The sequence below is a fragment of the Mus musculus genome, chromosome 10 (genome assembly GCF_000001635.26).
Source record: "Mus musculus strain C57BL/6J chromosome 10, GRCm38.p6 C57BL/6J".
Taxonomy (NCBI): Eukaryota; Metazoa; Chordata; class Mammalia; order Rodentia; family Muridae; genus Mus; species Mus musculus.
This window is the reverse complement of record NC_000076.6, coordinates 58,595,995-58,740,173: the sequence shown is the minus strand read 5'-3', so window position 1 is coordinate 58,740,173 and position 144,179 is coordinate 58,595,995. Positions and strand designations below refer to the sequence as shown.

The window sequence follows — 144,179 nt, the reverse complement described above, 5'->3', positions numbered from 1 at the left end:
GTTTTCTCCTCACACTGACTCTGACTCCTCAGGGGCACCCCTTCCACTGAGTGTGAGAACAGCTCATAGATGGCTATAAAAGGAAAAGGTCTGGTGTCAGCTCAATTCCTTCCACACCTGACTGGTTATATTGTCACAGAAGGGCCTGGGCCCCACTCTCCATAGAAACAGCACCCCACAGGAATCTGAAGATGGCTTTGCCCTTCAACTGCACAGTCTGCTCACTGCTCATGAGTACATAATATTTATTAGATGGCAGTTATCCTACTGTAAATGTCAGAGTCAAGGACAGAGCTGCCATCCATCACTGAGACCCATTAGAAATAATTTGTGGTGTTACACTATCATTTACATCACTGAGAATGTGAAAACCTAATGTCTCTTTACATTATTCACATGGCACCAGAAATCAAATTAATCAAACTGCTGATTCCTTTCCTGGAAAACAAATGGTGGTAGCTCATAGCATGAGACAGTGGATTGATGGGAGGCCCTGGAGAAGATTAATTAGCTATCATTATCATAATGACGTTCTCTCAAGTGAGGCCTGCAGGAACAAAATGGACATCTGCAAATGTCTTGCCTCAAACCTCAGAAAACCTAAATAATAATGATAAAAAAAATCATTTAAAAAGATAACTGGGCAGAAGTAAACACACTGGAGGAAGCAGCTGGTGTCTAATGGGAAGATGAGGAATATATTAAACCCCGCAGATGAGACAAGAGAAGAACACAACTTCAGTCAATCCTGAATTGTTAACCACGTTACAGATGTGGGAGAAGAACCAAGTCACCCTCTGCCCTCCGGAGGACACCATCAAATGCTACAACAGCATGGTCTCTTGTCTTACCAATGGCTGTCTATCCAGCTACATCAGCCACCATGCACAGGGTGGTGGAGGAGGGTAGAGGAGGTCACACATGGGTATGTGATCTGTCTGGACTTGCCCACCTTGATTCTTGGCATCTGCATGCTTTATTAGATGAATTAGAAAACATACACAGGCCTAGGCTGCCCTGGGAAGGAGAGAGCTTGGGTCTCCCTGCTTTTGGAACCTAACTTTGGGCAAATTGTCTTAATTAGCCTCAGAGAGAGGGTTTCCTTTTAAGATATTTGCCTGTGGGGTCCTAGACACTCCAGGCTCTGAGGGGAGAAGTTGGTTTGGGCTACCCCACAGGTTTGATCATTGGGAACAAGGTTAATATGAAGCCACTTGGGTTGGGGACTCTGGGACTTTTACCCACAAACTTATTTTAAAGCTACACGGGGAGTGGCCTCGACTTGGACCCAGCTACAAGGCTCTCAGACAGTTTCAAAGTGCCAACCTTTCTCCTGAAGCTAGGCCTGGACCTTGAGTTGCTTCTGGACTGAACTGCCCATAAGGTTGGGACCTAGGACTAGGCTCAATGCAGATGGGCAATGCTGCAAAAGGTGACCAGAGCAGGGGGAGGTAGGAGAGAAGCACATGCTTCCAGCTGTGAACTGGTAATAGGAGCCCCCTGGGATGCTCCTCCATCCCTTCTAAAGCAGCACCTGGCTATGTATCCGAGCTAGCAAGACACAGCCTCTTGCCCGTGGCAAGCCACACAAAGCAGATTAATGCCCACAAAGCACTGCTAAGGGAAACAGGAGCTGCCTTGTGTGTCTAGAACATCTTCCAAGTGCCCTGACCCACGCTACAGCTGAGGATCCTGTCACGTAGCCCACTCTGGAGTTGACACCCATACAACACAGTGTGTGGGGCTTATGCTTTGAAAAAAAGTCCTGTTTCTCAGGCCCTGTGACAGAGTTTGGGCTCTCCCTCCCTTGTGGTGTATGTTCCTTTTTCTGGCACGCTCTATTTATTCTTGAGAATGACAAGGCAGAAGAGGGAAGAACTCGCTTGGTCTAAGGTCACTTGGGGAACTGTCTTCTACAACTCTCCTGTGGTGGAATCCTGACGAGTTGTTCCTCGCGTCCCCAAAGTTTCTCTTCCTTGATTCTGGAGGCTTTCATGTGGTTGGAGGGGTTTTAGCACATACAAGGGAGTCACCATGAAAGAGACTTACTATGAAGGGGAAACATAGCAAGGGACTGAATTCCATGATGCCCATGTGAGGTGGGCTTTGAGGGGATGATGGGACTGGATCTTTTTAACTTTTTTTATTTTATATGCATGGGTAACCTGCATGTATGTTTGTACACCACATGTGCAGTTCCCACAGAGGCCAGAAGAAGGTATCAGTTCCCCTGGAACTGGAGTCGTGAGCTGTCATATGGATGCTTGGAATCAAACATGGGTCCTCTGAAAGAGCAAGCAGTGATTTGAGCAGCTGAGCCATCTCCCCAGCCCCAAGGATGGTTGCAAAACATATTGCTTTACTTTCATCAGAACCCTATAAGGCAAAACCTTTGTTTGTGGACCTCATGAGGTGGTAGCAAAACAAGTGTCTAGAGAAGGGGCTTCAAATTAAATGAGACCAGTGAGGAGAGGAGTTGGGGTTCAGGGCTTGAGAGAGAGAGTCTGAGAAGGTCTCTTTTGAGCAGAACTAATAGAGCTATAGAGTGGCCTAAGGAGGGGTGCAACCAAGCAGGAAAATATAACTCTGAGGGTGTAGTTCTGCTCCACTTTTGGAAAGAACAAAACCTGGTGAGAAATACTGCATAGGAATCGGGGGTGGGGGCCTAGGCAAGGGGAAGGAGGTCTCTAGTACTCCTTGGCTGTCAGTAAGACTAGGTATGGTGGATACCACTGGATGCTTATGGCCCAAGAACTGACCAGAGCAGAGGGTCCTTATGGCAAGCCCTACCTATATCTTTCATCTTTGCAAGTATCCATGGGCAGATCCTGGTTGTACTGCTTCCTGCTCTATCTACTTATCCACTGTGTCCCAGATGTGGCAGAGCAAAATAACGATGGCATCTGCCCTGCAGGACAGCTGGCCAGACCCTAAATTGGGAGCTCAGAGTGAACCAGACAGAGAGGTGGCACTTGCCCATCACAGAGTGAACCAGGCAAAGGGTGCCAGCACCTGCCCATCACAGTCCTTACCCAGGTGAAGGCAGTGGTAGAGTCAATGACAAGAAAAGATGCTGTGGTATACTCCTTCTTATAAGGTGTGTCAGCAAATAAAGAGTGACTGGAGAATTCTTGGGGACACCAGGACACCAATGCTAGTGATCGATGTCGAATGTGTGATGCAACCAAGAAGTGAGCCCACATCCATTTCAGTCAGTTACATACATACATCATGTATGTGCATACCTATATACAGGATGTCCGCTTACACTGGGAACCCTGAGAATGTGCTGTTTACTGGACAAACCTGTTTGTTTCTAGGTGTGATATGGCTCAGCCCTAGCACACACCTTTAATCCAAGAGCCATCTGTTTATTGTAAACAGGATTAGATGAAGTCAATCATAGGTCAAGAGGCAGAGTAAGCAACCAGTTGTCAGGGAGTGAACATAGGAAAGAAACAGATTAAGAAGACATCAGGAGGATGGCTAGAGAGACACACAGGAAGTGGACACATAGGGAGGATCATTCAGTTTGAAGGGTTTTTGAGACTATGTGGAGAAGGGAAGCAGTGCTCGGGATGTCGTCTCTGAGGAGGAAGGTCAGCTGGGTGCCTTGTCTGCCTCTCTGAGCTAGCAGGCTTTTACCCCAGCATCTCCTGAGTCTTTATTGGTAACAACTGAGTGTTTAGATTCTGTTAAAAAAAAAAAAAAAACATGCTCCCTGCTATTTATTAAGCACTGGTTATTTGATAAGCACCTCAAACCTTTTTAGAAGATTAGTGGTTTCACAATCTGTTTGAAAGAGTTTCAGGGCAGAAGTAAGTCTCATGTATCAAAGTGACTCAAGGATCATAGGCCTAGGGATAAACAGCTTAGGACACTGAAGGACTTGAGAAGAAAGAGACCCAACCATTTCTGAGCTGCCCATTGGTAGAGTGGTTTGCTGGAAGCAACTCTTCAAACGTCTTTCCCTGCACTTTGTCTTCTCTAGCCATGCAGAAATAATCCCCTTTATAAGTAGATTGCATCAGTAAATTTCAGTCATGGGGGAAAAAAACGAAAGAAAGAAAAATCATAGATGTTAGATGTTGTATTGAACAAATACAAGAAAAGCAAAAAGATATCGCCGTCTTGTCTAGCTGGCAATTTTTCTTTTCTTAACTTAGAAAATATACACATTTGATAGGGAGTTTGAAACAGGTTCTCACCATGACTTTCTCCTTGACCCCACTTTGACATTTTGGAGATAAGAGTTCTACATAGTCCAGGCTGTTCTTGAACTCACTATGTAACTGAGGCTAGCCCTGAACTCTTGATCCTCCTGCCTCTACCTTCCAAATACTAGGATTACAGAAATACACCACCATGTCCAATTAATAACACTGTTTTCTTCTCCAATTTATTCGCCAAAGTACATTTCTTATTGTAAGCATAACTCTTGTTGCAGTAACCAATAAACCCTGCTTAAATCGTCCCACCAGCAACTATGAATTCCTCACCATATAACCCAATGTTCTGGGTTCCTGAATGAAAGACACACACACACACACACACACACACACACACACACACAGCCTTACATTTTAATATGCCTTAAACAGCTCAATGGCTGGGCCACTCCCAAATCACCTGTAGTGGCTATTCCTGGTTGTCAACTTGACTATATTTGGAATGAACTACAATCCAGAATTGGAAGGCTCACCAGTGACCCTTATCTGGAGGCTTGGAGATAGAAGTTTCTGATCTGGATCTTGGTATGGAGATCTTGAGGCATAGTGGCTATGGATTCCAGAAGATTAAATCTCCAAGTTCAAGGTCATCTGGGATTAAAGGTGTGGTGGAACACACCTTTAATCTGGGCTACACCTTCTGCTGGAGACAATAATATAAGGACATTGGAAGAAGGGAGTCTCGCTCTTGCTCCCTTGCCTGCTTGCCTTGTGGGACTGAATAACTGCTAGATCCTTGGACTTCCATTCACAGCTACTACTGAACCATTGTTGGGAATTGGACTGCAGACCATCAATAAATTCCTTTATCCATAAGTTCTGTGACTCTAGAGAACCCTAACTAATGCACCACCTTCCTCTGATATTCCTAAGTTATTACTTACTAAAATTTATATTTCACTGTTGTTGCCCTAGACCCAGTGCACGCACGGGGGTGGGGGAAGTGCTGGGGTCCCCTTTCCTGGAGCCTACATGTTCGCTGTCAGGAGAAGCAGCTACTACAACTACTCCTTCCTCCCCAACCCCCAACTCCTCCCCCGACCCTCTACATGGCCGCTAACCTCTTCCTCTCCCCCCCCCCCACACCCCCCAGTCCCTTCCCTAGGAATCCTAAAAGTCCCGCCTCTGTCTCCCTGCCCAGCCATTGGCCGATGGCAACTGTATTTACCAATCAAAACCAACTGGGGGCGGAGTCCCTCAGCATCTTGCGTGTGGATTCCCATGTAATCTTGGGGACTGAATTAACATAAGTAGCATTGACCCAAATCCACAACAGATTCTTTTAACAGACAATGGTAAATGCTCCAAAAAAACAAAACAAAAACCAGAAAGCCCTCATACCAGTCTACTCATGGGAGTTGTTAAGACTGAAGAAGGAGAAAGCCCATTTTTCAGGTTCATTAACGCATCTTGTATTTCCATGGTCTAGCCACAGAAATATATAATCATAAGATGCACCACTTTTTCCTGTTCCAAAAAAATGTCGATTATTTTTTTGTTGTTCAGTCTCAAACCCAGTCAAGGGAAGGTGTGAGGACTGATGCTAACTGGTGGCCAGGAGTTGCAGGGTGTCCACAGCATGCAGAACAAGCAACCCCTAGAGGCTAACATTCAAAAAAAAAAAAAAAAAAAAAGATTGATTCTGCTTTTACAATAATTAAAAAGGAATGAAAAGGGAAATATGAATGCTCTCAAAATCAGATACTGAAGAATAATTTTTGGAGGCTTCCTGTGAGTTTCTTACAATTCAATTATGATGGAGTTGCAGGCCAGGATGCATTAGTATTGTGCCCCGGGGAGGGCCAGTTGGCTGCAGCAGGCCCAGGGCACCCACTTTGTCAGATACAAAGCAGCTAAAGACTTTGGACTCCGTGTTCTCACAGCTGCTGCAACTAATTTTCCAGGACAGTGCCAAATAATTGCCAAGGATGATTAAATTTAATATCCCCCTTGGCATTCTAAGTCATGTCTTTGGGAAGAGAATCGATTTAATATTTAATACTCAAGATATGATTAAACCCTGGAAAGTAAATAAATAAATCATGCCAGGGAAGAAAAGGCAGATATATTCCACTGTAGCTATTACATTGAGGAAAATTAGATTAAGAAGAACTTCCAAGTTTCTTCATCAAATTGTTTTTCCTCTGTGCAAATTCTCCAACTCCATTGCACTTCAATGGATATTAACTGCTGACTTGGATGGTGATGATGTGTCCTCAGACGCATTGGCAGGAGAGGTACGCACCATTGGCTCTCTCCAGCCCCCACCCGGACTAGATCTTTTGATTTGGGTTAGACAGCCTCTGAGACCAGCATGGCTGGCTGAAAAGCCCAGGAAGAGCCAGGATCCAGCTCCAGCCTTGTCAGGTCACTGCAAGGACTTTATTTGGTTCTTTCAGTTCTTGGAGCTGTTGGTTTGCATCCCAGAGATGGGTGTTCCATAGACCTCTACTGCATGCGGAAGGCTTTTGTATCTATGTTCCAGTGGCCCTCAAGGGCCTTGACTTGGGGCACAGGGAGAGATCTGCTGTAAATTGGTCCTGTGCAGCAATCTGGCTTCAGAAGCACAGGTCCCAGGGCAGTGGTGGAGGCTGTTCATGCAGGAGAGAGGTCTGCATGGTGGAGGCTGCTGGGAGGGCAGCTCACTCCCAGGGTCCCACAGCTCCCGTCTGGCAAGTGGGAGCCCCATCGATTCTAGTAGGGGATATGCCTCACAGCTTGCTCTATTTTAAATAGTAGAAAGCTATACTGCTGCTCATAAAACACTTTCACCTAATTAAATACTAAATAAAGAAAAGGAGCAAAGGACTCATCTGTGAGCTCTCCATCCAAACCAAAGGTCAGTTTGGTCTTTGTTTCCAAATACATGGACTCAGGTACATCCTCTTGAGGTCCACGAGACACTGTTGTTCTCCAAATAGTAGCATCTTGTCCACTTTTCCAGGCCTGCTAAAGGAAGGTCAGAGCAGAAGAACGCCCACCCGAGCGAGTGTGCTTGACTTGGGTAAAGGGTCTGTGCTGGCTAGTCTATATCAACTTGACACACAAACTAGAGTCATCTGAAAGAAGGAATCCTCCATTGAGAAAATGCCTCCCTGGTTCAGACGTAAAGCATTTTCTTAATTAGTGATTGATGGGAGAGGGCCCAGCCCATTGTGGGTGGTACCATCTCTGGGCTGGTAGTCCTGGGTTCTATAAGAAAGCAGGCTGAGCAAGCCATGGGAAGCAAGCCAGTAAGTAGTACCCCTCCATGGCCCTCCTCCAGGTTCCTGCCCTGTTTGAGTTCCTGTCCTGACTTTCTACAATGATGAACAGTGTTATAGAAGTGTAAACCAAACAAACCCTTTCCTCTCCAACTTGCTTTTTGGCTATGGTGTTTTATCTAGCAATAGAAATCCAAACTAGGCGGGCAGTGGTGGCACACGCCTTTAATCCCAGCACTTGGGAGGCAGAGGCAGGCAGATTTCTGAGTTCGAGGCCAGCCTGGTCTACAGAATGAGTTCAAGGACAGCCAGGGCTATACAGAGAAACCCTGTCTCGAAAAAAAGAACAAGAACAAGAAATCCAAACTAAGACACAGTCTCTGTGTGGACAACTCGGTATCTTTATATACACATAGTGTAACCACTGAAGGGTAAAACAGAACTTTAATAAGCACAGAAAACTGGTAGTGGCCACTCTGAGTTCATGGTACAGCATACCAAACTCCCACTAAGTACAGTCAGCAAAGGAGCCTGGCCCAAGAGGGAGCCCACAGTACCCACCTCACACCTGACCTGTCTCTTCGTTTTCCCTCCTACGGTGACTATCCTCCCGTCCTAACCTTCATTGGTAGAGTTAAAATAGAGACACTCTGAAATATGTGTTTACTTATCTAATATTTTTATTAACATTCATAATCAATTCGTAAAATGTATTACTTAATATTTGTAAGAAAATAATTGTGTTGATCATGAAGACAAACTGTTTGGTAACCTTTGTTTTGTTTTCAACAATATGTGGTTGTCTGTAGGCCATCCCAGCAGATGTTTCCAGAACTTCTCAGATATGAAACTTCCTGGAGGCTGTATAAAATGGTACAGCATTTGCATAACATCTATGAACATCTTTCAGAATAGCTTAATTAGCCTCTAGACATCATATACTACTGAGCACTACTTAAGTACTAAGTCTGTAATTGTTACACTATATAGCTCAGGAACTAATTACAAGAAAATGCCTCTGCATTCAGCACAGATGCATTTTTTTTCCAGATTCAGAACCCTGGACAGGAAAGGCCAACTGTCCCCAGACACAACAGGCCTGAGTCTGGGAAGGCATGGACCAGCAAACCTGCTTTGATGTAGTTCCCACCACCTTCTGCCTTCTGATGGAAAACTTCATCTTAACAGCTCAGAACATGAGAATGACTATTGTAGAAACACTAAGGTTTATCATTTTTTCATTTTCAAAATTTCTATTCTAATTAAACAATAACGAGGGGGAAATGTCATAGGTTTCCTCCTCTTGTTTATTTGGTATGGAAGAATTTTGCTTTTTCAAATTATGTGATAGGTCATGTTTTCTTTACGAAGCTTACAAACACATTCCTGTTGTAAAATTATCCTTTCTACTAATAGCTCTTGGGCAAATACAAGCCATTCACTGTGGCTTAGAGGGAGTCTGTAGCAAGGTTTACACACATACTATCTGTTGTTGTTTTTTTTTAATTGATGTTGGCCAAATGAACAATGTAATTAGAATATCAAGAAATTTCTCAACCCCTTAGATGAATAAACTTTATAAAGTAATTCAGAAATCAGAATTTACATGCAGATGTCTTATGAATTGCGAGTAAACCTGGGTGATGCATGAATTCAGGGACCAATCTTCCTTCTATTTAAACCAGCAGTTCTTAACCCTTTGCCGGTTGAATGACCCTTTCACGGGAGTTGCATAGCAACTATCCTGTAGAGCAGATGTTTACATTACAGTTCATAACAGTAGCAAAATTACAGCTCTGAAGTAGCAATGAAATAATTTTATGGTTGGGGGTGAGCAGAACATGAGGAACTGAACTGTATTAAAGGGCCACCGCATTAGGAAGACTGAGAACCATTTAGACAATCTCTCTGCAGGCCTCTGGCAGAGCCATGCAGGCAAACTGTCTACTGATTTGCCTCTATAGTGGCTCTATAGCAGGGCACTGTGAGCCTTCAGAGCACAAAAGGGAGATCTCTCAGTAGAAAAAGTCTTACTTGAGCACATTGGTGGAGGTCCTAGAGATCAAACAGGTCATCAGGTTCAATGATAACAGACTTCTTCTAGGCACTAGATCTGTTGGTGCAATTGGGAAAATACAGTGGCTTTAGTTATTATTCTTTTCTCAGTAAAACTTATTTGTGGACCAAAGGCAGGGCAGTTCTAAGCTGCTCCTGATTTTGTTTGTATCTCAAGCACTTGGATTAAAAACTAATTTCCACTCAGTCCTCAAAAGGCTGAGATAGTAAGGTTTGAGTTTGAGGTTATCCTATGTTACATAGTAAAACACAGCTGATTTTTTTTAAGTCATCTTTCTTTTATTAAAAAAAAAAACACCTAAATATTATTCGAGAATTTCATACAGTGTGTTTTGTTCAAATTTACTCCCAACTCTTCCCTCTAATTCCTCCCAGATCCACGCCTACATCTCCCCAATTTTGTATCTTTTTCTTTTAATAACCCTTTGAGGCTAGCCTGGAACTGGTGCTCCTCTTCCTGCCTCTTTAGTATTTCCTACTGGTGGGCACTGGCACAACAGGCTTAACACGTCTTAAGTCTAACAGTTGTGCTTTAATTAGGGTTTCTATTACTGTAATAAAAACACCATGACCACAAGCATCTTGGGGGAGGAAAGGGTTTATTCCATCTTATACCTGCTCATCACTCTTCAAGGAGGATCAAAGGAGGTCAGAGCAGGAACCTGGAGTGAAGAACTGATGCAGGGGACATGGAGAAACCATGTCTACTTGTGTGTTCTTCATGCTTCGATCGGCCTGCTCCCTTTTACAACCCAGGACCACCTGGCCCAGAAGCACAGCACACAGTGTGCTGGGTCCTCCCATATCAATCATTAATGAGGAAAATGCTCCACAGGTTTGCCTACTTGCCAGTCTTATAGAGGAGTCTCTCAATTGTGCTTCCTTCCTCTCAGATATATCTAGGTGTGAGTCAAGTTGACAAAAATCAGCCAGCATAACTGACCCCTTGTCATCCTGATACACAAACACATCACTTATTTTTTTCTTTTAGCATTTCTAACTTTTTCCTTTTATTAGAAATAGATTTTTTTCACATAATATATCCAGATTATGGTTTCCCCCACCAGTTCCTCCCACCTCCCCTCCCATCCTGATCTACCTTTCTGTCTCTCATTAGAAAACAAACTGGCTTCTAAGGGATTAAAATAAAACAAAACAAAATTAACACATCAGAATAGGACAAAACAAGCAGAGGGAGATCTGACCTGAAAGATCAGACCTGATCTGACCTGCAAGCTTCCTTTCAATGATGGTTTGTATATGCTTGGCCTGTGGGAAGTGGCACTATGAGGAGGTGTGGCCTTGTTAGATAGGTGTGGCCTTGTTGAAGGAAGTGTGCCACTATGTAGGTGGGCTTTGAGGTCCCCTATGCTCAATCACCAGTGCAGAAGAGAGTCTCCTCCCAGGTGCCTTCAGATCAAGATGTAGAGTTCTTGGCTCCTCCACACATCTGCCTGCATGCCCCACACTTCTTGCCATGATGATAAGGGTCTGAACCTCTGAAACTGTAATCCAACCCAAATTAAATGTTTTCCTTTATGAGAGTTGCCTTGGTCATGGTGTCTCTTCACAGCAGTAAGAAGCCCTAAGACTCTTTCCAGTAACTGGCTTTCATCATACCAGGAGGCACCATACAAACTGCCTAAGAAAGGAATCAACCAATAATCCCACCCGGCTGTTCCATGGGATGACCATGAAACCACAAGAATGACCAGCATGACACAATAACTCTAAGGGTGCAGTAGTGGCACACATATCTTGATAGTAACCAACAGCTCTCTCATTGGACTTAAGACCTGCTCAACAAGAGAAAAATTATGCTTGGTATTGGAAACTTAGACAACTACCCAAGGCTAGTGAAGTCATAGATCTTGGCAGGGAATCTATAACTGCTACTTTATTAAACCAATATGATCTCTAACTACATTCTAAATATTTGTTCTTATACCCACAGATAATGTTTTGCTGTGGGTCTCTGCATCTCTTTCCACTGGCTACTGGGTAGAGCCTCTCAGATGACAGTTATGCTAGGTTCTTGTCTGCAAGCATAACAGAATATCATTAATAGTGTCAGGAATTGGGTCTTGCCCATGGGCTAAGTCTAAATTTGGGGCAGTCATCAGTTGGCCATTCCCTCAGTCTATGCTCCTTCTTTGTTTCTACACATCTTGTAGGCAGGACACATATTGGATCAAAGGCTTTGTGGGTAGGTGGACTGGGAGTCCCACAGGAAGTAGCCACTTCAGGATCCATATTACCATGTTTGTTTGGTTTTTAAACACACCTACAGCTCTATAATACAACTTGAAAATGGGTATGGTGGATAATAAAAGTATCTTAGGCAGTTCTGTTATCATTCAGGACTGTTTTAACTATGCTCAGCTTTTATATTTCCACATGAAGTTGAAAGTTATTTTATTCAATTTCTCTGAAGAGTTGTGTTGAAATTTGGGAGTGGAATGTGATGGTTTGTATATCCTTGGACCAGGGAGTGGCACCATCTGAAGGTGTGGCCTTGTTGGAATAGGTGTGACCTGGTTGGAATGGATGTGTCACTGTTGGTGTGGGTATAAGATCCTCACCCTAATTGCCTGGAAGTCAGTCTTCCACTAGCAGCCTTTGGATGAAGACATAGAACTCTCAGCTCCTCCTGTGTCATGCCTGCCTGGATACTGCCATGCTCCCACCTTGATGATAATGGACTGAACCTCTGAACCTGTAAGCCAGCCCCAATTAAATGTTGTTTTTTTTATAAGACTTGCCTTGGTCATGGTGTCTGTTCACAGCAGTAAACCCTAAGACAGGTGGGTATTATAATTTGGAGTTCAGAAATTGTCTCACAAACCACATGAACACTGGACTCAATCAGGTAGGGATGGTTTATTGAGCACACACCCAAAGACTGATTGATCAGGGTTGCATCATAGACTCGGGAGCTAAGACTAGACCTCAAATACTTCTCAGGGCCAGCTTATAAAGGAAAATACCCCAATGAGCTCATTCTCATCATGGCAGGGTGGTTGGCCTTGACTCAAGTTTTTTAGTAGTTAAGACATATGAGTTCATGCTTCCCTCTATCTTGCTTGGCTCTGAGTGAAGGCTACAGTTAGGGAATTTCAAAGGAGGATGAGGAAGAGGAGTGGAGGAGGAGGAAGAGGATAACTATTTTTCTATGTCTACAAGCAAGATGCTTTTATGTCATCAATATGAATTAGCTGGCAGGCATGCAACAAAAGGGTTACAGCCAAGCTAGGGGTGATTTTAAATTAGGGAGCAGGCTTCAACATGAGACCAGGCATCAACATTGCATTGAATCTATAGACTGCTTTTAATAAGAAGGCCATTTTCACAATATTAATCCTACGGAGATATCTCCATGTCTTCTTTAATTTCTTTAATGTCTTCAAATTTTTTATTAAGTCTTTCACTTGCTTAGTTAGAATATCCTAAGATATTTTATTTTTAAGGCTATCCTGTTTCCCTGTGTTTTTCTAATTTCATTTGCCATTTTAATAGTGGAAGGCTAGTGGTGTATGTGTTAATTTTATATCCTGCTACTTTTCTAAAAGTGTTTATCAAATGTGTAAGTTTCCTGATGGAATCCTTTTTTTTCAGGGGTAGGAGTCCTGGTGGAATCTTAAGGACCATTTGTGTATAAAATCATATTATCTACAAATAGATACTTTGACTTTTTTGTTTCCTTTCTGTATCCCCCTTGATCTCCTTCAGTTGTCTAAATTGTTCTAGCTAAGACTTCAAGTACTATCATGAAAGATATGTAAAGAATGGGATCCTTGTCTTGTTCCTAATTTTAGCAGAAATAATTTGAATTTCTCTCTGCTTATATTGATATTGGTTATGGGCTTGCTATAAATCATCTTTATTATGTTGAAGTATTTCCTTTGTATCCATAGTCTCTCCAGGATTTTTATGATAAAATGGTGTTGGTTTTGTCAAAGGTCTTTTCTACTTTTAATGAGATAACCCTGTGGTTTTTGTCTTTCAGGCTGTACATGTAGTGGGTTACATTTATCTATTTACCTCAAACCATTCCTGCATCTCTAAGATGATACCAACTTGATCATGGTGGATAATCTTTTTGATGTGTTCTTAAAATTTTGGTTTGCAAGTATTTCACTGAGAAGTCTTTGCACCTATGTTCACACAGGGTATTGTCCGGTGATGTTTTGTTGTTGCTGTTATATTTTTGTGGTTTTAGCACCAGGCTTCATAAAAAGAATTAGGAACTGTTTCTTCAGCTTTTGTTTTCTATAATACCTCGTGGAGTATTGGTATTAGTTCTTCTATGAAGGTCTGGTAGATCTGAACACTGAATCTTTCTATGCCTAGGCACATTTTTTGGTCAGGGGGTTCTTAATTATCAATCTCACTGAGCATATGGCTTTGTTTAGATTGTTTATTTCATCCTTGTTTAACTTTAGTAGGTCACATGCAATGAGAAATTCATCCACTTTTCTTATGTTTTCCAGCTTGGTGAAATAGAGTTCTTAATGATTTTCTAAGTTGCCTTAGTATCTGCTGAATCGTTTCCCTTTATATTGCTATTTTATTACAGTGTATCTTCTCTTCCCATCCTTTAGTTAATTTGGCTAGGGTTTTACCTCTTTTTTCCCTCAAGAAAAGAACCCTCAATTTCATTGATTTGTTGTATTTTGTTTCTGTTACTTTTATTTCAGCTCTGAGTTTGATTATTTCTTCCCATACTCTTTGAGGTGTCGTTTTCTTCTTGTTTTTCTAGAGCTTTTGAGTGAGACATTGTGTTATTAACATAGAATTTCTCTTGTGTTTCTTGTGTGTTTAGGTATTTAGTGCTGTGTACATGTCTTTTAAAATAGCCTCCATTGATCTTGGTTCTGGGACTCCGCCGAACTTAGGAAATTAGTCTGAACAGGTGAGAGGGTGCACCACAGAACCGGACAGCTTCTGGGACAGATGAAGCCACAGAGCCACGGAGGCAGCACCCTTTTTGGGCCGCAGACAGCCGGCCACCCTCCCGACCAGAGGACAGGTGTCCCCCTGGCTCGGAAGCCCTCTGCCTCAGGAGCAGCGGGAGCCATCTTGGTTCCTTAGGAACTTAGTCTGCACAGGTGAGAGTGTGCACCACAGAAGCTGACAGCTTCTGGGACCTGCCAAAGCAACACAGCTTCTGGGAAAGGTCCTGTTTTGGCCCTTATACTTCGGCCAGGAGGAGGTCCAAACACAAGATATCTGTGCACCTTCCCTGTAAGAGGAGAGCTTGCCAGCAGAGAGTGCTCTGAGCACTGAAACTCAGAGGAGAGAGTCTGTCTCCAGGTCTGCTGATAGACGGTAACAGAATCACCAGAAGAACAATCTCTAAACAGAGTCAACTATAACAACTAACTCCAGAGATTACCAGATGGCGAAAGGTAACTGTAGGAATCTTACTAACAGGAACCAAGACCACTCACCATCGTCAGAACCCAGCACTCCCACTTTGCCCAGTCCAGGGCACCCCAACACACCTGAAAAGCTAGACCCAGATTTAAAAGCATATCTCATGATGATGGTAGAGGACATCAAGAAGGACTTTAATAACTCACTTAAAGAAATACAGGAGAACACTGCTAAAGAGTTACAAGTCCTTAAAGAAAAACAGGAAAGCACAATCAAACAGGTAGAAGTCCTTACAGAAAAAGAGGAAAACACATCCAAACAGGTGATGGAAATGAACAAAACCATACTAGACCTAAAAAGGGAAGTAGACACAATAAAGAAAACTCAAAGTGAGGCAACACTGGAGATAGAAACCCTAGGAAAGAAATCTGGAACCATAGATTCGAGCATCAGCAACAGAATACAAGAGATGGAAGAGATAATCTCAGGTGCAGAAGATTCCATAGAGAACATCGGCACAACAATCAAAGAAAATGGAAAATGCAAAAAGATCCTAACTCAAAATATCCAGGAAATCCAGGACACAATGAGAAGACCAAACCTACGGATAATAGGAGTGGATGAGAATGAAGATTTTCAACTCAAAGGACCAGCAAATATCTTCAACAAAATTATAGAAGAAAACTTCCCAAATCTAAAGAAAGACATGCCCATGAACATACAAGAAGCATACAGAACTCCAAATAGACTGGACCAGAAAAGAAATTCCTCCTAACACATAATAATCAGAACAACAAATGCACTAAATAAAGATAGAATACTAAAAGCAGTAAGGGAAAAAGGTCAAGTAACTTATAAAGGCAAGCCAATCAGAATTACACCAGATTTTTCACCAGAGATTATGAAAGCCAGAAGAGCCTGGACAGATGTTATACAGACACTAAGAGAACACAAATTCCAGCCAAGGCTACTATACCCAGCCAAACTCTCAATTACCATAGATGGAGAAACCAAAGTATTCCACGACAAAACCAAATTCACACATTATCTTTCCAAGAATCCAGCCCTTCAAAGGATAATAACAGAAAAAAACCAATACAAGTACGGGAACCTCGCCCTAGAAAAAACAAGAAGGTAATCCCTCAACAAACCTAAAAGAAGACAGCCACAAAAACAGAATGCCAACTTTAACAACAAAAATAACAGGAAGCAACAATTACTTTTCCTTAATATCTCTTAATATCAATGGATTCAATTCCCCAATAAAAAGACATAGACTAAAAAACTGGCTACACAAACAAGACCCAACATTTTGCTGCTTACAGGAAACTCATCTCAGAGAAAAAGATAGACACTACCTCAGAATGAAAGGCTGCAAAACAATTTTCCAAGCAAATGGTATGAAGAAACAAGCTGGAGTAGCCATCCTAAAATCTGATAAGATTGACTTCCAACCCAAAGTCATCAAAAAAGACAAGGAGGGACACTTCATTCTCATCAAAGGTAAAATCCTCCAAGAGGAACTATCAATTCTGAATATCAATGCTCCAAATACAAGGGCAGCCACATTCATTAAAGAAACTTTAGTAAATCTCAAAGCACGCATTGCACCTCACACAATAATAGTGGGAGACTTCAACACACCACTTTCACCAATAGACAGATCATAGAAACAGAAATTAAACAGGGACACAGTGAAACTAACAGAAGTTATGAAACAAATGGATCTGACAGATATCTACAGAACATTTTATCCTAAAACAAAAGGATATACCTTGTTCTCAGCACCTCATGGTACCTTGTCTAAAATTGACCACATAATAGGTCACAAAACAAGCCTCAACAGATACAAAAATATTGAAATGTCCCATGCATCCTATCAGATCACCATGCACTAAGGCTGATCTTCAATAACAAAATAAATAATAGAAAGCCAACATTCACGTGGAAACTGAACAACACTCTTCTCAATGATACCTTGGTCAAGGAAGGAATAAAGAAAGAAATTAAGGACTTCTTAGAGTTCAATGAAAATGAAGCCACTTCATACCCAAACTTATGGGACACAATGAAAGCATTTCTAAGAGGAAAACTCATAGCTCTGAGTGCCTCCAAAAAGAAACTAGAGAGAGCATACATTAGCAGCTTGACAACACACCTAAAAGCTCTAAAACAAAAGGAAGCAAATTCACCCAAGAGGAGTAGACGGCAGGAAATAATCAAACTCAGGGGCAAAATCAACCAAGTGGAAACAAGAAGAACCATGCAGAGAATCAACCAATCGAGGAGCTGGTTCTTTGAGAAAATCAACAAGATAGACAAACCCTTAGCCAGACTCACTAGAGGGCACAGAGAAAGCATTCTAATTAACAAAATCAGAAATGAAAAGGGAGACATAACAACAGATCCTGAAGAAATCCAAAACACCATCAGATCCTTCTACAAAAGGCTATACTCAACAAAACTGGAGAACCTGGATGAAATGGAAAAGTTTCTAGACAGATACCAGGTACCAAAGTTGAATCAAGATCAGGTTAATGATCTAAACAGCCCGATATCACCCAAAGAAATATAAGCAGTCATTAATAGTCTCCCAACCAAAAAAAGCCCAGGACCATATGGGTTTAGTGAAGAGTTCTATCAGACCTTCAAAGAAGATCTAATCCCAGTTCTTCACAAACTATTCCACAAAATAGAAACAGAAGGTACTCTACCCAACTCATTCTATGAAGCCACAATTACTCTGATACCTAAACCACAAAAAGACCCCACAAAGATAGAGAACTTCAGACCAATATCCCTTATGAATATTGATGCAAAAATCCTCAATAAAGTTCTTGCTAACCGAATCCAAGAACACATCAAAACAATCATCCATCCTGACCAAGTAGGTTTCATCCCAGGGATGCAGGGATGTTTCAATATACAGAAATCCATCAACGTAATCCAGTATATAAACAAACTCAAAGACAAAAACCACATGATCATCTCGTTAGATGCTGAGAAAGCATTTGACAAAATCCAACACCCATTCATGATAAAAGTCTTGGAAAGATCAGGAATTCAAGGCCCATACCTAAACATGATAAAAGCAATCTACAGCAAACCAGTAGCCAGCATCAAAGTAAATGGTGAGAAGCTTGAAGCAATCCCACTAAAATCAGGGACTAGACAAGGCTATCCACTCTCTCCCTACCTATTCAACATTGTACTTGAAGTCCTAGCCAGAGCAATTCAATAACAAAAGGAGATCAAGGGGATACAAATTGGAAAGGAAGAAGTCAAAATTTCACTTATTGCAGATGATATGGTAGTATATATACGTGACCCTAAAAATTCCACCAGAGAACTCCTAAGCCTGATAAACAGCTTCAGTGAAGTAGCTGGATATAAAATTAACTCAAACAAGTCAATGGCCTTTCTCTACACAAAGGACAAACAGGCTGAGAAAGAAATTAGGGAAACAACACCCTTCTCAATAGCCACAAATAATATAAAATACCTAGGCGTGACTCTAACTAAGGAAGTGAAAGAACTGTATGACAAGAACTTCATGTCTCTGAAGGAAAATTAAAGAAGATCTCAGAAGATGGAAAGATCTCCCATGCTCATGGATCGGCAGGATCCATATAGTAAAAATGGCTATCTTGCCAAAAGCAATCTACAGATTCAATGCAATCCCCATCAAAATTCCAACTCAATTTTTCAATGAATTAGAAAGGGCAATCGGCAGATTCATCTGGAATAACAAAAAACCTAGGATAGCAAAAACTCTTCTCAAGGATAAAAGAACCTCTGGTGGAATCACCATGCCCGACCTAAAGATGTACTACAGAGCAATTGTGATAAAAACTGCATGGTACTGGTATAGCGACAGACAAGTAGACCAATGGAACAGAATTGAAGACCCAGAGATGAACCCACACACCTATGGTCACTTGATCTTTAACAAGGGAGCTAAAACCATCCAGTGGAAAAAAGACAGCATTTTCAACAAATGGTGCAGGCACAACTGGCTGTTATCATGTAGAAGATTTCGAATTGATCCAGTACTATCTCCTTGTACTAAGGTCAAATCTAATTGGATTAAGGAACTCCACATAAAACCAGAGACACTGAAACTTATAGAGGAGAAAGTAGGGAAAAGCCTCGAAGAAATGGGTACAGGGGAAAAATTCCTGAATAGAACAGCAATGGCTTGTGCTGGAAGATCGAGAATTGATAAATGGGACCTCATAAAATTGCAAAGCTTCTGCAAGGCAAAAGACACCGTCAATAAGACAAAAAGACCACCAACAGATTGGGAAAGGATCTTTACCTATCCCAAATCGGACAGGGGACTAATATCCAATATATATAAAGAACTCAAGAAGGTAGACTCCATAAAATCAAATAACCCCATTAAAAAATGGGGCTCAGAACTGAACAAAGATTTCTCACCCGAGGAATACCGAATGGCAGAGAAGCACCTGAAAAAATGTTCAACATCCTTAATCATCAGGGAAATGCAAATCAAAACAACCCTGAGATTCCACCTCACACCAGTCAGAATGGCTAAGATGAAAAATTCAGGTGACAGCAGATGCTGGCGAGGATGTGGAGAAAGAGGAACACTCCTCCATTGTTGGTGGGATTGCAAGCTTGTACAACCACTCTGGAAATCTGTCTGGTGGTTCCTCAGAAAATTGGACATAGTACTACTGGAGGATCCCGCAATACCTCTCCTGGGCATATATCCAGAAGATGTCCCAACCGGTAAGAAGAACACATGCTCCACTATGTTCATAGCAGCCTTGTTTATAATAGCCAGAAGCTGGAAAGAACCCAGATGCCCCTCAACAGAGGAATGGATACAGAAAATGTGGTACATGTACACAATGGAGTACTACTCAGCTATTAAAAAGAATGAATTTATGAAATTCCTAGCCAAATGGATGGACCTGGAGGGCATCATCCTGAGTGAGGTAACCCAATCACAAAGGAACTCTCACAATATGTACTCACTGATAAGTGGATATTAGCCCAGAAACTTAGGATACCTAAGATATAAGATACAATTTGCTAAACACATTAAACTCAAGAGAACGAAGACCAAAGTGTGGACACTTTGCCCCTTCTTAGAATAGGAAACAAAACACCCATGGAAGGAGTTACAGAGACAAAATTTGGAAGTGTGATGAAAGGATGGTCTGTCTAGTGATTGCCATATCCAGAGATCCATCCCATGATCAGCTTCCAAACGCTGACACCATTGCATACACTAGCAAGCGTTTGTTGCCAGGACCATGATATAGCTGTCTCTTGTGAGACTATGCCGGAGCGTAGTAAACAGAAGTGGATGCTCACAGTCAGCTATTGAATGGACCACAGGGCCCCCAATGGAGGAACTAGAGAAAGCACCCAAGGAACTAAAGGTAACTGCAACCCTATAGGTGGAACAACAATATGAACTAAGCAGTACCCCGGAGCTCTTGACTCTAGCTGCATATGTATCAAAAGATGGCGTAGTCTGCCATCACTGGAACGAGAGGCCCATTGGACTTGCAAACTTTATATGCCCCAATACAGGGGAACGTCAGGGCCAAAAAGGGGGATTGGGTGGGTAGGGGAGTGGGGTGGGTGTGGGTATGGGGGACTTTTGGTATAGCATTGGAAATGTAAATGAGCTAAATACCTAATAAAAAATGGAAAAAAATAGCCTCCATTTTGAACCATATGGATATGTTGTATTTTCATTCGCACTCAATTCTAACAGGTTTTTAATTTTTTTCTTTATTTCTATCTTGTGGTGGTTTAAATGAAATGTGGCCTGTAAGCTCATATATTTGAATATTTAGTTCCCAGTTGGTGGAACTATTCAGGAAAGATTATGAGGTGTGTCACTGAAAGCCTATCTTAGTCCCTGTTAAATTTCCTCTCTCCTCACACTTGTGGGTTTAGATAAAACTCTCAGCTACTGCTCCAACACCCTGCCTGCCTGCCCGCCTGTCTTCTTGCCTGCTGCCATGTTCCCCACCATGACATCCATAGACTCTAGTCCTCAGAAAATGTAAGCCACTGACAAGCTACTTTTCTTTAAGTTGTTTTGGTCATAATTTCTTATCACAGAAATGAAAGCTTCCTTCAGTAGTGAGTTGTTCAGCTTCCATGAGTTTGTACACTTTCTGCCATATTTATTGTTGACATCCAACTTTATAGTGGTCAGATAAGATGCAGGGCAAAAGGTGTTATTTCATTCTTTTTTTTTTCTTTTTTAATTTTTGAGACTTGCTTTAAGTCTAAATATGTGGTCAGTTTGGGAGAAAGTTCCATGATCTGCTAAGATGAAAATATATTCTTCAGTGTTTGAGTGAAATGTTCTATAGACATCTGTTAAGCCCATTTAAATTATGATTATTTAACTCCAATGTTTCTCTTTTTAGTTTTTGTCTAGACAACTTGTCTATTGCCAGGAGTAGGATATTTAGGTGACCCACTACCCCTGTATTAGGGTCAATATGAATTTGAGTGCGTGTCTTAGTCAGGGTTTCTATTGCTGCACAAACATCATGTCCAAGAAGCAAGTTGGGGAGGAAAGGGTTTATTCAGCTTACACTTCCATACTGCTGTTCATCACCAAAGGAAGTCAGGACTGGAACTCGAGCAGGTCAGGAAGCAGGAGCTGATACAGAGGCCATGGAGGGATGTTACTTACTGGCTTGCTTCCCCTGGCTTGCTCAGCTTGCTTTTTTATAGAACCCAAGACTACCAGCCAGGGATGGCACCACCCACAATGGGCTCTCCCCCTCCTTGATCACTAATTGAGAAAATGCCTTACAGTTGTATCTCATGGAGGCATTTCCTCAACTGAGGCTCCTTTCTCTGTGATAACTCCAGCTGTTTCCAGTTGACACACAAAACCAGCCAGTACAGTGTCCTTGTATTGGTGCAAAATTGTTTATAATTGTATCTGGATTTTTCCCTTAAATGAGATTGTAGTTTCTTCCCCTATCTGTTCTAATTAGTTCTTTTTCTTTTTTCTTTTTTTCTTTTTTTTTCTTTCTTTCTTTCTTTCTTTCTTTCTTTCTTTCCTTCTTTCTTTCTTTCTTTCTTTCTTTCTTTCTTTTTTTAAGAAAGGGTTTCTCTGTGTAGCCCTGGGTATCCTGGAACTCACTCTGTAGACCAGGCTGGCCTCAAACTGCCTGCCTCTGCCTCCCAGGTGCTGGGATTAAAGGCATGTGCCACCACTGCCTGGCTAAAGATTTATTTATTATTATATGTAAGTACACTGTAGCTATCTTCAGACACTCCAGAAGAGGGTGTCAGGTCTTGTTACAGATGGTTGTGAGCCACCTTATACCCTAAGGTAATAACTGTCCTTGGTGGTGAGGTGTGGTTTTTGGATGTGGAATAAAGATGGATCCTGTTTTCCAATTCAGTTTGGTAATCTATGTCTATTGGGGAAATTTAGACCATTAGTATTGAGAGTTATTAGTGTTTATTACTTCCTACTATTTTGTTGCTGGTGCCCCACCCCGTGACTAGCTGTTTTGGAATTATTTATTACTTGTATCTTCTTAGGTGTTGTACTGCCTGGTTTTATGTCAACTTGGCACAGGCTGGAGTTATTACAGAGAAAGGAGCTTCAGGTGAGGAAGCACCTTCATGAGACCCAGCTGTAAGGCATTTTCTCAATTAGTGATCAAGGGGGGAGGACCCCTTGTGGGTGGTGCCATCCCTGGGCTGGTAGTCTTGGGTTCTAATAGAGAGCAAGGCAGGGGAAGCGAACCAGTAAGTAATATCCCTCCATGGCCTCTGCATCAGCTCCTGCTTCCTGACCTGCTTGAGTCCCAGCCCTGACTTCCTTTGGTAATGAACAACAATGTGGAAATGTAAGCTGATAAATAAATAAACCCTTTCCTCCCCAACTTGCTTCTTGGACATGATGTTTGTGCAGAAATAGAAACCTTGACTAAGACAGGTGTAGTTAATTTTTTCCTTCTAGTGGGTTATGTAGAAATAGATCAATGAGCAGAAATTGAATAAATTTGTTTTTGTCATGAAATTTTTCTTTCTCTGGGAATTGTAATTGATAGTTTTGCTGGGTATAGTAGTTGATTGAATTTGCCATCTGTGATCTCTTAGAACTCCATCCACACCCCTCTGACTTAGAATCTCTATTGAAAAGTCAGCTGTTATTCTAATGGGCCTGCCTTTATGTCTCTTGGTCTTTTTCCCTTACAGCTTTGAGTATCCTTTCTTTGTTCTGTATATTTAGTGTTTTAATTACTATGTGTCATGGGGGATTTTTCTTCTGGTCCTATCTATTTGGTGTTCTGCATGCCTCTTATACCTTGATAGGCATCTTTCTTTTTGAAGGGACTCTGGCTAGCTCAAGTGTGGGAAGCATAGCTCTGACAGGCCTTACCATTCTCTCAGATTCCCTCTGCCTTCCTAAACAACAAACAAACAAACAAAGTTTAAATTATATTCCTAAAGATAGCCACCAAGCTCTATTGCCTTATTTAGCTATTTTCTCCTCCTGAAGCTCACCACCAAGGTCCAGCTATCAAAGTATTGAAGTCCAGAAATTAAAAGTCCCCTGTGGCTCACTTAATTAACATGTGCAATTAAAATTAAACAGTCATGTAACACAGGGTTTCCCCCCTGTACCTTTATAAACCACCATTTTCTTAAGTGCCACATCTGTCTCCTCTCTATCTAGAGGCAATCCTTTGTCTTCTTGGACAAATAATCCCCTCCTCCCTCTCCCTTGTCCCTTTTCTCCCCTCTCCTTGGTTCCCTTCCCCTTCTCCATCTTCCTGTATCTCCTATCTTTGTCCCTTATCCCTGACCTCTGTCCATCTGGAACAAATAAATTTCCTTTGTGATGAGAGCTTGTTCTGAGAACTTGGCCTTGGGAGTCCTGAGCCAATACTTTCCCGTTTGCTTTTGATTGGAGAAACATCCTTCGTAATTTTTATTTTCTGTGCCTTTGACCTGGGTTTCTTTCCCTTCCTCAGCACCCATTATTCATAGGTTTGGTCTTTTCATGGTGTCCTGGATTTTCTCAATGTTTCATTCCTAGATTTTTATTTTATTTTATTTTTAAAATTTAATGTTTCTTTGACTTAGCTATCCATTTCTTCTTCCTTGTCTTCAAGACCTGAAATTCTTTCCGTTGTGTGTGTCTGGTTTGTTGATGTTGGTGGTGGTGGTGGTAGTTTGGTTTGGGGTTTTATTTGTTGGTTGGCTTTTCTAGGATTTTTTGGTGAGGCTTACTTCTGAGGCTTTTGTTTGACATCCTGAGTTTTCCTTCCCAATTTTACTTCAGTTGGGATTTTCTTTAGTGATTCTGTTTCCTTGTTATAATCTACTTTTGTCTCTTGATTTCTTTTTTCATAATTTCATTGAAAAGATGGTGGTTTCACCATCTTTATTGAGGCATTTTTCAGATTATCTTTAAGGTCCTTGGACATACTCATAATTACTATTTTGAAGCCCTTATCTTGTGTTTCATCTGAATGGCTTTTCTCAAGGCTATTGCAATAGGGTTTCTGGCTTCTAGAGGAGGTTTATTGTCTTAGTTGTTCATATTTGTGTATTTGTGCTGGGATCCAAGCATCTGAAGTTACACTGTCTGAGATGCTTGTTGGTGTAGATATCAACTTCATCTTTGTTAAGTGGGTGTTCTGTTGGTGTCCACCGTTCTGGGTCCTAGCTAGGTGTGACAGCTATGGGGTCACTGATTCCCAGCCTATGGTTCTCACAGGATACTCCATCAGGAAGCCCCTGCTTAATATCCCATTGCAGAACTGCTATATAGCAACGAGAGTCTCAGTAATCAGACAAATCAAAGCACTAGCTAAATTCAAAATGAAAATGGACTGGCCCCACACCTAGACTAGGGAGGGGGTCATGTTCTTCTATCTTAGGGAAGCTGCTGCCCCTCCAGAAAGCGTCGTCTTGATACTCTCCAAACATGTGAAGTCACATTTACCATAGGAACTCTGAGACTTGGTGATCAAAAGGAAATATGTTTCCTAGGGCCTATATCACAAGGCTCAGCTTCCAGAAACTGGGAGGTGGGGTGGGCTCTCACACTGCACCTTTCTGCTGCATGGGTTAAACCAGGAAGACTCCATGAGCATCCAGGGAAAATTGGCTCCTGATCTCCTGTGGTGCAATTACTCCTCTGACACCTTTAAGCCCAAAGAATTAGCATGCCCTGCCAGGGAGTCTGCTGACTGCTCATTAGCGATTGCACTTGCAACTTTAGAAGAATTAATTTTCCATTTTGACCTGTGAGTTCCAATCAATGTTAGCATTAATCAAATGCTGGGTGAATTACAGACACACTTTCATTTATGCCACCTGCCTGCGGCAGAGGTGAGAGGTGGCCCAAGTGTGATAGCCAAAAGACCGATTCCATTTGCCAAGACCTCTGGTCTCAGCTGGAGGAGCACCACACAAGAGAAGGAAAGTTTGTTAATGGAGTGGGATGGGGTACCAAAAGAGATAGAAAAGTCAGCAGTAAGAGACGCCTCACACGCATGCCTCGATTTCATCACGACAAAGCTTTACAAGACACGGAGCCACCGAAGCAGCCAGTGTACAGACAGAACTCTGGGAAGGATCACGGTAGACTCCAAGAGATTAATCCTTTCTTCTGTCCAGCTTCACCTCCCTGTAAACGGAAGGGGAGGTGGGGCGGAAACAGAGCTCCTTTGGCGGCTGAAATTGCCTCCGGAAAATGCCTTGAAACAGAATCAACAAGATTGATGTGTCGGGAGGCAGGTAACAGCTTTGAAAGAAAAAGAAATATCAGAAGATCTACGCGGGTTTTTTTGTTTTTTGTTTTAACAAAACAAATGGGGAAGGTGGGGAGCAGTCAAAGTGGATCGGTGGTAATTACTCAGAGAGGAAGTCCCCAATGAACCCGAAAACAAAGCACCGAAGCAAACGAAAGAAGTGAAATTCAAAGTACTGTTTATGTAACCTTAGGGGTTGAACACAGAGGACTCACACAGCCTGAACCAGGCAAGGAAGGAAGAGGGGAAAGAGGGGGGGCTGGCTGAACATGAAGAGGGTTTGGCAGAGGGTCAAAGAGAGTGAACGGATGTGGGGGACGAGGGAGAGAAAACTGGAGTGGGCAAAGCTTTCATGTTAAAAGAAATTTAACAGAACTGAAAGCCTGAAGAGAGGTGGAGTGGGTGGAGGGCTCGGGGCAGAGGGTTGGCAAGGTAATACTGCCTTATCCTATCAGGCGTCCCAGACAGAGTTTGTACTGCCAATCTGGGGCCCCTGAGGTCTGCAGCCAAGGCATGAAGCCAGCACTATGCCAATCCTTTTGCCACTACCGATGCCATTAGGCTGAGGTAGAGATGAGTCTACTACAGAAAAACACCCAAAACCAGGCTGGGCATCCTTTCCACGTGTTCTGAGTGCCACACTGCTAAAACTGCCATGGAGCCTTTCTGAAGTATTCCATGTGACTGAGGAAAGAGTCCTAGGCTGCTCTGGTCCCTACCAGAGTCATTAGTTGAAACTCCTAGGACAGTGGGTACAGGGTGTTTAGCAAATGCTCAAGTAATGAGGGCACAAAAGAGCCTATTTCCCACCTTTCACTTTCCGGTAGGTGAAGCCTGGCATTCCTCTTTCCAAGGAGCCACTACAGAAAGAAAGAACTCCCACCAGATGTGGAACAGTTCTTTCTGAAGCATCGTGTCTAGGATACCATGATGTGCCAAAATAGGCATGAAATAAATGCTGGCTGAATGGATGCGAGGATAAGCCAGTCACTCAAGAGAATGAGCGGCTACCGGAGAAGGCTGAGACCACTCAACTAGAGGAAGCACCACATACCACATACCCACCGGAGCCAACACAGCACTCTGCTACTATTGGAGACAAGACTGAAACTGAAAGGCCTGCACTGATGGGGACTGTGGTCTGGTGGGTGCATCTCGTAGTTGCCCCAGGTGTGGAAAGGAGAAGCAACCTGGAAGGCATTCCAGGTCAGGTGGTTGTAGTGCCACTACTATGGGGCTTGTTCAGGCATTACTTCCGAGGCCTGATGATGTCAGGTGGACCCTCAGGCCGGGCCTGCACAAACTTTCATCTACTGCTTAAGAAAAGTTCTACTCCTGGCAGGGGACGAGAGTCACCACTGGACCGCTTGTTCCATGGGGTGCTCGCAGCCGTGTTAGTCACCCTTTGGGAAAGCAGTGGCATGCACTGAGAGATTTTGGTGTTTGTCAAATATGGGCATCTTCCTGCTCTACATGAAAGTGGTCCAGCAAGTTGATAGAAGGCACTTCAGGGAGCAAGTATGGTCCCTAGGACCCGTGGTTCTGTGGTGGAGAGAGAATAGGACAGAATAAGAAGGGAATCAGGGCTAGAGAGAGGTGTCAGCGGTTAAGAGCACTAACTGTTCTTCCAGAGGTCCCGAGTTCTATTCCCAGCAACCACATGGTGGCTCACAACCATCTGATACCCTCTTCCGGTGTGAGTACAGTGTACTCACATATATAAAACAAGTAAATCTTTTTTAAAAAGAAGAACAAAGGAGCCAAAGGCTACTGAGAACAGAAATATAATCATCTGCCTTAAGCCACACGAATGAGGAAAGGCCTAAACAAGTCATTGTAATCCAAATCAAGGTAATCAAATCTGTACACTTATTTTCTGCTAGCCATGATCCCCAAGGGCTACATGTAGATGTCATGTAGCTGGGAAGAAGCAATGGCTAATGGATTCTTTTAATGGTAATCTGAATGCTTATGTCACAGTCTGTTCTGAGATGTCATGCCAGAACTCCTAAACTTGATCTATAAAGAACAGCAATCCACTCCTTACAGCACTGGAAGCTCAAGAGGGAGCACTAGCATCTACTGTCACCCCATGGCAGAAGGCAGAAAGGCAGGAGACTGGTTGAGAAAGCAAGAAGAACAGATGTCGCTTTTCAAACTAACCCACACTTGCAGAATGGACAGTGAGGACAGATCCCAGTCTGACCACCTCTTAATAGCCACTAGGAAAGTCATCCCTCCATGGAAAAGGCATGTCAACATGCAACATCACAGAAGGGTACACATCCAGGGCATAAACTTGGGGGTAGGGGCGGCACATTGAAATCACAGCATACTCACCAACCTCAAGATTACATGCTTCAGGGGCTCTTAAAGTAAAAATAATTAAACTAAAAAATGTCTGAGGTATGACTGGAGAGATTGCTCAGAGGTTATGAGCTGCTCTTGGAGAGGACCTAGGTTTATTCCCAGTACCCACATCCAACCCCCACAACTCCAGTTCCAGGGAATCTGATACCCTCTTCTGGACTCTGTGGATGGTTGTGATGCATATATGTACATGAAAGCAAAACACCCACCACATAAACTTTTAAAAATCAACAAAACAACAAAAATAGTGAAAAATATGTAGACTATTTAAAAAAAAACACACACACAAGAAGAACTGGCTACATGTTTGTTTTATGGTGTCCTGGGTGGAGCAGCAAGTGATTCTTTGCAGGAGGAAGATGGTCAGTCCCCAGTGGGGAAAGCCCGAAACAGGTGGACAGGGACACAGCATTTCAGTGCAGTGATGAACGCCAAGCTACCACCCATGGCTCTGCTCTGGCCTTGTGCTTCCTATTAGCAAGACTGCTCAGGTAGGTGTTAAGCCCAACAGTACCCTTTCAAATGCTGTTGGAAAGCCTTCAGCTCTCCCTCTCCTTGGTGGATAGGAATTTGATGGGGGCAGAGTCCAATTATCCCATTGATGATGGACCTATAAATGAAAGCTCCGAAAAAGACAGGCGATGTGGAGCCAGGGACTGTGCAGGGACTGTCCACAGAAATGAGTGCGCACAGTGGGGCTAGCCACTCTTGCTGCCTTCCTTGGAGTCCAGCCCTCAATACAGAGCTTCTTAGTGCTCACAGCAATACCAACACTAGCAGATTCCACTCCCCTACCCATCCACATCAATGTATCACCACCAACAGTAAGGGAGCAGAAACCCTGGGTCTCATAGCCAGGAGGATGTGGCAGGCGAGGCACCCTATTTGTGATCCCATGGACTTCTTTAATGTATGGTTCCATTAAGGAAGAAAATTACTTTTGTCTTCAAAATCCTTTTTTTTTTCCTTGTGGTTTTATCGATTTCTGCCTTGAGGCCCCTGCATTGTACCTGGGCTCTGGTCTGAGTCAGGAGTGCCTACCACGCTTCCAGCATGAGGAAACATCACCTGTGGATGGGCAACATGTCTAAGACACTTTTGATACCCAACATCTTACAGTGATAATTACTCTATAGTGAAGGGACAGAATATTACGCAGCGGTGTAAGCTTAAATCCTACACGGGTGGGAAACCTACTCAAAAGTGGTTTCAAGTGTGAGAAGTGCACACACTCGGAAAATGCACGGACATGGGAACAGAAATGGTGGGGGTGATATCAGGGAGAGGTAGAGCTGCAGGTCTAAAGTGTTTGCCATCCCATCATGCTGGGAAATGCTTTAAAATAGTTGGCAACCCCAAATGGACTACTGCTGAAATATGGTCCTGAGGTGAAGCTGACTCCAGACAGGTGAGTTTGACCATCCCTCCCCCACCCAACGCTCTCCCCAGAGACGCTAAGCTTCATAGTGTAGGGAACAATCTTGAGGATGCTTAAAATAAAATGTATCTGAGCCTTTGATCGGGGGTCTCAACACATTGTTTTAAGATTTATTTATCTATCTGCATATACACCATGTATGCCAGAAGAGGGCATCAGAGCTCATTATAGATGGTTGGGAGCCACCATGTGGCTGCTGGGAATTGAACTCAGGACCTGTGGAAGAGCAGACAGTGCTCTCATCTGCTGAGCCATCTCTCCCACCCAGAGGATGTTTTTTATTCTATAAAAACATAAGCAAATTACAAATTCACAGTAACATCTGTCTTATCTTCTTGAAATCAACAACACCATTTTAGAAGTAAAAACCAGACTTGCAAAATAGAAACACATTACCTTGAAGACCAGAGGGTAAGCAGAAGGTAGAAATGAAATGACATTATTAACAGCTGTTTCCAGTGACAACCACTGTGACAGTGTCAGCTCACAGCCGAGCATTACTTGACACCTCAGCCCAGCAATTTAATTTTCTTCTTCTCTTTTGTATGCACCAGCCTTTCACTAACATGGAGTGTAATAGGAAAGAGATACTTCTGTTATCTAGGGCTCTCCTTATTCATTTGTATTTCTGGAGCTGCCACTTGGAACTCTTCCCCATGAGGACATCAGTTCCATAAGCTCCCGGGGTCACTGTGAAAAGCAGCACAGTTACTGGGGTCAGAAGGACAGTCCCTGAGTCACCAGCAGTTAGATAATGCTTGTGTGGCATCTGCTCAGCAACATGCAGGAGCATTCCATTCCTATACTAACAGTTATCTGGGCAGCATCTGCTTATAATCAACAGGTCCCTGGGTTCTAATCCCTGCATAGTTCCAAATAAACAAAAGAAAGAAGACACATACACACAACAGTATTTCAGGGTCTTCACGGAGAAAAGGGAAACCTTTCACGATCCAGAAAGTTCACTCTTATTTTTTTAAGGCATTGGACTCTCCAGTGGCTCCCAACAGCCTGGCACTACTGATCTCATGGGTTTACCGATGCCTGCGTGTATCTCCTGGGGAAAGGATGATGGACAGACTTGCTACCAGCGCACACTACAGAGAGACAGCCATGGATGCATGTGCTTTACGATGGGCAAGAAAGCAGCTGCTGTCTTGGATGGCAAGGCAACCCAAACCCCACCTGCCAGCCTTCCCCTCACTATGGGGCAAGGTTCCTGCCCTCTGCCACCGCTGAGCCAAGCAGGACTGAACTGCCAGGCAGCGTGGTGATGGTACACAGAGCGCCTGCCGTGTGAGCAGGGGCACCCTAAGGCATAGAGCCTTATAGAATCTAGTGGCTGCCAGACACAACAAAATAGCTTGGACTCACTCTGGGGCATGTGTTCCAGAAATCTTTTGAATTGTGTAAACTCCTGAGCAGGCCAAAGGGACTTTGTGTAAGAGCTCCATGCCAGGTCGGTTGCCGAAAGCTGCCTCCCTGTTTGGCCCCAGGGTCCATTTCAACAGTCAGAGCACTGCTCCATCCTGGCTGAGGTTACCATACTGTCATTACAATCTTACCTTTGTAGGAAGAAAAGGGCCATTAAAGTGACTTTGTTTGGACTTCTATTTTCTTACTTGTCTGCTCCTGCCAGGTCCTGTTTAATAGACCTTACTGATGTCAGAATGTAACTTCAAGCTTGGGTCACATGACCCAAGCAATAGTAACATAAGAGGGTCCATAATATCCTTAGCCATAGTAACATAAGAGACTTCATGATAGCTCAGTCACCCTCACCTCTGCTCTCTCTGCTGTCTAATACAACCTGCCTCAACACCCAGAAAGACAGTACAATGGTGTATCTGTTTAGGGGTTACCAGCCAACAAAGTGAACCTGTGTAGGCCTGTGTACTGGAGACTATCCATGTAGAGATCTCTGACCTGGTCAGCGGGAGAAGATTCAAGTGAAGGGGAAAGGGCTCAAGTAGAGAGGGGGAATTGCCTCCACTGCCTCCATGCATCTCGAATATCGAATATCGGAGCAACAGTAGCTACAGCAGTGTCTTCCTGGGGTTCAGATCCTCTGCATAGCTCCAGTTCAAGGTGGAGTTTCAAGATAAGATAGTGGCCTAGAACAAAAAGAAGCTGTGGCTCAGCCTTTAATCCTAGCACTCAGGAGGCAGAGGCCAGTGAATCTCTGAGTTCAAGGCCAGGATAGTACTCTACAGAGCAAGTTCTAGGATGGCTAGAGCTACACAGAGAACCCCTGTCTCAAAAAACCAAAATAAACAAAACAACAACAAAAAGATAAGAAGAAAGGAAGGAGAAAAAATGCAAGAAAGCAAGGAAGGAAGGAAGGGAGGGAGGGAAGGAGGGAGGGAGGGAGGGAGAGAGAGAGAGAGAAAGAGAGAGAGAGAGAGAGAGAGAGAGAGAGAGAGAGAGAGAGAGAAATGATAGTGGCCTAGAAGCTGGGTCAAAATGAATGACTAATATGGTTAGGGATACAAAGGGAACAGAAATAATTTATCACACAATCAGATGCCTGCCTGGTCCCTAAAAGTCATTTGATTAGTGCCACGCGAACCTGCTACCATTGAAACCAGGAACTTTCTCTACCTCCTATGAGGACTCCTTACTGTGTCTGCAACCAACACAATGGCTATTGCAGCTGCAGGATCCAGAAGATGCCTGCGGGCTATAAAGCAGGCTAAAATTACTCTCCCGAGAAATATGCAAAAGCCATACTGATGGGGACTCTGTGGAAGGAGTGCCTAGCCACTGTAGCTGTTACCACCATCATTGCCCAACAGCAAAACTGAAAACTAAGCATAAAATCTAAATAGTGCTTTGGGCGCCTTTGCTGATGATGGCTCTGAAGGACCATAACCACCACAGCTGGGCAGTTTATCTCAGCTATAGCTCACAGAACAGAGCCAAGTATCTTCATGAGAGAAGCTCCATATAGGAGTAAACATGGAGCCTACAAGAAACCAGAACTGATATAAAAATCAACATGAGATATAGCCTAGAGTAGAAGCAGAAAGATAGTTAATAGGACAAGGGGGTTGTGGACATGTTTAGAAGTAGTTCTTTGGGGGCGATTCCAATCTTCATTGTCAGGATATCAGCAGTTCAGTCCAATAGCAAACATGAAACACAAATAAGTAGCAGCAGCTCCATCCAGCAGAAACCACAAGGCTCCGCCAAATCACAAGTCAGCAGAATCAGAAAGAAGCAGCCAGAATACCACAAGAAGTTCTTTGGCTCATTTCTCCCTACAAAGTCAAGTCAAGTAAGAGCAGCAAAGCTTTTCACTGTGTAGCAATGCAAGAGTGTCCTTTCACTGTCTGTGGGGTTCTATTTATACTCTTTCCAAACATCACACATCCTCTCAAGTGTCTGCTACAGCAAAACATATGCCCTCTCACAAGTCAACTTCCAGAAAAATAGGACACAACTGAGTTTCCAACAAAACCAGAAATTTCCACTTTTTCTATGTTCAAATAATCCAAAGAAGGAAAAAAAAAAAAAGAGGTGAAGAATTAGATAAGGACATCAATCCAAGCTATGAAAATTAAATTCAGTTAAGAGAGAGAATTGCTGAAGAAAAGCCAAAGTGACATGATTCTGGAAGTTAAAAACCCAATAAGCCAAAGAGGAACTTTGGTGGGAAGCCTCCCCAACAGCATGGATCATGTGGAAAGCAAAGTAAGGGCTCTAAGACAAGGTAACGGAATTGGATTGCTCAGTAGAGCTCAATGAGAATTTTTTCAAATAAATGAAAAGAACACAGGAGAGCTTTGGGACACCATGAAGATCTAACCTACAAATTATAGGCATTGGAGAAGAAAGACACAACAATGAAGGTATGGAGAAAATTTTCAACACAATCAAAGGAGAAAATTTCTCAAACCTAGAGAAAGGGGTGCCCATATGGGTTCAGAGTTCTACTGAACTCCAAATAGATGGGACCAGAAAAGAAACTCCCCATGATATAGTTAAAATATTAAAGTGTAGAATAAAGAAAGGGCATTGAATGTTGTTAGAGAGAAGAGTCGTGCAACTTCTAATGGCAGGTCCATCATAGTAACCTGATTTTTTTGACAGAAACTTTAAAAACCAGAATGCCCTGAAAAAAATTGTTTTCTAACTTCTAAAAACTACAGTCATCGACCCAGTACAATAACATTAAAATTGAAGGAGAAATATTTTTCTGTGATTTTTTTCTGTGATTAAAAACAAGTTAAAGTAATGAATGACCAGTAAGCCATTTCAACAGACGATATTGGTAGAAATGCTTCCATCTGGGGAAAAGAATAAACACACCTGAGATGTCATAAGAAATAAATAAGCAATGCAGGACAGTTAATCAAAGGAAGTCTTAAAACACAAAATAACAAAATTACAGGAATTAAACCATTTTCAATAATAATATTTGTGGATTTTATTCCACATTTAAAAGACACAGATTAAGCTGGGTGTGGTAGAAAACAACTTTAATTCCAGCACTTGAAGGTAGAGTCAGGTAGATCTCTGAGCATCTAAAGCCAGTCTGGTCTGTATAAAGAATTCCAGACCAGCCAGAGCTATATGAGATCTTGTCTCAAAATAAAGACACAGATTAGCAGATTGGATTTGCTGCCCCCAAACAACATATATCACTCTCAGTGATAAAAACTAAATATAATAAAAAGATGGAAAAGGTTTTCGAAGAAAATATAACTAACAAAGGCATAGGTATTCTAACTTCAGACAAGGTAGACTTAAAGCCAGAACTAATCAGAAGAGGTAAGGTACACTTCTGCAGTGGTTTGAATAGGAATGGCCCACATAGACGAATGTGTTTGAATGCATGGCCCTTAGGGAATGGCACTATTAGGAGGGGTGGCCTTGTTAGAGTAGGTATGGCCTTGTTGGAAGCAGTGTGTCACTGTGAGAGTGAGTTTTGAGGTCTTAGTTAGGGTTTTTATTACTTCAACAAAACACCATGACCAAAAGGCAAGTTGAGGAGAAAAGGGTTTATTCAGCTTATACTTATACATTGCTGTTCATCACTGAAGAAAGTCAGGGCAGGAACTCAAAAGGGGCAGGACTCTGAAGGCAGGAGCAATGCAGAGGCCACGGAGGAGTGCTGCTTACTGCCTTGTCTCACATGGCTTGATCATCCTGCTTTCATATAGAACCCTGAACCACTAACCCAGGAAATAGCACCACCTAAGATGGGCTGGTCCCTTCCCATTTACCACTAATTGAGAAAATGCCATTTCCTCAACTGAGGCTCCTTCCTCTCTGTTGACTCTAGCTTATGTCAAGTTGATGCACAAAACCAGCCAGTACAGTCATGTATGCTCAAGCTATATCCGGTGTGGTACACAGTCTCTTTGCTGCCTGTGACTCAAGATGTAGAATTCTCAGCTCCTTCTCCAGCACCATGTCTGCCTGGATGCTGCCATGCTTCCCACCATGATAATAATGGACTAAATCTCAAATTGTAAACCGTCCCCAATTAAATGTTTTCCTTTATAAGAGTTGTCTTGGTCATGGTGTCTCTTCACAGCAATAAAAACCTAAGACAACTTCATACTTGAATACACAAATAAACCTTAAAACAGTGACTGTGGATGACTTCAATATCTTTGAGTAGAGAACATGTTACATGTCATCATGAAACAAATCAACACAGAACCTCTGGCCCAAACACAAAGAATACACATTATTCTCAGAAACCCATGGAACTCTTTCCAAAATTGATCACATATTAGGATCAAGCAAGTCTCAACACAAAAAAAGAAAACTAAATAACATCATGCATTCTATCAGACCTCAAAGGAATAAAGCTAGATATCAAAATGAGAGAAACTCCAAAAAGCACACAAACTTAAGGAGCTGAAACAATACCACTGAGTGATAACTGAGTCACAGGAGAAATCAAGAAGTAGGTTTAAAAACTCTTAGAATGGAATGAAAATAAAAAAATATATGCCAAAAATCTGTACAGTGTAGTAAGGATAGTCCTAAGAGGAAAGTTTACAGTATTGAGTGCCTACATAAAAAATTGAAGCCAATGATGGCAAGGTTTTGGGATTATAAGTCACAGATGATGACTATGTCACTAGCGCTCTGAGGTCCACAGCATAAGATGCCTCATGTGACCCTCTCATGCAGGGGTGCAAGTCAGGCATGTGCAGCACACATTAAACATTAGCCATGTACACTCATCATTGAATCAAGACATAAATCTACATGCACAGAAAGCATTTAAGGCATTGATCAATCCTGAACATAAATATTTGGCCATCAATGATACTGATACACACAGAAAATCTATTTAGAATGACTTGCACGAAGGTTGATATAGCCTTTATCTAAGGTGATCTATATAGTAAAATTCGTGGCTTAAGTCTTTGTGATGGTCAAGGCTTTCATTTTAAAAATTATCAATTTTTATTTCTTTTTTTTTAACTTGGTTTCTTAAGAAAATTATCACAATTTGACTCTTAAACAATGAAAGGAAAAATGTAAAAATAAATGGACAAATATCAATCTTTTCATTATCTTTGCTGCTTTGTACTCCCAGGATAGGTGCTGACACATGATTTTCTGCCTGGGAGGTCCATGGTCGTCCTATCACCATGTGGATGGAGCTCAACAACTGATAATGCGTTCTGCCACCAGGATGGTTTTCACACTCTCGTTTGATCATAAGCCCCATAATAAGCTGTTTCAGATTGTAATATAGCCACAGTAATGTATACCTCCAAGCTGATTTACATGTTATTCTTTAGCCTTGAAGTTTGAGATTCCCTGTTTGTGTCTGCAGGACTGATACAGTAATGGATATCCTGCAATCCGACTTCATACAGTCTCGCTTGAAAATAAACCTCATGATCTAGCCTTTGTGGTCGTGGATAGACACTGTGATAGATTCCCCACCCCACCCCAGGTTAATTTAGAAATTCTCTCTTGGTCATAAGTGTCATGGTCTACTCTAGGTTCTTTATAGACAACAGAATGGATACCCCTAAGCTGATGTATATACACTCTTCCTTGGTTGTGAGATTCCTGCTCTAGTCTTTGTAGTCATAAGAGAGACATAGTTCAGTAGTTACTGTTCACACCTTGGTTGTGGGTACTTTGAAAGACTACACACATTATTGTTGAAATACCACCTGTCCAAGTGGATGGATGTCCCCATGGGATTTGCACACTCTCCATTGCTCCTTTGCTCTGTTATCAGCAATTTGGGTTCATAATGTATACACAGTAATGGATTTTCCCCAGCTAATTTTCCACATTCTGTATTCTTCCGATGAGCACAGAAACAGATTTCTTCCTCACAGGTCACCAGGTTCATGGTCCCTCGTATGTGTCAGGAGCATAGTCACCATCTTGCTTTCCTGGCGATATTCACATTCTGGTTCCTGAGAACACAGAGACTAGTAAAGGCCACCTTCAGATCAATAGGTGGCTTCTACCTCATCCTAAGCTCTAGGGTTGCTTGTGCTGTTAGAGTCACAGCTACAACCAGTTCAGGGAACCCTATGGAAGAAGAAGTGGAAAGAGTAAAAGAGCCAGACCCCCCAGAGCTCCCAGAGACTAAACTACCAATTAAAGAGTATCCATGGCTCCCGCTGCCTATGTAGCAGAGGTTGGCCTTGTGGGATATCAATGGGAGGAGAGGCCCTTGGTCCTTTGAAGGTTTGATGCCCCATTATAGAGGAATGCCTAGATGAGGAAGTGGGAGTGGGTGGGAGGGTGGGTGGAGGGAACACCCTCATAGAAGCAAGGGGGGGGGGGGATGGAATAAGGGAGGTTGGAGGGGAAACCAGGAAAGAGGATAACATTTGAAATGTAAATAAAGAAAATACCTAATAAAAATTTCAAAAAAAATATTTCCTCTATGGCTAAAACAAAAATTGAGAGTTCTCAAATTAATAACTTAATGATGCACTTGAAGGTCTTGGAGAAAACAAGAACAGTAAATAGGAAGAAATAATCAAAATCAGAGATGAAATGGAAGCAAAAAAAAAGTGGTACAATGAATTAATGAACACTCAGTTCTTTGAAAAGATTAACAATAGTGACAAACCTTTAACCAAATTAACCCAAAATAAAGAGAGACAACCTAAATTAACAAAATTAGCCATAAAATGGAAGACATCACAATGGACAGTGAAGAAATGCATCAAATTATAAAGATACAGTTTTACAAGTTATTCTACTGGAAAACCTAAAAAAAAAAAAAAAAAAAAAAGAGTGACTTTCTAGATATATATGACCTACCCATGTAAAACCAAAATGAAGTAATAATTTAAACAGACACATAGCAACCAATGAAGTAGAAATAGTAATTAAGAATCTCAGGAAAGACACCATGTGATCACTTATTAAATACAGAAAAGATCTTTGACAAAATCCAATATTTCTTCATAATAATAGTCCTGGGGAATCCAGAGCTGTGGGGAGCATATGCAAATATAATAAAAGCAACATACAGTAAGCTCAGAGTCAAAACCACCCTAAATGGAGAAAAATTCAAAGTATTTCCACTAAGATCAAGAACAAAACAAGAATGTCCACTCTCCCAAGTCTTGTTCAATAAAGTGTTTGAAGTCTTATCACGAGCAATAGCACAAGAGAAGTAGATAAAGGGCACAAAGGTAGGAAAGGAAGACCAAATTTGAAGATGATATGATTTTATATATAAAAGACTCCACCGGAAATCTCCTAAAGCTGATAAATTTTTTTTAAAAAGCAAGATATAAAATTAGCATACTGAACGCTTTGCCCTTCCCACATAGCGACAACAAAAATTGAAAACAGAAATGGGGAGATGATTTTACTCACCATAGCCTCAGCGAAACAAAGACTCTAGTTCAAGTGGATCAAGAGAAGACCTGATATCCTGAGTCTGAAAGAGGAGAAAGTTGAGAATATACTTATTGGCACAGTAAAAGGCTCCCTGAAAAGGACTCTGGGGCTGGAGAGATGGCTCAGTGGTTAAGAGCACTGACTGCTCTTCCGAAGGTCCTGAGTTCGAAACCCAGCAACTACATGGTGGTTCATAACCATACGTAACAAGATCTGACGCCCTCTTCTGGTGTGTCTGAAGGCAGCTACAGTGTGCTTACATATAATAAATAAATTTTCTAAAAAAGAGAAAAAGGAAAGGACTCTGGTAGTGCAAATATTAAGACTCACAATAACCAAATGGGACCTTGTGGACTAAGAAGCTTCCGTACAGCAAAGGACACCATCATTTGAGGGAAGGAGCCATGTAGAGTGCCAACAGTCCTCCTTCCTAGGGACTTTTACATCTGACATCTGACAGGAATTCATATCTGGAACATACAAAGAACAACAACAACAAAAAAAAAAAACCACTAAACTCCATTAAAAATGGAATGAAAGTAAACAGAATTCTCAAAAGAAGAAATATAAATGGTGGAGAAATACTTTTTTTCCCTAATGTTCAACATCCTTAGTCATGGGGAATTAAGTGGGGTTGAGGGATATGGAGAGAGGAGAAGGTGACAAGAATGGCTAATCGAGAAAATATGGAAAGGCCCTGTGGAATCCTAGTATTTTGTAAATCTATTAAAGAAAATGATTTTTAAGTCTAAGTGGAGACACTGTGTGAGTGGACAATGCTCCTCCCAAAAGCCAAATGGTATTAAATGAAAATCCAGTACCAAGTATGGGATACTTGCCTGTGATCTGTTGGTTAACAAGGTCCCAGAGGGCCGCACACAGTGCAAGCTATTGCCAATGTCCCTGGATGTCCACCCACTAGTAAGCCCCTGTTGCCGGAGAAGCCACACACTCACGTTGTATGACACTGAGGTAAGAAGCCTGACCTGCCTGCAAGGGTGCCTTCCTGCTAGGCAGACTGCATAGCACCACATAGGCTGCCACTGAACAAAAGCATCACCTGGCCTGCAGTCATCTGAGAGGAAAGTGCCAACTGTCAACTGAGAGCCTGCCTTGATCATATTGTTCTCCACACGACTGTGGGGACTGCCCTGTATGTTAATTGATGGAGGGGGGGCGGGTGTTGAGCCTCTGCGGTTTCTAGTCAAGGGCCTGCAAGGGGGGGGGGGGGGAATCCTGCTTTGATTCCCCTCAAAAATGGAGTGTGACTTGGAAGTGCTACCACATAAATCTCTTTGTCCTCTAACTTGCTTTCAGTCACGGAGTTTTATTACAGTAACAGAAAGAAAACTGAAACAAAAGTGAATATTAACTATCCTGTGGCCAGTAAGGTGCTGGGAAGAAGCTCTGGGAAAATGGTGAATGAGGAGGGTACAGAGACAGTGGGAGCCAAGACATACTAAACCTTAGTGGGGTCGAGGAAGATTTTTAGTTACCATGGCAACAGAAAGCCTTTAAGGAAGCCGGGTAGGAAATGAAAAGAGAGTAGATCCTATCTGCACTGGGGAAAGGTGCTTCTGGGTGCCAGATGGAGCAGGGACTGTGGATGGCGATGGGGACAGTAGCAACACAGACTGCTAGACAATGGGATAAGACATCACTGAAGTGATTTTTTTACATGTCTCTGTTCCCAATTGCCTCCATCCTGCACCTTAAGTAATGGCATCTATTTGCAAATAAAAGTTGCCTTGGCATTCAGAACAATGCTAATGCCCTATAATTACATCATGGCTAATGCCCATGATATAATTTCATGTATAAAAGACCCTAAAGACTCTACTGGGAGACATCTACAGCTGATAAACACTTCCATCAAAGTAGCAGGATACAAAATTAATGCACAAAACTTAGTAGCCTTCCTATACACAAGCTCCAGAAAGCTCCAGGTGGCAACACTTGTCAGTCATGATTGACAGATGATAAACATCTTGGCAACAGTAATTCTGGGGCAGTGAACTGGCTGTAAGAAAACGGTTACTAGCACAAAGCTCTTTTCTGAACAGCATCCTGGCCATCGCATTACTAGTGAGGTGGCTCCGAAATCTAGAAGCAAAGGTTTTCTATTTCCCAAACAAATTATAAGGTTCTTTCCTTCAGTGGCCGCTCTCAGCACCTCAGACAAAAACCCTGGTGTTTTATTTCCAAGGTAGAAATAATAGGAAACAGTAATAAGAGGATCCACCACACTCATGCTTGGTGTCACCAGGGGTTTTAGACAGTGTAAGAACAGGGTGATGCCTGTACAGGTCTCTTCTCTCGTCCACACAGAGGGAGGATGTGTGGCTGGGGTGCCATTGCCGAGCCTCTGAAGGACTCAGCATTCACAGATGGCACAAGGATGCATCCAACTATCCACTGACTGAATGTGCGAGCTCTGCCCAACGATATGAGTAAATCACCACAGAAAAGGGATGTGGGAGGTTCAGGCAACAGCTCCGCCCAGGCTGGGAAAGGTCACTCTCCATTTCAGAGGTGTCCTTCATTTCAAACAAGGCTTTATCTAAACCTGTCCTGAAGAAGCTGAAGAAATTGGCCAGACCTGATCCTGTCATTGTGAGATTTCTTCATGATCCCCTGGTATGCCCACGCTCATGTTTCTCTCTCAGCTTGAAATCTGGCAGTAGAGACAGAGCTGGCCATGTGCCTCATAGCTCCAACACTCTCTAGAAGTAAACATAGAGGCAATACCTCCAGGATCTGAATTTCAGTGTATCATTGGTAGTAGCAGCTTCTGACAACGCAAGGAAAGCAGGAACAAGACAAGGACCTATCCAATGGAGACCTAAGGCTTAACTTAAACACAAGACAACCGAAGGAGAGCAAATAAAGAAAGAAGGTGTCAAAGTATCCTTAATGTGTAGATGATATAATTTCATGTATAAAAGACCCTAAACACTCTACTGGGAGACATCTACAGCTGATAAACATTTCCATCAAAGTAGCAGGATACAAAATTAATGCACAAAACTTAGTAGCCTTCCTATACACAAGTGACAAACAGATTGAAAAAGAAATCAAGGAGTTGTAGCTTTTGAGATATAGGTAGGTAGATGATAGATAGATAGATAGATAGATAGATAGATAGAACGCTAACCAAGCAACTGGACTTATATAATAAAATTTTAAGACATTAAAGAAGCAAACTGAAGAAGACACTAGAAGGTGGAAGCATCTCCCATGCTAATGGATCAGTAGGATTAATATTATAAAATAGCTATCCTAACCAAAAGCAATCTGCAGATTCAATATAATACCCATCAACATTCTTCATGGAGATTTAAAAAAAAAACATTTAATGTCACAAAAAATACAAAAAACCTAGGATAGCTAAAGGCAGTCCTGAATAATAATAGAACTATTGGAGGTATTACCATCCATGACTCTAAGTTGTACTGCAGAGCTATAGTAGGAGGGAAAAAAGCAAAAAAAAAAAAAAAAAAAAAAAAAAAAAAAAAAAAAAAAAAGCACAGTTTTAGCAAAGCATTAGTACTTAAAAGATCCATTAATTAGTGGAATCAAATTGAAGACCCATACATAATTCCACATACATATGGACACAATTTTTGGCAGAGAAGCCAGAAATACACACTGGGGGAAAACAACACCATCTTCAACCAATGGTACTAGGCATGTAGAAACTGGATAGCTGCATGTAGAAAAGTGAAAATAGATCCATATCTACTACCCTGGACAAAATTCAATTGCAGGTGGATTAAGGTCCTCAACATAAGAGCAGATCCTCTGAATCTGAGAGAAGAGAAAATGAGGGCAAGTTTGAACTCATTAACACAGGAAAGGACTTTCTGAACGGGACACCTTTAGCATAGATATTATGACTTACAGCTGATAAATCGACCTCATGCAGCTGAAAAGGTTCTGAATGACAAAGAACGTCACCATTCAGGCAAAGCAGCAGCCTACAGAGTGGAGAGAAACCCATTACCAACTGTACATCTGATTGAAGGTTAGCACCTACAAAGAACTAAAAAACTGAACATCAAAAATAAAAAAAAAAAAACCCAAACAACACAATTTCAAAATGGAGCACAAACTAAGCAGAGAGACCCCAAAAAGATGAAACACAAATGACCACAAAACACTTTTAAAATGGTCACCATGCTTAGCCATCAGGGAGATGCAAATTAGAACTACTTTGAGATTTCATTTTGCCCCAGTCAGAGTGGCAAAGATCACTAAAGCACACCACACAACACACCAGTGAGGATGTGTAGTAAGGAGAACATTTTTCCTTTGCTGGTGAGAGTACAAATTTGTACAGCCACTATGGGCATCATCAGTGTGGAGTTTCCTCAGAAAGCTGAAAATCAGTCTACTTCAAGATCCAGCTATACCACTCTGGGATGTATATCAAAGAACTCTACACCCCACCGCTTGCTCATCCGTGTTCATTGCTGCTCTATTCAAAATAGCCAGGTTGGAAACAGCTTAGATAGCTACCAGTGATGCATGCATAATGAAAATGTAGTACATTTGTACAACGGAGTATTATTCAGCAGTTACGAAAAATGAAATCTCCAGGTAAGTGGATAGAACTAGAAAAAAATCATCCTGAGTGAGATGAGCCAGACCTCAACAGACAAATGTTGCATTTTTTTCTTACATGTGGATGTTAGCTTTTAAGCTTTTGATATGTCTTTCGATCTGAATAACCACAGTGGTTAGGCACCTGGGAAGGGGTCAGGATCAGGTAAGAGGATCTCTCAAGGAAGAAAGAATAGAATAGAATGTTATGGAGTGAATTAAGAAAGTGGAATAGAAGGATTGAATGGGGAGGGTATTGGGAATAAGGATAAAGGTGGAGCTATAATAAGGGACCCCTAACACTAAAGGTCTTCTGCAACGGTCAAATGGAAGGCTATTACTGTGGAAGCTTCCTAAAACATATACATCTATGAAAAGACTTTAAGTGAAGCTATAATCTAAAGGAGGACACAAAGCCCTGATTAGCCATCTTATACCAACCAAGTAAAGGCCGCAGTGCCAGAAATGGGTTACATCTTGTTGAGTCATGAGCCAGAGGGGTTCCATGGAACCTCAAACATCACAGGCTGTTGCTAAGGTATTGGTTACTCTTCACAACCATGATGCTGAGGCCTTACTTCTGATGGTAACACTGGTGCCTAACTAGAAGCGTCACCCCTACTGACTAGCATTCATGGTACTGGAAGGTAGTTTGCATGCTACTGGAGAAGAAACTACATCATCAATACCACCCAGCCACAAACCCTGTGACCTACAGCAGCCTACAAGATGGACTGATACAATAATGGCGCAAATGGTATGGTAGCATTCAAGAACCTTTTTATTGGATTTAAGGCCCACTCCATGAGATGAAACCCGTAACTGACTCTGTTAAAATGCACAAAAGAGCCTGAGACTAGATAGTGCATTGGCCTAGAGGAAAACTGTCTTAGTTAGAGTTTTACTGCTGTGCACAGACACCGTGACCTAGGCAACTCTTATAAGGACAACATTTAATTGGGGCTGGCTTACAGGTTCAGAGGTTCAGACCATTATCATCAAGGTAGAAGCATGGCAGCATCTAGGTAGGCAGGGTACAGGAGGAGCTGAGAGTTCTACATCTTCATCTGAAGGCTGCTAGCAGAATACTGACTTCTAGGCAGCTAGGACAAGGGTATTAAAGCCCACACCCACAGTGACACACCTACTCCAACAAGGCTACAGTTCCTAATAGTGCCATTCCCTAGACCAAGCATGTTCGAACCATCACAAAAACCTAATGCTAATGTTTTATTCTACTAAAGGAATAAAACAATAAAATGAATTCTAATGGCATATTTCTATATTTATAGATCAGTGCCTTGTTCATCCCTCATCAGAGAAATTTCTTCTTGCAACAGAAGGAGAGGAACACAGAGTCCACAGGTGGACAATGTTCAGAGAGTGAGACTTTGGAGCTCTCAGTCCTAAATGTGATGTCGTCATCACCTCCCCTGTTCAGGACACAGGGATCCATGTGAAGAGGAGGTGGGAAGAATGGAAGAACCAGAGGTGGTGGATGACCTAAGGAAGCAGTATCCTCCAGATAATGGACTGATGCACAGTTGATGAACTCTAAGGCACTATGTCAGCATGCACCAGACCTACACCGTTTCGGCACTGAGGACGGGAAGGGGAAACATGTTTGTTTCTACTCCTAACCAATAAGCTATTTGTAGTTGATACCCATTGAGAAAGTGACAGTTTGTTCCAATGGAGTCACTGGGCAAATCAACCATGCTGCAGTGCAGGGGCCCCGTGCCCAAGTAATAACTGGCCAACTCAAAGTGAAATCTGTTAAATTTTGTAGACTTCTTATTGTATTTTGACATTTTTTGTTTTATTCATTTTTGGTTTGTTGGATTTTTTTTGATTTGTTTCATTTTGTCTTTTTTTTATTTTCTTTTTTTTTGTGAGTTTTTATAGAAAAGTGGGGAGGGAAAGAGAGTTGAATGAGGGAGAAAATGGGGGAAGACCTGGGTGACATTGGAGTAGTGAAAGCATGATCAAATATATAGAAAAAAATTAATAAAATTTTAATTTAAAGTGTATACATGTGTGTGTATGTGTAACTTATAAAACATCAGTTTTCTCTAGTGCCCATAAGCAGTACAGATTAAGTTTTGCCCTTAAGACACCTGCATTCTAGCAAGCTTGTTCTGCTTTCCACAAAACTGGGATGGCTCTGTTATTCAAGGGTGGAAACACAGTAACCGTAACTTATTGTATAACGTGAAACTTGTTTAAGTTGGAATGTGAATGGGCAAAAGCCTCTGAGAACGACGGGAAGGTGAACTTTCCCTTTGTAGCATGAATATGTTGAAAGTGACGTCTGTGGGTGTTAAAGAATGTCTTTACTGTTTGGCTGCTCAAGGGCACATGTTCCCTGCTGTTCTAATGGTATCTGTACATTTTCTAGTTGTCAGTAACCCGAATGTCCTGAGATAGCCCATGCAACTCTCAGAGTGGAGAACTGGGCTATAATTGAATCTTCCCTTTTTATGTGCTGATGATAAGGTGCTTTTTAATAAAATTCTGCTGAGAATTTTGACTTCAACTAAGGAGATGCCCCGAGTGGCTCATTCTATGGGCTAGCTGCGCTCCCTCTGCCCTCTTGAACTGTGGACAAATTGATGACTGCATGCACGTGTGAAAAAGCGCTGGCTTTGTCTTGCTTCCATTTTCAGTAGATAAGGAAACTATTATCTAAGATGACATAAAAAGGATGTCTGTTTCTAGCCATCCCAGTGAAAATTCTGTTATTAGCACAAGCAGGGGGCCACCCTGCTGAGACCAAGTTTCTCCACCCTTCAAGGTCCCCTTTACACAGAAACTTTGCCAAACTGGAGAAAGCCACGGGCATCCTGCCTGCCATACATTGTGGGTCTTTCCCTGCCCCCACCCCCCACCCCTGAAAAGCTGCCCCTGGACCTGCTGGACAGCAGGGAACCTTTTCTCAACTCTGGGCAGCAGTAAATGGCCTGAGTTGGATATTAGCCTGGGAGGCCTCCCGGCCTCATTCTCTATAAATACTAAAAGCTGTAGGCACGTGCTGTGTAGCTGGAAGTTCTCCTGGAAATTGTAGGACCATATTTCCTGTGGAGTTGGGTTTCCAAGGCAACAGACCTGTATCTTACCTGATACAGAGACAGAGAGAAGCAAAGAGAGACAGAGAGAGATTGAAAGATTGAGAAATTTATTACTGTGCCTTACAGGCTGTGTAGCGCATACAGGTAGGTAGTCAAATAATGGCTATCTCACAACAGAGTGGCCAAGAATCCAGTCGCTGTTCAGTCTGTGAGACTGGATGCCTCCACAGTCCCAATATAGCACCTAGAATCCTCTAGCCCTGGAGGATTCCTAAGGAGCTGCTGGTCTTCAGTCTATGTTGAAATCCAAAAACAGTAGGCTCTAATACTAGCAATGGAGTGTCACATCAGCAGGATCCCAGGGAGAGCAAAGGCAAGCAGGCAAAAAAGCAAAAGCTACCTTCTTCCACATCTTTTGTATGGGCTGCCATCAGAAGGTATGACCTGGATTTTGGACAAGTTTTCCCACCTCAAATAATCCAATCATGGAAACCGCTCACAGGTGTGCCCGCTGCTTTGGTGCCATCAGACTGACAACCAAGATTAGCTAACACGAAGGAACTGTTTCTGCGGCCAGCCGTCACTCCTTTGACCTCCACTCTCATTTCTGCTTTGTTCAGCCAGCTACAAGCAGGATGGAGGAGTCGCAGCCTGCCAGGCTGAAGTCAGCTGCTAAGATCTGAGTGGTGTTTAGCTGTCACCTAGGAAGTTATGGTAACGACTGAATGCTCTTGAGGGGAGGCTGTCACAGAAGAGCCAGCGAGGGGCTGGAGGCCGGAGCCTGAGGCTGGAGCTAGATTCACGAGAGAAGTCAAGTTATTGGCGTAAAGATCCCCATGTTCAATTGGAGCCATGAGGGATTCGGTGCTACAACATAATATGCATGAAGTGCTCAGCAAAGCAAACTGTGCCAGGAAGAAGTCAAAGGGTGACAAAGGCAACTGGCTCTGGCAAGCTGGATAGAAGAGCAACCACGGCTCTGTCAATCGTCCTCTAGACCTTCCTGTCACCAATCCAGTTCACAGTCCTAGAGACTAACTTCCCTAAAACCATCTAACTCCAGTTCACACTATTAAGGACTAACCTTCTGTTTTAGTTAGGGTTCCCATTGCTATGAAGAGACACCATGACCACAGCAACTCTTATAAAAACAAACACTTAATTGGTGCTGGCTTATGGGTTCAGAAGTTCAGTCTATTATCATTAAGGCAGGAGCGTGGCAGCATCCAGGCAGAAGGAGCTGAGAGTTCTACATCTTCATCTGAAAGCTGCTAGGAAAAGACTGTCTGTCTCCCAGGTAGCTAGGAGGAGTGTCTTAAAGCCCACCCTACCCAGCAACACACTTCCTCCAACAAGGCCACACCTCCTAACAGTGCCACTCCCTGGGCCAAGCATATTCAAACCACCACGCCTCCTTAGAACTGTCTAACTCCGCTGTTCATTAGCTTTCTATAACAGGTCTCTGTATTGCTCTATGGGTCCAGAACCAAGTTCCTCCAGGACAAAGCATTATAACCTTCTCCTGTGTTCCTGGAGTGTTGTCACAGTATATTACAGGCCCTAAGAACCAAGTAAATTGTTCCTGAATTATATAAAAGGTCTTGAGTAGAGTTGAGGCCAGGGGCCTGAAAACACAGAACCACTACAATAGATTATATGAAAGCCAGTTGGCCCAACACAATGAAAGCAAGAGTGGGTAGAGAATATTACCCTCTAGACATACAGGAGACAGAATCAGGCCGTTCTCTCAGCTGAAGGGATATGGCACACAGCTGCCACTCTTACAGCTTTACTGCCAAAATGATTTTCCATCCTTATAGAAGACTGCGCGGAGTGCAGCATCCCTTCAGAAGGACCTTGGTAAGGAAAGCTTACCTTTTTGTCTACAACCTATTCTACTGTCCCACAATGCCTGCCATCTAGATGTGACATCGACAGCTCTGCACAGCAGCCAGGGTAGTTGCACATGGTTCTGCTATTGCCTCTTCTTATGCTGTTGAGACATCCCTCCCAGAGCGTCTTCTGGTATCATACAGAGTAGAGTTGCTTGAGGCCCCATCCCCAGGAGACATGCAGGCTCTTACATAAAGCCTTTGGTCAACATCACAGCATTGAAGATGTCAGTCATTCACTTACCTGTTGGAGAATGCATTGAGAACCTGCTGAGTGCCATATTCCTTTAGTTCTGAGCTACTGTGTGGCTGCTAAATCTACAGTCACCTTCATTTCTATTGAGGGTAGGGTTCACATTGCCTAGCACTTATGCCAAGGTTCAGCGAGGTGCTGGGACTGACCCTGCATATCCACAGATTCCAGGTCCAGAGATTCTGGCTCCTGCACATTAATAAGATCTTAGTGCTATTTAGATGGTTTCCCCAATGCTAGTAAAGAAGGCAGGAGAGTGGGTACTCACTCACCTGGCAGGGGAGGGCCTTCAGAACAGGACTATGACAAAATGGAAGTTTCACAGGTAGAAGGGATGAGACGTTCAGAAAAGAGGAGCCCAGAGGTGGAGAACGGTACCTCCCTTCGACAGTCCTCACCTGTGAAGACATCAGTTCAACCAAGTCTTGTTATCTATTCTAAGAGCAAACAATAGCAAAAAAATAAAATAAAATAAAAATAAATCATTAACCTGAAAACAGACAAAAACCTCTCAGGTATCAGAGGAGCCTCACCCCCCCCCCACTCCCCCCAACCCCCCAACCCCCCCCCCCACACACACACACACACAACTTCCACAACGAGCAGTCAGAGGCAGAGGCACCCACAGTGCCTGGTGCAGTGGGAAGTCCCTCTGCCCCTCCTCCAGTCTCCACTCTCATCCACCAGCTCCTCACACACAGCTGCCACACCAGGCAGCCAAGCTTCTGAGTATCATTCCCTTTAAGGATCAGGCCTAAACTTGCCTGTCCTTGCAGTGAGCGTGGCTTACCCCTCCGGTGACCCTCACTGTGTCACAGACAAGCCCTCTGCTCAGCTTTCCGGTCCCCATTCTCCACCCACAAGTCCAGTTCTTTCCAGGATTGTTCTATGGTGTCAAAGACCATGCCCTGGGGCTCTGTCTGGGACGAGCGATTCTTCTGCTTGCATCGGGTGCTTTTATCATATTTGGAGCAGGCCACTTCCGGTGTGGCATTTACTCACACAGGTGAGCCACTTTTCTGTAACTGTGAAAGAGCTGAACTTCTCTGCAGATAATGAGGCCAGTCATCAGAGCAAACACAGAAAGTGTAGAGCAGGTAGAACCCTGGAATTGGATCCGTGCTCCTCCAGGTGAAAGGGTTGCGCTTACACTCACTGCATAGCAACAAAGCAAAGACTTCGGAGCTCTGACCCAGCGGCTGAAAGTCGATTTGATCCAGTGATTTGAATGACTTACTCAGCGACTCTGGCTGTCAGTTTTTCCACCTGTGAAATAGGTTGAAATGACTATCCTACAGAGACCTCCCCCCACAACAAGGGGATTGATTCAGAGGGACTACGCACAATTCCATCGATGACTAAACGCTATGATTTTAGCCTGATCAGCTCATTTCAGGAAAAGGCATTAGGTGTGGAGTTATATTAATTTTTCCCTATACTTATTAGCCCCGCACAGAGGATCTCCTTGTCAATCATGGTCCCAGCTTCACAACTATAATCATTTCACCGGGTTTTTATTTGCATTTCTCCTTTGGCTCCTGAGCCTTCGCTATCCATATATATTGTTTGCCTACTCCCATCTCAGATGGCATTTTCTGTCCTGACTCCAGTCTATCCACTAGGCCAACATTTTCCCCAGAAAGACTCTCTGGATTTATTTCCTCACTTCACAGAGATCCCACTGGACTTTTGAGTCTGCTCTGCTGCTCCCAGAAGTTGGTTCTGTTTCCGGTTTGGATCATGGAGCCTTAGACATAAGTCTAAAGTATACATTAATGTACATCAACCATACATTAATACTGAGCACTCAAATGACTCTTCTGTTTCCAAGCCTCAGCCCAGCAGGCAACCAACTGCATAAGACGTTTAGCAGCTAGGTATAAAGAAAGCTTTGTGGGCGGGAAAGATGGCTCAGTGGTTAAGAACACTGTCTGCTCTTCCAAAGGACCCAGGTTCAATTCCCAGCATCCACATGGCAGCTTAAAACTGTCTGTAACTCCAGTTCCAAGGGGCCTTCATACCAATGCACATAAAATAAAGCTAAATGAATTATTTATAAAAGAAAGCTTTAGCCAGGTGGCAGTGGTGCACGCCTTTAATCCCAGCACTTGGGAGGCAGAGACAGGCAGATTTCTGAGTTCAAGGCCAGCTTGGTCTACAAAAGTGAGTTCCAGGACAGCCAGGGCTATACAGAGAAACCCTGTCTCGGGGAAAATAAAAAGAAAGAAAGAAAGAAAGAAAGAAAGAAGGAAGGAAGGAAGGAAGGAAGGAAAGAAGGAAGGAAGGAAGGAAGGAAAGGAAGGAAGGAAGGAAGGAAGAAAGCTTTGTGTTAGGTGACGGCCCAAGCTTGGCTGACCTAAGTGTTCTGTGCATGTCAGATATTGCCTTGGGTTAGATAGAGTCAATGCATTTTTGTATTCAAGATAATTTCTGTGTTTATCAGAATGTGCATCTTGAATCTTCACTTCTCCTAGTGCCACCATGACTTTGTAAGGATTTAACGGGAACATTTATGAGGTTTTTGTTTTTAATTAAATTTTTGCCTTCTAGAAAGTCTAAAACCCTTAGTTACAGGGACTTCAAAACTCTTTGTGAAACGCCAGCCCTGACAAGTGTCTAATACAACTGAAGCTTTTTTGTCTTCAGCCTACCCAAAGATCTCTATGTATCATTGTTACATCAAAAAAAAAAAAAAAAAAACTAAACTAAAAACAAAAAGAAAGAAACAAACAAAACAAAAGAAAACAAAACAAAAACCTCAGGCTACCTGATGTCACTAAAATCTTACATCGCTGATAGAGCTAAGGGTTACCACGTGCAGACCCTTTCTGGTTGTTAGCCTCTGAGTATTAATAATATATTATTAATATTTGCATAGAATTTTCATGTTATTGGGTATTATATGTAATCCAGAGATGGTTTAAATCATACAGGAGGTTGTGCATAACTTCTATGCCACCTTATATGAAGGATTTGGACATCTATAGGGGGGTCCTAGAACCAGCCTCCCACAGATACTGAGCGATAGCTGCCCATCTTATTTAATGATCACAGCAATCCTATAAACATAGATTCCATTATTTATTTTCCTCATTCCCCTGGGAAGGAGCCCAAGGTTTGGAGAAGTTGAACAAAGTACCATAAAGGTATGATGGGGATCATAGCTTCTGGCACAAAGCTTTTTTTCTTTTCCTTCCTTCCTTCCTTCCTTCCTTCCTTCCTTCCTTCCTTCCTCCCTCCCTCCCTCCCTCCCTCCCTCCCTTCCTTCCTTTCTTGTTCCATTCTTCCTTTTTCAATTTATTTTTATTTATGTTTATGTTCTGTGTGGGGTCCTTGCATAGGTCAGAAGAGGGCACAGGATCCCCTGGTTAGAGACAATTGTGACCTGCCTCGTGGGGGGTGGGGGGGGGAGAACTGAACTCTGGGCCTCTGTAAGAGCAGCAAGCACTAGCAATTGCAAAGTCATCTCTGGAGCACTGAATGGAACCTCTGTCTCATCTACCACGTTGCTGGGCTGTGGGTGTAGGGGAAGAGTGGGGAGGGAGAGAGCCCGAGTCCCACCAGAGTTCCAGTGCTCTGAGCAGGCAGACAAGGGAGGACTGTCAGACTCTTTCCACAGTGGCCCCAGGTGGGCATCTGGCTGTGTGAAGCCTCTGACCACACAAGGCGGGGGATGGACAAGGGGCAGCCCCCGGTACCAGGTTCTCAGTCTCCGGCATCCCACACTGGATATGGCAGAGGAGCTGAGAACAGAATAGGGGACCTGGAGTGACACTCTTGGCCCCAGAGATACAGAAAGAGGGCAGAGGAAGAGAGGTTCCCACGCAGGCGAGAGTCCTTAGTCAGGGCCTTGATGAACAGAGACGGTCATACTATGGTTTTAGAGCTTTACTGTAGAAAAGCAGGGGGAAAGAAAAAAGGTAGAAAGAGAGACAGAGACCAGCCATGGCCAAGAGGAGAGAAGGGGGAAAGAGAAAGAGAGAGAGAGAGAAGAAAGGCTAGAGAGTAAGAAAGCATAAAAGGAGAGAGGTAAAAGCTTATAGAGTAAGAGAGAGTAAGAGGGAGAGAGCAAGGTGGGGCCAAGCAGCCCCTCTTATAGTGGGATTGTTATCTTGCTGTTGCTAGGTGACTGGGAGGAGTCTAGCCTGAAAGTCAGAAGCTTGGAACATTGTATACGTGACTGAAAGCCATGAGCCTCTCCTGTGGGGGCTGTGAGAGCAGTAACTTCAACAGGAGCCAGGGGTCCAGGAGACATGAGGCAATGCCTTCCATCACATGTAGGTGAAAATTATCACCACCGGGTCCTACCAGGGTTCATGACCTCAGCTCAAATGGAGACTAGGCTGTCTGTGCATAGCCCATTGTCCCACACCATGTTCATTCATTTCCTGAGGCCAGCAGTGGAACTTGAGGTATGTGCGTTAGACTGTTGTAGAGGCTAGGTAGACGAGCTGGTTGTAGGCAGGAGAAACTGTAAATGGGAAGATACTGAGTGCATCCTTGATGCACTCTTATTAGGAGCTATAGTTCCACTTGAGTGGGGCAACAGGGATTCATGAAAGGATGATGAACTCGGGTTGCTCTCGGAGTCTGCAGGTTGAAGGTGGCTATGGAGGAGGTGCTAATGAGAAACAGGGTCTTGGGTAGAGGGCTTGAGCTCAGATCTCAACAGCAGGCTTAGACATGTTTAGTGTGTGTGTAGTTCTAGCATCTCTGTGGTTCCTAAGGAAATGACTTATATGCTGTTCAGCATAAGTATCCACATTCAGAGAATGAGGCCTAAACCAAACCCAAAAGCAGGAGTCACCAAACCACTGAAGCCACAAAACTGGCAGAGTATGATGGCCAATAGTAGCACCCTTTCAGTGAGAACTAGGTGAACAACTGCCCATGGGAGACCACAGGGGAGCCACAGAGTCACTGTACAAAGGAATCTCATTCCACATGGGGAAATTGAATTAATCCACTCTCCAAAAGAGCAAATATCATGTTTTCCCTTACATGATATGCCTTGATTTTACATAGATACATAAAACTATGTATGTGTATATAGTTTGAAAGCAGTAGTCAAACTTCTGAAGTAGGCATGCCCAACCTTTTGACGTTTCACAAAGATGTGGCCACCTATATGAATCGTGCATAAGAACAGCACAATCAAGTCCAACCGTAGCTATCCTGAGTCCTACATGGCCCATAGGCCACAGGTTAGAACTCATCCTGTAGAGCAGTGGTTATCAACCTGAGGGTTACCACCCCATTGAGGGTCAAATAACCCTTTCAGTGGGGTCTCCTAAGACTATTGGAAAACACAGATATTTACATTATGGTTCATAACAGTAGCAACATTACAGTTGTACAGAAAGGGGCGGGTTGCAGAGAGAGGATGGAGCATGGGAAGGAATATGCTCAATGAATTACAATATCCTCATATTAAATAAATAAGATCTGCTTTCAGAGGTCAACAAGTTGAAGTGCATGAGTGAGGATGCCTAAGTCCCACTTGGTAGAGAGAAGAAACCAGTCATAAGTGGGGAGGGAGGGAGGGAGGGACCTTGGAGGGAAAGTGGATGGGGGAGGGAGCCAGGGGGGCTGGGGGAGGGGAGAGGGGAACCTGATCTGGTATTGTGAAAGGGAATAGAACTGAAGCCCTGAGGACCAGCAGAAAAAATGGAAACAGGAATCCTCAGGAAATAGGAAGTTGGGATGACCCTCCAGAATGCACCAGAGACCTGGGAAGTGAGAGACACTCAGGACTCAAAGAGTGGGATCTTAGATGAAATGTCAGACAATACAGAGAGGGAACTTATAGAGCCCACCTCCAGCAGGAAGACAGGACATCAAGTGAGGGATGGGGTTGCCATTCCATAGTCACATCTCTGACCCATAGTTGTTCCTATTTGAAAGAATTACAGGGATGAAAATGGAGAGTAGGCTGAGGAAAAGAAGGTCCAGTGACAGACCCACAGTGGGATCCAGCTCAAGGGGAGGTCCCAAGGCCTCACACTATTACTCAGGCTATGGAGCACTAGAAAAATAAAAGAGACCTATCATGACTGCTCCCTGAAAGACCCAACAAGCAGCTGAAAGAGTCAAATGCAGATATTTGCACCCAACCAATGGACAGAAGCAGCTGACCCCTGTTGTTGAATTAGGGAAGGCTGAAAGAAGCTGAGGAGAAGGGTGATCCTGTAAGAGGACCAGCAACCTCAATTAATCTGGACTCCCGAGATCTCTCAAATACTGGACCACCAAACAGATAGCATACACCAGCTGATATGAGGCCCTCAGCAAACATACAGTAGAGGAGTTCCAGGTCTGTGTTTATTCAGAAATGATGCACCTAACCCTCAAGAGACTGGAGGCCCCAGAGAGCTTAGAGGTCAGGTGGGGTAGGGGGTAGGGGCATCCACACAGAGATAGGGTGTGGTGGTGAAGAGGTTTGGGATGTGGAACTGTTGGAAGGTAGATGCCGGGGCAGGGAATGGAATATAGAATGTAAAAATTAAATTAATTAAAGAAAAAAGAAAAAAAAAGATCTGCTTTCAGGTGCCCCAAAATTAAGAAGAAAGACAGGGTACAGGAAAATAAAGACTAAAAGGTATCTGTTGGTTTTGGTAATTACGAGGTCCCTGGTGACTTAGGTAAGAATAATTTCAGAATGTTCAGGGAAAGCCACAATCTGGCAGAGTAAAGACTAGATACAACCATCTCATTGTAAAATTCGGTTCAATCTTGCACAAGACAATAGCCATTAGTCATACACAAATGCACAGTGAGATGTGCCGAGTTAGCCAACGTGAACACAAAGCAAGGTCTCACAACCAGGTCTCTGGACCCTTAAGGCATCCAGCCAACCCGGATCCTGCCTCTTCATATATCTGTTAAATGAGCACCATTGTTGAGAATGCAGTGTGTTCTCTGGATATGCTTTAGCCCTTTATACCATGATCCTTTGCGCTCAGGTCAGGCTACCTTTATTTTCAGACCAGTAGCTGGAAGAATAGAACAGCAGCTCCTAAGACATCCTGTGTCCCCAGTATACACATTCATCCATTGTGCTCTGGGAAAGATGGTGGGACCAGAGGATGGGAGTGAGAGACTCGGAGTCAGACATATCCTGGACATACAGACAGATAGACAGACACACACAAACAGACATACATACAGACAGACAGACAGGAGGGGAAAGGGGCCACAGATAAGCTTTTTATTCACCCTCCTGACCTGGGACAAAGGTCTGGCAGACATTTTCTCCTACCAGTATACCCCACTCCTGGTTGGTCAGCTGTGTTCAAAGCTGGCCTTGAACGTGTTTATCTGAAGCTGTAGGCCTGTGAGCTCCCCATTTTCTGTTTAAGCAGACTAAGCCAAAATTGGGGGAAGGAAACCCATCTCGGGGCACAAAAGGCAGTTAAACCCCTCAACCGTCTAGCGAGAAAATAGACTCCTATTTCTGAATTCCCTCCTGAATTTCTGAGCTACTGTCCAGAGAACCAGCTGACCTATATTAGAATGCGATGTAAACAAGATGTGGGCCTTTCTCATGCCACCAAGATGAAGGATTACGTCATTACTGCTGTGCTTGTCCTATGCTGCCAGATAAGGCTGGAAAGGACACTCTTTGGGGAACGGGGCAGTATTCAGAGCTCTGAGGCCACAGATGGGGCGTGCAACTGCCAGCAAAGGGAGAAGGTGACCATTACAGGAGTCCTCTTGAAACGTCTAAAACCATCCTGCAGAATCTGATATGCCTGCTCTTACCTTGAAATAACTCATAGCGGAGGATCCCTAGATTGAATGTTAGTACGTTGCCTATTAATTTTCATATCTTGGATAATAGAAACCATTGTAAGTGGGTTTGTGTGTGTATGTGTGTATCCATGGGTTGTATACGCACGCATGTTTGTGTGCATATGTACAGAAGCAAGAAGAGACAACCTCTGGTGTAATTCTTCCTGGAGTAATATCCACCTTGGAGTTTGAGTTTTTTGCTGTTGTTTAGTTGTTGTTCACGATTGTACAGCAGACACTTTCCTGACTGAGCTACATCCACAGCCTACAGAGACGTCTTCATATTCTCTCTCCAGGTGAATCCCCTTGGCTATCCCTAGATATCTGTCCTCACTTGGAAGAGCCCCGGCACACAGACAGTGGACCTGCTGAGGCAGGGGGTGCCTGGAGCATCTGCAGCCTTTCTCAGAGCTTCCCTAAGGGGCATGGTTTGAAAACTACTGTAGCATGACGGTGTGGACCAAGGTAGCTTTGCCCCATCTCTAATGTCTACCCGGAATTGGCACTGTGAGCAACGTGATCTCTTTAGCCGATGTCCCCATACTTGGAATGCAAGAATTTCTGAACCGTGTGGCATAGGGTGGAGCTGGGACCACTGATTCAGACACTATTGTATCCAGAGCCAGGGGTCGGGGTGCTCCATGACTGGATACTCTGGCCTACTGGGAGCAGAGGAAAGTCCCACACTACATTTTCATCCCCAAATCTTTTCATACAACTAATGCCTCAGTTTTCTGGGAAATCATTCCATACTATGAGTTTACCTCGGTGCAGCTGATAGGAACTTTAAGATCACCACAAAGCAAACATTCTTAAACCTTGTTTGCCTAGAAAAACAAGCACATTTCATACCAGGGTCTGAGTGCTTGTCTCTTCCAGAACCCATGTTGAAACTTAATCTCCCAAATGATACATTTCTGGTATGTGGAGGCTGAATGTGTGGGAGGTAATCAAGATCCACTGAGGTCGTGAGGGCTGCACCCTTGGTGGTGTTAGAGGAAGAAAAGAGACCTAAGCTAGTACACTAACTCTGGCTCACAATTCGATAGCTGCATTAGAAAGGCCTTACCAATGCTGACCAGAAGCCAAAGCTAGGCTCTTAGATTTCTCTCCTCTAGAACCATACACCAAAACCTCTTTTCTTAATAAATTCCTAGTGTATGGTATTAAGTTATAGCAACAGAAAATAGGCTAAGGCATTGTATAGTCCAATTTTCATAATAAGACCATGCATATCAATTAGACTCCTAATAGCAGAGGCCTAGTGACGGTGCTGAAATGCAGGAGTGTTTGTTGTTCTCTATAAACACTCCTTCTAGGGCTTATATGGAAGCTCTACTAGAAAGGACAGAGCCCCTTCTGCTCCACCAACATTGAGCCTACACTGCCTTCATACTCCAAGAAGTGGCAGAGAGTAAATAGAAAGGACAGTCTCCTTATCCCAGATGAGTTCTCTGAAGTAGCCTTTAGGGAACTCCCATGCACTTCTACCATGGTTTATCAGCCCATTTGCAGCTATTCTTAGCTGCAAGAGAAGCAGAGAAATGGAGCTACATCATTCCACCTAGGGCTGGGAAACTCTACTAAAAATGGTAGAGGGGGTTCTGCTGGCCAACTTGAACTCCCATTTACTCCTTGCTGCTAGGACCAAATGCCTGACAAGAAGCAACTTCAGGGAAGAAATATTTATCTTGGCTCACAGTTTTATTAGAGACTGGTGGCAACCTGGGGCTCCATCTGCAGTGGGGCAGGACCTTTTATACCTCAGGAGATATAACAGAGCTCAGACTGCAACCAAGCTGGCCCATAACCATTTAGGTCTACACCTATGGCTCTAGGTTGGTCAGCTAGGCTCATGTGTCCCAAAGGTCCTAAGACTATCTTAGTCAGGGTTTCTATTCCTGCACGAACATCATGACCAAGAAACAACTTGGGGAGGAAAGGGTTTATTCAGCTTACATTTCCACATTGCTGTCCATCACCAAAGGAAGCCAGTACTGGAACTCAAGCAAGTCAGGAAGCAGGAGCTGATGCAGAGGCCATGGAGTGATGTTACTAACTGGCTTGCTTCCCCTCCTTGTTCAGTTTGCTTTCTTATAGATCCCAAGAGATGGTACCACCCACAAGGGGCCCTCCCTACTTGATCACTAATTGAGAAAATTCCTTACAGCTAGATCTCATGGAGGCATCTCCTCAAGGGAGGCTCCTTTCTCTGTGATAACTCCAGCTTGTGTCAAGGTGACACACAAAACACAATGACCTTCCAAAATAGCACAACCATTTAAGAACCATGTATTCAAACACAAAAAATTCACAAGCCATAACAATGAGTCTTTGTGCTGACCACAGATTTGGGGGGGAGGGGGAGGTTGGACAATGATTTTCATATCTATGGTAGATAAAGAATGAGAAATAATTACTGTCCACCAAGAACATAGTAGACTTTGTAAGTGGATGAATTCTTCTACCTTACAGATAATCTACAAAAATGTTCTAGTAAATGTGATTTTTAAATCCATTACCTAATTTTATCAAGTGTAACTCTATAACGGATATTTTTTTAACTCTTTCCTCTGTGGATCACCTTGTTTTAGGTCCATCAACAATCCTATACTGATTCCTGTGGCCTTCAATAGCTTGCCTGGAAGTCCTGATTTATGTTGGAAATATGCCTTGTCTATTAGAGGAGTGAGTATATTTGCTTCCGACTGAATATATCAATATTACATTTTTTTAAACTCCAGCTTCCGAACCATCTTCATTTTTCTGGTATAGTACAAATAGAGTTTTAAACGTGTTTAGATTTAGTCACTTGTTTTTATGAGTATGGGCATTTTTACCTGTATACATGTGTCTTACATGCGAGTCAGGTGCCCACAGAGGTGGACCAAAAATAGACTTTACTACACATCTGTGATTCTCTTTATTAGAAAAAAAATTGACTTTCACTGTTGAACGAAGTCAGTATTAGAAGTCATAAAAAGAAGAGTTAATATTTGAACTTCTGCACCATCCAGGCTCCTGGGATCCCTCTCAGTGAAAACCAACTTAGACTACACTTTGACTACATACACAGTGTGGGTGAGCATATCATACATGATGCAGGCCTGGCAGTAGAAGGGACCAAAGGCACTGGGAGAACCTGCCATGGCCCTTCGCGTAACCAGCCTGGAGGTTCTCACTACACAAAGTGGAATAAATAAGTTATGGCTTACTCTTCCATTTCATTCTTGTTTGTTTGTTTGTTTTGTTTTTCAAGACAGGGTTTCTCTGTGTAGCCCTGGCTGTCCTGGAACTCACTTTGTAGACCAGGCTGGCCTCGAACTCAGAAATCTGCCTGCCTCTGCCTCCCGAGTGCTGGGTTTAAAGGCGTGCGCCACCATGCCCGGCTTTCCATTTCATTCTATTTTCTCCCCTCCTCTGCCCCCATTCACTTTCTCCTTCCTCACTCTCTGCTTCCCTTCCCCTTTTTATGGCATTTTGTTATGTCCAGTTTCATCTCAAACCAGAATTCAAGCAGTCATCCTGCCTTAGCCTCCTGGGTGCAAACCCCAGGGGCTCACTGATATTTACACAAAGTACCAGCCATTGTGGACATTCGTGTTCTGGACCCAAATGATATGGAGAGTATAATGTAGGACTCCTAGACTAGTGAACAGTGCTGTTGACAGCCCATGCACACACACACTAAGTGCATGTGTGACAATCACAACATGCAAGGAGAGGGTTAGGAGCTTAGGCCTTTGGAGAGTGATTCAATAATAAAGACAGAGCCCTGATTGGATAATGTTTTATAGAAGGAATCCTTGTCCACTGCCTAGCCCTTCTGTCCCCAAAAGCCACAGTGACAAAGTAGCCATCTATAGACCTCAAAGTGAGTCCTTAGCTGACATCAAATCTGCTGGACACGTTGACTTCAGCTTTTCCAGCTGACCCCATAAATGTGATAAACAAATGCTTGCTGTTTAAACCACATGGTATTTTTGTTACAGCAGCCTGAGCTAAAGTAGGCTGTTAGGAGAAAGGCAGACTTTTATTTCTTTGGCAAGAGGATGTTGCCATGGTGAAGTTTAAACAACTCATTCTTACAGAATCTCATTCTTCAGTGGGATACAGGCATCAGTTGGACGCCAACAACTGTTTCCTACCTGGAGTGGTCCTTTGACTTTGGGCTGAGCATATTCACAGTCTTTCCTCTCCCTGGATCCAGCTAGTACAGATTAAAGGCCCAATGTGCAAACAGATACCAAACATGGCCTCTTCTTCTTCGTTTGCCAGGGGTAGAAGCCTGTTCCATATCCAGAAGCTTCCATTAGAGTCAAAGTATCCTAAACTGCATAAAATCCAAGCCTCTTGCCTGGTGCCCTGTGGAGCGCAGGCCCCAGCTCCCTTCCCAAGCAGGTGCAGCTCACTGTCAACCCAGTTCCTCATCTTGTGAGCTGTAGGCTCTCTCAGTTTTTCCATTCACTCAGGGCCTCTGTATAAGCTTTGTCCAATCTGAAACAACTGTCTCTCCTTACAAGTACATGCACACTGCCCAGTGCCTTTCCTCTGTCTCCTCCTAGAATAATGCCGCCCCTTGTCTGTAATAGTGGCACAACCCCTGTGGTGCCTTCAGCCTCCACCTCTCCGGCTCACCAGCTTCTTCTCCACCACCTACTCAATTCTGGCATTTTCAGTATCTGTTCCTGAGCTGGTCTTCTCCTACCTCTGCCTACAGAGCTATATTAAGGGTGAGAGGCTGGTCTGAGTTGTCACTTTAAGATTAGCTAACGCCTTTGCTGAGGAGGGCAGAGCCGGTGTGTATCCCATGAACAGAGCTGATGACAAACTTGTCTCCTTGGGAGAGCAGAGGAACAGAACCACGTCCCGAGTGCCTGCTTTCCTCTTCCCCCCAACCTCTGAGATCAGAGACAAGGTCCCAGCTCTGGGACAGATTGGAAGCCACCTGAGCAGTACCGCAGGCATAGCCGGGGCTGCTTGATTCTGAACAACTTCCTAAATATTCCTAAGCACCAACCCTGGACATGTAGGAAGTTTATTAAATTCTCCAATACTACTGCATGACTTGAACAACAGCATTTTTTTTTAAAGAATGTTTAAATGTATCTCTCTTTGTAGGTAACAAGCAGCTGGCTTTCTGAAGTGTGCAAATAAAGCCAAGAGGGTGTCATAGGGCAGCATATGTGTTTTTCTGTGTTTAATTGATGTTTCTTTTCAGAGAGTGGTTGAATAGTAGGAGGCTGTTGTCAGTGGGTTCATACACACACACACACACACACACACACACACATACACACATGCACACATGCACACACAAGCCAGGTATCCTCCACCCTCACCTGCTACCAGCAGAAAGTACATTCCAGGCTCATTTGGTAACTTGATTAGTTTCTGCCTCCCAACCAATGTACGTTCCATGAGGGCTGACACAGTGTGGCTGTCTTTCTCATCTTCTCAGGATACACTGAGCCCCTGGAGAAGTGCTAGTGTCGGGTAAATGTGTGTGCTTGCGACATGAATGGGGCAATGAGCACGTTAGCATAAAAGGGTGTTTTGTAGCATCTGTGAGGGTCAAGTGGTTTCTTTCCTGTTTATTCATCATGAGATTAGAAATTAAGACACAGAATTTACATACTGAGGGATGGAATGTGTCTCAGCTCTCTCTGTGTGTATGTGTGTTTGCATGTCCCACACACATGCAAACACACATACACACATATGTATGATGGCCCAGAGGTCATTGCTGAGTATCTTCCTATGGTAGTTTGAATATGCTTGGCCCAGGGAGTGGCACTATAAGGGGGTGTGGCCTTGTTGAAATATGTCACTGTGGGTGTGGGCTTTGAGACCCTCCTTCTAGCTGTCTGAGGACAGTCTGCTCCTGGCTTTCTTTGGATGAAGGTGGTGGCACACGCCTTTAATCCCAGCACTTGGGAGACAGAGGCAGGAGGATTTCTGAGTTCGAGGCCAGCCTGGTCTACAGAGTGAATTCCAGGACAGCCAGGGCTATACAGAAAAACCCTGTCTCGAAAAAAAAACAAAAACAATAAACACCCAAACAAACAAAACTCTCAGCTCCTCCAGTGCCATGCCCGACTAGACACTGCTGTGCTCCTGCCATGGTGATAATGGACTGAACATCTGAACCTGCAAGCCAGCCCCAGTTAACTGTTGTCCTTTATAAGAGTTGCTTTGGTCATGTCTGTTCACAGCAGTAGAATCTCTAACTAAGACACTTCTTTAGCTGGCCATTGTTCTTTTACCTGATGCATGGTTTCTAATCATCGAGTCTCGTGAATCTCCATAGCCGATGTGATGTGATGTGATGTGATGTGATGTGATGTGATGTGATGTGATGTGATGTGATGTGATGTGATGTGATGTGGTGGCACAATAGAGCTAAGCTCTGGGACCCCTCCAACACTGTACCCCACAGCCTACCATGCATCTGCACGCAAGTGCTGAAAAGGGCAGCCCAGCCTGGGCTAAGTTATCTATATCAAGCATATGTTCTAAATTATACCACTTTCTCCACAGCACCGTTTGACCAACCATGGTCCACAGTCTTGACTCATGTCCTCATTTCCACATACGATGAAGATCTGTGGCTGTTTTTATGTCCATCTTCCAGAAAGTATTCAAAACAGAGAACAATGAATATTCCAAGCTTCTAAATGACTCAGATAAGCAATGACTTCTCTGGCTTCATTTTCTCAATGTGTTGAATTAATTTGTCCATACATTCTGATTTGGGTAAAAGGACCATGGAGACTTCACATTGATCATCTGTAGTGTGGCAAAGGCCAGCTCTGCTTTCTAGTTCTTATCATTTTGTGCATATTCTTCTCTCCCTCCACCTCTCCTGTCTTTTGGCAGCGGCAATGTTGTCTGTCTCACACTCTAAGTTTAAAGGCATTACTTAATGTCCAATAGAAAATAAAAGTAACAGCTAAAATTAAATCTATGTCCTCAGATACACCTCTCAAAATAACAAGTGCACTCCACAGGGAAGACTAGCTCAGTAGCTTGCATTGGATTCCCCGATGTGATAAACTTCCATTTATTACTAACTCACTGTAGGTTCAGCCTGGGGAACGTAGCTAACCAAGCCTGAACACTCAAGGGCGCCTGCACTGTCTGGATGAGTTGTCCACACTGGTCAGCAAGCTAAGAAAAGAGCATTGTGCTTTCCCACAGCAATAATCATTAAGTTCAGGATCCTCGGCCTAAGCCTGTACTCTGCCATCTGTCTCTCTACTGAGAGTCCTGCTTTCTCCAGTGTATCTAAGGCAGAGGGAACAGGACGGGAGCAGAGTATATAGAAGGCTCCACTCCTAGGCTGGCTTGCCAGCAATTGCCTTTAGTCCCAGCTCCTGGGAAGCAGAGGCAGGTAGGTCTATGCGAGTTAGAGACCAGCCTGGTCTACAAACCAAGTTCCAGGATCACTAAGGCTGTTACACAGAGAAACCCTGTTTCCAAAAAAACAAAGAGGTGGAGGAGGAGGCGGGAGATGAAGAAAAGAGGTAAGGAAGAGGAGGAGGAAGAAGAGAAGGAAGATGAGGAGAAAGAAGGAAGAAGGAGAAAGAGAAGGAAGGAGGAGGAAGAAGAAAGAAAATAAGGAGGAAGAGGAGGAGGAGAAGCAGAAGAAGGAGGAGGAAGAGAAGGAGGAGGAAGAGAACAACAACAACAACCTGTTGTTTCCACTCCTTACTGTGGCGGGGGACCATGAGGTTGAGGGAGAAAGGAATGAGGCTGTTACATTCTTTTAAGGCTGGGTGTTTTCCAGATAACTTATTTTTTGAAAGAGAATTGATCAATACCAAAAGGTTTGCATTTAACGTTTCCTTGCTATCAAATCACATGGGGTATATGAGGTTATCGGAGCATATATAGTTATCTGGAAATGTAAAGGATACATAGGGCTATCAAGAGTTCTGTGAGGTATGTGCACGTCTCTGGAGTGGTAGAGTCTGTATTTATATGAGGCACATACTGTAGTTACAAGAGTTAGATATGTTTATCTGAACTTGTCTGGAGCCTATATTGAGTTACCTGGAATGACATGGAGAGAAGATGTTGAGGAGAAAATGGTGACTCAAATCTGTGGTGAGCAGGAGAGAGATTGGAAATATGTACAAGTGTATTCCAGGCTGCATGAAGGAGCGTGAATGGATACAGCAGTATTCATCATACCTATAACCATCTTGTGGGGAAGGGGGCTGTGCTTAAGTTCTGATTAATGATAACTTAATGCAAATTTCATCTTTCATTATTCTTGTGCCCAAAGGCCCAACTTGCTTTGATAGAAGCAAGACCCCCACGCACTCCAAAAGGAAAAACCTCAATGCTTTTTACACATTCCAGCTTGTCCCTTAAGGGGCAGGAAGTCCTGTGGAGCCAGGTGCACTCAGCGGCAGAGCCTGAGGCTGTGCCCAGGCTCCTGCACTGCCGATGCCTGGCGCGGCCTCTAGGTGGCGCGGGTGGGTTTGAAGCGAGGGGCCTCCTCTCCGCTCGACTGTTTGTAAACTCGCAGTCCAGACCGGGAACAGTCAAGAGCGAGTTCCCGGGAGCCCTTCAAAATAGAAAGTTAGTTGCGCTGGCAGCAGAGGTGTGCCTGGCCGCTGTCACCCGGCTGGCCCCAGGATTGTGGAGCTCTGCTTTTGAGAGGACACCGACGGACGCCTGTGAAGCCTGCCCCCCATCCCTTACCTGCTCGCCTTCTCCGTAGACCCATCTTCTGCTGGGAAAAGCTAACCTCATTCGGGTACCAGGTAAACCTTGGTTCTTTCACTTCTGGTTTTCCGTATTCTTCAACTGTGGACGAAACCGAGGTGTCCTTGGCTAGGAAGGATCTCGGGTACATTTTTGAAATGCATGTCATTTTTGGGTTGCGTTTGGACAAGCGTTACTGATTACTTGTGTGTCTGTCTGTGCTACAAGTTCACAGGCTTGAGGTTGTTTCTTTGTTTTGAAGAAAATATCAGAAAACTCATTCCGCTGTTGAGTGCGCTTTGGTTAGAGTGCCAAACTGTGCGTCACAGACAGTACTTGTGCTACTAAAACACGTGTTGCCATCTGGGGAGAGGACCGGAGTTTCTCCAACTCGCTCACAGAAGAAGGCAAGAGGCACCTGGGACTTTAGTGGCATTCGTCACCTGCCTCTACCCAGAGTAGCTCATTGTCTTAAGAGGCCATTCAGGCAGGCTTCCAATCAAGTCTGAGACCCAATGCCATAGTCCTATGTTGTCGGAGAAGAGGAAGAGAGTGTGTTAGATAGGTCTTTGTGACACTTGAGGTTTTCATTTCTAGCCAAAGGTTCCTTTAGTGTTCCGAGGCATCTGGGGTAGAAGGGCCTCATGCAGAGAGTAGAGTTGGATTTTTCAGCCTTTGCGGTAAGAAACTCCTGCAAGGCAAAATGTGTGATCTCAGGGCAGATGGGGCAGCAGGTGAGGTCACTGCTGGAGTATCCACATCACCAGGGGACAGCTAAAGCAAGAGAGGTGACAAGGGCCAAAGACCTGGTCAGTCAGGTTGCTAGACAGTCAGTGGGAAACAGTCCCCCTTTTCAAGACTGAAATCATAGTTGAGAGAGAGAGAGAGGTGGTGGAGTGTGGCAGGGCCAACTTCTTCTTTACTTCTTCTGGGGCCCCTACCTTGCTGTTTTGAAGTGGCACCTGGGTACACCTTCAAATGCAGAGTGAAACTGAGGTTTGTTCAAAGTATCAAAGAGTCAAGAGGGCATAAAAGGACAGAGAAGTCCCGATGTACAACAGACATTCTAGGTCATGATCGCTTAAAACCTTTAAAGATATGTTTTGAGAGAGTGGCTTACGAGGACTTAACGTTAGGAAGTGTCCCAAGAGACCGCCCCCACATAAGCACCCTCCCTGGAGATGACAGCAGGATGAGGGGGGTCTCCTCTCAGCATTCATTCCTCTGTCCACTTATGATGCTGTTGTTGGAGGCTGTCCTAGGTTGCATTCTTTGGGAGGAAAAACTAAACAGAAACTTACTGAAGTAATATGCCTACTCTCTGCTCACTGTCTGTCTGTCCTCTCTGGTCACTGTCTGTCTGTCCTCTCTGGTCACTGTCTGTCTGTTCCGTTGTTTGGGGCTTGCTGTCATTGTCTCGTTTTGGTGTCTGCTGAAAAGATGTATAGAGGATCCCCCAGAGATTCTTTATAATGCTGTACAAATGATTGACAGTTGTACAATTCAATAGAAATTGTACTTCGAGTTTTGAATTTGAATCTTATCCCTGGCCGGTGATTCGCTTGTTTCTGGATGCTGGCCAGCAGCGGGGACCAGCTATAGTTCTCCAGAGTAGGTAGGGAAGGGTGACAGTTGACCGTCTGCAGTGTGCTGTGCTGCCCAGCCATGAAACTCAGCAGTTACATGAAGGAAGGGTGGGGAAGTGTTAAATAATAGTTTCTATTTTCTGTGAGTCTTTTGAGAGCCATTGTATTTGTGACGATCCGTCTGAGATCTCTTTACATCCAGCTCAGTGCTGCCACCGTGAGGCCACCCCATATTTGCTACCCACTGTCCGTAGGGGACAAACCCAGGCTGATTGTTTTAACTCTGGGGCATCTTCTAATGAAAGGTCCCTTAGGTCCCAAGGGGTCATACAGAAGGCAGGTCGCTCACATCCCTTTCTGGGACCATGAGAGTGTGTTCTGTGGTTTCTAAAGAATGGAATTTACTCTCAAGGAAAGGCCCGGGAACCCAGCTTCAAAGACTTAAGCAAATCTGAAAGTCAAATACGGGAGCTGTAAACAGGATGGCGTTTTGGCGGCCAGCCCCACTGCTTAAATGGCTCAGCCCTAGGCTGGCTTGGTTTTCCCTTACCTCCCCTGGCCTGCCCAGCAGCTTGGTGCATGTACAACCCTTAACAGCTCCGCTCTGGCCTCTGTTCCCTCAATTATCCTAGATGGCACCTGCCTCCCTGTGTGCTTTGATGCAGTTTTAGGTTTTGCATTAGCTAATTCCACTCACCAATAGCATCATTAATTAGCCCACATTAAACTCACTTAGCAATTAGGAAACAAAAGCGCCAGCCATTCACCTCCGTCACTCACCTACCAGGCAGTCCTTAAACTTGAACATTTTAGGCAAGGCTTTTATTTGATCTACAGGATCATTTTTTTTTCTTTTTTAATTAAGCAAAGAGTTCTGGGGAGATGGCTTGAGTGGATAATTCGCTTGCTACACAGCTCAAAGACCAGCATTCAGATCCCCAGGACCCAGATGAAAGCCTGGTGGAGTGGAAGCAGGGGAGTCTCTGGGGCAATAGCTAGACTGCTTGAATAATGAGCTCTGGATTCAGCAAGGAGCCGAGGGTGGGGGGCCGGGGGTGTGGGGTGGCTTTAGTAAATAGAGAACCACATCAGCCTCTGGCCTTTGTGCACTTGCACACATGAGTGCTCTCACACATTAGCATTTTTCTGCATGTCCTCCACGTTTTCTATGGGTCTGAGGATCGGAGAAGTTCTTGGACTTGCCTGAAGCCACACAGCTAACAATGACCACGAGAACACTAATTACTGTGTTGGACTGAGCTCAGCATGGAGAGGCACCGGGATGATCATGGAGCTTGTAACTGGGATTTGGGTTGGGATGAGAGCTTTCGTCTTCTGCCTGGGAGGAGACCAGCAATGCCAACCACCAGTGCTGGAGTGAGCAACTCCCAGCTTCATACATTTTTAGTTGCCATGGTAATGACATCCCCCTCCCCCCCCATCACACACTTCCTCTCACATCCTGTCCTGATCACATGGAGGCCCAAGAAACCACTGAAGTTCTGAACTTGGTGAGCCATTGTGAAAACGGCTTGGTCACTGAAGAAAGATTAGAGAATTTTGAGCTTTTAATAGCTCAAGAGAAAAGCCATCAGCTATAGGTAAATGCAGATTGCCATAGTATGATCAATAACTACGAGAAAAATTCAAAATGGATTGGGGTTCAAGCATCCCAGTTCCGTGGCTTCTGTGAATACAAATAAATGAGACCTTGCTATATTTAATTTCCAATACTTGTTCACTTGAGTGTCACAAGGACTTACTCCGAGTGGTTAGCCCTGTCTAATCAAAGCAAGGAGACAGCTTTGTCCTGGGGTTTGGAGGGGTGAGCCATTCATTTAGTGAGTATTTAGAGAATGTCTTAGTTAGGGTTTCTGATACTGTGAAGAGACACCATGATCACAGCAACTCTTATAAAGGACAGCATTTCATTGGTCTGGCTTACAGTTCAGAGGTTTAGTCCATTATAGTTATGGCAGGAAGCATGGTGGCATATAGACAGACATGGTGCTGGAGAGAGAGAGATGAAGAGTTCTACATTCAGATCCCAAAAGCAGCTGAAAGACAAAGTGAACCATTAGGCCCTGCTTGAACTTCTGGCTCATTTATATCAAAGCTATCCTAATCACACATTGGGGCTAAGGGCTGGTCACTCATTGACGCAACCTAGGTTACTGGGCAAACCAGCCTCAACTGGCAAAGATGTCCCTTCTGTGGGAATAACAGTTCAAGATGGATAGCTGGGTTCTCGTAGTGTGAGGCACACTGGCTGTCCAGTTGAAATACAAAGTCACTGAAAGAGCCTCCCTCCTTGATGGCTCTGAATATTTCCTGTCGTTTTATGTGCTTGACTAGCCAAGAAGTCTTTCTTCTCCTTTCTTCTTCTCCAACATACAAGGTGGCAAGCCTAGTGCAGGGAGATGCACTTGTGTTGCTAATCCTCAGCCACATAATCGGCAAGCTTCGTTCCCAGCCAGTAAGGCAAACTCAGCTCCACACATGCAGTCTTGAAACAGAGCTAGTGAACTTGTTACTCTAGTAACAAGTAAGAGGAACCTTGACTAGGGAGTCCCAGAGAACAGTCGAGTTAGTGTTGCTTGTAACAGTGTAGCAAGACAGCATGGAAGCGAGGCTGTGCTGGGTGGTTCTAGATGCTTAGCATCCATAATGTTTGCTGGGGAGACAGCTCAGTTGGGAGAGTGCTTTCTTAACATGTACAACGCCTGAGGCTCAGTCCTTAGCATAAAATTGGTCTTGGTGATGTACGCCATAGACAAGCAGTTGGAGGTAGAGGAAGGAGGGTCAGAAACTCAAGGTCAGCCTTACTTACATAGTGAGTTCAAGGTCAGCCAGATTACATGAGATGCTGTATTTAAAGAAAGAGAAAGAAAGAAAGAAAGAGAGAGAGAGAGAGAGGAAGAAAGGAAGAAAGGAAGAAAGGAAGAAAGGAAGAAAGAAAGAAAGAAAGAAAGAAAGAAAGAAAGAAAGAAAGAAAGAAAGAAAGAAAGAAAGAGAGAGAGGATGGGAGGGGAGAGAGGAGAGGAAAACGTACTACTAACAGATACTATTTGATATTTAGATACAAGCTAGTAAAAGACATGACAAATTCTGAAATAAATATTCTGAAAATAACAGAGAGAAAGTTTTGCCAAATCACTTCAATCCTGGTATAAAACACTTTGTTAAAAGACACACAGATTAGATAATGATCAGAAAATGAGATGTCCCCATTTTGGTGACAATTAGACCAAATCTCTTCTCTTAAAAGCTCCGTGGTGAGCTGGTTATTGGGCACTTTTGTTCCTAATTTTGTGAGAACCCCTCACCAAACTGTTCACAGTGGCTGTGCCAGTTCAGACATGTGGCACGATGGCAGAAGCAGGGACTATTGGGGGGAAAGGACGGGATCCAGACAGAACAAAGAATGACGTGTGTGTGTGTGTGTGTGTGTGTGTGTGTGTGTGTATGTATGCATGTATGTATGTATGCATGCATGCAAATGCCATGCATTATCTTATGCTAACTTAAAATTAGGCTAAGTTAAAAAATAACTTTAAAGAAATTGTCTAAATTTCTATTGTGCTATAAAGCCTGGATATTACTTGCCAAGCTGTCTAGTCCCACATGTCCAGATGATAAAGGGCTAAAGGCATTGGAGGAGTAATATAATGAATGTCATATAATAAGCATAGGAATGAACATAACGAATGTCAAGTTCACTAGCTCTGTTTCAAGACTGCATGAAACAGACAGAACAAAGGCACGGACCTGGTGTTCCATAGACCCAACCCCTTTCAAAATGAGGATTGTGAAAATGTAAATCATTAGGAAATTTAACTGATGACCAGACAACCAAGTCAAAATTAAGAAATATGAGTAAAACGTAGATTTGAAGAAATAAAAGTAGAGTCCATGAGGTGTGGTGGCACATACTTTTAATCCCAACACTCAGGAGGCAGAAGCAGACTGATCTCTGTGACTTCCAGGCCAGTCTGGTCTATAAAGTGGGTTCCAGGCTAGCCTGTTCTATATAGTGAGATTCTATCAAAACAACAACAGCAACAGTAACAAGAAGTAGAGTCAATGGGACAACTGTTGTTGATTTGACAGAGACCAATTCTACAGGGATCATAACAGACTCTGCAGAGGACTGAGAAAGAGGAGCCATATATATATTTATCTCCATTCAGAAGGTATATCTAGAACCTGCCAAGACTCAATATGTGACCAATGCCTGACGTGACCAAAGATCATGGTCTTCTATGGTTTGGACTCAAAGGAGGTATCAAAAAGAAAATTTTCTCCTCTACATTTTGAAGTAAAGAATTTTGTAAAGATTTTTTTTTCTTAAAGATGGCCTTTAAAAGAGCCCAAGTGCTGTTTCTAAAGCCTCCTGCCCATTGGTAAGGGAAGGAAGTCCACATGGCTTGTCTCGCTCTCCTCAGCAGATAGTCTCTCTGCAGAGGAGAAGCGCACACTGGCATCATCGCTAGCATGCCTTCCTTAGCAGACAGCCTGACTCTCTGGAAGCATGGCCAAGGACAGGACCTCAGAGGCCGGCCTTTGGCCTCACTGTGCCTTGCTTGCTTTCCGGCTGCTTGTGGACTTACTCTGAGGAAGTCAATTTTCCAATAAGTATTGATGTCCACTCAGTGAAAACCCTTTGAGTTTTAGCACTTGTCTATTGGTCCCCATTGGCCCCCCAAAGCATCTTGGTCACCTCCTGGAGTCACTAAATGATTACTCCCCGTTAACCAGGCAGAAGAGCAGGCAGAGGAACTTTACTTAGTTGAGAGGCCTTCGGTTCAAGTCAGGCCTGAGACTTCACTTTCAGGACACCCTTACTTTCTCCAGAATGCCTGCCAGTTAGTTTCCAATTTGAGGTTTCCACATGAAAACCATTATCCAAACAGACCACCCACAGCTCGCTGCCTTACCTTCTGCACTTGGCGGGCGAGGAAACGGTGCTTTAGAATATTACCCTGATGCTATCGCAGTTGTTGCTTTTGAAGGCAAATATTTAATTTGTGAAGATTGCAAAACTGGGAACAGTAGAATGTTGGGCCCCTCCTTGTGTTTACAGAATAAGCAGAATCCAGACAGTGACAAAGGCTCTGCTCTCTGAGGACCTGTTCTTGTTCCTCAGCAACTCTTAAACCAAAAAAAAAAAAAGCAGAGGCCTCCGGAGACTCAGGCTCAGTTATCACATGTCCTCACATCCAGCAAAGATCTTAGGGTTCCACGGCCTTCTTAGATTCTCATTATCATGGTCTTGGGATATGGCTCCAGAGTTGAGGGCTTAATACTGTGTTTAGGTGGCCATCTTTCTTGTCCACCCTGGTAGCCTAGTGAAGACACAATCCTAAGCATTTTGGGGGACTGAGGCTCCTTCGTTTGCTGAAGAATGATGAGCTCCAAGCTTGCTCAAAATTTGGTGAAACCTGAAAGAAATAAAAGACCTGACCCTACTTGTTATAGAAGAGGTAGGATTCACAGACTGGCAAAGACGCGAGCTCATGAGAAGAAACCTGAGCAGTGTTAGCTGTGTCTGCCCCTGTGTGACTGATGTGTGCATCTCTAGTGTCTGGTAGTAAATCCCAGCTCCCTCATCCCCTACACAGAATAGGAAGGCTCCTAGAAGTGAGGTGATAGACCCAAGAGCTCTCTACCAGTGAGGGACAGGATCTTAGCCCAGGGACACAGACTTCGGCTTGTTCCACTGCAGGCTGGGAAGTGGGGTGCTACAGGTTGAACTGAAATGGAGGTCTGTGACATACCCACTTGGCTGCAGGGGAAATTTGTCCTTACACGGATGTCTACAGTCCTAGGTACCCTGGGCTCCCAGGAGGATGCATCAGCAGCCACTCCATTGGCTGCCCAAACCTGCATGAACGTTTGGGGCTAGAGGATGCAGGTCACACACGCAGAAAGTAGAAGCTTTTACTTCAGTACCCTCCCAAGGCAGAAAGCAGATGCAGGTGGCCATGTTCTCAAACACCAGTCCTAGAATCACAGGAGATCTAGGACTGCCTATGCCTCAGTACCTGTCTTATCTCCAAAGTCAAGCCGGGGATGTCCTGCTTGGGCAAAGATGTGAGAGGCAGGTCCCTAAGAGAGGATGCCAAGGCGTTTAAGTGAAATGAGGTGGGTGTGTTAGCCAGGTTCTAAATGTCAGAGATAATTTATGAAAAGGAAAGGTGTATTTCGCTCACAGCTTTAAAGGTCCTCATCCGTAGTCACACAAAAGAAAAAAAAGGGGGCTTTGTTCGCCATCAGGGAGGCAACACACCAAGCTGGAGTCGTGTGTTAGAGAGGACTGCTCACCTGCCAGAGGGGAAAGAGGAAGAGATTGGGGTACCTCACTGCTGGAGACCTCCCACCTGGCCCACTCCTAAGTGTTCTACCATCTCCCAATTATGCCAATCTAGGGGCTGTTGGGGCATATAACAGATCTAAACTCTAGAAGGAGGCACACCCCTTAACAAGACACAACACGCTTCGTGTCCTCCAAGACCACACACACACTCAGGCTGAGTTTAAGAGTCAAGAGGGCTCAGCAGCTCCAGGCTGTGGTTTCTCCATGGTCAAGTGTACCCAATGCGTCTGATTTCCTGGAAACAATCATCCATATGGCTGGAACTCAGAATGCTACCAGGGTCCTGGAGTTAAGGGATAGCTTCACTGAGTGGCACCAGAGCATGTTGTTGACAGAGCCACCTGTCTACCAGAGATACCCAGGCAAATCTACCTGCCTGACGCTCCTTCTATCACTTCGGGTAACTGTCCATCCTGTCTTGTTTTGCACACACTGCTTCTGGACTCTGTCAATACAACATACTCTCAGGGAAGCTCTCCTCTTCTAGACTGTTGCTGTGATTAAAACACCCAGCAAAACCAACATGAGAAAGAAGGGGTCATTCCCTTACACACCCTGGGCACAGTCCATCACTGGGGAAGTCAGGGAAGGAACCCAGGCAAGAGCAGAGGCGGGAGCCATGGGGGAGTGATGCTGTTGACTGAGGAAAGACCTTGGTGCCTGCCTCCTGCGGCTCACTCAGCCTTCTTCATACAACCCAAGGTTACCAGGGGTGGCACTGCCCACAGTGAGCTGGGCCCTCCAACATCAATTGTTAATTAAGAAAGAGTCCCTGCAGACATGCCCACAGGCCAATCCAATGGAAGTAATTCCTCAACGAGGACCCCTCTGTCCCAGGTGACTCCAGTTTGTGTCAAAATGACACAAACTAAACAGCACCTCTCCCAGGCCTGGTCTGTGCAAGGTAACGGGTCTCACACCAACTCATTTTAATCCTCAGCATTGCTCATTTAATGGCTTCTAGCACATTCACACACACACACACACACACACACACACACACACTTGCAATCACACAATCGCTCATACACACACACTCACACATGTACACAATCATAACAAACTTTCATACACACAATGTGACATAGAGACCACTATGTGTGTACGTGTGTGTGTGTGTGTGTGTGCTCATGCACTTGTATGTGGCCTAGAACTCGGTGAATATTCATTAATCCACCACAGCTTGCTCCACTGAGGTAGAGGGGAAAGGTCTTCTCTGGTCCTCCCTAGGATCCTCCTCCTATAGAACTATCTGGACTCGGTGAATGCAAATGAGAAGACGTCACTTTGTACCGAGGTGAAGGAACTGTGGGCTCCTGGCCGCCGAGAGCACCATACTGACCTGCCTTGTCATCGTGTTCTGCAGAAGCTGACAAAGCACGTGGTTAGATGTGGCATGCACTGTCCTGCTTCTCACGCTGGGATGGGAATGAATGATCTTCCTTCCTCCTAAAACCTTCTGCTTCCCTGAGGTCCAGGAGTGCATGCCGCATGCCGTGTACAGAAGTCACAGGTCTTGCCACCCTGTGCTCATACATTTTCATATATCTCTCAACCCGTTGTCCCCAAATCCTAAGCAAAGGAGAGTAACCTACCAGATAGGCCCCTTCTGGCTTCTAGTTGTAATCTGCAAATAGAAGGTGTCTGTGGGAGCCCGAGGGCAGAAGAGTGGCGGCCAAGAGAAACTTACTCCATAATTCAGATCTACTGTCCTCCTGCTCTTCCACCATCCCTGACTCCACACGCTCAATACTGGAAGCAACTCCACTGCACCATCACTGGCTACCCATGGGCCCCTGGGCCTTGCTCTGCTCTCCCAGTTAGTACTTGGGGCACCTGGTGTAAAGACAACACTAAGGGGGCCAACAGAACTGCTGTCTGGATGTTATCAGGGAAAACTGGGCACCACCTCTGGATCCTAACTCTCCTCCAGAGCCCCCTGCGATCCTCAGAAAGGCCAGAGCCTGGAGGCAGGCTCAGAGAGTGGGAAAAGCTTGGCTCTAGCATTGACACAGCCTAGTCAAGTCCTTCTCCTTGGGGAGGCTAGTGCTCCCATTTGTAAACGAGGAATCTGGTTTTCGTGGTAAGAAGATTAAAGTAGCATTGGTAAAGGGTCCCATAGTCCCTGACACATAAGCCTGTTTAGAAAGTAGGAAGAGTATGAACAGGGGATGCTTGGATCTGCTGTTCATGCTCCTAGCGGCGAGAACTTGAGCTGACAATGCCATGTATACCAAGCACAAGTTGTTATTTATACAAAATCAGAAGCCAGCGTGATGGAGTGTGACAGGGTCTTCGAGAGTCTGCATGATACATTCTTATCAGGACATAGAACCTTCGGCTCAGACATAGCTAGGTGTGGACACTCCATCACACTGCCCCCACCCTCCCGAAAGGACATCCTTCATTCTGTGCCCGTAGCACCAGGAAAGGAAGCATGAGGAGTTCTGGGGGTTATACTTGAAGTGAAGACTTCCCCAGAGCAACCTTGGTTCAGGCTTAGGATAAGACATTCATTGAGGCTGCTGAGGCTGGTGAAGCGCAGATCTCTGGGCCTGGGCTCAGCACCTCCCTCCTGTCCCTGACCACCTCTGGAAGGAATTGCTAACTTCTATTTCAACATGATGTAGAAGATGGTTTACTAAATATTTGGTGAGCTGGCCTTATAGGAAACCCAGGATGTGGGACCCAGATTGCCAAACCTTGGTCTGCACAGATCAGAGAGTCAAAAGAAAACTCAAGAAAGCAAATGAAGGAGTCTAGCCATCCACGAGAGAAAAGGGCATACACAGTCAAATATCCAGCAAGGAGAGCAGCACAAACCTGCAACCCCAGCTGCACAGGACCTGAAACAGAAGGACAGGAAGTTCAAGGCCAGCCTGGACTATAACTTTGGCAACATAGCAAGACCCCCGCATCAAAATAAAAACTAGAAAAAGGGGCTAGGGACATAGGTCAGTGACAGAAAGTTTGCTTAGCAGCATTAAGACCCTAGTTTCTTAGTGTGTATAAGGCCTAGGGGAAAGGAGGGGAGAGGAGGAAAGGGGGTGGAAGGGGAGGGGGGAGAGGATGGGAGGGGAGGGGAGGGGAGGGGAGGGGAGGGGAGGGGAGGAGAGGAGAGGAGAGGAGAGGAGAGGAGAGGAGAGGAGAGGAGAGGAGAGGAGAGGAGAGGAGAAGAGAGGAGAGGAGAGGAGAAGAGAGGAGAGGAGAGGAGAGGAGAGGAGGAGGTCCCCAGCCCTTAGTCTCAGAGTCCCATCTATTTTCTGGGCCATTGTTTGGTGACTAACATATCAGGTAAAGGTGGTTTGTTTTTAATGTTCAAATTAGTCAGATACATTTGGGCTGCAGCGCAATGCAGCAATACAATCGCAGCCAAGGCAAGCAGAGTGGGGAAACCCCGGTGAGCTTGGCTGGACACTGGTTTTGCCAGTGCTTGGCAGCAGGCGAAGTATGCTACCCCAGCCTAAGGTTGCACACAGTTCTGAGCCTACTCTGCCCCTGGGCTCTCACAGTTGGCAGGATTAGAGAGGGCAGTGGCTGAATGTCAGCACAAGAGCCAGCCAGAAGGGCTGATTGGATGCCTGCAGGGCTGAGAGAAGTGGGGACCACAGCACGGCTGCCTGACTGTGTGCTGGGACCTGCACAGTGCCTGTCTATGTTTTTATCCATAGTCACTACCTTGGCTAAATGATTAAGTTCTCCAGCAAGGGGCCAAAATGCTGGCTGAAATTCTGTAGCGTATAAGTGGGTGCCATGTGATGGCTCTCCCCCATGGGGTGTAGCTGAAATGGCAGAGGACTAGGAGGTGTCTTAGTCATCTGTGGCTGTGATAAATGGTCCTAACATGTAGCGGCTTAGGACAGCATTGTGACTTTCTCACAGGCCTTCCTTTGAGGGCCAGGAACGGGGAGCGGTCTGGATGATGGTTCTGGCACAGGGCCCTTCTGAGGTTGCAGCCAGCATCTGTAGCTGAAGACTGACAGGGGCTAAAGATCCACAGCCAGAAAGCTGGAGCCACGCGGCTATTATTGGCTGGTCACCCTGGGTCCCTGCCCATGAGTTTCCCCACAGGCTACCCAAAGTGTCAGTACAACATGGATGTTGAGCCATGGGACAGAGAGAGAGCTAACTGAAAGCCATGGAACCCTCTGACTATGGAGTGCGCATGGCCCCTCCTGCTCATTGTCTCATTTATGAGAAGCATCTCACTAAAATCTAGAAGGAGGAGTTAGGCAGTGTCAAAGTACTTAGTTTAAATCTCAGTTTGTCTCTCCCCATCTGGCCCTTGGCTCCTGTGTTTCCTTGAACAAATGCTTGAGGACTTAGGGCTCCGATTCTTCTTTCATAAAACGAATGTGCTGTTCAGGTCGGTAATCCTCTATGCGGGCACCCAGGCGCTATATTTCGTTCAATGGCTACATTTGCTTATTAGACACCTACTCAGTTCTCGCTTTGTGTCTAGCTCTCTCTTCTAGAAAACCCGAGGATCCTTTAGAAAGAGATATTTTCCCCTAGAGTCATCTAAAAGGAGGAAACCTTAATTGAGAAATTGCCACCATAAGATCCCGATGTAAGGCTTTTTCTGAATTCGTGATTGATGGGGGGAGGGCCCGGCCCTTGTTTGAGTTCCTGTCCTGACTTCCTTTGATGATGAACAGTAGTTATCGGGAATTATAAGCCAAATAAACTCTTTCCTCCCCAACTTGCTTTTGGCCACGCTGTAATAGAAACCCAAAACTAGGAGAAGTGACAGTAAAATTCTGCCTCCCACCTTGACACACCTCCCTCCTAGATACCATCACAGGTGAACTTGGCAGCCTAAGCTTCCTACTTGAATGTGCTCTCAGATTAAACCTGGACTCTTGATACAGTGCAGATATTGGCACTGCAGGCTTGGCGGAAAAAAATCTGAAATGTCCATTTCTGACCAACTCCTACTTGGTGCTTCCAGGATGACAGTTTGAAGACTGAGTTTCTGTAGTGGGCTGAATAAAGATGCCAACAGCCAATAGCTAGGCAAAAGAAATACAGGTGGGGTTGAGTCTTCACAGACTTGGAAAAGAGGGGGAAGGAAACAGTTGCCATGGGATAGAAGAATGTACAGGAGAGGAGAAGGGAGAGCCAACATGGGTTAACTGAGCCATACAAACGTGGCCATGTGGGCTGTCCAATTGGAGCTAAAAACAGCCCAGATGAAACATAAGAAATAATAACTCGGGTTAGGAAGGTAGGTTCTATCAGCACGGAAGGTAGACAACTGCCCAGCTCTTGTGCTGCCTAAGGCATATTTAAAAATATATAGAGTATGTATGCCCTTCATCCGAGAACATAAATGGTCAAGGGTAGGTAGAAACTCTGAACTGAGATTTTTAATATTTATTTACTACAAGTTCCTAGATGTCCACGGAGGGTGCAGCAATACAAAGATAACCGCCACCCTTTACGAACAAAAATGCTGAGCAATGAGGGAGACGCTGTAACCCCATCCCGGCCTGGCCCTGAGAGTTAGTCCCTTAGCATCAGACCCTCTCCATTGCCTGTAGCAGAAGCCACAGAAAGCCCAGCTCAACTCTACCTCACAAACACATTCCCAGGCTAGTTAGGTCCCTGGTGTCTGGCTTCATTAACAGATAGCAAATACCCAAAGTGCGGGATCCCTGAACTGTGGGAGATAGAGCTGTCTGTATTCAGGCATGGACATAAAATTCCACAGGAAAAACATAACCAAGGAGAGATGAGTAATTCTCAAACAACTGAGAAAGACAGAATCAAAGAGCTGACAAAATATGTGTGGGGAGTATGACTGAGGCTTCCTTGAGGAAGAAAAAGGCAGAAGAGATAATGAAGAACTAACTCAGGCCTTGTCCTGCCTGAGGGCACTGGGAAGCCATCACAGCCTCCTGATTTCGTTTTCAAAAGGGTTTGTTTGTTTGTTTGTTTGTTTGGGGTTTTTGGCTTTGTTTTAGTTTGCTTTGGTTTGTTTGTTTGTTTTTTTGTTTTGTTTTGTTTTGTTTTGTATATCCCTGGCTATCCTGGAATTCACTCAGTAGATGAGGCTAGCCTCGAATTCAGAGATCTGCCCGCCTCTGCCTCCCAAGTGCTGGAGTTAGAGGCGTGTGCAGTCGCTTCCCGGCTCAAATCTGGTTTTTAATAAGCCAAAGGCAATAGTCATCTGTGAACTGTGTATATGTACTGGCTAATTTTGTGTCAACTTGACACAAGCTGGAGTTATCACAGAGAAAGGAGCTTCAGTTGGGGAAATGCCTCCATGAGATCCAACTGTAAGGCATTTTCTCAGTTAGTGTTCAAGGGGGAAAGGTCCCTTGTGGGTGGAACCATCTCTGGGCTGGTAGTCTTGGTTCTATAAGAGAGCAGGGTGAGCAAGCCAGGGAAAGCAAGCCAAAGAACATCCCTCCATGGCTTCTGCATCAGCTCCTGCTTCCTGACCTGCTTGAGTTCCAGTCCTGACATCCTTTGGTGATGAACAGCAATGTGCAAGTGTAAGCTGAATAAATCCTTTCCTCCCCAACTTGCTTCTTGGTCCTGATGTTTGTGCAGGAATAGAAACCCTAAGACAGTGTGTGCTAGGGCATTTGAGGGAGTGCATAACTTGATATGCTACTTCAGGAGCACTGAGCAGTGACGGGCAGGTCCTACAGGGCAATGACCTTACAGTAGTCCTAGTTGTCTTTTTTCACAAAGCCAAAATCTGCATGCTAATATAATCCCATAGGGACCGGGCTTTGGCCAATACTTAGTCTATAGTAAAGCTAAGGCATGCACTCACCCAGAGGTTCCATCATCTCAGGCAGATGTAGGTCCCAAGAGAACCTCTTTCCCTCCCGGGGTCTTATATGCACGTACTGGGAGGGGTTTTTTGTTTGCTTGGATTCAGGCTTAGGGGGTGTTTGTTTGTTTTAATTTTTGATAATTTCATCATTTATACAATGAAACATGACCATAAAGCCACCCTCCATTTCTACAGTTTTGTCTGGATCCATGTGTGTGTGCGCTCGAGTGCTCAATCTGTTAGGGGTGCATAGTGCAAAGAAGAAAGGAGGAAAAGATAGAGGAGAAGAGGGGAGAAAGAAGATAAAAACAGAAAAGTGGAAGGCTTGGAGATGGGTGCTCCTGACCATTGTAGCTCAAGTTTTATTGCGTGCCTGAGCCATCGGAAAATGTAACTTAGAGGCAGATACGGATGGCGTGGTCTAGGGCCTGCCACTCTGCAGTCCTGGCTCCCAGATGATGCTGCAGCAACTCCTTGCACACCCAAAGTCTTCCCACCAGTGAAAGTAAGGTAAATGCCCCCCCCCCTTAGGTTGCTGTTTCTGTCAAGCACTGCCATGGTACCACACTGGGGGCTTTGGGGACAGTGCTGGGTGCCCTGACAGTCCTTGCTTAGTGCCATGTTCACCCTTCATTATGTGGCATCCCTGGAGACTGCAGGGGTCCCCTGCTCTGAGCCGCTCTGCTCCTGGATTGGCGGCTGGGTGGGACTCTCTGTCTCCACAAAGCTGGAGTTGGCAGGAGACTTAGACTTTCTAATCTCTAGGTTTTTCTATCTTTTGTCTCTGTGAAGTCGAAGTCCCTGTTCACAATAACATTGTTACATGAAGAGACATTTTATCTTGCTGAATTCTTACTTTGCTTTTTGAAGAAAAAAAAAATCCTATGAAACCTTCAAACAGAAACACACCATCTAGCCTCCCCACCCCCACTCCCATCTCCTGACTCCCACTCCATATTGTGTTATTGGAAGCTCTGTGGGGAGTTGGGGTTGGGCAACCGGGCTATGAAGTAAGGGTGAAGCAATTAAATGATCAAATTCATACTAAATTCTTCTACAAAGAGGCACTCTCTCGTGCACAGATAACCCTGTTCGTTTCAAGTTTTACAACCACCTCATCTGGGCAGAAAAATCAGGAAGTCACTTGAGGCACACCACGCTGTTGTAAACGTCCTGATTATAAAAAGAAAAGAAAAAAGGAAGAAGAAGAAGGATGAAAGAGAGGAGCAGGAACCCTGACTTGAAAGACACGGAGAGCAGCAGCCTTCCCATCCGGCCCCTTTGCTCGGCCTACAGGCCCTCAAACCATCTTTTCCCCAGTACTGCTCACAGCAGCCTCGGGGAAAAACACAAACCATTGAAGTAAAAGAAAATTCTAGCCTTTGATATTCTCTCTCTCTCTTCTGTTTGTCTCTGAAATACAAGCCCACAGTGGTTATCACAGAGACTTGATCTCAGACGTATGAGATTGGCTGGCCTTCTGGGGCAAATCCTTTTCTTTTCTTTTCTTTTTTTTCTGCCTCCCCCTTCTCTTTGATTTCTTGATTGTGGAACTGTTTTCTTACCTGTCTGCCTAGCTGAGGACAGCAGTCTACACACACTCAGCGGGCCTCTCCCGGGGTGGGTCCCCCATCCCAGCGACCACGGACCCCTCACGGAGCTAACAATTTGCGTCCATCACACCAGCGATATTTCCCATGGAGCCCGCAGAGCCCCTGAAAACCAAATGAAGTATCCCGGTGTTCAGGAGCTGAGAAGGTCTCCGTCATTTGCATAAATTCCGTGTCTTGGAACCCCCATTATCCCTGGTGTTCAGAACGGAAATGGTTTTCTCCTTGGAAGCCTGCAGCCGCATCTCCGCATCTCAGTACAGCACCGCTGCATGACTGAGACCCATACTCCCTGCTCAGACCCGTATTAACTGCCCTGTGACCCTTGGACACTTCATATTAAAGGCATGCTCTGTGTTCCAGAAGGGGCCATTTTGCAAAAGGCTCAGGCTGTGTCCCTGTTAGGTCGAGATTGCTGGAGGCAAGATGAAAAGAAAGACACACAGGTGCAGATTCCGGAGCATACGCAATCTTTAATCAGAACAACCGAAGGGCTGAAGTCTCTCCAGGGAACGGAGACTGTAGGCATGTGAGGGGGAGCTCTTGGAGTTTTATTGGATGGAAAGGGGTTAACTTCCATCTGCAGCTCAGTTGCTGTCTCAAAGTGGTAGACACCAGTGCCTTTGGTATGAGGATCTTACCAGAAGCTTTGGAGGATGCTCTCAGTCAGCTCAACTCTCCTGTCCAGAGCTACTCAGTCCACCTGAGGTAACCGAGCCTTCACTTCTTGCTCCGTGCTCTGTGCTCCATGCTCGCCCAATGCAATGAACTTCTCAAAGGCCTGGAGTAACAGTAGTAAATACGAAAATCTCCACCCAACCTCCATGTATTCATTGCAGATGATATATCTGATTCAAAACTACAGCTGCTTCTCACACTACAGTGGGGTTATGTCCTGATGAGCCCTTCCGAAGCCAAAAATACCCAGTCAGAAATGCATTGGGTAGAGCCTGAAGAGATGGCTCAGCAGTTAAGAACACATTCTCCCAACACCCACCCTGGACAGCTCACAGCCACCCAGAACTGCAGCTCAAGAGGGTTCTACAACCTTCCTCCATGACACCTGCACACCCCTGGCTGCATCACATATATGTGGCATACATACATGTACACACATACACATGACTAAAAATAAAAATAAACCCAAGAGAAAACCCCACTGACTGCATCTATCCTCCACACTTCCTGGCTAAGCAGGTCGGTAGTGCACTCGGGACTGGCTGGAAGCCAGGCTCAGTGCCATGCCAGTGACTAGCATCTCAAGAGAGGATCCAAGTTCAAAGTTTAAAGTCATTGCTACTGAATGCATATCTCAAACTATTACAAGTCAAAGAGGATTCTTGGTGCTAAAAGTTAACAACAACAACAACAAAATCAGAATTTGGCTAGTTAGTAAAATGCTATGTAAAGAAATCTTTTAGCTTTTTTAATTTAATCCTCGGCAGGACAAGGGCGGGAGAGGCAAATAAAGAAGAGAGCAGTGCTTCAAAGTTTACCTTGATCAAAACGCCTGAATGTGCTAATGGCTTTCTTATCAGAAGCTGGGGGGGGGGGCAGAAAGTGCAGGGGATTGGAGGAGAGAATGATGTCGTGTTTTCATGGTGCATATTAAGAGCCACTGTTGGGAGGTAGAAGATGTCACTCAAAGATAAGGAAATTGGACGTGAATTTTATAACTGAATTTAATGAGCACTGACTTGAGGTTGAGAGGACCTGGTTTTTCCAGTTTGCAGGAAATGCATCTTTGCCTGCAGGGTCTGTTCTAGAAGGGAAACAGTGAGGCAAAGGAGCCTGAAGCAGGGGAGGGGTCTGTGGACATGAAAGGTCTCCATCTTGGGTTTCCTCTGTGATGTTATAAAACCCCTGCTTCCCTCTTTTCCTGTGCCAAATGCCACACCTCCCCAGCATCAAATGCCAACCTAACCCCCTTGGAGGCCACAGACCTCCCCACCACCACAGCAGTCCCCAGAGAGAAATGGGAAACGCACACACAAGCGTTCAAAGGTGAGGGGAAAGACTCATGCACCCCTGAATCCTGTGGGGTGCAAGAGGGAAAACTCTCAACAGAGCGGCACTCTCCTCTGAACTTCCTTGTTGGCAATTTCCCTGTCCTAGTGAGTCTGAAGACAAGATGTATATTCTCATTAGAGGAGACATTTGGGACCGTTCTTTATCCACACATCCAGATGTACCTCTTCTGACCTGGTGAAATGTTTGGAATAGGGTAATAGTAAATAAAGTATGCTATTAGGAAGTCCTGGGAAGATATACAGGTTGCAGTATTGAAGATAAAGCCTTAGATTACTGAAATTTTTATTTTTCAGTATTAAGCTGAAGTTTATGGAACCTCACTAAATTAATAGGAATGAAGTGATCCTTGTTCTAAAATGCATTGCTAATGTACAGCTTTAGTTTTGTCATGGTGTATGGCTTGTTGAATTTCCCCCAAAAGACTTTGTCTGCTTGTTTGTCTCTCTGCCCTGGTGGAGGTGGGGAGATTTGAACCTAGAGCCTTGCAATCAATGCCAGGCAAGTCTGCTATCACATATTTCCAGCCCTCTCAGTAAGTAACCAAAGACTGCCTTGAAGTCACTTTTTAGCTTAGTAAATCCTTAAACTCACAGGCTTCCCTCCTCCGGGTCCCTAATAGCTGGGCAGCACCTCGCCTGTTCAGATGGTGTTCTGGTTAGGCAGGGCCACCATCTTCATTGCATGAGCAGCGAGCCAGAACTTGGGATCTGGGTCCATGGGAGCTTTCCTGTGGACTACCTTTGCATTCGTTCTTTCTAGAATCTGTTAGCTGCAGTTTCCGATTGTTTGCAGACTTGGTTATTAAACAACGGTTCTCTTTGTCCAAAACTTAACTTCCCTGGTTGCCAGGGGTTTTCTATTCCAAAAGTACCACTTTCCTCTCAGCCCAAATACCTTTTATTTCCCTATGTGTGTCTTTTCTCCAATTTAGGAAAACTCGGCTCCATGTCAATTCCTCTCCATCCCTGCCTGCCATATGATAGGATTTCTTTGAGCATCAGTACAACAAGAATTGGTCTAATAACGGGTAGCCTGGTTGGCTTCTGCCTCCAGCACGATTTATCAGAAAGGGACTCAGAAAGTTCCAGGTCTCACTTCTTCTGGAGCAGACTGAGAGCAATCTTATTGAGACAACTAGATATTTTCAATTAGAGCTCTTGGGGGTGGGTGGGATCTAAAAGACAGCCTTCAGAGACATTCATTGAGGTAACCACCACCCACTGTGCCTGTTTACATACACTTAATTAAACTTCATATAGGAAGTGTATGAAGTTTATACAGTGTCACACGCTTGCTAGCCCAAGTGCAAACAGTTTTTAGCCACATCCCCAATAGGTCTCAACTACCCATTGAGGAAAACCACTTGGGAAGTGACTGGCCTCAGCTGGAATTGGGTTGGGGCAGGGCTGGGCCTGAGAGTATGGATGGGGCTGGGGAGTGAGGCAGGTGCCGATGTTGAGCTGGGGCAGGGGCCGTGTGTGTACCAGACATGGTGCTAGGCTGGGCCGAGCTGAGGTTTGAGTTGGGTACACTACATGGACACTGACTGGGCCTGAGAATGATGTGAGACTGAGCTATGGCAGACATTGGCTGAGCTTGGCCTGAACTAGGGCTCAGGGCAGCTGAACTGGGCTCATTTCCCCTCCTCATCTACTCTGATCTTCATCTCCATGCCTGGGCATCTTTATACCATGTCTGTCTCTGACCGCCCATCTTCTGTTCAGAATATCAGAGTAAAAAGGTCCTGCCTTGCAGGGGATCACAGGGCCAGGTTTTCCCACAAGAACCTCTACCTCAGAGTCACCTGATTGGTCATAATATACCATGGGATCCCCAGAGTCATCCCATGATATGCTCACTCTTCTACATCATACGTTTTATAAAACAAAGTCCTGAAATGTCCTATAGAAACTGTGCAGGATCTTGGGAACATGATGTCCTCATGTGATTGCATGCTGTGATGTTACCACACTGTGACTTTACATGTAAACCCAGTGGTGACAGGGACACGGAGGTAATAAATAAATCATGTCTATAAGCAAATCTACAATGACCACAGATTAACAACTTAACTTTAAAAAAGCGTACTTACAGATTTTTATAATTCGGTTGTTACCAATTTTAGAAGACAACAAAGGATCTTTAAAAGCAAAAGGAATTTCTCTTTCCAATGCTCCTGTGTGCTGCAGTTTTACTAAAGTTGAGGATTATTCGTTATGCTTTTTTGCTCACAAATCTTTCACCTGCCACAGGACTTCCGATAAGACTGGATAATGTGAAATTTTATAACATACTTTGCAATACTAGAATAACTTTATTTTTTATTTTATTTCATGGTCAAATGATCTAAGTTATGAGAATCAGGGTCTTGCAGCGTCCTGAATATTCTAATGAGGGCCATGGAAGGCACAGTGAATAGCCTTTCCCGGCACACAACCCCACCAGATTTTGTTACAATTGATTGATTGCCCATTCAGAAATCCCTATCAGGACCAGCATCCACAGTAGGCACCTCCTCTCCTAGCCTCGCTGGGAAGTTCTTTGGTTGGCTTACAACACAGGTACTTTCCCGAGATCTCTTGTTTGTAGATTGTTAACAAAACCATTGAAGAAAGAGGATCTCTAGATTTGTGATTTTGACCCAGTATCACTCTGCCAAGTACAACCTAGTTCTACATGTGGCCATAAGAAGTGTGTGTGTGTGTGTGTGTGTGTGTGTGTGTGTGTGTGTGATATTGTACCTAGGCAAACATGAGGATGCCATTATGTCAAATGAGGTGGGCCATAGTTGAATAAATTTAGCCACTTAATCCAGTTTCCTTTTGTTTACAGTTCAAGGGTTTGGACGTCAGAACCATGTACTGCCAAGCCTTATCCTCAATCAATGTACAGTTGCCCTCAATCCTGGTTGTTAGCTGGGGTGGGGACATCAGTGTAATGGATATGTCAACAGACACCTAACACCTGTACCCTCACAGGAGGACATTCAGATCAGTAGGGGGACCCTGACCTCCAGTGAGTGGGTCAAGACTAGCATTTTCTTTACAATCCCAGCATTGTAACATGGGTTGAAATGGAGACAGGTTCTCATGTAATAAACATTGGTTTGTAGACCCTAACATTTCCTTCAGCTATATGTGTGCAAGTGTGATGTATGTTTCTGGTTACCATGGCAGCAGATTGGTTGAATTGTCAGTGTTGGAGCAGACACTTGTTGGCTAGTGCTGCCACCAAGCTACCGAATGCCCTACACATACTTGGCCTTAGCAAGCATTCCCTGTGGGAAAGGCTGACCAAATATGGGGCATCTGGAGCCAGTTCCCGGGGTTACACCCAGTCATGACAGCAGGCATGGTGCTGGAGAATAAGCAGTTGACAGCTACATCCTGACTTGCAGAGGATGCGAGATAGACAGAGATACAGAGAAACAAAGAGAGACAGAAACAAAGAGACACAGCTTCTGAGAAAGATAGACAGACAGACACAGAGAGAACAGAGAGAAACAGAGAGACAGAGACTGGGCCTGGCATGGGCTTTTGAAACCTCAAAGCCCACCCTCCCTCCACCCCCAACCCCCAACCCCAGTCCCTACTTCCCCACATCCATGACTTGCTTTCTCCAACAAAGCCACACCTCCTAATCCTTCTAATCCTATGAAAGAGTTCCAATCCCTGGTGACTAAGCATTCAAATAGATGAGCCGATTGGGGATGGGGTGGGGGGGTCATTCTTATTCAAACTACCACATCCAGGCAGTCTTGGCCAGAGGTCCCATGGTATGTAGGTGCCACTGCCTGAAATTTTATGGTTTAGTCTCTTCACCAGAAGGTGACCCTGACCCATCCCTCCCTCCACTTAAGACTCTCATGGCCCTAGCTAGGGGTACGACCAGAGTGCTCCACCATGCCTTGTGTCTCCTACTTTGCACAGTGGCAAGGTCGGATTCTCTCCTGTGACAGAGGCCAGGGTGGTCCAGCAGCCAAGGTCCCAAGCTTGACCTTGAAGCAGCCTTGACAGCATCCCTGGCATTTGGCTTCTCCTGTATCACGAGCCCCTCCCCCCCACACACACACATTCCATTAGGCACTAGTCCAGCATGTTCTTGAAGTCAGGAATTCATGGGAAGCCACAGAGAGCTTGGGTTAGCACTAGTGTTTCCCTGGCTGCTGCCCATATCCCAAGCATGACCTTGGGAGCAGGCACAGCCTCTGCTCTTCACGGCTGGTGACTCAAGTTACCTCTGCCACCAGCTATGGAGCCACTTCAAGAGGACTCATCAAAGGAGGATGATGATGCATGATGCAGCCGGGATCCTGCTCTGACCCTGTGCCTTTTCCCGTGCAGGCAGGACAGCCCACACTCTCCATCCAGCCTTTGAAGTAACTTAGGGCTTCAGTGACCTAGACAACCAGACTCTCACCCTTGAGCATCCTGGGCTGCTGTGTCTTCCCACAGAAGCAGTCCTGTGGGGACCTCAGGACAGAACCCAGCCTCCCAGCTGCAGCAGTGGCTCTTGGCTTTGTGGTTTTACAAGGAGGTGTCGCCATAGCCTCCAGCAACCCTCAGCCCCACCATCCTCCCTCGGGCCCCTGCCCCCAGCAAGCCCTCAGCCCATTTGTCTGTTTTAAGCTTTTCCACTGAAGGAGGGAACAGCTCACGGTTGCTAATGAAAGTGATCCCAATCCCCACGTATTTATCTTAGATTATGGTCGTTAGGAGCTGAAACAGCTCCAGCAGCAGTCTGCGGTTGATGTGAAAACAGGCGAGTCTCAACAATGAGCTTAAGGAAAGGTGTCAGGTATAAATCTCGCCTTCAAACACCAGGGTGCATTCCAAACTTCAGAGACACTTCTTTGAATAAAGACCCACCCCCCACTTTTTTTTCTCAATCCCGCCTTTCTTGTCCTTGGGCCTGGAGCAGGATGAAAGTGCAGGGGTGTGTGCGTTCATTTAGTCTGATAATGAGGGCTAGGCTCGCGGGCATGGTAATTTGGCAGCTTCGGCACTTCCTGTAACTGTTTTAATTTTTTTTTTTTATCCAAAGGCTGCTTAAAGACAAACTTTTTTTTTTTGTTAAACTGCTGGTACTTCATTTTCTGCAGGAACCGTGCAATTAATCTTGTTTATATTAAAGAGGCAGGTTGCCTTTGTCAGCCTTCCTGAGCTATAATTAATGAAGATCAAAAAAAACGTTACAAAGACATAATATTTAGCTTGATGCAGATGAGGCTGGGCAACAGCTGCGTCAATTAGAGGAGTCGAGGGGAAAACAAATACCCTTCAGAACAACTCGGATACACTGAAAGGCAAGGATCTTCGGGATCAGCCCCTCACCCCCCACCCCCTCCGCCAGCCTTCTGTAGTAGGCTGGGTGACAGAGTTTGGACATCAAATGGTTTATAATGCTCCAGCAATTACACCTCAACTGCAGTTGGAAGTACCCGAGGATTCGGCAGCTTAACCTAAGTTTATCCAGGTGTGTGGATGTAGATGAGAGGCTGAGAGCCTAAGTTTTAGAGAAGGAAGCCTGAAAAGAATGGGCGGGACAGAGGACACAAGCCAGCGCAGTCTACCTCGAGCAATCTAGCCTGCTGGGGCACCAAGCAAGCCAGGCCGTCGAGCCCTCTGAAGACAGTCATTAGAAATGAAAACAGTGAATCAGATGAACTCAGTGGATACCTGCCTCACTCCGGTGAGTTCCTAACCCCGTGACTAAGACCTGTGGCTTTCACGGGCAAGTTCAAAAGGGTTGACTCTGCTTTCAAACAGCCGCGCCCGCGCGCAAGGGCTTTGCCCTGTCACAGAGCTGATGGAAAACAGCCACCTAGAGGCCACTAAGGAATCCCATGGGTATAGTTTGCAAACTCGGGGGAAACTGAGACCCAAGGAACTGTAGAGACTGCTCGGTTTGTTAACAAGCTGTCCTCTCTGTTGGGCCTCACAGATTTGAGATCCCAATTACACAAGTTCAGGATGGAGAAGAGGACGGAAAAGGAATAAGAAGTCAAAGGTGTTTGTTTGCTTGTTTGTTTTTAGCATGTTTTAATAGCCCAGAAGATGAAGGTGGCTGAGCCCAATGAAGTTTAACACAGGGAAATTCTACTCAATTAAACAATTACAGAAGTATCTGGGCTCGTGTGTTGGTCTGGCTTCCCAGAACAGATAGAAATCAGAACCTGCCTATCCAGATGATGCAAATTCACTTCAGGTTTTAAATGACGCCCAAGGGTGTCCTTCTCACATCTCACGTTTTAATCGCGTGCCCTTTAGCTCCGTAATTCCTCCTTTCACAGGTTACAGGAAGGATCCTATCCCACAGACAGAGATGTTTGTTGCGACCGTGTAATAGTGAAAAGCAGAACCAATATGAAAGTCGAATATTAGAGAATGAATTGATTTGTTATTCACCAATATAATGACATTCTTTGAACCATTAAAAAGAATGTCATTTAATGGTAACCAAGGCTCTAAGGCAGGGTTTCTCAACCTGTGAGTCGAGACCCCCTTTGGGGGGGGTTTGCATATCAAATATCCTGCATGGCAGATATTTACATTATGATTCATAACAGCAGCAAAATTACAGTTATGAAGTAGCAATGAAAATAATGTTATGATTGAGGGTCACCACACATGAGGCACTGTATTAAGGGGTTTTAGCATTAGGAAGGTTGAGAGCCCCTGCTCCGGGGAATGACAAAGCAAACGACATGCTCTGTATATAAAGCTACCTAATCTTTTCTTAAAATGTATTTGAACAAAGAAAACCCTGAAACAAAATGCATAATGGGGTTGCAATTTTATTTCCTTTTTCGATATTTATTTTCCATTGTTCTACAATTGGAAAATAAATATTATGCTACTGAGCATTTCTTAGCACTCTTATATTCCAGACACTCTGGGCTAGGCTTGAGACAGTGACATTTACTGATGAGATAACCACACACAGATAGGTTAGTCTTCAAGAGCACAGTTACCAAATGACCAAACAAGGACCTCTGTTACTTGTTTTCTTGTGGCACCAGGAAGCCGAGGGGGTGAGAAGCAGATGCTCTATTATTGAGCTGTTGTATTTGTGTTTGAACACTCGCTTCCAGTTGGTGGAACTGTTTGGGAAGGATTAGGAGGTGTGGCATTGTTGGAGGAGTGCGTCAGCTGGGGCCTCTGAAAGGTCATAACTTAGGAAAGAAAATCAGTCCAATTCTTAGGGCTAAAGGCGGTGACTTCAACAGTCCAACCCTGACAGAGAAAGTCAAGGCCTACAGGGTCAACAGAACCTTCCAGTAATTTAACAACTGCCAGAATATAACTCTTGTCTTTAGATTCTCTATAGCATATCTTTATAATGTTATGTACAAGAAAACATTCCAGCTACATGAAGTAGAAAAATGTGACCCCCCCCCTCAAAATAATAATTTTAAAAATAGTTGATAGACACAGTTTAAAGGAAACCCTTGTTGGAAGTAACCAAGACTTGGGAACAGCTGATTTTCAGTATGCGCAAGGATTTAAAGGAAAATCTGAACCCAGTCAGAGAGCAGATGGGGAGCTTCAGCAAAGAAAGTGAGATTCTTTTCTAAAGGAAACTCTAGAACTAAAAAGAAAAGAGCTTAACCCTGTGGAGGTTATAAAGGAGCAGTGAACCAAAGATAGATCAAATGAATGTATCTAAAAAAAACAAAAACAAAACCAAAAAACCCCAGAGGATTAATACCATTTTTATTATGCCCTTCCATTGCTCAGAAACCCATTCTCCCTGCCTTACCCGCTCACTGGAGACAGAATCTATGTATTCAAGGCTGTTTGCAGCTAGTCCTCAAGCTCCTTCTACCTCTACCTCCTAATACCTTGTATGAGGTTCTACCTCGTTCATGTTCTAGTTTGCTTTTCTATTGCATGATGAACACTAAGCTCAAATGAAACTTTGAGAAGAGAAGATTCATGCCATTTTACATTTCGAGGTAACAATTTATCAGAGGGAAGTCAGGGCAGGGACTCGAGGCAAGTGCTGAACAGAAGCCATGAAGGAGCACGGCTTGTGGATCACAGCCCATGCATGACTTGCCCAGCCCACTCTCTTACACAGCCCAGGACCACCTGCCTGGAGGTGGCACTGTCCACAGTGGGCTGGGCCCTCTCATATTAATTACTAATTAAGGAAATGCTCCACAGAGCCGCCTACTGGCCAGTGTGACAAAATGGAATTCCTCAAATAAAGGTCCCCATTCCCGGGTGACTAGTTTGTGACAAGCTGGCATATGAGCAAACTATCCTGAAGCACCTGCTATCTTTTCTTCCTCTCCACACCAGCACCACAGGGAGGCAGCTAGCACTCCTGCTTCTGTGTGGCAGTGTCCCCAGTCCCACTCACCTTTCTACAACCCAGCCTTCTTCATCTCGGCTTTCCATCCGGTCTGGGAGCACAGGAACAGCCGCTGAGTTAGAAAGCACATAACTGTGCTGTGACAGAGCGGTCCTTTGGCTGTTTCTCTCAGTAAAGTTTTGCAAAGATCTTCACGGAATAACCTAGACTTCAGAGGCACTCATGGGCTGGTAAAATGCCAGAGCTTCTAGATTTAGCCCAATATCCTCAGTGTGCATACAGATGAAGAACTTGAAGACCTGGGTGAAGTGTTTTTTCCCATCCTGGTACAGAATTCTTCTTTAAGCCACATTGCTCTGGCCCAGATACCCATACCCATACAAGATCATAAAGAAACCATTACGAAGGATTTGAAACAATGACTTTCAAATACACATTTAAATTTTAATGGGACTAACTCCTCCCCCCTCATCATTTATAGTCCTCTTTGAATAACGTTCAATCTTCTTGAAGTTCACTCCCAGTTATCACGGGAATGACAGATATCCTAGCCTTAAAGGATCTTAGACGTAGATGCTGAGGTACCGGAAATAAGTGTCAGTTCAGCTCTTGGTAACAGCCTACTAAGTTTAGGGTCTTTCTTGACCCTCTACTGGAGGTTGGTCATTGGAGTAAGATGCCACCAAGCTAGACAAAACAGAAGATACTTACTAAGATGATTCAATGAGCAGATGCCATCAACCCCTACAGAATCCTCAGCGTGCTAAGAAACACTTGAGTAGGTGGCTATCAGCCTGGCGAACAAGCACGAGAAATAGATAGCCTATAATAGGTGTGTTGCCTAGATGGCCCCAGAACACACCATTTGTCCTACCAGATGCTCAGATGAAAGTGAGGCATAACAGAAGAGACAGCTGCGTCCCCCGCAAGCAGCTCCTCCAAAGACACACTCTCTACTTGTATCAGCCACAGGCAATTCCTGCTTGTGCAGGGGTGTCAAGGGGGAAGGAAGCTCCAGGGGACATCATTTGCTGAGACTACAGTACAGCCTTACTTTCCCTCTGCCCCCTGGCTCTCCCTGAGCTTTCATCTCCAGCACCAGGTTCATGTCACTAGATGGGGAGCTCCGTCTATGAAGTGGAATGGAGGACCCAGGTGGGGCTGAGGGCAGTGCCCACAGAACGGAGAGTATGGGGAACAGATGAAGTTTTGAGTGAGTGTGTATTGTTAACATGATCATGGGGATGTCAAGGACCCTAAAGCCTCAAGACTCATGGGAATGGCAAGTCCTTCCCCTGGTCAAGTACGGATGTTAACAGTGTGTGCAGAAAGCATCATCCAGAGATTCTTCTTCTTGGATGACTGTAGCCTGACACTGAGCTCTTAACAGGGACTCTGTCCTGAGATGAGCTAACCCATGTCCTCCTTCGGCTGAGGATAATAAACCCACCACCTTGTTCAGCTGTATATAATAAAGCCCTGCATTTCTGGGCTGCTGGTGTATCTCCATCAGAGTGCATAGCCTACCCATCCCAGCTTTTCCTGCACACAAGTTTGTCATCTCTTCACCTCCTACCTCCCCATCTCACCGGTTCCAAAGCCATTGTTCTAGTTAGGGTTCTTGCTGGGATGAGACTCCATAGCCAAAAGCAAATTGGAGAGGAAAGGGTTTATTCACTTCCACATCATAGTCTGTCAACTAAGGAAATGAGAACAGGAACTGAGACAGGTCAGGAACCTAGAGGAAGGAGCTGATGCAGAGGCTATGGGGGGTGCTGCTTACTGGCTTTCTTCCCATGACTTGCTCAGCCTGCTTTCTTATAGAACTTGGAACCACCAGCCCAGGAGTGGCCCCACCCACGATGGGCTCAGCCCTCTCCCATCAATCACTAATTTAAAAAAATACACTATAGCCTTGCCTACAGACCAATCTGACAGTGACATTTTCTCATTTGAGATTTCTTCTTTCCAAATGGCTCTAGTTTATATCAAATAGACATAAAACTAGGCAGTGCTGTCAAGTACTTCTTGATCAGAGAGGTTGGCAAGTGGTCAGTGTTATATACACAGAACAGACTTGGTGCCTCTGTGGCGTGAGGGCAAAGCCATGCCCTGCCTCACCTCTCAGCCACATGGCAGTCACAGGGAGAATTAAACAGTGCTTGTGATTCCTGAATTAACCTGACCCTACCCCCACATACTACTATTTATATGTTTGGTCATTGTAAGAAATAATGATGCTCTGTGGCCTACAATAAGGTCCTGTTGAAACATCCTAAATAAAAAACCGCTCCCAGGACAACTAGTCTACCCAGTGCTGAAGTTTGGTCTATTGTGCCTCACGAATACTCAGGACACTTAGACCAGTCTAAAACTGGATAAAGTCACCTACCACGAAGCCTGCTTTGTGTGGGCGAGAACTCACCATTGGATTTAGTTAGTGGTCACTAAAGTGTGGCTGCAACCGAATGCACGTTGCTTCCTTACCACCATTCTGTCTTAAAGCTGTAAGTTGGCCGCTGGATGAGATGGGTTAGAACACTGTCTGCTCTTCTGAAGGTTCTGATTTCAAATCCCAGCAACCACATGGTGGCTCACAACTATCCAGAATGAGATCTGACACCCTCTTCTGGTGTGTCTGAAGTCAGCTACAGTTACATCTGTATAATAATAAATAAATCTTTGGGCCTGAGCAAGCAGGGCTGACTGGAGCGAGCAGGGTTGACCAGAGTGAGCAGAGGTCCTAAAAATTCAATGCCCAACAACCATATGAAGACTCACAACCATCTGTACAGCTACAGTGTACTCACATATATAAAATGAATAAATAAATCTTTTTTTTAAAAAAGCTGTAAGTTGTAGAAAGAATATGTTTTAGAGGGCTGTGGCTAGATGTGTCCCTAAGTGTTACAGCCATTTCCTGAGGTCAGATATTTTTCAGGTGTCCTCACTCCAAAATCACAGCTGGCAGAAACCAATGTTTGCACAATGACTGCCTGGTGGGCCCTGGTAACACAGCCTGTCTCCACACTCCGGAGATGCAAGGCCTTCGAATCAGACACTGCTTGCTTCATAATTCATAAAATAAGGATGCTGGCTATAGGGAGCGCATGAGACTTTGAGCTGGAAGGGACACAACAGCCTATGGTCAGCTGCCCATGACATCTGCCACTGAACACCATGACAATCTGGGCACTGATAAGTCATGATCTTTGCACATTTGTGGGGTTTGGGAGAAATGAGATCACCCATTTTCCATGCTATCTATGGTCTGAATGAAGTGGCTCTCTGGTAGGCAGTACTGGCTCCTGCTGCCCCAAACCTCACTTCCAAACTCAAGTGACCCATCTAATGGGCAAAAGAAAGAATCCCTGGGCAATTTCTAAGTTTTAAAAAGGTGTTTTTCCATGACCTTACACACAAATCATGCCCTGGTTTGGACTTTGGTTGGCAGCAGGAGATCAAGGCCCATAGCAATCAGAGAGGTACAGACAAGGCTCTGCCAACATAGTCATACAATGAGCCATACAATGGACACAGGTTAGCCAGCCCACATTCTACCACTGACTGAAAAACAACTGTTTCAATTTCTTTCTATCTATCTATCTATCTATCTATCTATCTATCTATCTATCTATCTATCTTTCTTTCTATCTATCTATCTTTTTATCTATCTATCTATCTATCTAACATCTCTGTGAATAATAATCCTTTTTTCTTAAAAATAATTATTTTGTTGCTTTTATTAAAAATGGCCTCTACTAAAAGTTTATAAAAACAGGGTAATAAAATATGAAGAAGACAATAAGGGAGGGGGGCAATTCTAAATCTCCCGTCCAGAAATAACTATCATTATTAACTTGCAGTAGTAGACAATACAGGAATGGTTGCATATGTGAGCAAAGTCCTTGGCCTTTTTCCAGAAAAGAGTTCTGTTACTTCTTCAAGGAATGCAGCATCCTGGAAGAAATGACAAGAACTCCGGGCTTAAAGCTGTTCTCTTCATAGAGCAGTAACTGCCAAAGCCATCTCTCTTGTGCGGTTAAGAATTGCAAGGCAGAGGCTGTGCTCAGTGGCAAACATGATGGCTCAGGACAGATCCCCGGTCTTCCCAGAGCCCCTGCTTCGGGCAGGACCTGGGCTGCTGTAGACATGCTCATGTGTCTGTTGTCCCAGGTGTGTCACCATCCCAAAGAACAGCCCAGACTGCTGTAGACATGCTCATGTGTCTGTTGTCCCAGGTGTGTCACCATCCCAAAGAACAGCCCAGACTTCCCAGTAGCAGGAATCTGGGTGATTCCGTGGAGCCTCTCTGTGTGAAGCAAGGGAGGCTGGGAGTGCCAGGTGGCACTGCCAGGATGCACTCTGAGCACATCGTACCTGGAATGGAGGACTGCCAGGAGGAGGGCTGTGTGTCCTCAAAGAGCACTTGGCAGCACTTGGCGACTCTCCCAGATGGCTGATTCCTCATGCTTGGGGGTTAGCGCGTCCGGCAGCAGGGCAGAGATGTGCAGTGTGACAGATCTCGGTTGGGAATCTCTAGTTTGGTTGAGTCCTGGCAGTGTCAGAAGGAAGCATAGGATAGAACAGTTTCTCACAGCACAGGACCTGTCCCAGGCATGGATGCTTCTGTTTTCTGGCCCCTTACTAAATAGAAGTAGCCAACATGTGTCCTTAAGCCACGGAGCACATGACAAGGTTCCCTTCCCTTTATTCCACTGTGTTCACAGACCATATTTTCTCAATCCATTTGGGACCCACAGTCTTCTTCAATTTTTCAAAAAAAATTAGCTATATTATTTTCCAATCATTTCCCCCTGGAATTCTAGGTAGCTGATGTTTATGGTGCTCAAATAAAGCGAAATTTATTCATACCATCAACCTTTCCCACCGCAGCCCTTTCCAGGATTTTAACGTTAGCAGGTTTCAGGCTTTTAAGTTTTAATTTTATTGTCGTACCAGTATAGTTGAGTCTAAATATGCTGGCATCACTGGAGGGCTCTTGGTGTAGGGATAAATAAACCACAGCGTTCCAACCATGACAGCACTGAAATGCATGTGGAACACCTAATAAACAGCCCTTTATGCATAGCTTGCTTCATTCTTTGGCAGAGCACCCACTAGCCTCTCCCAGGGCCTCTGGAGGAGGGCTCAGCCACACACAGTGTGCTTAGGATGGTCCTCTGTCTCTAGATACGATCCCGCCCCATGCCATCAGAAGGTGAAGTTTCCATGCAAACAGGCAATGCTACACGCATACAGCCACAATTCCCTATGGTTAGACTCCAGGTTGCACTAATAGAAGGCAGACTTTCTTCAATCACCAGACTGGTGTAACATGATAACCAGGGAGCCATGTCACTTTCATCGAGCAACTGCCCAACTTCAGTTAAGGTCAGTTGCTAAGGGCTCCCGAGGCCATCATCTGCACAAGCAGCAGTGAAGATCTCATGGTAAGCCTGGGCAGCCTCTGCCTTGGAGCTGACTCAGTGATGTCCAGAGCATCTGGAACTGGCCCTGCGACCCAGCTCTTTTTCTCAGTGTGATAGGAACTACAGCCCATCTCTCCAAACCCTGAACCTGAGCTGCTCGTGGCTCTGGGCCAATGGCGTTTCCGTCCCTAACACTGCAAGGCTAAGCAGACTAAGCAGGGAGATCCTGTCTGCCATGGGCGTGAGTGTCCCAGACCTTCCTAAAATAGGAAAGGGTCCTATCATCCCTCCCACTGACATATGAATAGCGCTCCCATTAGGTTAGGGGAAACCAAGGCAGTTCCCATGGACGCCGTTGCAGTTGATCTATTTTGACTTTTGGAAGAAAACATCGCTCTTCTGATTCCATGTACACACTGCTGGTCCATCTTCTCAAGTCACTGCTCAGGGCTGTCTCTTATCCATCTTAACCCAGCCCAGTAGTATCCCTAAGGCAGCTGACTGGAGCTGTCTCTCCAGAGTGTGCAGATGCCAGCGTGCAGCCCAGACAGACCCAAATGAACACTTGTGTTCTTGTTATTCAACACACCAGGTCAACGAAATGATGCCACAATCAAGTTCTAACCGGCACATAGCAATTATACAGATTTGTGGAGTGCAGCATGGTATTTAAGTGTGCGCGCGCGCGATAGATCGGGAGATTGGCATGTCTGCCAAGTAGGTCATTTATCATTTCTTTGTATTGGGAACATAACATTTAACTACTAGCTCCCTTAATGCTTGACTAATTGTCATCAGCCATAGCTACATTAGAATCTCTCCCTCCTGTCCCACGACTGCCTTCAAGGCCAGTCTTTGCTCTGAAATTTTTGTGCAGAAGTTAGGGTGGTGTTGGAAGCAAGTTTACCCAAACTTGTGTGTCTGTAAGAACCACTTCCGGGATCTTCCAGGTTAGTTACAGCCTGTATCAGCAGGACAATCCTATTTGTCGGATTTGTTGTTGTTGTTGTTGTTGTTGTTGTTGTTGTTGTTTTGTTTTTGTTTTTGTTTTTGTTTTTGTTTTGTTTTGTTTTGTTTTTTATCAGTGCCTGGACTATAGCCAGTGCCTCATGCATTCTGGGAATTCTCCCCTGAGCTCCAGCCCCAACTCCTTCCGTTCTTTTTCTAAAAAGTGCATTTAATACTTCAACAATGACTTCAACTACTCCACCTTGAAGACAGGTCTAGGGTGGGAAAGAGGATAGAGGGTGATCACGTTACCATCTCCCTCTGTTGCTGAGGGGTTTAGCTAGCTGTATGAGTGGAGCCAGGAGCAGGTTTTACTCCCAACCTCACTGATTGCTGAGCTCTGGAGGATGTGAGCAGTGTCTTGTACTCCATCCTGCAGAGGCCCTGGGGATACCAAGCAGATCAATCTCAGGGGTCCCGGCTGAGCTTTCGAAGTGTCATGGCCTCCCCAGGTCCTTCCTGTTTCTGTACTTGCAAAGAGCACACTCTTTCAAACCGGTGGAACGGGACTCTGATTTTGACAGGAAGGATCCAAATCTTCAAGTTCCTTGCTTCATGTTGGGACTCGAATTTAAGATAGAAAACAAACTGCTCTCTGGAGTACGACACAAAGTGCTATTTATAGTCTGCTCCGTCGGGGTCATCGGGGTGAAGCAGCACCTGCGCTAGGTTATTTCTGTCAGTGGGGGGCAGAAGGGGTGGCCTAGCCCCAAAATTAGGGGGGCATCTACTTATGAAATACAAACCAAATCCTGTCCACTCAAACTTAGAGAGCCTGGGGGCGTGGGTGGCTTTGTGTGGCTGCTATAGAAGGTGATCTTAACACATTATCCCTCTTGACACCTGGAGTGTGAGCCCTTCGTGGGAAGAGTGGTGTCTATGATTGTACCAGGAAGTTAGACTGGCTGATATTGAAAGGGTCAAATTTTTAGAGATCTTCACGGGTCACGGCGTAGGTGGGGGGTGAAGGAGGAGCCTAGCCTCGTCAGCCTCGCTCAGAACACAAGCCCCAAAGCCACCATTGACATTTCCCAGGAAAGGTTGAGAGTGAGCAAGCACATTGATCCTTGTGATTTCTGCGTTTTTCACAAGGTTGCAGAAGATGGGCGTGTGATGAAGCCACGCCCACAGCACTCTGAGCCCGCCCCTTTGTTAACTTGAGCCTCTACACCTCCAGAGCACACACAGCTTTACTTAGCAACCTTGCTCTCTGGCTCTGGGACTTCTACTTTCAAAGCTCTGGAAAACGAGACACACTAAGCAGCTCCCAGCTTGTGCCTCAACAGTCCCCACTGTGTGTAAGACCTGCAGGGCACCTTGGCTTTCCAAAGCATTCCTGATACTGTATCTGCAGAGAATGGTCTCCCCATATACACACACCTCTGCTCTTCCATAGACTCTGCAGGGCGAGCAAGTACCCCTGTGGCTGTGCTGGATGGTAGAGATAGAGGTCTGTGTGTGGCACAGCATCTGCCAATAACCTGTGTGCTCCATATCACATGGATGCCTGAGGGTGTCCAGGGAAGTTCTCTCTGGCGCTGCCGTCCCCTCTGTGAACACATCTGTGGTGTAGCCCTTTAGCCTAATCCCCTATTCACTAAGTGACTTAGTGCGTTACTGGGCCTCCTTGGATGCCTAATTTATTTCCTAAGCTGGAGGAGGCTTTCAGGACCAAGATCCCAGCACACAGGGACAAAGGCCACATACAAGCTGCTGCCGCTGCTCTGAGTCCATGCATAAATGATCCGGCAGACTTTGTTGCGGGTGACTATATACAATAGCCAACCGGCAGTTGTTTTCAACACTTCCTTGAGGTGACTCTGAGAAGGTCATCGGCTGTGATGGCGCTAAGCAAACGTTATTGTGCTTTAAGCCATTGCTTCTCTACCTTCCTAACACTACGACCCTTTAATATAGCTCCTCACGTTGTGGATGCCCCAGCTATAAAGTTACTTCAGTGCTACTTCATAACTGTAATTTCGCTACTGTTGTGAATTGTAATATAAATATCTGATATTCAGGATATCTGATATGTGACCCACAATGGGGCAGCGAAAACCACTGCTTTAACCTGGGCAGGCTCCCGATTGCCACGTACACAGCTAGCTGGGAAGAGGCTATGTATTTCATTGCTGGCTTTTGTGAATTTGTATATTTGTCTCCCTGGCCAGTGAGACAAGACAGCCACAGGTCCCCTGGAAACTTCGTGAAACGTGAAAGCAGTTTGGAAACCTAGTGTCTCCCAGCTCACCTGTGAACTGGAAGGAAGGCTGCAACCTGTGTGTGTTGTGTGCTGGAAGAGTCCAAAAAGACATAGGGCAAAAGCTCGGTGTCCTCCTTTTGAAACCTGTCGCCTACATCAAGCAGACAGCAGGAGATCCAGGAAACAACCAGAAACCAATTTTTTAAAACATAGGCTTAACAAAAAGAAATCAAATAGGCAAATGAAAAGCTGTTCTCATCCTTTAATGTGACAGTGTGGTGAGGACCACCTGTGATCCCTGCACTTGGGAAGCAGAGTCAGGGGGATTGCAGATTCAAGCCTGTTTCCATTTCTAATGACAAACACTGGTTATCAACAGCTAGGGCAGGGCAGGAGGCAGGAAATGACAGAGAGAAGGGACGATGGGCGCTTTGTCCAGGACTGTGAAATCTATGCAGGCACAAATGGTCAACATTGCTTCCTGGATACAGAAATTGTATGGTTTTATTATGAGTGCCTCCTAAAACAAATGCACGTTAAAGACTAATACAGTCAGCAATATGAATAGAAAGCCCAGGCCATTCATAAGCAGAGTGAGACATTGGGGCTTCCAGAGCCCTGTGGGCTCCGAGAACAGCTCCCACTGTGGTGCACCGTTTTCCTGACGGCCTTGCTGGCCCTGATCCCAGCCCTTTCTTGGCTGGTCTGTCAAAGTGTGGGATGGCATCTGGCTCTGTGCTAAATGAAGTTGACATTAGACTTTGGTGCCTAGGACCAGTACTGAAGCTGATGACTGCTCTTGGGTCCCATTTAAGGCTCAGATACTCCCACTGGACTGACTTGGGCACTCGGGAGCCCCTCAGCGTCCTGTCTACAGTCCTGCTCCCAAGATGACTTCAGAGGGCAAGGAGGCCGACAGGGATGTGGGACACAGTGGGGGTCGTCACACTGATGACGTGTACACCGTGCCCGGCGCTCTGCACATCCTTGGCCTGCCTTCACCTGCCCTGTCCATGGGAGAGCAGACTAATTTACCCATTGAACAGTCTTAGGGCCAAGAGCCTTCTGAGATGCCTTAACGTCACAGCCCACTGCAGCTCCACCCTCTAGCCCTACTGTCAGGTCATGGTCTTATTTGTCCGACCTGCTTTTGGACTGTGGTCATATGCCTACCAAGCTGTGCGCCAGACAGGCCTTCTCTCTCCACAGCATGACTAACACCAGCTTCCTGCTCCCTAGTAGAGCCCTCTGAGAGATAGCTGGTGTCATGGGGACAGGGCAAGCGGAGCACATGGCTTTCCAAGTTCCTAAAGCCTGAGAGAGCTAAGAAATGAGGGAAGAGCTGAGAGGGACTTGGCCTGGTGTTTGCAAAACATAAGACAAGATGCCCTAGATTTTGTGGGAACACAGGTAGGAAATAATTAATAAATCTGCTGCTAAGAGAAGAAAACAGAGCGGTTGGCCTTAGAGAGGATGTGCTAGGACATCCCACTGGTGAATGGGACATGCCAGCTGTGGTCCACACTGACTCAGCTAATGCCTAGCCACTCACCTTTCAAAGGTTCTGGAACAGTCCTCCTGGCCTCCTAAATGTGCCAGTCCCCACCCCCACCCCCAACACACACACACACACACACACACACACACACACACACATACACACACCAATATTCCCACTAAATCCATCACTGAGTCCCCTCAGATTTATCTCTCTGACTTGTGTTGGCTTTTTGTGGTTTCCACGAAAATGTGAGATGCTCCCAGGACAAGGACAGGTTGACTTGTTTGTTCAGTCTGGTCTAGAGTAGGTATGCCGTGGCTTTGTGACGGACAAACGGGTTAGCAGACTGGCAGATGCTGAGAGAGAAGTTCTGTGTGCCCACACACAGAAAGAGAGAGGAAAGAGAATGAGGGAGGGAAGAGGAGGAGGAGAGGAAGAGGGGGAGGCTGGCCATGTAACAACCCTGAAGTGCACCTACAGCAGTTATTCTGTGAGATTAGAATGGAGCTGGGTAATTCCTGTGGCTTGGTGGCATCACGGCCATGAGAACCTTGTAGCATAACACATTCCTCGTGTGTTTGTGGTGACAGTGGTATACATAAATTTACTGTGGTGTCAACTGTGTAAGAGAGAACACGTAGTAAAATCATCTATGGCACTGGGCATTTGCTGATGAAAATGAGTGACTGTGTTACTTACATACTTACTATATTAACTTTTAATTGTTACTTTAGAGTTCACCCCCACCCCCATCAACACCACCTTTTCTTGTTAAAGAACAAGTTAAGGGCTGGAGAGATGGCTTTGCTTTGAGGAGTGTCTACTGCTCTTGCAGAGGACCCAAGTTCAGTTCCCAGCATCCATGCCTGGAGGCTTGTAACTGCCTGTAACTCTGGTTCCTGGAGAGTCTGATGCTCTTTACAATTGATGTAAACATCCATACACATTTGTACACACATACACACACACACACAATTAAATAAAACACATCTTTAAATTAAAGCAGTGCAGCTTTAATCCACTAACATAAAGCTTGAATACCCCATGTTCACTGTTCTCTTCACAACACAGTTTTGTGTCCCCAGTTACTCTCTTTATTCACCATGGCCCCAGGAGCAGTAGACTGCACCACACATATCAATAGCCTGCCGTGTGCTAGGCCACACCATTTAGGTTTGGGCAAGAGCAGCCTATGACACCCCCATCAGGATAACTTCTTCAGAACATGCACATTATCATCTGTGTACAGGTACTTGTGTGTTCCCAAGTACAGTGTCCCCTGAGAGAGCACATAGACTTGCCCTGTGACACTTGAGATGCAGCAGAAACTAGATGACCCTTCACAGTTCTAAGATTCTCAATGGTGGCCCGTTCTCCATCCCCATGGGATGTGGTTTGGATTTCTTAGCTTTTCCACGTTCTGATTGCTCAGTGCTCAAGCATCATATGCCAGCTTCATTCACTGTCTCTCTAGGACTCTGCTTGGTGAGACTGCCAGGTTATTTTTCCATCTGGGCTGTCCCTAGCTGTGTGGCCATGAGAGTCCTTTCCTATTAGAACCATGAGTCACATCACTTGCCATGGGGCCCGGTAGGGAACAGAAGAAGTGGGGACTCCCAGTTCAAAACAACTATTGAAGACCTATGCCAGAGGTACACTGTCACACAGCGCCATATGAAACCCTTCCCCCGAGGGCCCAGGAGAGGAAATGAAGCCGGTTTTCCAAACACAAGAAGGGGATGATGAATATACTCCTGCACCACTGAGCAATAATTAGTACTCCCCCATGCCATCAATCATCGACAGGAAGTGCTTTGAGTTGCTGAGATGATGAACCCCAGCTTCTGGAGGGAATGAGAATCTATCTTTGTTAGAGAGAACTTGGGGCTGTTGGGAGATCAGAGAATCGGAAAGCACAGGGAAGAGGCCACCAGCAGCCTCCCCTCAGGCTCCTCCTGCAGAAGAGAAAGCTTGGGAGGTGGAGGAGGGTGGGAGGCTGGAGGGAGAGGGCCTGACCCTGCAGCTGCTTCCCACACACTGCTGGCTGCCAGCACCTGGCCTCATGAGCTCCACAGAGAGGCAGAGTGAGCCCCGCTGCAGGCCTCATCTCTCTCCCATCAGACATGGCCCCCTAAGGGTATCACATGGCTTGAGGGGTGCAGGGATGGCCAGACCTCTGCTCCTGGTCACTGCAATCTTTTGAGAACAAGAAGAACCACCTAATGCAGATACTCAAGTGGGTAGAGCAAAGAAAGATGGCAGAGAGAGGCAACCTTGGCCCACACACATAGAAAAATGACTACAGGTTTGTCCATCCTGCAGGGCTACATTGTCTCAGTCAATAGATGTGAGATAGGATGTTTCCAAGGTGGTACTTTCATCCTAATAAATAAACCCATGGGAAGCCCTCCTCGTTCAAGGGTGGTCCAGCAGGCTAGAACATGGAGTCACAGAGCCTGAGCTGTTTGGGTGGTTCTGGGTAGCAGGGAGTGCAGCCACCTCAGAGAACAGAGGCAAGCTGCCCAGTCAAGACACACTGTCTAAGGAGCGAACTTGGGACAATGTGCCTAAACTCCTATATGATTTAATGTTTGGTGCATTTCTTTTTAAGCAGGAATCCTATTTTTCTCTGTCCCCAGGGTCTGTAAGATAGCTGCATGCACAGTTTTATAGCAGCTGTACAGAAATGTGGATCCATGCATGCATACATGGATAAACAAAATTCAGGATACTGCAGGTCATAGGTGAGAGATGCTGTTGTTCAGCAGACCTAAGCGGAGAGAGTCCTAGCTACGTCTTTCTCTCTGTGTTCCTCTGACTTAGGTAAACGTTAAGTTCCTCCTCCCACTCTACGCCGTGCTTCTGGGGAGACCATTGAGACAATGCTTCACACACTTCAATGTGCTCAGAAGCAACAGATGCAGTGGAAATACAGATTCCCAAACACCCATCGTGGGTAGGTCCCGGACTACTTCTCTTAGGAGATGCTGATGATGCGGGGCAGATGTGTGTATATGTTGGGTCACACTGTGACATCTATTTCCTCCCTGGGTTTCATCCTGTTATATTACAGCAGAAAAGCATCCTGCTTGTCCCCTCTTGCTCTGTCCCAAGGTGTGATGGGTGTGCTGACATGAGCTAGAATTATCTGAGAAGAGGAAATGACAATTTCAAGAATGCCTCCATAAGATGAGTCTGTAAGCAAGACAGTGGAGTTTTAGCTTGATTAATGGTGAATGTGGTTAATTAATAACAGATGTGGAAGTGTTCATCCCACTTCCCAGGGTGACGCCACCTATGCGCTGGTGGATCTGGGTCCCACTCAGAAAGCAGGCCAAGCAAGCCATGAGGAGCAAGCCAGTAAGCAGCATCCCTCTATGACCTCTGTATCAGTCCCTGACTCAGGTTCCCCTGCTGACTTCCTGCCCTGACTTCCCTCAGTGATGGAGTGTGACATGAGGATTGTAAGGTGAAATAAACCCTTCCTCCTCATGTGGCTTCTGACCATGATGTTTGATTAGAGCAATAGAAAGCTAAGACAATGGGTAGTCTTTGTTGTCAAAGACTTGTCTTGGCAGGGTTGAGAAGCACCCAGGAGATTAGTGAAGCATACCTCTGGCAATGTCAGAGGCCATCCCCAGAAAGCATTAACTACAGAAGAGACATCTTCTGCATGTGGGCAGTCTCACCCCATAGAGGTGGGGTAAAGGGGAAGAAAGAGAAAGCCAACCAGTGCAGGCCCTGGGTCTCAGAGCTGTGGCATCTGGCCACGGCCCTCCCACCTTGATGGACAAAATACTCAAAAACCATAAGCTGAAACAAATCTTTCCCTCCTGGAAAGGGCTTCTGTTGGGTCTCCACCCGTCTCCTCTCCCCAGGAATGGGATGTGGGCCTCTGAGGATAGGCAGGGCCTGGGATGCTGAGAGCTAAGTGTGTTCCTTTGCTCAGCTTTGCCTCAGGCATCCATGTTCAGCATCAGGAATGGCTGGAAGGAGCAAGACACTGAAGCAGCAGGGTCTCTCAACTGCAGCCTCATCATAGACCACCTGACCCCTGAAGTATTGCCAGCAGGGCAGAAATTGGTCCTATCCTGTAGCCCCGAACATGGTCAAGGTGGAACATTTCAGAGATAGTTCCAGTGTGTGAAACACCACTCAAAGAGTTAGCAGATCTCTAATATGGACCTCCAGCTTGATGAGGCACAAATGTCTCAAGGGTCATCCCTCACACATGACCTACCTGAACCTTCCTGTCCCCTGCCAGACACATAGCAGTTTTACCTACTGCATGTCTGTGGAAGCCAGACCTCAAGTGGAGAGAGTTCTTTGTGAGAAGCCCAGCTATTTCTTTGCACCGTGAGTTAGTTTTGAACTTTCATCCTTGCATCCAGACATCTAGAGTGCACAGCCATGATGCCCTTCCTGGGTTTGGGCAGATGGGTGTGTCTGTTTAGCTTTTCTACTTCCATCTAGAGGGAAGAAAGGGCAGACAGTTGAATCTCTGAAGGACCATGAGGACTTTACCCCAGACACATTGACATCCAGAAGACCCTCTTTAGCCCAAGTTCTCTGAGGTCAGGTCATCCAGTGTTGGCCACAGAGTACATTAGAGGAAGGAAGCCATGTACAGAAATTACCAAGTCAGGCTGAAAGGTGAGGACACGGTGCTGAGTTCAAGGTCAGGGATGCCTGACCTCTTCTTCCCTACCCTTCATAAGCTCCTCCGACAAGGGCTGTGCAGATCCATCCTATGAGATGCCACAGAGACAATCATGAAATGGGACCCACTGTTTCAGCCCAGTGTGTGTGTGTGTGTGTGTGTGTGTGTGTGTGTGTGTAGCAAGGGATGGTCATATTTCATGGACCTGGCATCACTACAGTTGGTCACATGACCTGGCATCACTACAGTTGGTCACATGACCTGGCATCACTACAGTTGGTCACATGACCTGGCATCACAACAGTTGGTCACATGACCTGGCATCACTATAGTTGGTCATGTTGTCTCTCCAGGTGGACACTGTAGAGGCGGGAATGGCAGAAAGACAGGTGAGACAGAAAATGAACAGCTAATGAGGCAGGAGCAGCCCCACCTGCCCAGGACTGGCAGCAGACGTGGCTCATGTGGTCTGCATGGACCCAGGGTCTCTGCTAGACCATGAAAAATGTCCCAGACATCAGGTACCAGACAAGTGCAGCTGAACTCCAGTGGGTTATGTTGACGGCTTCATGGGGGGGGGGGGGGGGAGGGGCTGGTAATTTACCAATGGGTGCAGTTTGCAGGACCCTGGCCTGGGTCATTGAGCATCTGACCAATTATGCAAGCTAAAAAAAATCAGCATTGCAGGTTTATGGGTTGGGTTTTTTTTTTTCCATCTTCTGGTGCCACTACTGTGACCACCCCAATCATGGGGCTCCTGGGCCTTGCACCTCTATCAGTGTGAGGAAGTGAGGCTCCCCAAAGTAATGAGAGGTCACAGCAGGGACCTCCAGCACATTTCCCCCAGGCAGAGGTGTCCTCCATCTGTGCCCTTGCTGCTCAGAAGGATAGCATTGACTGACCACAGGGCCATCCCATCCCGGGCAGACCTTACACTTTACAAGTGGCAGCACTGACCACAGGGCCATCCCATCCCAGGCAGACCTTACACTTTATAAGTGGCAGCACTGACCATAGGGCCATCCCATCCCAAGCAGACCTTACACTTTACAAGTGGCAGCACTGACCACAGGGCCATCCCATCCCAGGCAGACCTTACACTTTACAAGTGGCAAAGTGTTGAAGATGCTGCTGGCTTTCTGATTACCTCTGTCTGTCTGTTTTCCTTTTGACCCGAGTTTTATTAGGTGCATCTTTAATGAGCCTTTCAAAACGGGCTGACACTAAAGTGCACAGGCCCTGCCCTTTCCCGTGTTTCAGGGTAGCTCTTAAGAATCTGCTATAATTAGAAGTCAATTAAATTAGAAACCATTAATATGCCTCTTGGAAGGCCTCCAATACCCAGAGCCTCTGTCTCCTTCCACAGCCACAGTGGAAACTCATCCCTGCTAAACCTGCTGTCCTAAAGCAAGGTCAGAGCTGTGGACCTAAGGCAGGAGTGTGTGTGTGTGTGTGTGTGTGTGTGTGTGTGTGTGTGCACACGCGCACGTGCACGCGCTCGTGCTTGTGTATGTGTGAGGAAGCAGGCCCCTGTCTGACCTCTGCTGCCTTGGCCTAGCCCACTCATTAGGGCTGTAGCCAGCCTCTCGGCCTATAGGCTGAGGCTCCCTGCCTCCCCTGCTGCCTGCCCTAGCTTGCTCCTTGCCAGAAGGAAAACACCAAACAAGTTCACAACTGAGGGCAACCTGGGCGCTTTCATCTTGCCTCGTGGGACTGGGGTGCAAAAGTGTCTGGAAGCCTGGCCACTTCTGACAGGCCACCCAGTAGACAACAGTGATCTGTGAGGGTAACTCTGAGGTACCTGAGCCATGTGGTTGAGCCCATAGAAGACTCAGACCCTGTTCCTCTAGGCCTTGCCAGGGACCCTGGCCAGGTCTCCTGAACACTTGCAGAATGCCCATCTTCAGACTCTCCCAGAGTGAAATAGCGCTGTGGTCTTTTTCTCATTACAAAGTTCCCAGAGTGGAACTAAACTCTCTGCTCTAATTCTTGGTCCAGGGCAGCCTCTACACTCTTTCACTTCCAGCCAAAAAAACAAAAAACAAAAAAAAACAAAAAACAAAAAAGATCTCTGCTTTAAGGACAGGGTGTCACTCAGAGCCCATCCCTGTGCACACAGACAGCTTTACGACCACAGCCAAGAAGGTCTTCCCGACGAAGTTTTTGGTCACTCAACAGTGGACATTTGAGCCTTGTGTGGGGTTCCAGGGAACTCAAACCTACATTCTTGTCCTTGCACTGGTGGCCTCACACATGCTGGGGTGTCGTGCAGGGTTGTATGTGGGGTATTAACTCACCACCGAGCTGTATCCCCAGCCCAGAATTTCAGATCCCATCCATCCCCCCCTTAAACAGGAGTGTGGACATTTACTGTTCCATGGGGAGAAGGCAGGACAGGAAGGAAACAGGTTCTGAAAGCTGTAAGGTCCAGGCTCATCAGATATGCATCCCACCTGCCTCTCTGCCTGCTTAAATGTACATACACTCTAATTCTAGAACCCAGACTAAGCAGACTTTAAATCTTGTGGGATCAGAAAAATAAATAGACGCCAATGCTCAAGGTCTCCCCGACTTCACCCCACTTGTGCACTCCCTCTCTCCGACTCAAACTTACTTTCCTTATTTTCAATACACAGTCCTTTGGCTACTTTCCTTGGTGTCTTTAGGATATTGTAGGGCCAAGTTCCTACAAGTAGGAGAAAAGGGGAACGACAGGGAAGGTGCCTCCCTACCCAGCATTCTTTTGTGTGCTGTTGGAAATTGCTGGCTCCCGGGACCAACCGTAAGGACAAGGGAATGTGGGATAAAGGCTCTAGTGGTTTCCTGAGGACTCAGTTTGTTTTGAGGCTTAAGTCAGTGGTGGATTCTGGAAGGTTCCTAGTATACTCTACTTCTCAAAGAGAATATGCTGTTTGTAATTAGGTTACCCTCCCCCACCCCACCTGGTGCTAACATTGTGGCCACAGTGTGGCATCTAGGGAATTGTCTCTTGTTAACATGTAGGAAAATTAACACTCATACTCCCAGGTAAAACAGCTTGCCTTGGAAATACAAATTCCCAGTTCACAGTGGAAAAGGTGAGCAGATAACACTATGGCAGAGCCGTAGAGAAGAGAGTAGAGTACTAGATGGGAGTACTAGAGTAGTTGGTGAAAGTGTGTGAATCCTTGCACTATGGCTATGCTCTATACATTAAATATTTGTATGACCTTGGACAAGTCACATAAGCTCTCCGGCCTTCAGTTGGTTCAACTATAAAATCAGGCGGCTGAACTGCATTATCTATCTGACTCATCCATTCTAATGAGCATCCAGAGAGAAGGCAGACCCTTCCAGTGGGCTATGAGAGCAAGGATGGACCAGACTCCAACAGCATCTCCAAGATTCTTCTGGTCCTGCATCCAACAGCATCTCCAAGATTCTTCTGGTCCTGCATCCCAACCAGCAGGACCAGCCCAGGGCACCCCATAGTTAAAGCTTACACAGGACCACTCTTCCAATTGAAAAGCGTAGTGAACACTGCCTTAAGCTCCCAGCTTAACAGCGGGCCCTAAGTGCTCAGCCATCTCTGGGTGTGTGTGTGTGTGTGTGTGTGTGTGTGTGTGTGTGTGTGTGTGAGTGTGTGTGTGTGAGTGTGTGTGTGTGTGTGTGTGTGTGTGTGTTTCTATGGCATGGCGTGATGCTGGTGAGGGTGCCTGAGCTGCCTAAGGGTCATCAGGGTCATCAGCCTGGAGCTTACCTTAGAGTCTTGTCTGTTCTTTGGGATGCACCATTCCCTGTGCTGTTGGATGGAAAGCTACTGTTATCCACATGACAAAGGTAAAGGCAGCAGGACCACCTGATACTGATGCAGTATGTCTTTTCAGGTGTACTTCCAAGAGATCATGGCCCACGTCGGGGACTGCAAATGGATGTCCTGGCTCCCAGTGCTGGTGGTAAGTGTTTGAATGCCTGCTCCCACTGTACAGGTCCTCCAGAACCTACAGGCTTTCCCTCAGGCCACAACCTTCACTAGCTGTACCACTTCACACTGCCTCAGCCTCATACACCTAGGCTTCCCCAGCTGTCAAAAGGGCATGAGGACAACAGTACCCCTAGTTCTAATCGGACCATTCTGGGGCTGTAGATAGAAATGCCCCCTCAATGCCTGTCAGTGAAGAGTTAGCCTGTGTGATGGACCCACAGCTGAAAAAGACCAGAAAGCTCTTGTCCTCTGGAGCTCCTCCTGGAGGAGTGGGTTGGGAAAGCATGAGACTGAGCGTCTGTAGCACCCAGATGTCTAGAGACTCAAGAGAAGGGGAAGGTACCTCCTTCATGACCTTAAGAGAATCCAAGGCAGAATGGGTGTGGGGTGGGGATAGGTTCAGACAGCCTGCTCAGGAGGAAGTGGTTGTAAGGATAGCTGCAGATGGGAGGTATGAGTGGCCAATCCCGGTCTCTCTGGTCACTGTCCCCACATAACAGCTGCATCTTCGGAAGGGGTGGAGGTCAAGCATCCTTTCTGTGGCAGGTGTCTCTGATGTGCTCAGCCAAGGCGGAGGACTCCAACTGTGGTGAGAACGAATACCACAACCAGACTACCGGGCTGTGCCAGCAGTGTCCTCCATGCAGACCAGGGGAGGAGCCCTACATGGTAAGGACCAGCCTGTGCCCACGAGGTCTGGGGCACAGGGGTGTGGACTCACAGCACATTAAACTGGCACTGAGGAGGAAGAGGTCACCAAGGTATACGCACCAGGGCTGGGTGATACGAGCTGCAGAGCCCAATGCACTCTCCAGATGTGCACTCGCTAGATGTACACTCCCCAGATGTACACTCTCCAGATGTGCACTCCCCAGATGTACACTCCCCAGATGTGCACTGCCCAGATGTGCACTCCCCAGATGTGCACTCTCCAGATGTGCACTCTCTAGCATATTTCTCAGGTGTTCTGAATTCTGGAAAAATGGTTTTGTCCTGACCTGTTGTGCTCATAGTCTGATTGTAAGTGTGGTGTAAATGTTCTCCAGGAACAGGCCATCAGTTCTGAGAGGTGCCCCCCCCCTTCTGTGGAAAGGATAAACACACATGCTCTTTGAAGCACCAGAAAAATGTCTGAGGTGACAGTATCTGGGATTCTTCCAGAGTTCTGAGAAAACTTGGGCTCCTAGTGAGGCACTCCAAGAAGCCAGTGGACCTATATTTAAAGGACCTCATCTGAGGCTGGAGGCTGTCACTCAGCATCAGGTGGTAGAGAGGAGGAAGCTTGTAGCTACTGTAGGATGGGCAGCTGAGACTGGAAACAGTGCACCCACCATTGTGCAGTCCACTGTAGTCACATGTTGTGTGTCCTCGTATCCCTTGTCTCCCTGGCCAGTCCTGTGGATACGGCACTAAAGACGACGACTATGGCTGTGTGCCCTGCCCTGCAGAGAAGTTCTCCAAAGGAGGTTATCAGATATGCAGGCGCCACAAAGACTGTGAGGGCTTCTTCCGGGCCACTGTGCTGACACCAGGAGACATGGAAAACGACGCTGAGTGTGGCCCATGTCTCCCTGGGTAAGTGTGGGCGTGTGCCTCCGGGCTGACCCCTGAACGGTGAGGAACACTGACCCTGTGAGCAGAACCCCACAGGCGCAACAGGCCTTCACAAAGTGTCATGCCCACCTTTGCCACCTTCTCTGGGGAATAACAACAGGATGGGGAGGCTTGTCGCTGCCCATGGCCAGGCAGGCAGCCTTCAGGCACTGCATTTGTGCCTGATATGGGGCATCATCATAGAATAGCCTGACTATGATGTATAGCCTTTGTAAAACAAGCCGGCTGAACACTTACAATGAAGCATTTTAGAAGGGAAGTAATCCAGTATTCTACAGGAAGGTATTATTTTTGGCGTTCTGGGAAATGTGTGGGTAAAAACCTGAATCCTCTGTTATCTGTGCTTTCCACTCTGCTGTGTTATATAGGTCTCCCATCCCATCACCCCACCACTCCACCCCCCAAAAAGCAAAGTGAGAATGCAATTGGTCTGAGAGACAAAAAGATAAAAATCTTTCTGTTTTCCTGATAGACTGCATTAGCAAATTCTGCCTAGAATCAGAAAATTCCTGTCTGGACACCCAATCAATACACACAGCTGTTGCTACTGCCTCCCTCTAGTGGCCACAGCATAGCATGTTTCTCCAGACTCCCAGATGAAGAGAGAAGCAGGGTGGGAGGAGGGGGAGGAGATAGAAGGCTGATGGTGGGCCCTGGTGGTGGTGGTGGTGATGGTGGTGGTAGAGGTGAAGGTGGTGAAGGTAGAGATGGTGGTGGTGGTGGCAGTGGTAGAGGTGTGATGGTGTAGGTCTGGGTGGAGGTGGTAGCAGAGATGGTGGTGGTTGACTGGATGGTGCTGATGGCCATGATGTGGTGAGCCTAGGGGAGTGGGAGGAGCTAATTCTAGTGGTGAACATTACCTTTTGGGAAGGAAGTACAGAAAGACAACTCCAATGTAAACATAATTGTGTAGTAAATTCACTATTCATCACACACACACACACACACACACACACACACACACACACACACACACACGGAGAGTTCAATTTCATTATAGAGAAGTATCGTATTTCACAGCGTCCCTCACTGCCTGTGACAATGGTGACACCCACCCCAGTTTCCCAGAGTTCTATCTTCAGCTCAGGCCACCTCCTGAGCTACAGACTCAGGTATCCAAATATTTGCCAGGCAATCATGTTCAGGTCACTGACATGATTCAAATGTATTTGCCTAGCGAATCTGTGAAACAGTAGAACCTCATCTTGTCACCTTATCCTTCCGTATGCTCAAGAGCAGAGCCGTCTAAATGGAGAGGGCGGTAGACTACTTCCTTTGAAAAGATGAGAAAAAAAAATGTGTTTCTTTTTGCATAATTGTTGCAGGTATTGGGTTGTGGGACTCCCCAAAAAACAGCAGCAGCATTAGAACCAGAATGGTCTCTAATATGGGTCCCCATATACCTGTATAAGCACCACTGAGAGACCCTAGGCTTGCCGCTGATTTTGATGAATTCATGTATTCATTGGCTTTAGATTGGTTTTTTTCTTGGTTCAAACTTATGATACACAACAAAATGCAGAGCACCTGGCAGTCACCCGCGTAAGGCACACCCATCCCATTGTGCGTCCTTTGGAGGGAAAGAACCTTCTGTGTAAACACCGTTTATGAGCCATGTGATAGCTGGATTATTTCTTTTCCTGGGAAGCAGCAAGCATCTTCAGGGCCTGGTCCTCTGGTTCCCATGGCCTCCGTGAGGAGTTCACACCAGGATGTGTGGAGATGCTAGAGGCTGGTGGAGCCAGATGGAAGCATTCTAGCAACCAGCACCAAACTAACTGATGCAGGTCCCCACGCAGAAGGCCAAGTCAGGGAAGGATGCAACAGGGCTCAGTGGCAGCAGGATCCTTTTGACAGCGTCAAGGGAAATGGCTGAGGAGTGAATAGCCTGGGACCTAGGGAGCAAGGACCTCAGTATGGAGAGCAGAGGATCTGGGACAGAGGCCCTGGGGTGGCAAGAGTCTCAGGGATGCCCAGCAGCTAGATGGGGGCGCAAGGTGAAGAATAGGTGCAGAAGACTCACTGGTGTTTGCCCTCCCTGTGCCGGTGTGGATAGTTACATATGTTGAAATGTCAAATACAGGAGGAAGAAGGATTTGGTGGGGATGTGGAGACAGGTGGTGGCCAGACGTAATAAACATCTGTGGGACACCCAGACCAAACTCACCCATGTGGATGGTTGGAGAGGTGTGAGATTCAATGTGAGTGATGAGTATTAGTCACACTAGAGCCATTGGTCCAGATGGGATCCAAGAAGCAGCCTCACAGAGCAGGGAGCATGGGCCAGTGCATGCTGAAGCTCCCGGACCCACATGCCTAGCTCTCCAGCGACTGTAGGAGAGCCCCGTGACAGCACCCCATCAGGGGTCCATAAAGCAATTGTCATCCTGTTCCAGATTATCGAAAAGGGGCAGTGACTGTATGCAGCTGCTCCACTACCAGGTAGAGCTACAGAGACCTTTTAGCTAAAACAGACATGCCTGGGACCATACAGTGACTGTACGGCTCAAGTCAGATGGCAGCTAGTGCTTAAGAGCTGACTAGAGAGCCATGGAGACAATTTTCCTGGTCCCGATATTTACCAGAAAGCATCCAATCCCCAAAACAGTTAACAACAGTAGTGAGCCTGCTTTCTTTAGACGCTTCAAGCAGATGCCATTTACAGAATGAGTGCTGGGGCTGTACGGATTCCAGAGTCATGTTCCCACCCTGAAATCTTAAGTTCTCCTTCTGTTCTGTGCAACAGTAACTTTATCTTCAATACCTGGGACAGATCGAGGTTTGGGAGCGAGAGAGGGGGCCTATGTTTATCCCTGTCCCGGCATGCATTACATCACTCTACAAACGTGGAGTAGGTTTATAGGTAGTCAGTTCCCCATTTAGCTTGCAGAGAGATATATCTGCTAAGTCAGTCATTCCTGACCCTGAAGCCTCTAAAGAGAAAGGGTCCACTTCCCTAGTTCCTCTTAGAACCACGACTTCTTCACTCGGGGTCTCAAGTGCCACAGGAGCAGGACCCACTTCCTGTTGCGTGCCCTAAACTTACAGAACAAAATGAGGTTCTCATGCTGTCACAGAAGACCATGGGGGCATTTTGGCAGGCTGGGCAGATTAGCTCCATGAACCCATGTGGTTATGAGCCAGGATGTAGATTTACCTGGTGTTTGTCTTTTTAAGGCTGAGAGCTGGCCCTCTCCCCACCTTGTGGTTTGGCGGGTACTGGCTCCCTTTCTCTGCTCTGTACGCACATGTGGCCCAGACAGTCACTGAACAATAGCAGCACACGGGGCTTTCCTGTTATGAAAGGTCTGTGTGGGAGACAACAGGAGGCACGGACATGGCAGCAGGGAAGGGGTTAGATTTCATAACCTCCCCCGCCTTGGCATCCCCTGCCCTGGGTAGCTCCTGCAGCCAGTTCTATACCAGCCACTGCTTTTACAGAAGAGGCTTAGCAACTAACTGCCCATGGGCTTGGCAGGCTGTGGAAAGGAATCTTCAGGTCACTGGTTGAAGGGTGTAGGTGTCTCATGATCCAGAACATCCACTGTAATCTTAGGTGATATGAAACAGGAATCTGAAGGGGGAAATCCTTTCCTACCATCTTAGAGGATGTCAGCCTGAATGCTTAGATCCTTGTTTAAACTGACTTTTGCCCTGATTAGATAATTTAGGGCAGAAAAAAGCAGAAAAGAGAAAGAGAGAAGGAGAGAATGCTTGAGGTAGTGCCCAGCTCACAGTGGCTCAGCTTAGCTCCCCTCCACCCCACAAATTATGATGGCTCTACTCATTAAGGAGAAACATCACTTCAGCCTGGCTTAACCCAAAGTTAGTAGCGAGTCCTCCCATGCAGCCAATCTGCCTTTCACCTCCAGAGCAGAACTTACATGAGACAAGCTTTATTAGGAAGTAGGTTTTTATGTTAGCAGATGCAACCTAACTGTAGGCAAAGATGTGTGTTCTGAGCCTGCTCCACCAGCTAAGTAGAGAGCTGGGTGCACTGAACGCATTTTCTCTTTAACAATTTCTTTAGCTTACAATCTTATCAGAATGCAACCTCACGGTTAAGGCCAGGAGCATCTGTAGAGGAAATCAAATTAAGAATGAACGAGTAAGGGATCACATGTTTACAGGAAGATAAATGGCCTTGACCCTTGCTGGGCCACAGGTGTTCAATGAACACTTCAGACTGGAGGAGCTCTGGGAGAGCCGAAGATAGGCCAGTGCTCTCCACTCTCCTCTAGCTGTGGACAGAACTCTAAATGCCAAACTTTTGTTCGTTTAGGTTAGTGCTGAAAGAAAATGTTTAAAATGTTCTCTGGGCTGGAGAGATGGCTCATCCAGTGCCTGCTGTACAGCATGAAGATCTGAATTCAAATCGCCAACATGCACATAAAAGCCAGAAGTGGTCATACGCATCACAGAGACAGGAGGAGCCACTCAGCTCATTAGCTAAGCAGTCTCATTGAATCAATGAGCTCAGTGAAAGACCCTGTCTTTAACAATAAGGCAGAAAGCAGACCAACTAAGGAACCAGATATTGACCTCTGGTCACTATACATTTACTTACGCACTGCATACAAATGTGTGCACATACACAGGAACATATACATAACAAAACACGCACACAAATTCTTCCAGCAATACATGCTAGAACACGGTTGTATGTCTGGAGGCATTTGACACGTGTGCCAGGTAGACCATGCAACTTCTAAACAGATTCTTAGAGCCAACCCATCCTTTAAAAATGTCTATAGCAGGGCTGGAGAGATGGCTCGGCAAATAAGAGCACTGGCTGCCTTTCCAAAGGTTCTGGGTTTGATTCCCAGCATCTCCATGGAAAACTGTAACTCCAGGCTTAGGGGATATGACTTCTTCTCCTGACCTCCGACGGCACCAGTAATGCATGTGCTACACAAACAAAGCAGGCAAACCCAAGACCCACACACATAAAATAAAAACCAGCAACCTGCTCAGCAGTGTTCCTTCATTAAGTAACTTTGTACTGCTTGGTCAAGTGCACAGTCAGGGCCAGGGCAAGAGCATGGAGATGGAAACATTCAGAGCCCCCTGGGGGAATCAGCAAGAGACACCTAGATGGGACTACTGGTCAACCTACAGCAGCAAGTACCTACCTGCATGCCAAGAAAAGGCTACCTCAGCACAGACAGCAACCCTTGACTGAGCAGCCTGTAGGCCTTGCCCAGGTGCTAAATACCCAGATCTTGAGTGTGTAGCACGTCATCAAGGCCAGATGGTCCACACCTCTCCTCTGTGTGCCTCCGGAGCCTTACCTGTGACAGAGCCTGATATCCAGACATAACCGGGACATTCAAGACTCTGGCTTTGCTGCCTTTAAAGGCATGTGTGACCTAGTATTAGAGCTTTCCTCAGCTCAGCACTCTGAACTGTGGAGCAGAACACAGTGGCATTCATTGATTTGCCCAGTCAATATTCACCAACAATTGTCCTTCCTTAGTGCCCGGCAAGAGGTATGAACAAGGCTTATCCTTGTTGGCCCCCAGCACCTGGTTTAATGAGATGGGAGAGAGAAATGGTGTGGGCTTGGGAGATGTTAGAAAGCTGTAAGCAGAGCTGAATGGACAACTGGGGATTACCCATGGGTAGATCCTCCATTGTCTATGTGTAATCCATTGCTTCACTGACAAAGATGGCTTCTTAGGGGGCCAGAGGGTGTGTTTGGGAGCTTTCTCCAGAAGGCTTAACAGTTAAACTGTTGTGGCTTCTCCAAGGGTGTTTTTGAGATTGGTTAATTAATGTTTGCGAGATGCTCAGGGATCTGAGGATAAAAGGCTTTGAGGAAGGGTAAGCAATTACAACCCTGATGTTACTGGTAATGGTCCAAGCTCAGGCGGGCTGGGACACTCAGGCAGGCTGGGGTCCAGAGTGTCCCAGCCCACCCTCCCCCAAGGAGAGTCTCATCTTACCACCCACAGCCATCTGGAGGGCCTTCATGGTAAACAGCTACTGAGAAAGAAGTTAGGAAACAATTGCAGTTGGATCCACCAGCAGAGATGGCTTCTCATCTCATGAGTTCTAATAACTGACACCAGCTTCCTTTATTTAATTAGACTTCTCACAATGTGATAAGTGGCCTCACGGTCGCCGTGCAATGCTTGTTTATGGAAAATGGCTCACACCAAGATATGAGTCAAAATGTCAAAGAGAATCACTACAGGAGGGACGCGGCAGCTGCTGAGGGCTGGATCCTTTAAGGGGTGCCGTGTGAGACGTAGCCAGAATCCTGTTTGGGTTTAAAGGACTGGAAGCAGCAGCTACTCTGAGTATTCACCCTTTCCTCCAAGTACAACTGCAGACAAACTCAATAGTTACACAGATGTCTTTAGCCCCGGGGCAGTTCATTGTATCAGTACCTGGTTTCTCTGGGGAGAGGGTCATCTCCAAGGCTACCTGCAGTGACCTGTGTGGCCAATGTAGTTATTTTCTGACTCTGTCACTGTCATCCACTCAGGCAATTGTGGCGTCCCAAAGATCCCGAATAGGCATTTTGCAAGCAACCCCACCAACTTAGGCAGGGTGACAGTGATAGGAAGAGACACAGGGAGCTCACTGGTGCCCACATGTGGTGGTGCATAGGTACTTCCTCTGAAAGCCTTCATGACAGTTGTACACACTCACACACACACACACACACACACACACACACACACACAAGCACACATGTGTTAAACAAACCCTTTAGGAAAGAAAGAAAGAGGTGGGGGAGGGAGGGAAAGAGGGCGGGGGAGAGAGAGAGAGAGAGAGAGAGAGAGACAGGTCCCAAATCATCTTAGTTCAGTAAAACAGAATATTCCACTTTAGGGCATACTAAACATCCCCCCAAGGAATTGAGGGGGTCCTGAGGGCTAGTGGCCTCTCAAGTCCTCAGTTTCTACCAAGTTTTCTCATGCCTGGTTTCAGTCATGGCCTAGTGACATCCAGGGTGTGCTGTGCAGTGTCTCCCACTCATTTGCCTTTCCTGTGTCTTATCTTGCCTCCTGTAGCTACTACATGCTGGAAAACAGACCCAGGAACATCTATGGCATGGTCTGCTACTCCTGTCTCTTGGCACCTCCCAACACCAAGGAATGTGAGTACTCAGCCCTTCACCAGAACCACTATCTCTCTTAAGTGCATTAGTAATGACCCCACGGTGCCCAGAATGTGGCAGTGTTGCGTTAAGGAAAAGAAATCAAAGAACTTCCCCTTGGAGTAATCTTACCGAGAACAAGCCCAGATCTGAATTCCGCTCCTGTCTGTCTATTGTACGAGCCTGAATCTATGCCTGCCTGAAGGCTGTCTTGTGAATCTGTCTGTCTGTCCCTGTGGCTGTGTGTGTGTCCCTAACAAAGGGCTTCATTCTCTCTTGTATTGAGCAGCACAGAAAGCATCACATACGGAAGGGATGAGGGAAACTCTACAGAAACGTTTGACAGAGTTTTACAAGGGATTCAGTCACTGACTCCAACTGTCCCATATAACAAACGTGACTACATGTGTCACTGCAGACAGACCTATCGACCTGTATCCATGTTGTAGCCAGTATTTATGGTGGACATGTTCCATAAGGTTGTTTCCAGCCTATTTGCTGATTTGGGCATTTATTATCATAACACTCATAGTCACTACAGATGCATTATTACTCTTGGGTCGGGGGCATGGAAGATTACAGCTATGTATTGTCTTTGGTTGTGAATATTGACTACACAGGGAAATCTAAGACATGGTAAGGTTGGTTGTCACACTGTTCTTACAATCAGGTTAAATAAACGGGCTGAACACACAGTAGGATAGCATTCTTAAGTCCTAAGTGACCTCATGGTGGGGCTGAACACACAGTAGGATAGCATTCTTAAGTCCTAAGTGACCTCATGGTGTATTATTAGTTCCAGCTGTCAGGACCAACAAAAGTTCCAGTCTTTTTAGTACTGGTGTAGAAGGAAGCCAATTCCAAGGCCTAGGTAAGATTAGCATAGTAGGGGCTGGCGATGGAGGCAGCTCAGCCATGGACAGCACTGGATTCTCTTGCAGAGGCAGCCATTCAGTTCCAAGCACCCATCTCAGGGGGCTAACAACCATCCGGCTCAAGGAGATCTGGCCTTTATAAGCAACACACACACACATATACAATAAAAATAAAATCTTTTTATAAAGAACAACACAACAAAGGTATAAGCAGGGGATAGGCTTTGCTGTGGGCCAGATTTTTGGAGAGATGTTAAGACTATCAGCAGTACCTCAGACAAGTCACTTAACTGTATGATCTGTCATAGAGAGAAAGAGACCTTAAGACTGCACCCACTCACCTTCTGTGACCTTTAAGAAAGCTAAGGGAGCTGCAGATAAAAAGATATTTTGGAAGTACAATCAAGTGCGAAGTGACTTGAAGCTCTCGTGTCTACGTAGCATCACGCATGACTGTGAGAAATGTAGAAATACTCACAAGTTATCAAGAAATTGAATAGTTTCCAAAACTTACACATAAACTATCACCTTCCTAAGTTTATAACCCTCCATGGGGCTGCTTCTTTTCTGGTCTTACCTACGATCTTTCATTTGTGGGGAAGGGTCTCCTTCTGTTCCAAAAGGATGTGTGGTTTCTTGGACTTTGCCACATGGCCTAATAAATGTTGGGGTGTTCTGAAGCTGGGGCCTGCATCCAAATGTCAAGCTTACTAAAGATGTGTTAGTGAGCAACTCAGATCTGCTGAATGGAGGTAGGATGAAGGATGACCAATAGCCTCATCTCTCCACGCTACAGGAACGATGATCACGTGACTGGCCAGGATGCCTGAAGGCAGGAGTTGGAGAATCAGAAGGCCAGGCCATTCTCTGCCTTCTAGCTAGTTTGGCAATTGGAATAGATTTGCATGTGTTTAAAATTGAACTTCTTACCCATCATATGCTAATTAATTTACAAAGTGGAGGAGGCCCTGGGGCTCCTGGCTGCCAGCCTGACCTGTGGTAAAGTCAGCTGCCTGCTAATGTATCTTCTGTCAGGGGATCTACATGAATCAAGGGCCTGATAATTCTGGGATGAGGCTCTTGCCTCAGTGGAGGATCTCAGGACCACACCACCCAGCAGGAAAGGTCCTTTGCCTATGGCACCCGGCAGGAAAGCAGTTAGCTGTCTTCAGGGGCTGTCCCAGAGATACATATTCTTCCCTAGATGCCTGGCTAGTCAGAAGAGCATCCAGTGTGGGGTAAGCAAGCAGAGTCCCTGACTCCTAGAGAAAAAAAAAATTCAATGCATCCCTTATCCCTTCATTGCTTAAGGGATAAGCTAGGTCCCAGGAAGGCTTCATTGTAGGCTTTTACAGTCCAGCAAGACTACCTCCAGTCTTGGCTCTGGGACCTCTCAAGCCGGTCTCTAGGCATCTTGCCCAGCCCAGAAACCAGTCTGTGACAGATGGGTAGGATGAGCACTCCTTCAGTGGGTCTGAGCCTCCTTCAGAACCTATCTTTCTCGACCATTACCCAGAGTGCATTGTGACTAGGGAGATTACCTAGAATGGTAGCCGGGTGAAACGAGTTGACCCACATGCTCAGTGTTGTCCACAGCCCCACCGTAGGAAAGCCAAACCTCATCTTTGTCGGGATCTTGAAATCCCTGGCTGGTAGCCTAGGCTGCACCTCTTCCTGAACGGTGGATTTCCTGGGCCGCGTAGAACCAAGTTGTCATTCCTGGTACTCTGAGTCAAGGACCCTGGGGCACGTGGTATTGCAGCTACATGCCCAGCGGAGCTGAGCAGGCAGATGGCCAGGTGCGGGACAGCCAGTCCAGCTACATGCCTGAATCCGCTTGAGGGTCTCCTCAGCAGGAAACACAGGGGTCGGGGTACCAATCGTTCTCCCCATCCGCATGACTGAGCCTGTGTTGGCATTCTCCAAGAATCTGCCGCCTCTCTGAGCAATGAGCAGAGGAATAGGATTCTTATCGCCCTCCCATGAAATGCTTGAGACAGCATCCATTTCTGAGCCTGCCTTGGAGTCTGCGGGTCTGACATTGGGTGTAGGTTAAAGGCCCCAGCTCCAGAACCTTTCTGCCTTTGTTAGAGTGTTTATCCTGCCTTGTGGAGCTCTGGCTCCATCCCTGCCACCACAGGCTTGCCCAGCAAGGTGAGTTCATGCTCACCAAGCCTTTCCACACTCGTGTCATAAGAGTGCTACTGCATTGCCACAACACAGGCCACCAGAAGGCTCTCGGGAGGGACAAGAAAGTGACACGCGTTTACTCATAAAGTAGAATAAAATGTCCCTGCTCCTGGGTGGCTGGGCTGCTGGGTGGCAGGTCAGTTGGGCCTTTGGGCTGATGGTCATCTCCATTAAAGCATAGAGACAGTAAGGTTTTTGGAACCACTTTAGTGTCTGCTTTCTCTACCATATAACTGAGACAATACCCACACATACTAGGGTTGACAATACATCAAAACTAGGCAGATACAACTGGTGTCTTCCCTACACTGAACTTGTCAGCAGCTGAGCTGTGTACAGCCTCTGCCCAAAGCCCTGAAGCAAAGCCCCTCCCCTCCAGCCAGTACCAGCCCCACTGGGAGAGCTTCAGGCCTTTATTCTTCTTTGCCATCTGCTGTCACAGCACACTGGTGAGTCCACATTAGACCAAAAGGACATACAAAGCCCTTTGGTTTGTTTTTTTCAGTAAACCAAAGAGCAAGGTGCACTTGAGCAAGATGCTTCTGCTACAATTTCCTTTCTCCCATGTTGTCCTAAGAACGCAGGTGCCGGGGCAGCTAAGTATACGGAGCCTATGTTTAGAGGGAGGCAGGAAGTCGGGAATGGAGAAAGGTGTGCATCCCATGTGGTTTCCACTGAGAGTTTCCACCCCTAAGGAAGCGATCTCCTTCTCTGGACCTCAGTTTCCTCTAAGACTTTGTGTGACAAGATCTCCGTGAGGACACATGGGACTGTACAGGCAGTGTGTGGGAAATACCCATGTAAGTGCTGGTGACATAGTCAGTGTGGTGAGCAGCAGCCTCAGACACATATCAGCAGCCCTGCACTCCCAACAGCTCATCTGGGACAGAGTAGTTAGAGGGGACACGGACTTAACACACTAGAAGTACTGTGTTGTGGCAGTAACAGTCATGACGCCTGTTCTATAGTCTTTTTTTTTTTTTTTAAATCATGTGTCAGTGGTTAAGACCCATGAGTTAAGTCAAGAATAGAGTGTTCTCTTAAGAAGGAACACACAGTGAAATGACTGGACTATGGCATACAGTGAGCCAAAGACTGCTCATGTGAGCCTTAGAACATAAATAGGAAACCCTGGCCTCCCAGAGCATGGACCCAGTTGTTTCTGTAAAGTGCCACGGGCGACTATTCACACCAGGCTATCCCATGTGTCTGATCACACCAGAACATGCCACATAGCACCAAGGATCGGGTGAGGAGCAGATTCCTGCCGAGCATGTCTGGGCAGAAGCAAAGGCTACGTTCTGCTCTCACTTCTAGCAACTAGTGAGTATCTGACAACCCCACCCATCACTCACAGATCCACCGCCAGGGTGTGTGGTGTGTGGCCAATGCCAGGGCTGAGGGGCACTGCCTTGACAACTCTAATAGTCAAATCACTCTGAAAAAATCCAAACTGTTTACACTCTATAGAGAATGCCAGCCAGCCTCTAATACGTACTGGCACATTTATAAATTGTGTGGATTAACAACTTCAAAGGCCCCTTATATGCCATCATCTCTTTGAACAGAGGTATAACTCCACTAAGCCTGGTGCTTACAGCTCACTAAGTCCCTGAGGAAGGTGAGCTGAGCCGCAGCTAGACTGGCAATTCAGAGTGAACTAGACACATCTGTCCCTACCGTCTGGTCTAGTCTAGTGATGGACCTTGAGTAAAGACCTCTACCCATTTTCTGGAACGTTCATCCTTACCAGGTGCTATCACTCATGTCATCTGCAGTTGACTATTCAGAGAGATTGCCATGGTGGAGCAAATGACCACATGAGGACATAGGTAGTGTGGGATATTCCTAGCTGCCAGACATCTTGATAGTGAAGAGTCAGTCAGTATCAGACCAGAGTACAACCTGATCCCGGAGAATGTGTCTGCAAGGAGCCTAGTATGCTGCTCTTGGGAATGTGTGCTATAGCAGTGCTTCCATGATGCGACATGTGGATTCTGATGCATCTTCTATGCCCACCCATGTTCCTTGTAAGGTAGGATAGTTTATAGACCCATGGCTTGTGAAAGGTGTGCAGTGAAGAGTAGCAATAGCCGAGCACTCTGTGCTGGCTCCCCCCCCCCGTCTCTGTCTCTGTCTCTGTCTCTGTCTCTCTCTCTCTCCAAGTTTTGCCAAAACATAGGTCATACACACTTTACTTTACATGATATAGTGTGTTCATAAGATTAGCGTGCATGCATCTATAACTCTGGTGTGTATGTTTCAAGGGTTTGGGATAATGGAGAGCAGGTGTCTGTCTTCTCTGGGGGAATTTCCCAAGCATTCTGTGGAACGACAAGAGCATCCTGAAGTCATTACCAGGGGCCTGACTCTGTCTACCGAGGCCTGCAGGTGCCCCATTGCCTAGTCTCATACCACACTGCTTCTTCTACTTGGTCTTCTGGGGGTCTGACTGCCCCACTGTTCTCTATGGTGTGTAATGATGGGTAGGCAGTTGAGCATACCTTTCAGCTTAGGGATGGGCAGGGCTGGGAGCTTGCTCTGCTCACATCATGCCTCCCTTGTGTGGAAGCGGAGGACACTGAATTGGGAACAAAAAAGACCAAATAAGATGTGGGGTTTTGTTTTGTTTTGGTGGTGGTGATGGTGGTGTTTGTGTGTGTGTTTTACTTACTGTACTCAGAGCAGTCCTATTGAATTTGTTTTTAATTGTGTTACATTAAGAACATTCCTTCCACCTGCCTGAAACAGAACTGTCGCTGAGAACATCTGATTCAGGCACCCATGCATTTATTTGCTCTGAGTCGCCTCAGCTCGGTCTTTGCTGAAATAGCAGCTCCATTCTCTCTTGCCAGCTCTGATTCTGAGAAGCCTACTGGCAGCTCATGGGTTGCTGCCTTTAGAACCTGCATGGCCTGCAGGCCTGGCTGGATCCCTGTAATTCTGCTCCGTCTGCACGCAGCATAGGTTTCAGCATCTGCTTCAGGATCCCCCCCGAGGGAAACGTCTGCCTCCCTACAGATTCTGGAAGGACCCTGAGGTCTACCACAGGGAAAAGATGGGATGGAGGTCATGAGGACCTGAAGGGTTTGGTGGTAGGATGCCTACAGGTGTTTGGCTCCAGCCTCTGGCTTGGAGAGGTCTACCTTCTCGCCATACCTCATCCCTACTCACCATCTCTCATGTAGTCAGCAGAGCATCCTTGGCTGGAGAGTACCTGGCAACTCCTGCAGCCTATGTAGCCTGGACTCTCCCCTGATGCCAGTAGGAGTTCAGGTTGGGGAATGTCCAGTATATCAGATCAAGGCATAGCTGGTCCAAGCAGGTAGCAGCTGCGGCTTGGGAAGATATCCTTAGCAAGTAGCAGCCTGCACCAGTGTTTGGCGATGTCATGTAACCAGTCCTCCCGGGTACAGGGGCATTTCATAAGTCTGTACTCACCAAGCTACCTTCATTGTTTCTTTCTAGACCATAGGCCTGGGTGTGTTTGCGCCCCAGCCCCAACCCTGTCACTGCCTTGGTCTGCAAGTCCTAGCAAGAAGGGACAAGAAAAGACAGAGATTGCTGGCGTCCGTAGACAGAGCCCTTGGCTTTTTTTCTCTCCCTCTGCCCACATATCTTAAGCTCACTTGAGCCCCTTACCAAACCAACAGATCTGTTTCTTTGCAGTGCCCTATTTGTTTTAGAGAAAGCAAATTAGATTCTATTCAAAGCTGGGTCAGGACAGTCCATCTGATGACATGTGACAGCTAGTTTCCTTGACAAGAAGTACAAATGGCAGGACCCTGGATCTTGCCTTAGCTGGCTGGAGCAGCTGCCAATCTACAGAAGACTTGGTGGGGTCTGTGAGCAGGGATGGGCACAGCCTGAATGTCTGTCATTTGATAGGTTAGCATAGCTATGTAGACAGGACCACCACTGGGGGGGGGGAGGGACTCCCTCAGCAGTTCCTCCCTAAGAGTGACCCCCAAATATAAACTTTAAAAGCGGAACATCAGCCACAAGAAAGCTTCCAGTCTTCCCCCAGAAAGAGGAGAGATCTTATCCTCCCTGGGCAAGTGACTATTCTCCTGGCTACACTATAGTGCTATTTCTGTCTAATGTTGAGGGACAAGCCACCCTCTGAGTACCTTAGCACCTCACAGATGCACAGAAATCCACCTCCAGCCTGCCCTCAGCCTGTGATAGCCTTTTGTACTGCCACCCTGTTTGTCTGTCTGTCTCACTATGTGTTGAACTAGGTATAAGGATGGAAACAGAGGCACTTGGTCTCTCTCCACAGGGTATTGTAGGCATACATTTTTTTGCAACCTACTTTAATAAGGGTTCAACCTCTCCTCTAGCCCACCACCCAGCAGAGGTAGTGGTAGAGAAGTTATTAGGGTGTGGAGGAAGTGGACCTGTTGAGCAGTAGTTCTTTGGGAACAAGCTTGGTCTTCTTGGGCAGCCGTTTAGTCTCATAGCAAACACCAAATATGACTCAGCAGCTGCAGACCAATCCTTTCAGCAAGCAGACACCAGGCAGCTGTAGTTCAATCCTGAAGAAACCACCAGGCTCACCAACCGGCCTGAGGTGGGGCCATTGAAGCAGCAAGCTGCCTCAGGAACCTCATGAGCAGTTCTTGAGCGAGTTTCTTCTCTCGATGGCCATTATCACAAGTTGAGCTCAACAATGCTATGTAAGGTGAACCAACACATGCGTGTCTTTAGTGAAGAATAGCAAGGCGGAGCAAACCAATCCAAGGCTCAGTGCTCATCTCCCACTGTCAGTGGGGTCACATTTATTCTCCTTCACCTTAGGTCCTTTCACATGTCTTCTATATCCAAACATCCTTTCACCTGTGTCTGCTTCAGGAAAGCAGTCTTTCATGTGTTTGCTTTAGCAGACATCCTTTTACCTGGTGACCCAGCAAAACATTATTTGATATAACTAACTTTCCAAAGAACTAGAAGTTTCCACCTCAGGGTATGTACTTAGTGAGGTTGTCAGCTAATTAGGCAGCACACTCCGCTTCAGTGGGACTGGGCTTCTGTTCCTGGGCTGGCATAAGGCAGATGGCAGGAGGCTTCCCACACAGCAGGCCCGTGTTTCTCCCAGAACCTCTGTTAGACTGCTGCCCCTGCTTACTCCTCACTGAAGCCCTGTGGTTCTGTGGACTGACCCTTGTGTACCCTCCAGGCCAATTCTCTTGGCTGGGTGGGGTGGGTGGGAAGGACATGACTTCAGGGAGGTTGGTGACCCCACCTGGGCTTACAGCTGCTTTTCAGAAGCACAGGATTACTATATGAACCTCTTCAGAATTGAGAACCAACAAGCAGAGACAGAGAGAGAGAGACAGAGAGAGAGACAGAGAGAGAGAGACAGAGAGAGAGACAGAGACAGAGAGAGAAGAAGGGACGGAGAGAAAAGGAAGGAAGGAAAGAAGGAAGGAAGGAAAGAAGGAAGGAAAGAAAGAAAGAAAGAAAGAAAGAAAGAAAGAAAGAAAGAAAGAAAGAAGGAAGGAAGGAAGGAAGGAAGGAGAGAGAGAGAGAGAAGAAGAAGGAGGAGGAGGAGGAGGAGGAGGAGGAGAAGGAGGAGAAGGAGAAGGAGAAGAAGAGAAGAAGGAGAAGGAGAAGGAGAAGGAGAGGAAGAAGGAGAAGGAGAAGGAGAAGGAGAAGGAGAAGGAGAAGGAGAAGGAGAAGGAGAAGGAGAAGGAGAAGAAGAAGAAGAAGAAGAAGAAGAAGAAGAAGAAGAAGAAGAAGAAGAAGAAGAAGAAGAAGAAGAAGAAGAAGAAGAAAAATATAACCCCCTTTTTCGTTCAAGGGCTAAGGTCACATCTGCATGCTACTACTGCTGAGCTGTGGTCCAACCCTGATTGTTTTTATCCATTGAAAAACTCAAGTTTGACATAAAGGGAGTTATTTATCAGAGAAAAAACATGTACTGTGGTTTATCTGATAGCAAATCAGCTTCCATTTTTCTTTTTTTTTTTTTTTTTGGATACATTTTCTTTTCTTTCTGTTGTCTTTCTTTGTTTTCTTTTTGTGACAGAGTCTCTCTGTGTCAGAGTACTCTTTAGGGAACTTTAAACATTTCCTCTCTGCCCCACTCCCTGCAATACAGTCTAGAACTCCAAGTTGGTTCATTTCACTGTGGTGCCTTATTTTCCAGCCTTTGAAGGTGATGCTTTGCCAGATCTCTGAGGTTCTCTCTTCTTCTCGCAGGTGTGGGAGCCACTTCTGGGGTTTCAGCACACTCATCCAGCACTTCCGGTGGCAGCACCTTGTCTCCCTTCCAGCATGCTCACAAAGGTGAGGAAGGCATCCAGCTTTGGGTCTTCCAGAACTCAGAGAGCTGAGAGTGAGGAGGGAGAGGAGACAATGAAGACAGAGCCCTTTCCTCTTGTCACTTCCCTAATGTGACAGAGTCACATGATTGCTGCATGATCAGCTGCAGTATCTTGGTATAGAATTGCTACTTCATGGGTATCCTGGTACTCCAGCCACCTTGGCAGGGTGGGAGGTGACAGTCAGGAGCCAGTGTCAACAGTGATTTACACTTTTAATACTCATTTCCAATGACTTTTATTCTCCCTAGCTCATTAGAAATGGAAATGATGGTTGAGGGTCACTCTCCCCTCGCCATCTCAGTGCAAACTCTTGTGTTTAACTTATCCCTTCTCATAGAGACTCATAAAACTCATAGAGGAGTTGCTCTATGGTTTTTATTGCCATCTGATTCTTAAGCATGTTTGGGGTTGGGTCTCCATGAGTCTTGGGGTACCTTCAAGAACCCTCAAAGTGTCAATACACAGCCTGCTACATCTTGACCCAAGGTATGAGGACAGTATGCAGACATACTCACCTCACTTCCCCCAGCACTCGGGAATAGCATGTAACCGAGAATAGTAAGACATAATTACCCATCTCCCACTCCCACAGTTATAAACGCACCAGATAACATCAAGGAGTCTGACCATCCTCAATGGGCTCTCAGCTCTGCACATCCTTCCGATGGCCCTGAGTGCCAGATGCCTGCCACTGCCTCTTTGGCAGGACATTTGGATCTTGCTTCATGGGAACCAGATGTCCTGTTTAGTTATTTTGGAGAACTGTAGGAAGGTTTCAGATAGTCCACACATCCAAAGCTTCATCAGGGAACCAAGCAACCAGCTCCAGGAATAAGCAGCAGCCCAGCAGAAGTGGAAACAGTAGGAGTTGCTGGGTCAGTTCAGCCCTCTTTACCCTGGGGCTCTTGTTAATACTCTGAAGAGGAGGTGCCAAGTAAAACCAAACCAGGAATGTAACCTCTAGCCGGAGGGGTGGCCTTTTGCCTGAATTCCCAAGACAGATACTTGTTCATGGGCCTCTCTTCATCTGTACCTTTCTCTCAGGATCTCAGGGTAATGACACTAAGAGTGAGCACCCCAGGAATGACTTCTTGTTTTTGCATCCTGCTCTTCCAAGTATAATGCACATACACCCAGTTGGTAGTGTGGGGGGAAGCTGTACGTGAGTGGATACACCCAGTTGGCAGTGTGGATGAGTGGCCCTGACCTAGCAGCCAACACACGGTTTGAGAGCCAGGTCCTTAGGCCAAGAATGATCTATGAAAGCATTCCTGTGATTGTCTCTCCTGGTGGCTTGGAGGAGGGGCCTGCAAACCCATTTATCCTCCTCTCCTTGATGCCAGCAGAGCTCTCAGGCCAAGGACACCTGGCCACCGCCCTGATTATTGCCATGTCTACGATCTTCATCATGGCCATTGCCATCGTCCTCATCATCATGTTCTACATCATGAAGACTAAGCCGTCAGCTCCAGGTGACATCCCTGCACCCATGTCCCTAACCCAACACTCTGTCACCTTCTCTGAGAGAGCCAGGGAGCTCATGCCAACCTTTTTCTCTTTCTTCAAGCAGCCTGCTGTAGCAGTCCCCCAGGAAAGAGCGCAGAAGCCCCAGCTAACACACACGAGGAGAAAAAAGAGGCCCCAGGTCTGTACACATAGCCCACACTGCCCCATGAACAATATCTAGCATGAAGGTGGGGTATGTTCACCTTGTCCTCAAACCTGGAAGCCCAGTTTCCTGAGCACCTCTGGTTCCAGGGCCCTTGAGGTGGTAGTGTACCCACTTGTTCTGTCCCCAGGTGGGGACCTGGTCACCAAGGATGTCTACTGAAAAGGAAATGGGAAGGGAGGTCCAAGTTCAGTGCCACAAGCTAACTCTCCCCAACTCCCCAACTTCTATTCCTACAGACAGTGTGGTGACGTTCCCTGAGAATGGTGAGTTCCAGAAGCTGACAGCAACACCCACAAAGACCCCCAAAAGGTATGTAGAACAGGGGCTCACCTATACTCATTACTAGGTTGAACAGTCCCAGTCCCAAGGATGGAGTTACCATCTGGGTCCTTATAGGTCCTTGAGCAGGCAGGCAGGCAAGCTGTATCAGCGAGTGTACTGGGTGCTGGTGCCTGGCCTAAGAATGTTCCAAGAATATTAGAGAGCAGCTTCCCACCAAAGGAGGCAATGTAAACCAGCACTGAATTTCTGTTTCCTCATTAACCACAGGAGCTGGGACAGGTGTAAAATCTGCCTGCTATTCCCCACTTGTCCATTCGCCCTGCTCCCAATCTCCCAGATGCCCTGAGCCCTCCCCCCTTCTCTTCAAACTGAGGAGCCAATATGAATCACAGGATGCATACATGCCAGTCAGGTTATTTAGCTGCCAGCAGTGCTTACATTACATAAAGCCAGCAACCCCAGCCCCAGGCCTGAGACTGGTCTTGCCACACCCCTAAGATGCCATCCCCACTTCCATCACTGGACCAAGATCACACACCAGTGATCAACAGAACTGGAACCAGAGCCCAGACTGTCAACCATCTATTAAGGGCTGGTGTAATAAGCCTCTGAGAGATTTACCTGGCTGCATTTTAGCACATTTTCCGAACATTGGGTCATAGAACTTACCTCTGTTTTAAAATCTACTGAGGAGGGAAGTCATTTCCTATTGTCCCCATTGGACTTGGTCCAGCAACACAGCATACAAACTCCTTTCTGCTGGGACCTGTACTGAGGCCTTATAGACAAGTCTGGGAAGGGCCCCATATCCCTAGTGTTGGTCTTTGCAACTGGAGTGCAGAGTTCCCAAGGGTTGTTAAGACATTTTCCAGAAGAGCGGAGTACCAGACCCTCCTTCTTGACCCAAGACAGGACCTTCCCACAATGAGTCACGAATTCCTGCCAAGTCTTTCCTACTTGAGAATAAGGACTCCAGCTACCTGGATCGGGTCCAGGCACTGTGGAAGGCCAGCCTAGAGCATTAACCCATTTGGAAAATTCTAGTGCTCTCAATACTCCCAACACAGGCATCTCTGCATGGTAGAGGTGGATAGTAGATGTGAGACTACTCAAGGCCTTGGAAAGGACTTAGTTTCCACAGCACCTTAATTCTAACTGGTCATTGTTCAGACTCTGAGAATTGTGATCTGAGACCTGTCATACATGCAAGGTGCCAAGGCTGAGGCAGGGCTGTAAGTATGGTGTGATGCCATTTGGTCCCAGCTTGGCCCTTCCGTCTTTCAGGACTTTTGGTTCCTAAAAGTAGCAAAAAGGGAATGGTGAACAGGCAAGGATGTGCCCATGGCTTGAGTTTCTCCTGAGAATTTGAGGGACTGAACTTGGGGAAATATCTCTTGTTTACACATATAAATATTATACTTTTGCTCAAAAGGTAAGGCCATAAGCCTTTGTCTCCACAAACAGCTCTTGGATCTTGGAAATGGGTCTTGGAAGCTATGTGGTGATCTGTGGAAACGCCATGAGGTGCTTAATAAAGATACCATTATGTACTTCCATTTGCCTGCCATAATTAGTGATGAGGGTGGGCCAGCCACCTCCCTCTTAGGCCCTCAAGCATCATGACAAAGTGGCTCTGTTAGATGGTTTCATAACTTCTTTTTTCTTTATTCTGGCTCCAGGGCTGTGTTTGCATATGGCCTTCACTGCTAACAGTAACACTCAAATATAATGTGTGGCAAATACAATCCCCTTTTCTGAAGTTCTTTAGCTAAAGCAAGAAAGTAAGCAGAATGCTTTGAAAAAAAATACCGTTTTGCTCTTATTTTGAATGGTTTAAAGGCATAAGCTCTAACCCATGGTTGCCAGGTCTTGTGTGATCTGAGCTATAGTCAGAGGGAAGCACATGAGGGGTGCATGATCACCCTCCCTGCCCACTGTTGGGAGCTCTCTGTAGCTCCCACAAGTCTCATTCTAATGACAGGCCACACTAGTCAAGAGTGCACTTTTTTGTGTGTTCTTGGTTACTCTAGAAACCTGGCATGAATTGGATTCCAGCCATCTAATCTCAATAACTTAACATGAAGACCCGTGGTTGTACTTGTCTTGCTGGGGCCAAGTGCACAAATCTAGAACATACTCTGTGAATCTTTACCAAGCATCTGTGGTGTCAGAAAGGGTGGAGAGATGTCTAGGTGTAGCCCTTTGTGGTTTCCCCTGCCTCTCGGAATCCACAGCTTCTTGGGAACCCATGCAGACATCTATAGGACACTCAGTACCAGAACTGCTTGTTTGTCAGGAAACAGGATGTGCCTTTCTTAGCTCATGTCTCCTTACCTAGAGCTCATAATGTGTAGTAAGTGCTTAAGGAATAAGGCAGTGTGCTGTGCTGCCCATACCTGGGTCGGTGCCGGGACAGCTTATCTGGATTGGAGCTTCACTAACAGGTGCCCTGGTTGTTTCCACAGTGAGAATGATGCCTCCTCTGAGAACGAGCAGTTGCTAAGTCGCAGTGTGGACAGTGATGAAGAGCCAGCCCCGGACAAGCAGGGGTCCCCAGAGCTATGTCTGCTGTCGCTAGTTCACCTGGCCAGGGAGAAGTCTGTGACCAGTAACAAGTCTGCTGGGGTGAGGCTCTGGTAACACTGCCTGTGGTACACTGGTGCAGTGACTTACAGCCATCAGACAAGACACCTTATGTTGAATAAGCTCCTTAGGGCACTGTTTCTCCTAAAGGTCCCAGCTAGGATGCCAGGCAAAGCAACAAGTCAAAAAATAAAAAATAAAAAGGAATCTTATCTTAAATATACTGCTTATAGAAAAAAGAGAAAAGTGTTTCAAAAAAATCATTGTAAATGCCAGAGAACAGGAAAAAAAATTCAAAAACATACCATGCATATCTAAGCAGTTACACACTCTCTCATGCACACAAACACACACACACACACATGCAATTGTGTCTATCTGTGGGTTCTATGAGTTGATTAAACATATATACAAAAAAGAAAATGGTACTAAAGATGCATGCTTCTTATTGTAATTGATCTGTAAACTATGCAATGCAATAACTATTTGCATAATGGTCCATGTGTTAGTTGAAATAACTTGAAGATGATTTAAAGTACATGGGAAGATGTGAATAGGATCTATACAAATAGACATTTTACATAGGAGTCTTGAGTAACCGTAGGCTTCGAGATACTAAATGTAAACTCATGTGCATACACATATATATTTCTCTTACATAGCAATGTTCAGAGGGATTTATCACTAAAGCATGCTGTCTGTGGCATAGAGTGTGCTCTGAGGCCCCGGCATACAGTCCTTCTTTAGTTTGTGCCTTGGGCAACCTAGCCAAGCCTTGTGGCAACGTTGTTGGCAGTAAAGAAAATTCCCACTGAGATCCTGGATCTGGCCTGGTCCTGTCCTCTAGGTGCAGTGCACTAAGAGAACCTGGAATCTATGCTGCTGCCACAGGCATGGGCTCTTTCACCCAGGGCCACTCATTGCCTAGCTTTGCCCTGTGCTTTCTGCCCTGGAAAAGAGAGGCTTCTGTAGCTCTGCTAGCCGCTGCATGCATGGCTTCCCTGGTGGCCATCTGGTAGCCATTCTTCTAAACATAACAAGGGCAGCTCTAACATTGGTGTCCCCTTTAACACAAATGGCACCCCTGGTGCACACAAGGAGGGGTTGTATGGAAACCTAGGGACAGTCTTCCTCTTGATAACTTTGGGTTATTTCTGTGTAAGGCCTTAGCACAGCAAGTATATCTAGGCAATGGGACCAAGCCAGCACAAACGGGAAGATTTGTAGTCTTTCCCCTCTTTCTGAAGATGAACATTATTTTACTTGTTCTTTATAGATCCAGAGCCGGAGGAAAAAGATACTGGATGTGTATGCCAACGTGTGTGGTGTTGTTGAAGGTAAGGACTAGAGAATCATCTAATCCTAGAACTGAAGGTGTAGTGCATGCCTTTAAATGCATATCCCAGCACTTGAGAGGCAGAGGCAGGTACATCTCAGTGAGTTTGAGGACAGCCTGGTCTACATAGTGAGGTCCAGGCCTGCCAGGGACTCTGTCTTAAACAAAAAAAAACAACCAACAACAACACCAAAAGAAAGAGTTATTCAGGGCTCACTCCCCCGATAATCTTCCCAACACCACTGACCCAAAGCCCCGCATGGAAAGGGGCTCCTGAGTGAAGAATTGAGCACATTCATCCATATCTGATAGAGGTTGTCAGAATGGCTAAATAAACTGACTTCTGATGTGGAGGGAAAGGAAATTTGGTTTCTGGTTTAGCCTGAAGCACCCCATAGTGCTCCTCTTGCAGGACAAGCAACAGCCCAGAGTATGTGTTGATGGGGACACAATGAAGGGGCCCCATATTTCTGTGCCTACGTTGGTATTGTCATCATGGAAACATCTGATGGCACCCAGTAGTCAGTGCCAATGGGTACACGTTCTAAGAAGCACATAGGTTTGAGATTTTGTCTTTGGGTCAACAGTAGCTGTATAAACACAAACAAAGGTGGTTATGGCATCAGTAGGTAGACCTATGGATCCAGAGTTTCTGTCATTGATGGAAACGTTGTCATGTAAGGGATAGCTGTGCCTAGAAGCTGTTATCTTCCCTCTTGAGCTTCTCAAGGCAAGAGGGATCTTCCCTCCTTCCAGAGCAGCCACAGGAGCAGCAAGTTCAGGCTGCCTTAAGCAGGCAGGTAAGAAGCAACTGGATAAGAAGCATCAACATTCCAGTCAGTAATCCTCCTACATGCTACAAAATCCAGGCCCTAAATTAACTTCTATTTATCCTGGAAGTAAACTCCTCACTGCTGAGGTCAGGGGACTTTCCAGCCTCATGCCTTGCTGGCATCTCTCCATGCACCTCTGACCTGATTGAACCCTGGGACTGAAGAGAGTCACATGCCGCCACTCATGTCCCATGTGGGAGAGGTGCAGGCCCTAAGCCGGGGCAGACTGGTTAGATGCTCTGTTTGGCCTGGAGTAACCACTGAGCTGGAATTTCAGGGCCAAGAATAATTCTTGGCTGCCTTCAGAAACCTGGCATGGCTCCAGAAGTGCATGCCTGGTCAGCCTGCTCCATCAAGCTTGGCATGGTGGGTGCTGTAGGCTGCCCAGAAGAGTCTGGTCTGGGAGTTACATTCCAGCAACCCCAAGCCTTTTCTCTCTTCCAAAGAATGTCTTGGCTTTGAAAGATCAAACCCACGGGACTGTGGCTTTCAAATTAATTTAAAACTTCAACCATAAGAAGAGCCCTCTCGAGTGGGTCCTGTAAGGTGGAAGCTTCAAGCCTGTGCCCTCAGGTGCTCCTTGACAGCCCAGGCATGTGTGCCTCCTAATGCCACAGTAATAAGATGCAGCCAAGCCTGAGATTCTAAAGCCAGTATGGCTTGGCTCCTATGAAGACCTTAATACTCACTACCTTCTCCTACCCAACCTGCGCCATCTTCCTCAAGATCCTATTATGCCACCAAAGTCCCCCAGTTATTTTAAAGTTTTTTTGTATTGCAATATTTTTCCTACCCACCCCATCTCCCCATGACAAAGTTCTCTGTGTAACAGTCCTGGTTTTCCTGGATCTTGCTCCGTAGACAAGGCTGACCTTAAACTCAAGAGATCTGCCTGCATCTGCCTCCCAAGTGCTGGGATTAAAGGTGTGGACTACCATCTAGCTTGTGATATTCTTACCACTTGGTAAGGTGATAGGACAAAGCCTGGGTGCACTTCTCCAAGCTTCTCCTGATGGTAACAGCTCACAAAACCCATAAAATCAGAACCAAGATGTCGATGTTAACACAGTAGACAGAGACCCCTTCCACCACCACAAGGGAATCTCCTGTTCTCCAGCCCCCCTAGTGCAGCCCTATCAAGCACCAATCTGCTTTCTCTTACTATAATTTTGTTATTTCAAGATTATTAAAGTCAAATTGGGGCCTGGAGAGAGGGCTCAGTCCTAAAGAGCAGTGGCTGTTCTGCAGAGAACCTTGATTCAGTTCCCAGCACCCATGTGGCAGCTTACGATCATCTGTTAACTCTAGTTCCAGAGGGTCTGGCATCCTCTTCTGGTCTCTGTGGACATTGTATGTGCATGGTGCACAAACATGCTTGTAGGCAAACACCCATATGAAATAAGATACACGTTTTAAAAATATTTTTGAAAGTTGATTTATACAGTATACACTCAGTGATAAGCTGGTCTCACATACCATAATTCAGTAGAGATTCCTTTGGGTTGCTCTGTACGGCAGTGTCATGGCAGTCTTTGAGTAGATTTTTTGAAATTTCTGCATAGATGATCGGTCTATGCATACAAGGGTAGTTTGATTCCTTTCTAATCTCTGTGTACTTTTCCTTTTCTGCCTTCTCTGCTTTGGCATGATGTCACATTTGAGCTCTGTGAGCAGAGCCCTGGTCCCAACCTCAGCTTTTAGCAGTGTACTAGCTCTGGACTTAACATCAAAGTCACGTTGACTTTTGAATACCGAACCAGAACTATACATCCCTAGAATAAATGTCACTTGTAGTAAATAATTCTCTGTTCTATTGTTCAATTCTATTTGTTAATATTTTGTTAAGAATATTGATTGTTCTTGGTCTAGTTTTGATATCAGATTCGGAAATATTTCCTTCTTTTCTATTTTCTGGAAGAGACTATTTAGGACTTCCATTAATTCTTTGAGTACTTACTCGATGTGTACTATTGAGCTCCCATTGAGCTTCCATTTGTGACATGTAATTCTGACCAATTCCTCTCTTAGGTCTCAGCCCCACCGAGTTGCCGTTTGACTGCCTTGAGAAGACAAGCCGAATGCTCAGCTCTACATACAACTCTGAGAAGGCGGTCGTGAAAACATGGCGCCACCTTGCCGAGAGCTTTGGACTGAAGAGGGATGAGATTGGGGGCATGACTGATGGCATGCAGCTCTTTGACCGCATCAGCACCGCGGGCTACAGCATCCCAGAGCTGCTCACAAAGTTGGTGCAGATCGAGCGGCTGGATGCTGTGGAGTCCTTGTGTGCAGACATATTGGAGTGGGCTGGGGTTGTACCACCTGCCTCCCCACCCCCAGCTGCGTCCTGAAGAGTTGTCTTGGACTGTCTTCCCTGGGACCAGCTGGGGATCCAATGAAGTCACGACCGACAGCTGTGAGTGATGCTATCAGACTGCCAAAACTCAAGGCATTTCCTGGTGGGTCACTGTATTCCTTAGGCTGCCCTAAGTAGTTCATTGAGCACTCAAATGAACCAAACCATGTGGGAAGGACACAGGTGAAGAATCTGATCCTGTCTTTTAAGGAGGCACTTAGTGAGAGATGGGAGCATGGTATAGACCGTGTTACCAAAACATCACCTAGGCAAATGAAGGGATGCTTTTTTAAAAAGTAGCAAAAGTTATAAGGGTGATAGAGTCTCAAGGGGTTGAAAGTGGGAACATCCTAATGAAGAAAATAACTTCAAGGTTTTAGTAAAACGGTTACAAAGTACAGGCATCCCACATCCTTCATGGCCTCAGACAGAGCATGGTTTGCTGGCATGCCCTATGGTTTCAGAGGTAACTCGACCTGTGTTTGCAGTCACACACCATGGTATAAGCCTTGCAGTCACTAGTGGAAGAACTCACCATGTGTCACTGACATACAAGGCGTGTGTCTGTCCAGTCACAAGTGTGGGCAGATCTGGCCTCCAGCACCACTCGCAGCCACAGCAGTTACAATGTCAGGCTTGTCTTGCTTCAAAGGGACGTGCGTCCTATCTAGAGAAGGAAATGGTGACTTGCTCAGAGTTTGACCATGCCTGATTCCTGGGTGAGGCTCGAGTGAGTTCAGGCACAACATCCTGAGCCAGTGAGGGGTGGTGCAGCCCGAGACGCAGTACAGAGCTGGGGTCTGAGGTCCTGGGCACTGGGAGAGTCATTCAAAGTGTCTGTCTCCTCCAGACTTAGCTTCTCTTAGCTGAGAGAGGTTGGTCTTCACATCTGTAGTCAGGAATGTTGAGGCTCCAGTGAGCGAAAGGGTGAGTGAAAGAACACGGAGGCAGAAGAGAAGAGGCCAGAGGAGCCTCCATGGGGTAAATACAGTGTGGGTGGCCACAAAAAATGAGAGTCAAGGGAAACGCAGCCGCCATTCTCATATAAGGGCAACTGTAGGACTGAGCGTTTACAGGGCTTATAAACAGCCATTGCTCTTGGCATATTCTCTTACTGCACCTGTAACTGCCAGGAAATGGGAGCCAAGGAAACTTCCCCGGCAGGGGGTTAATGCCAAGCTGGCTGCTGGGCTCCCTCCCAGAGCGCTGACTGCAGAGAATGCTTCCTTTCAGTAAAGCCTCTGGTTTAGAAGGCGGTTGGGTTTTTTTGTTTTACAAGGCCTATGACTGAACAAAGGCTTTGGAGAGCAATCAGTGGTGTGTTTAAAACCATCAAGCCATTTCCCACCACTGAATATAGACCATACTGTGAGAGGACCATAATTAGGTCCTGAATTTTTAATATGATCATTTTCCTGTGTCTGTCTGTGCAGTGTTTTTTTTTTTTTTTTTAAAGAAGGCATTTACTCCATTTTGCAAGTTAAATGTCTGCTTAATTGTCCTTTTAATTCCTGAGACCCTGCAGTGTCCCTTACCCCTGGTCTTCCATAATGACGCTGCGATTCCCCTTAATTAGACTTGTAAATGTCATGCGTGATGAGTGAGCAGGTCGAGGACAGCAGGCTCTTCTCCAACTGTCATTGTGCTGAAGAATGGGCAGCTGCAGCCAGCGGTGTGGGCTGCCCTCCATTCACACTACTAGGTTTCAAGGCCTGAGGCAGCCAGCATCCTTGTTGTTTCCTTGACTCCCTGCTTGCTGCTTTAGGGGAGCCAGTCCCTTGTCATTTACTTTACATGGCAATAAATCCTGGAAGGGTTGGTTGGCTTCAGTGTGCTTTGCCAACCAACAAGACCACAGTGACTCTTGCTGACCAATGCTGGAACTCCACGCTGCCATGTTTGTCTGGAGACTGTTATTATTTTTTCAGTACTTAAAGGTATTTAGTAAACACCCAAGCTAGGTCTGAGGGCCTGAGCCAGTGAAGTCTTAATTGTGAATATTTTATATAATTCTGTTTATGTAACTTATTATATTTTTATAAGCTCAATAAACATATTGATAAAAAGGAGACCTACAGACTGGCGCCCTGTGAACTCTTATGAGTGTGGCAGTATGAGTGGAAGTGAATGAATGTCACTGGTTGATGTACTGTGTATGATGAGACTATGGGGTTGTGGCCATCCATAAATGAGGTAGGTAACATGTTAAAGCAGGGAGGTATTCGCTAACAGGGGCAGACATGTATGGGGAACATGAAGACCACATGGGGCACTCTTTTCCACCTTGCCACCATCAGTTACAAACTCACTCTGTCGCTGTCCCAAATTCAGTGTCTTGGAGCACAGTCACTTCTCAGTCTAGCTTTGGAGTCAGTAAGGGCCAGTGGGGTCAGCTTGCCCAGACTGTGACCAGGCCTCTGCCTGCTGGACAACCTCGAGAAGGGCAGCTCTGCTCCATCATCCTTCATCCTCTCCATCGTCCTTCATCCTCTCCATCATCTTTCATCTTCATCCTCTTCCACAAAGCAGCCGAAGAGCCTGAGCTGGCATGAAGCTCATCATGGCAAGCCCAGAAGCCGAGAGCAGGATGAAGGCTATCTGAAGCCTTGGCCTCAGAACTGGCTTCCTGTCATTTCTGGCTTATCCTACTGGCAAAGCAAATCAATTGTCCAGACCCAGAGACAAGAGTAAGAAAGGAGAGACTACCCCCAGTGCAGGAGGAGGGACAGAATAACAAAGAGCATGGGAAGTAAGACTGTGTTGATTGGCCACCAACGCAGAACAGCCACAGTTGAGCTGTAGACATCCTCTGGGTACTCAGAGTTGGAGAATGGCTCAGTGTAAAGGTACAAAACTGGTCTGGGGTCTGAATGCTCCAGAATATCAGGATTTTTTGTTTCCCTTAATGGCATTAAGTTCTAAAATCCTTGTGTGAAGGTAAGAAGGTTATAAAGGGAAGAGATGGTTAAACCTATTTGCCTGATGGTCACCCTGAACATATTACATCACATGTCCTACAAACATCTCAAGGTTCTAAGGATTCAGGTTGCTGGTGGTCCTGTGTGCTGGTGCTCCTGTGTTCTGATGCTTCTGTGTTTTTGGTATTCCTGGTATATCCTGTTGGCGTTCCTATGTGCTGGTGCCCCTGTGTGCATCTTGCTGGCTGGCATCACTGGCAAGGGTTATCTTTAATTAGGGACCATGTTCCTCTTCTGACAGCAATGGCAAGCTTCTTCTCTATGCCTCAGTTTTTTCTCTGTACACAGGACAATAATAATACAGTTTTGGGGGATTGCTGTATGAATTAAGTAATCAATACAAAGCACTTCCTCTGACATGGAATGGTCAATAAATGTTCACTATACTCACAGCACTGTTAGCGGCTCTTTCAGGCTATGAAAACCAATAAATTCACTGCAAAGTTTTCTATGTAGTATTTGGTTAACAAAGATTACCATAAGACTACAAGGAGAATTAGTTTCGGTGTAGAAGGAAAGAAGAAGTTGGCTGGACTCTTAGCACACAGATTCTTGAGCTCCACAAATAAATTGTAGCCCTTTTATGCAAGGCTCTGTCTCTAGGCTCTTTGGCCCAAGATCATGGCAACCACTGCATGAAAGGTACATGGCTCCTACTTTGGTCTTTAAATTCATTTTCCAAATGCTAGAGATAGCTGCCGTCAACTACCCTGACCTCTAATAACAAACCAAACATTCATTTGCAATTCAAACTTCAGTGAACAACAAGGATAAGAGAGTCCTTCAAAGTTGCAGTACACCAAACAAATACGGTTACATCTTCCAGAATTCAAGTCCAAGCTGCCATTGGCTTCTTAACCTAAAGCTTTGGTATCAGAAGGGGGCTGGAACAATCCCTTACAGTGTTGTGTGGCCTTTGGGCTGCACAATTACAGAGACATCATCTTCAGTGGCACTGTGTCAAATATATCTTTATCAGGAACTTACGTGATTCTTCTTCAGGAAGGGAACTTCACACAATCATGACATGCCTGTGGCCACACTGGCAGGGTAGCTCATTGGGTAGAGATGAGTCTAGGAAGGCCTGGTCCTCAGACATGAAGTCTGATGATACCTGGAGGAAACACTGTTGCCCAGGGAGGGAGGAGGTAGGTGTTGGCTCCACTCCACCCTAATATCTCATCACCTCAAGGTTACTATGGTTTTATTTGGATGCCCCCACCTCATTGTTACTGCTCTGCACTTTTTTTTTAATTAAATGGGAAAATTTATCAATATAATGGAATGTGGACCAGTTCTGACCCATGGGGAATTGTAGTTGCAGTCATGGCTGTAGGGCCTAGGTCTTAAGCACTGCAGCTATGTAGACCCGGACCTGGTACATAGTACCAGAAATTACTACCTGGCTATCCACAGGAAAAAATGTGTTGTGTTCTCAGAAGCCCCCACACTGCTCCTGGCTCTGACCCTTTTCCAGAGTACACACCTTAGAGATGCTTAGATCTACTACAGAACCAAGTTAAACTCAACTTCTGCCAAGTGCCCATGAATGGAAGATCTCAGACTCATAGTCAGTGACCAGATTTGCAGTTCTGTCCCCAACCTCCCCTAAGTGGGAAGCCAGCCCCAAAGGGTGCCAGCTCACTAACTGATACTCAGTCCCTTTTGTATGAAGGCCCTTACTAATTGGGATGCTCATTAAAAAGTCTCTACTCCTGGCCTCTTCTCTTAAATAACTATTGGATTCCAACTAAGTGTATAACATTGCAGGTTTGTTTATATCCATTTAACAGTTTCAGCCTGCTTTCTCCATGTATCCAGACAATGGTCATTTTACTAAAGTTTGTATAATATGTTAAGTGGTTTATTAAACTTCAGATATGTAGTAAGTTCTTGAAATTTTTTATAGCTATAAATTACATTACTATAAACACTACCAGCACTTTTAATATATATTCCTTATTCATAATTATTTACTTAGGCCAAATCACCCAAACCTAGAGGACTAGTTAATGGTTATTATCACATTCTCATGACAAATGGAGTTTATAGAACCTTATTTTAAGGGAAATAACTAAAAGATCACCACTAGAATTTATCACTTCTGGATAATATGGTAGATTAGTATCTGCTTATGTACCACCATATGAAAGACAGGAATAAAAAAAAAAAAAGCAATAGACCCCATTCCTATAAAGACGCGCTAAAGAGAAACATGCACAGGTGAGGCTTTTCTCGACAAAGCAGCAGGAAGGCCAGCATCCAGCTATACCAAGATGCTCCAACCCCTACCAGGCTAAGGACAGCTTGTCACCTTGTCAGGCAGAGAGACTGTCTGTGCCCCAGGGATGCCAATGGGGCTGGGGTGGATGATGTATCAGAGAAGGATGTGACATAGAGACAGAGCTGAGATCCACAGTGAAGGCCCTTGAGATAACAGCCAGAAAAGGCCAAACTTCAGCCATCACCCAGACAAGCTACAGGGATCCTGAGACATGCCATGCCAAGTTTGGTGCAGTCCCCTGAGGGCTGACCGGGAAGAGGTCCCCAGTGACAGAGGCAAACACAGATAAGTGGGATGGGGATGGAGCTTGTAAACCCCTCAGAGACTCGGTCACAGAAAGCTTCAGGTGTGAGCTCCAAAGCATCGCAGACAAAGTGTAATTGGGGGCAACGGACTCAGACTGGGACATTTGGGCAGAAAGTGGACTTAACTGGCTTGGGTTATTAGAATTGGCAGCCACCTATAGATGATAAAAAGATAACTGAGTGTAAGGGGGTGGGCACGTCATCCCAACAAGGACACAAGGGTACCAGCGGACAGCATGCTTTCAGTTTTGTCTTATTGCAAACTGTAATTTTCTGTACAATGCTTGGGAGGCTTTGCTCCACTTCTGGCTTTGGATCTCACACAGACAGACAAGCATGACTGTCCTGCTCTCTATACCTGCTCAACAGCATCCCTGCCTCCTCCGTCCTTCTAACACCTCTCATTCCACCTCCTAAATATTCATGCATTTGTCTCTTTTGAGACAAGGTTTATCATATAGCTATAGCTGGCCTGCAACCCAGTATTGGAGACCAGGCTGCAAACTCACAGAGATCTGCCCGCCTCTTCTTCCCAAGTACACACTGCCCCACTAGGCTGACTTTACATTTTTCTCATCCAGTCCATTAGTACCACGATTTCTCACCCTGCTGGGGACAGAAATGAAGCACACAGGCTCCTGCCAGAACTGATGTGAAATCATGGTGTTTGTCAGGCAGCTGCCTTCCCTGGGAATAGCAGAGAAGGACAGAGTGGGGAAAGCACATATCCACCTTACAGCTGGACAAAACACAGTATCACACACATACACACACACACACACACACACACACACACACACACAAGGGTGAATGGGGACAGCTTCTCAACACAAAGAGGAAACCACCAAAGTGAGGTCAGAGCAACAGCCATGATCATCCTCAATTAGATCTTATAGCGAAATGGGTGTTGAGGGAGTGGAAGGATCCTGGCTAGCCCTGCAAAGTGCAGGTAGGGCCATCTCCCTCTGTGACCCTGGGGAAAGAAGGAGGCTGCTGGAACGCAGGGAGCCTACACTAAATCTATCACAGTCCTACAGAACATAGGCAGCACAGCCAGACAGGACCAGGTTAGGGCCTCTGGTGTAGACACAGTTCAGAACCACAGGCTATGAAGGAGGGAAGAGCAGAAAGGAGGCCCACGAAGAGACTGTGCTCCTCTGAGGACTGTCTCAATCACCTTTATCATCGCTAAAGTAGCCGACATGTTATGGCTCAGGGTTTCAAAGTGTTTCCACAAATAGCTGCTTATGTGCTATGAGCAGAGCATCATTAGCCAGGAATGTAGGGCAGAGGCC

General features: G+C 45.6%; 1 protein-coding gene and 2 long non-coding RNA genes across 7 annotated transcripts; 2 read left to right on the top strand and 1 right to left on the bottom strand.

Annotated features, from left to right (window-relative positions):
- Positions 1-35,896: 35,896 nt before the first annotated feature.
- BB019430 (expressed sequence BB019430) lies at positions 35,897-43,429 on the bottom strand. Its single transcript, NR_033565.1, has 5 exons — positions 43,382-43,429; positions 42,240-42,315; positions 38,669-38,808; positions 38,315-38,378; positions 35,897-36,888 (listed from the first exon to the last, which is right to left on the bottom strand). It is a non-coding gene; the product is annotated as an expressed sequence BB019430 (long non-coding RNA).
- Positions 43,430-56,290: 12,861 nt separating this feature from the next.
- Positions 56,291-62,793, top strand: Gm36158. The gene is made up of 3 exons (XR_380458.1): positions 56,291-56,409; positions 58,539-58,632; positions 62,485-62,793. It is a non-coding gene; the product is annotated as a predicted gene, 36158 (long non-coding RNA).
- Positions 62,794-64,477: 1,684 nt separating this feature from the next.
- Positions 64,478-139,394, top strand: Edar (ectodysplasin-A receptor). 5 transcript variants are annotated; one of them, NM_010100.3, is made up of 12 exons: positions 64,478-64,718; positions 110,042-110,110; positions 110,686-110,808; positions 111,533-111,714; positions 118,776-118,861; positions 128,131-128,217; positions 129,602-129,727; positions 129,826-129,900; positions 130,164-130,236; positions 132,675-132,834; positions 134,069-134,129; positions 136,990-139,386. In NM_010100.3, the coding sequence occupies exons 2-12, from the start codon at positions 110,060-110,062 to the stop codon at positions 137,310-137,312; spliced, it is 1,347 nt and encodes a 448-aa protein (NP_034230.1). In that variant the 5' UTR covers positions 64,478-64,718; positions 110,042-110,059; the 3' UTR covers positions 137,313-139,386. The 5 variants fall into 5 exon arrangements, with proteins under 5 accessions (NP_034230.1, XP_006513267.1, XP_006513268.1 ...); XM_006513204.4 differs by lacking the exon at positions 64,478-64,718 and adding an exon at positions 86,855-88,743 and having other exon boundaries at positions 129,599-129,727; positions 129,823-129,900; positions 136,990-139,394; XM_006513205.4 differs by lacking the exon at positions 64,478-64,718 and adding an exon at positions 86,857-88,743 and having other exon boundaries at positions 129,599-129,727; positions 136,990-139,394.
- The last annotated feature ends 4,785 nt before the right edge of the window (positions 139,395-144,179 follow it).

Bases quoted from the DNA above. Each gene is read 5' to 3' on its own strand.
- Edar (XM_006513204.4), top strand. From the start codon at position 88,696: ATGAAAACAGTGAATCAGATGAACTCAGTGGATACCTGCCTCACTCCG. The intron at 129,728-129,822 runs GTGACATCCCTG...TCTTTCTTCAAG, and splicing joins GACTAAGCCGTCAGCTCCAG to CAGCCTGCTGTAGCAGTCCC. The intron at 130,237-132,674 runs GTATGTAGAACA...TTGTTTCCACAG, and splicing joins CCCACAAAGACCCCCAAAAG to TGAGAATGATGCCTCCTCTG.